Below are 131,392 nucleotides of genomic sequence, written 5' to 3'. Positions count from 1 at the left end.
CCAACCCATTGAGAACTAACTGATGGGGAATCCTGGAAAGAAAGAATATCTCCATTTTTATATTTAAATGAAGAACATGCAGATCAAACACCTTTAAGTTTTAGATTACCAACTTGGGTGTTTTTTGCTTAGCACAGAGACAGCCACAGTAACATGGAAAACTAAACCAAAGATTGGAGATTGGTCTAAACTGGAGTAGGGTTCTTAACCTGGGATCTATGAACCTGATAGATTTCAGGGGGTCTGTGAACTTGGATTTACAACTCCATTTCAATAAAATTGGCTTCTTTTGTAATCCTATGTATACTTTGTACATCTGAAAAGATTATATTGAGAAAGGGTTCATAGGCTTTACTAGATTGCCAGAGGGAGATCGAAGACACAGAAGAAAGTTAAGGATCCCCAGTCTAGAGTGATTAGAGGGGAGGAAAAACAGAATCTAGGGATAGAACTGACATATGCTGTAAACCCTAAATAAATGAGAGGAGGAAAGGGATGCTTTGGGGCTGCCTGACTCCCAAGCCCTGAGTGACCACTCTTTTCCTGGTACCTCCTTCCCAGCTGGCTGGCTCGAACTGATCCCAAAGATGTGGCCCGAGTAGAAAGCAAGACAGTGATTGTAACAGAGTCTCAGAGGGACACAGTGCCCATCCCCACTGATGGAGCCCGTGGACAACTGGGCAACTGGATGTCACCAGCCCAGTTTCAGAAAGCTCTGGATGAGAGGTTTCCTGGCTGCATGCGGGGTAACTCTGGGCAAGGGACACAGTCCTGAATGGGACAATAGGGAAAGTTGAAGCCAGGATCTCTGATCCAGCTTTCTTTCCCCAGGCCGTACCATGTATGTACTTCCATTCAGCATGGGCCCTGTTGGGTCCCCACTATCTCGTGTGGGTATTCAACTCACCGACTCCCCCTATGTGGTAGCCAGTATGCGAATCATGACCCGACTTGGGAAACCTGTGCTTCAGGCCCTAGGGGAGAATGACTTCGTCAAGTGTCTGCACTCTGTGGGCCAACCTTTGCCCCTGGAAGGTGAGAATCAAGACCTAGGAATTCCTTCCCCTCACCCTGAAAGAAAAAAGACCTTAAGACACTATCTGTTGAAAGAGGAAACTGAAATTTTGTCCCAAATTGGAGAGATTATCCCCACCCCTACTTTCTGAAACTCTCCCCCTTAACGACCACTGCTGCCCAAGGGGAGAAGATCCCCCTCAAGGAAGCCACCTATCCCCAAACCCCTTGAAGTTTGCTATCCTAGCCAGATGCCCCCATAAACCATTGTTCCCAGGGGAGCTGGTGAACCAGTGGCCGTGCAACCCTGAGAAAACCCTGATTGGGCATGTGCCTGACCAGCGGGAGATCATCTCCTTTGGCAGCGGCTATGGTGGCAATTCCCTGCTGGGCAAGAAGTGTTTCGCCCTTCGCATCGCTTCCCGGCTCGCCAGAGATGAGGGCTGGCTAGCTGAGCACATGCTGGTGAGGGAGGGGCCAAGGTATGAGGAGGGCTGGCTGCTGAGGTTGGGAGGGAGGGGGGGCACAAAAGAAAGTACCTGGCCTATCCCAACCAGAGCCATCCCCCACCCTCTTTTCCTTGGTTACACTGCCTTGTGGAGGAGCTTCTTGAGCTCCTGGCTGCTCACAGACCAGGTTTCCTGGCCTACAAGGAATCCAGGTGGCAGGGAGGGGCAGATGTTTAATGAATAAACTCTTCTTCCCTGTTAACTCCTAAGTGACCACTGCCTCTCAGTTCTACAAACAAGGCACAGATCTCCTTGCTTCTGCAGAATTTCTATAACTTAGGTAGTGTGCCTATGAACATTTCCCCTGTTCCCCTTCAGATCCTGGGCATCACAAATCCTGCTGGGAAGAAACGATATGTATCAGCTGCCTTCCCCAGTGCCTGTGGCAAGACGAACCTTGCCATGATGCAGCCCACACTGCCTGGCTGGAAAGTGGAATGTGTAGGTGATGACATTGCCTGGATGAAGTTTGACAGCGATGGTGAGAAGCCTTACACGCACACATACACACACACACACACACACACACACACACACACACACACATGCACACACACACACACAGACACACACACACACATACACACTCCATTCAAGTTAGCCATCTCTTCCCTGTTCTGGAAATAGGACACCCTTCCCTTCTGCCACTGTTATGGATCACTCCTGCCCTACATACAGCACAGTGCCCAGCATTGCTCAGGAGGTTCAAGAGCCTTTTCCCCTACAGTTATTATGTTTGGCTTTTGGCCAAGGAGGGAGGCAGAGTATAGAGATCTGAACTTGCTTCCCTTGTCTCATCTCCCAACTTTTCTCTCCCTACCCTTTTCTCTTTCTAATTACTCTCCTCAATCCCTTCTCCCCTAGGCCGCCTTCGAGCTATCAACCCTGAAAACGGCTTTTTTGGTGTAGCACCCGGAACTTCCGCAAAGACAAATCCCAATGCTATGGCCACAATCCAAAGCAATACGCTCTTCACTAATGTGGCTGAGACTAGTGATGGTGGCGTATACTGGGAGGGCATTGACCAGAACCTCCCACCTGGTGTTACCGTCACTTCCTGGTTGGGCAAGGCCTGGAAACCAGGTAAGTAAAAAGGACCAAATTAAAGGGCAGAGGTTCAGGGTATGGTCTCAGTGAATGCAGGGGAATGTTTCTCTGACCTACCTCAACCCCTGCCTTGTTGTTGTTCAGTCATTTCAGTCATGTTCAACTCTTCGTGGCCCCATTTGGGGATTCTTGGCAAAGATACTGGAGTGGTTTGTCATTTCCTTCTCCAACTCATTTTACAGATGAGGAAACTAAGGCAAACAGGGTTAAGTGACTAGCCCACCCAGCTAGTGTCTGAGGCTGGATTTGAAGATAAATCTTCCTGATTCCAAGCCTGGGCACTCTATCTACTACATCACCTAGCTGCCCTAACCCCCACTAGATACCTGGAATTCCAGCATCCTCCAATATCATAGTATTACAAAAGTCTTTTCTTCCAGAACTCCTAGATTCTGGCCCTCCCCAATAGTCTTTGCAATGCAGCAAGAACTTTTTCTTTCTTATTCCTTGAGGTCTACTTGTGGGAGGAAGGAACATTCATCTTACTTGGCCCTCAGCCACCCTTTCTGCAGCCTAACCCTGGCATCATCCTTCATTGTATAAATACTTCTCTTCACCTTCCTTCACCGTTGTCCTCAGGCTAAGTAATCTCATGTCCCTTAGTATTTCCTTATAAACCAGTTTTTCAACCCTTTCATCATCTTTGGATCCTTGTTCTGAGCCCTCCCTTAGCTTTCTCTGTCCCTTGGAAGTTAAGAAGTACAGAACTCTTGTGTGGGTCAGAGCGGGGAGGAATATAATGGAAGGATGGTCTCCTTGTGGTTCCAACAGCCTATATTCATCCTTTCAGGGTCTATTATCACAGTCACCCTCCTCTATGTAATTACCCTCATCTTCTCAAAGACCATTATTAAGTTCCATACCACACTCCCAACCCTTCCCATTCAACGGAGGAAACCCAGAAAATTAAATCTTTCCCCACAGGTCAGTTTCCCAAACCTTTCATCATATTTGGATCCAGCAGTATAACTATGGAGTCTTATGACTAATCCCAGTTCCCAAATATATACTGTATAGCAGGGTACTAAGGGAGGAATGGATGGGAGCGGGTAAGCAGTCAGAACTGGAGTATGTGATGTTATCCAGGTGTCTCCCAACCCAGAAATCTGACCTGTAAGTCCTGGATTAGAAAGAGCAGTGTTCTACACTCATTACAGATTTCAGAGGTTTCCCTTTGGAGCATCTCCCCACCTTTGGTCATAATACATTTTTCTGATGTATCCTAAGTGCTTTCTGTATATTGTCAATTCCACTCAACAAGGCAAGAATTAACTCTCATATTCCAGTCAGTGTCTGAGCAGAGAACATTAAAAGAATCTCCTAATATCACATCAGGGATAAATGTCTAATTCTAACTCAAGGAATTTGCAAGGGGGGCTGTCACATCACAAGCCCCAGGTCCTGGATGGATTCCAGGTACTCTCACATTTTTTCATCGGCAAACAGCAAGTCATAGCATCAAAGAAAGAACATTCTCTTCTCCAGAGTCAGGGAAGGAGCCTATTATCTTGATCTGAATTACCAAAAAGAGTTGTGGACAAACAGCAGGGCATATATATAGAGAGAGTTGGATTCAAAGTAAAAGTGTCTGTCTCGGTGTCAGGTGACAAGGAGCCCTGTGCACATCCTAACTCACGATTTTGTGCCCCGGCCCGCCAGTGCCCCATCATGGACCCTGCATGGGAGGCCTCTGAGGGAGTACCCATCGATGCCATCATCTTTGGAGGTCGACGACCCAAAGGTATGGTCTGTGCAGACTCAGTGTACTGAGAATCTGCCTTCTGACCCAGTGATCTGGTTCTATATAGGGGTTGAGTTCCTTCAGTCCAGATTCTCAACTGAAGAAACCCTTCTTCAGAGTTCCCATCTGCCCTGCCTTAGAGATATCAGACTAGAGACTGAAAGGAAGGCAGTGGGTCCAAGTTGATCCGTAGGGCACTAGAGGGAACATGATAGGCAGGGGGATTGGTTGAGGGCTGGGAAAAAGGCTGTCTGTAATCTGCTTAATTGGCTTCCCAGGAGTACCCCTAGTATATGAAGCCTTCAATTGGCGCCATGGAGTCTTTGTGGGTAGTGCCATGCGCTCTGAGTCCACTGCTGCAGCTGAACACAAAGGTGAGTCCCACTGCCCATCACTAATGCCACATCCCACTTCCTGACCTTGCCTCCTTAGGCAGACCCCAATCACTGAGCATTCCTTAGGCCTCCTCAAGCCCTTCTTTATCTCCTGACCCTATCTACCTTAATATCAAACCCCAAGGAGCCCATGGGAAAGCTGTTACCATCCAGCACCTTCATCATGTACTGAGAGATTCCCAATATCTCACCTATTACATAGCTCCTCTAATCTTGATGCAGAGGTACCCCCTTCTCCTTCCAAGCAAGGAGAATAACCTGTTATCCTATTCCACATTCCCAGGAAAGACCATTATGCATGATCCATTTGCCATGCGGCCCTTCTTTGGCTACAATTTTGGGCGTTATTTGGAGCACTGGCTGAGCATGGAAGGGCGGCAGGGAGTCCAACTTCCCCGAATCTTCCATGTCAACTGGTTCCGGCGTGATGCAGCAGGCCGATTCTTATGGCCAGGCTTTGGGGAGAATTCTCGTGTGCTGGACTGGATCTGCCGAAGGCTAGAGGGTGAGGACAGTGCCCAAAAGACACCAGTGGGTCTAGTGCCAAAGGAAGGGGCACTGAATCTGAGTGGCTTGGGGTCTGTGGACTTCTCTGAGCTGTTTTCATTGCCTAAAGAGTTCTGGGAGCAGGAGGTCCGTGAAATACAAAGCTACCTGAGGGAGCAGGTTAACCAGGACCTGCCCCGGGAGGTACTGGCTGAGTTAGAGGCATTGGAGGGGAGAATACGAAAAATGTAATCTGGGAACACAGGCCAGAGAAACGTACATAGAACAAGAGAAGTTGTACTAGTCACCTCCTTTCAGCAGGAGAACTACAGAGAGAGTTGCAAAAAATAAGAGCAACTTTGATTTGACTAACAACTTTCATCGAGGCCACAAACCAGGATGTGGTTGTTATACACACTGTCTAAGCTGTTGTTTCAACAGTATTCTTTATTTTACATAAAATTTGTATTGCTTTCATTAACTATCAATGCACATAGTTATTCACTATTTTCAATATTTCTCCACCAGTTCTATGATCCTCTTCCCCCCAATCCCTCAATTGATCCCCATCAAAGTCTTTGCTTATCCAGCCTGCAAAAAATTCCAAGCTGTTTGCATGAACCATGGCTAGCATTGCACTTTGCTACTGGGGAGAGCCCAAGGGGAAGGAGGGAGGGGAGCACTGTGCGACCTTCATTACCCCAACACAGAAGGCCTACAGCAAGAGAGAGCTAGATCTGGAGTTAGGAGGACCCAGGTTTGAATACCTCTTCCGCCGTTTGCTATCTGTGTGACCTTAAATAAGGCGCTTAAGTTCTCTGAGCATCATTCTCCTCATCAGTAAAAGAAGTGGCTTGGGCTTTGTGGCTTCCAAGGCCTCTTCCAACTCTAAATCTATGAACCTGAGTCATAGAACCCACAGTCAATCCCAAAGTTGGGGACTTAATATTGAAGCAATATAAAGAAAATCCTAGTATTTCTTCCTCTTTTACTGACCCTGCTCCCCAATGCCCCACCTTTTCTCCAACCTTCCAAACTCAATTCTTCCCTATCTCAAGAGAGAAGTGTTCAGAACCTCACACACAACAAAGTCCTGGTTCTACTTGCAATAAACTTGGCCTTTTCCATGTCCTGTGGATCATTTCTAGAGGCAATAGAAAGAGTGCTAGAATTGGAGTCATAAGACCTGGGTTCAAATCATGGTTCTAACTCTTAGCACATGTGTCACAACCTCTCTGTGCCTCACTTTCCTTGACTTAAAAGCAAGTGAGCTGGACAAGATAACCAACAAGGTGTCCTCAAGCTCTACATTTATGATCCTATGACCTCTTCTTGTTCATGTCTCAAGTATCTTCTCTGTTGCATAAACATTTTTAATATCTTCATCCATTAACTTCCTGGACATATGTTTAGTAAATTTATAAATGATGCTGAGGTGTCATTGGTGGCTTGTACCCAGATAATAAGACCAAGATCCAATTAATAAAATGGAATTCACAGAAATCCCTTCAGGGGAAGGTACTAGGGAAGTGGAAAAAATAGTCCTGAATCAGATAGAAGATGAATGGATGTATAAATAAAACAGAAAGACCTAGGGGTCATGATGGACCACACGCTGAAACCACGTCAACAGTACAATATGTAGTTGGGTTTTTTAAGTGAACACAATCCCACTCCAATAATCCAGTGGCTCTCTGATCTTATCAACATCTGATGTTACAGATAAAAGCAAATACATTCCTGCCTATCCTATGTAAATCTGTGGCCTCCTATAAATCTGACACAGGAGTCTACTCAATGTACTGAGAACTGCTTTTTTGTTCTTTTTTCCCCAAATTTATTAATTTATTTGTTTTCAGTTTTCAACAATCCCTTCCATAAGTTTCAAATTTTCTTCCCCTTTCCCCAAGACAGCATGCAGTCTTATATGTGTTCTACACAGACATTCCTATGAAACACATTTTCACATTAGTCATGTTGCATAGAAGAATTAAAACGAATGGGAGAAACCATGAGAAAAAAAAACCAAAACATAACAGAGGAGGAAATAGTCTACTTCATTCTGTCTTCCAACTCCTTAGTTCTTTCCCTGGAGGTGAATGGCATTTTGCATCATGAGTTCTTTGGAAATGTTTTAGGTCCTTGCATTGCTGTGAAGGGCTAAGTCTATCAAAATTAGTCCTCACACACTGCAGCTGTTACTGTATACAATGTTCTCCTGGTTCTGCTCACTTCACTCAGCATCAGTTCATATAAGTCTTTCCATTTTTTCTGAAGTCCACCTGTTCATCATTTCTTATAGCACAATTGTATTCCATTACATTCATACACCACAATTTGTTCAGCCATTCCCCAATTGATGGGCATCCCCTTGATTTCCAATTCTTGGCCACCACAAAAAGAACTGCTATAAGTATTTTTGTACATGTAGGTCCTTTTCCCATTTTTATGATCTCTTTGGGATAAAGCCCTAGAAAGGTAATTGTAAGGAGTCCAGTGGGACACACTAGCCAACCATCTATCCCTCCCGGTCAGAGAACTTCCTCTGGAAGGGACCTTAAGGGCATTATATTCTAGTGCCTTCATTTTACAGTCACTGTATGACAAGTTCAACCTTTTTTTTTTTTTTTGATGATATATTTCAACACTTCCCTGATGATATCCTTTACCCTGCCTCTCCTGTACCGTTTGTCTTTTATAACACACTGCAGCCTTCTCACATTCATTCACTGGCTTCTCTATTGTCCTCTGGGGCACCCTTGACTTCAGGCCTTCAGAGTGTGTATTCCACACCTTACAGCCATCCTACACTATCAAAAGGACCTCCCAATCAAATCAATATGTACTTTGATACTTGGTGAGTTCAGTACAAGAGTGAGCACAGAAATGCTAGAAAATGTTTCGAGAATAAGAAATAAGGAAAGCCAAAGATTTGCTGAATGTACAGATGTCACATATCTATATAAATGAAAACTTCAAGAAGATTTGGGAGGTTAATACAGCAAATGATATAACAAAAAATGAAATATTTTAACAGACAGAGAATCACTCATTACTAATGTGGGAAACTGTCTGTATCCAGTCAGACTACCAACTTGATAGAGCAAAGTTCAAAATTAATACAAAACTAGAAAGAAGACAAACAGGAGAGAGGAGGAAATAGGGCATTCAAGTGAAACAACTTCAACTACCACAGTTGCTTACTCTTTTAAAAATTCTGATCAAGGGTTTCATAAATAGCACGTAATAACTTCAAGGTAAAATTCTCTTCAACACTTGCAGTCCTGTGTCCTGTTCTAGTATGCAGGGATAAGGCAGAGACGATTACAAGGTTTAGAAACATATTATCTGAACAAAGGGAAAGGTATTGCCAGGTATTGCCACACCTTGTAGTCATTCAGGTACATAACAGCACCTGAAGCACAAAGTATCTCTCACAGTTTGTACAGTATGATGTACAATTAAGCCTTGATAAATTATTTTAATGAGGATGGTAAGATTGGTCTAGGACATTTCAAGCCAAAGATAATTGGTAGAAAATGTTCTTCTTCCTCGTGGCCAGGGCTGAGTATGAAATAAACAACATAAGCAGGTGCGCTGGCATTCCTTACTACATGAAAACTCCGCAGGTTGTTCCAAACTACAGGGAAGTGCACTTGCCCAATGATTCAGGGCAGTAGGTAGGCTGACTGCTGGTACAGTCAGGAATCTAAACAGCCCACTGAGTATTCTGGCTTCCCTCATCTGCCCTCTGGTGGAGATGCTAGTGAGCAGGAAAGCTGACCTAAGATAGGCAGTCAACAACACTGAGAACCTATTCAGTATAGGATATGTGGAGGATGGGGAAAGGCACTGGGGAGAAGGCGGGCAGAAATAAAAGAAACAAAAGGTCCTTTCCCTTTCATACAGCTGGGGAGAAACAGTACAGAAGCACATCAAAAAGAACATTCACCAAGCAACAAAAGGCCAACGACTGTAGAGTGGCGCCTCACTGATTCAGAGTGGAGGAGAAATATGATTTAAAAGTCTAAATTATGTTTTCCAAAGATATAATTTTATTATTTTAAGTAATAATCACACCTTATTGTAACTAGCTTATTACAGCTACTTCACAAAAGGACTTTCCCACAAGCATCTTGCTGGCATTTTCCTCCAATGCCATGAAGTAGGTAAGGGAAGCATTTCCCCTATTTTAGGGATAAGTTTAGGTGACTGCATCATTCAGCTAATGAGCAGTGGAGGCTAGAATCTCAATCCCAGGCTGGGTGGGTCTTGACACGTGTCTGCAATGAGACTCAGCAGGTGAAACAAACTAACTAGTTCTCAGGCTACATCGAGAGTCCAGAGGCATAAGGACCATCACACTGCGCTGCAGGGAGGCTGCTACAGGAATACTGTATCCACATCTGGGAATGGCATTTTAGGAAAGACTGAAAACTAGTGTTGCCTAGAGTCAAGGGCGTGTCGGGAGGTAAGTGGGCTGGTAATGCCATCCCAGCCTCAGGACCCAAGTAAGGCTGCTTAGCCTGGGAAAGACACATTTAGGGAGTAGAGGTAGCGCAGAAGTAAAGACAATTGTTTGGTGCCAGGAGCAAAACCAGGAGCGAACTTGGGAAGAGCAGAGATGTAAAGAGAAGGGAATCCCCAAGTCAGGAGCTTCCAACCCAGGCTGCCTAGACGGCCCCTGCTCGGTGGGTCGGAAGTTCCTCCACTCTTTCCACAGTTCCTATTTAGGGACAGCTAGGTGGGGAAGGGCATGCAGTGATGCACCTGCAGTTAGGAGGACCTGAGTTCGAAGACAGCCTCCGGCACCTTCCAGGTGTGGAACCCTGAGCAGGTCACCCAGTCTGTTTGCCTCAGTTTACCCAGCACTACAACGGTGACAGTTGCAGCCCCCACCTCTCCGAGGGGCAAGGACAAACTATTTATAAAGAAAGCTTCGCCAGCGCCTGCCACACAGCGCTGTACCCGATTAGCGTGTGCCTGCTACAGACACCAGGTTCATGCTATACAACCTACGTGGCTAAGCTAGGTCCGAAACGGGCACAAGTAAAACGATCCCAGTTAAAAAGGAGAGGAGGGAGGGGGATAAAAGCTGTCTGTGGAGTGGGTGGATGCCTCTCCTAGCGTCCAGCTCTGGAAGGCAGGAGGCGGCGCCATGGGAGGCAAAGATTCGGAGGCTCGATGGAGAGCGGGGCCAGGCACACTCGAAGGGGCTGGGCTCTCCGTCCCCGGAGGTCTTCGGGCAGGGGCGGCGGGGGCGGCACCGAGAGGCTCCCTTCCACCGCTCCACTTTTAGGGCGCTATCCACCCAGATCACCCGATAGAGGCGGGGCCCGCGCGGTGCACCAGCAGGGGGGGGGGGGGGGGTGCACCAGCAGGGGGGCTTGGAGGCGGGGCCCGCGCGGTGCACCAGCAGGGGGGGGGGGGTGCACCAGCAGGGGGGCTTGGAGGCGGGGCCCGCGCGGTGCACCAGCAGGGGGGGGGGGGTGCACCAGCAGGGGGGCTTGGAGGCGGGGCCCGCGCGGTGCACCGGCTCGGAGGAAGGGCCGCGCTGGCTCAGCACAACAAAGGGACTTTGGCCCTCGGCCTTGGACTCGACCCTAATTAGTTACACATCAACCCGGAGCCAAGGAGGGGGGCCGGGTACCTGGTCGGGGTGGGGAGGGAAGAGGGGCACGACCTTGGACCCTGCACGCACCCCGGCAGAGAAGGTCCACAAACACCCCGGGAGGGGTGCGGGAGGGGTGGGGGAGGGCCTCCCCCCAGAGCAACGCCAAGGTCCAGAGCGTTCCCCAGGGCCCGGGGCGGAGGGGGAGGGGCGGGGCGGACATCTTTAGGGCGGGTCCGTCTGAGCCCCAGCACACAGATTTAGGGGTGCCTGTCCTGGGAGTGTGGTGAGAATGGGCCACGGGGTGGGTAGGGCAGGCCGGCTGCCAGGCTCCGGCCTAGAAGGCAGGCTCGCGGAGCTCCACGCTGCCGGCCCACACCGTTGGGCGGCTACTAAAGGCACAAAAGCCCCTGGGCCCCGCGCGCAGGCCCGGGAGGGCAACGTGCTGGAAAGGGCGGCTCTGAGACCGTCTAAAAAGTGTGGATCCCGGGGAACTGGCAGCTTTAGGGACCGACTTCAAATGATGCCGCTGGTGCTCGGCGAAGGCCAGCCCCCAGGCGCCTGGCTAGCAAATCCGCGACTAGGTATTAGCATATCCCGCCTCTCCCTTTCTCCGCCAATCAGCACCACCCCAGAAGAATCCGCGGCCGCGCCTACCCTCCGCGTTCCCTACCTATCCCAGCCCTCGGAAACAAAAGTCAACAAGGTTTCCCCGTCCCCTCCAGCCTCGCCCCGCCCTTTCACCCGCTGTCCTCCCCTCCTCCCCTCCACAACAAGCTCACTTAGTCCCGCCCACTCGTCAATCACTCGGACCCGCCATCCGGCGAGCGCACTCGGGTGGGCGGGGCCAATTGGCCGATCGCGTGACGCAAGCGGGAGGCGAGCCCGGGAATCGGAGCGCTGCGTGACGAAGCCGCACAAATCTGTTAGAGCCGTTAGGAGAAACGCCGTGGATAAATATAAGCCGGGCCTCACGTGCCGCCCTCTCGCCTAGGTTTTATGTGCTGCCCTTGGTGAGTGAAGAGTCGCGGGCCAGGCATTAACCCCTCTCTTGGGTGGGAGGAACCCTAACCTCCCCCCCCAACCCCGCGTACACACCCCGGACATACCACGTGGCCCTGAGCGGGAGGGGGAGGGCGGTCAGAGGGGAGGGGGAGGGCTGCGAAGCCGGATTCTAACCTCATTGGCTCTCGCCTCCGCCGGCTGTAGCAGGCCCGCTCTCTGATTGGTGGGCAGGCTGCTTTCCTCCAGGAGAGCTCTGATTGGCGGCCTCCCGGGGATCTCCCCCTCCTCCTCCCTTCCCTTCCCCCTGGAGCTCGGCTAGGTGAGCTCGGAGGTGAACCTAAGGAATCTCCCGGCGAGGGCTGCGACTCCTGGCGTTGGAGAGTGATCGCCGCCCTCCCCGCCCCTTTCCGCAGGCTGCAGCTCCGTCGGCCTCCCTGGAGCCCTGGGAGCTGTCACTGGCGGAGGGGAAGGGCCCCCTGCTGTGAAGAGGCCCCGGCGGAGGGCTGGAGGATGCAGTGACCGGGAGATGGACTCGCCGGGCAACAGCAGCGCCTCGGAGGCCTCGCCGTACGGGAGATATGAGCCTCGGTACAGCGAGGAAGATGACGATGTGGATCTGGCCTATTTCCTCCCCAGGTAACTGGCTCTGCGCCGTGCGTGGGCCCCCACGTGGGCCCCCAGCCCCGCCATCCGCGCGGAGCCCTGCCGGCCTCGGGGCCCTTCCCCAAGAGAGGGCGGCGCTGTGCGTGGGGAAGGGGGCACAGTGACATGCCCACTGTGGTAGTGAGGTGCCCGACTTGCCAAGTAAGTAAACAAAGGGGAAGGGAAGGGGGCGGGGCTCCGCGAGGTCGTGTCGGCCGCGACCGTGGACTTGAGCTGGAAGATCCCTCCGCAGTTGTTTGTACAGGCAGAACTCTTCTGGTGGTCAGGCATTCCGCTGCTGACTTTGGCTCTGGAATCTCGGCTGAGGTTGCCAGAAGTCTGCTGAGATACCTCCCGAGAGCGGGCTTCTGCAGCCTGATGATGCCCAAAGCTCGTCCTCTTGGGGCCCCCGCTAACAGAAGGGCACCCGAGATTCCCTCTCTGAGGTGAAGTGGCTTAGTATTGAGGGATCACCCCCTGCCATGAGGTCTCTCCACAGGGGCCAGGTGAGACTGGTACAGGGAGGTGGTGCCACCAGCCTGCAGCTCATCCATACGCTCTCTGACTCAGATGATGACAATGACAGCCCCTGGGAGGGTCGTCTTGGTGACAGATACAACCCACCTGGTAAGAGGAAAGGGTGCTTGGCTTCCAGCATCGTAGGCATCAGTCGGCCCAAAGTCTGGCTCCGCAGGAGGTGGGGAGAGAGATCAGTTAATGAGATGAAGAGTCCTTTGAACCTCATACCTCCTTCCATCCTCCTTTACGCTGGTCACCTTCCTGGCCATTCATCCTCATTGACGTCTGTCTTCTGTGACTGAAAGGCTGAGGCAGGGTTGCTGCTTCTTCTTACAGTGGATTCAAACCCAGACACCCGAGAGCTGGAGTGCAATGAGATCAAGACGCAAGTAGAGCTGGCCACAGGGCAGCTGGGATCCAGTAGGATAGTGCAGGAGCAGAGCTTTCCTCGAATGCTGCACCAGGTAGGCTCCCTTACCTGCACTGAGCTAGGCACTTTGTGGATAAAGAACTGATTTAGAGTCAGAAAGACCTGAGTTGGAACCTTGTCTCAAACATTTGCCAGCTGTTTGACTCTGAGCAAGTCACTTACCCTCTCATCCTCAGTTTCCTCATCTGGAAAATGTGGATAGCACCTGCCTCACAAAGTTTCAAGGCTTGATCAGCTGGTGTATAGAACGCACTTGGCAAATGTTAGAGTTCTGTAAATGTGTTAGCTATTTGGGGGGTACAGAAGGGCAGTCAGAAGTTCTGCCAACTACACCTGGAATGAGGTGAACTCTAGAGAAAAGAGTTTGAAGCTGGCAGCAGAAGTACCTCGTGTATGGTGGCCTTACTCTCTTGTCTCTTCCCTGCAGAGAGAACGTGGCCTCTGCCATCATGGCAGCTTTTCTCCTGGGGAGCGATCCCGTGTAGTGTCTCAGTAAGTTTGGGACCAGGGTACTCTCATTTTGAATTTAGTGGGACCAGATTTGAGGAAGGTCCAGAGGACAAGTAGATGGGACCATACCATAAAATTAGAAGTGGACATATTAATAGGGAAAGTTGGAGTTGTTAAAGTTGGGAAGGAAGGGTAAGAGTTACTGCTATTGGAGGAAATGAGAAAGTTAACCGCTGTTGAGTAAGGAATATAATTTTTTTTATTAAAACTTGGTAGTATGGATAAGGAAAAAAATTCTGAGCAAAGGGAAGAGGGACCTCATGTACTGGTGTATCTGGGGTGCTGTTGACACCAATACCTCCTTACCTTGATGTCCTCTTACTGTTATTTTTCTCCTTTTTCTCAGTTTCTTGCCCAATTACTTGAGCTTCACTGACTCCTATTTCCATAAGGCTTTCTGTGGCGTGTACAGCAAGGATGGTCAGATTTTCATGTCCGCTTGCCAAGGTACCTAGACCCAGTGACCACTCCCTTGAATGGGGAACCACGAACCCAACCCCAGCACAGAGAACAATTTCCCATCAGCCCATAGATTGGGGAAGCCTCTGTTCCAAGATGCCTTCTGGTTGGGAGATGTCAGCAGGATGTAATTCTGAATACCCTGCATCAGAAGGAAGATCTCATAGCTGTAGTAGGTGGCCAAGGGTGAAAAGAGAAAGTTTCCTGAAACCTATCTATTCCCAATTCTCAGACCAGACAATTCGACTGTATGACTGCCGCTATGGCTGCTTCCATAAGTTCAAGAGCATCAAGGCCCGGGATGTAGGTTGGAGTGTTCTAGATGTAGCCTTTACGCCTGATGGGAACCACTTCCTCTATTCCAGCTGGTCTGATTATAGTGAGTATACCCACCAGCCCTTTCATCTTTCCATTTTGGACCCTTTAACCTCCATCTCCCAGGATCTCTCCTCTGAGCTAGGTCCTTAGGCTCCATTACAGGAAGCCCACACTCTCAGAATGAGCTTTCACCCCTCCGCCATTGGCATGGAGATCGCTTTTTGTGCCTTCTCTCTCCTTTGGTCTTCTAACTTCATTTATAAAGTCTTAGACTTGAAAGAGACTTTATATGTCATAACAGACCTATGAAGAAATCTTCCTTGTAACATCCCTAACAGATGCATCTGCTTGAACATGTCTAATGAGAGGGAACTCATTACTTTTACAAAGCATTCCCTTTCATTTTTGGATAGCCAGAATTGATTAGAAAGCCCTTTCTTATATTGAGCTAAAACCTGCTTCTTCTAAAACTTCTACCTGTTGAATCTTACTCTGCCCTCTGAAGCTACACAGGCCCTATCCCCAAACTTCGAGTGACTCTTGTCTCTCTTGCTTCTTAGTTCATATCTGCAACATCTACGGGGAGGGAGACACACACACTGCCCTGGATCTGAGGTACTGGCTTCCCTCTTCAGCTAGACCCACCAGAAACTTAGGGAAGGCCTTCCATAATGAATTTCTCTGAAACTGAGGCACACGCTGAGAGGGCAGAATGCAGGGACTATCTGCTTCTCTGAGTGGGAGAGCCCTTGGGTGGGAGCTACATATCATTTCTCATTGGGAGGAATAGAATGCAGTAGATGGATACAGCAGAAGTTCCAAGTTCTCTGAGACATCCCTTCATTCTGACACATGTAAGCAGGACCCTGTTCAGTTTCCCTCCAGAAATGGGGTGTATGGCTTTCTTTAATAGAGACTCAACGGGAAGTCTTCCTGTCTAACAAATTCTTCACTCTCTTTTAGGCCAGATCAACACAGTTTCATCGTCTTCTCCATTGCTGTGTCCTCAGATGGGCGAGAGGTGCTGGGAGGGTGAGTATTTTGGTATTTCTCCACAGTTAATTAAAAAGTTCTAATCTGGAGGTTAGGCCTGGTTTTGAGAAGGCCTACATTCTGACACCCCTAGGCAGTCATCTCATAGGTCCTCAACCAGGCTTACTCTCAGGTGAATTTTTCCCATTTCTTTCCTAGTCCCTTCTCATTGTGGAATTTGAGACCTTAAATTTCTTCTCAGCTTTGAACCAGCTTTTCTCCATTGTATAGTAGTTGAATTGTGTGAAATTAGGGACCTGGCCCTAAACATAAAATCTTCACAAGTTCTCCCCAGAGACTTCAAAGAAGTTACTTCTTGAATACTGACTCAGTTGTTACCCAGCCCACACCACTTTCTTTCAGTGCCAATAACGGATGCCTCTACATCTTTGATCGAGAACAGAACCGCCGCGTGTTGCAGGTACTATTCCTGAGAACTAAACGTCATGTTTTCCATCTCCTTTTGGCTAGAATATTCAAATATCTGTCTTTTCCCTTCTCTAGATGGAATCCCATGATAACGATGTAAATGCAGTGGCTTTTGCTGATACAAGCTCCCATATCCTGTTCTCTGGGGGGGATGATGCCATTTGCAAAGTTTGGGACAGGCGCACCATGCGTGAGGATGATCCCAAGCCTGTGGGTGCACTGGCTGGGCACCGAGATGGCATCACTTTCATTGACAGCAAGGTGAACAGAGGGAAAGAAGTTAAACCCCAGGGCATAAGACCTGCTTCTGCTTACTGGTCCCCAAGGATTAGGGTTCCCTATACTAGATCAGGTCCCCAAGCCACCATCAGTAGGTTGACTTAGCCGGTGCCTGAGAAAGTTGAAACACCTGGCTAAGAGGTAGGGTCTGAGGGAAATACCAGAAAATGAATTTGATTCAGTGAGAATAGGGAGCAGTCTCAGAGGGACATAGCTTTTGTCAATTGACCGGAAAAATAAGGCAAGACCCAAGACTGCAATGATTGTGTTAAATGTTGCGTTGATTGTATTGATTTGTGGTCATGGGTTCACAGGGTGATGCCCGGTACCTCATCACCAACTCCAAAGATCAGACCATAAAGCTGTGGGATATCCGGCGCTTTTCGGGTCGGGAGGGCATGGAAGCCTCGCGGCAGGCAGCCATTCAAGAGTACTGGGATTACCGTTGGCAGCAGGTGCCTAAAAAAGGTGGAGTTGATTTTGGCATCATTTTTAAAGAGTTGATTTTGGCATCATTTTTAAAGGGTTCTATTGATCTTGTTTATGTTGCTTCCCAAGGACATTTGGCATCTTACCCTCCAAGGCCAACCTCCGCCCCTCCCCCACAACAAAAGTACAATTAAGTAAAACCAATGTATTGTCCATATTTGGCACCATGTGCCTCATTCCTAACCTGTAGTCACCACCACTCTTTGTGCCAAGAAGAAATGAGGTATATCTCATCATTCATGGTCTTGAAGTCAAGCTTGGTGAGCCCATCGATCAGAATTCTGATGTCAGAAGGGGCAAGAATGTCACTCAGAGTTGTTTTCCTTTGTATTGTTTTGATCAAGATATAAATTGTCTTTCTAGTTTTACTTAACTTTTTGTCAGTCCATACAAGTCTTCTCAGTTTTCTCTGAATTCCTCATATTTATAATTTCTTATATCACAATAATTTTCCATTACTTTCATATGCCACATATTCAATAGATACTTATCTTGCTCCCAGTTCTTTGCTTTTATAAAAAGTTCTGGCATAAATATGTGTCCTTTGGTTCTGTTTAACCACTTTGCAGTTTATGCCCAATACTTCTGAGTCAAAGAGGGCACAGTTTAGTGACTCCACTGTTCTGTTCACATCTTCTACCAGGAGGTTTCTCAGTCATGCAGGAGCTTGGCTGCTCCTCAGAAGAGCCCACTAACCCCTTCCCCTTGTCTCCATATAGCCTGGCAGAAGCTGAAGCTCCCTGGGGACAGCTCCGTGATGACATACCGGGGTCATGGTGTGCTCCACACCCTTATCCGCTGCCGATTCTCCCCTGCCCACAGCACTGGCCAACGCTACATCTACAGTGGTTGCTCCACTGGCAAGGTCGTTAGTAAGTATCACCACAGGTATCCCACAAGGTGGGATACCATTTTTTCCACAGGAGGCCAAGTCCCAGGAGAAAAAAAAATTGGATTATGTAAGAAGTAACTTAATATAGTTGGGTTGTTGGGTTTGGGGGGCAGAGGGTGAGAGATGAAGAGAAAACTATAAAATGTTCCACTGAGTTAATTTTGTAACTAAAAACAGAGCCTATAAGACAAGAAACAGTGAAAACTAGTCTTCAGTTTCACATTTTGGCTTGTTAATGAGCGTAGACAGAAGATGGAGGGAAAGAAGGAGATGAAAGGCTTCTCTACGCTGGTTTATGGAAAGAAAAGATTGAGGCAGAAATAGAGTAAGTCAGAGGGTGAGACAAATCCATAATGCACAGGTACAGAGACACAAAGACAAAAAGATGTCTACTGAAAGTGAAACACAAGTACTCGTTCGTAGGAAAACCTGGCAGAGGGGAAGGGATGAGGAACCACATTAGATATAGACGTAGACATGGACAATGAAGGAAGATTGGCTGGTCTCCAGGAACTTGTCTAGCTTACAGCTTTTTAAGATACTGCTCCTAAAAGCAGGTTACATTTTCTGAGCTATAGGCCAGGCAAAATGGAGCTAAAGTCTGAAGTTGCCCATTCTGTCACGAGAATATCTTTTCTGTGTAGGGTATACTTAAGGTTTTAAAGGAAAAGAGACTTTAAAAGAACCCTTGTATGCTATAAGAGGTTTTGCTTCACAAGAAAAATGTCCAGAGCAAGTGGCTAATAGGCTAAGCTGGTAAGAGCTTCCCATAAAGCAGGGATTCTAAACCTGTAGTCTGTGAGCTTCTTTTTTAATAACTTTTTCAGGACAATTGATTTCTCTTGTAATCCATGTAATTTATTATTTAAAAACTTATTCTGAGATGGAGTCCACAGGCTTCACTAGACTGCCATAAGGGACCCTTGCTAGAGAATAAAATGTAGATGGATGATACCTTAGTGGCCTTTCTCATTCTTTCCTTTCCTGTGTAGTATATGACCTCCTCAGTGGCCAGATTGTGAAGAAGCTGTCCAGCCACAAGGCCTGTGTACGGGACGTCAGTTGGCATCCCTTTGAGCAAAAGATTGTCAGCAGTTCGGTGAGATTGGCAGAATCAGGGAAGGGAACAGGAATTGAATGGTTCTGTGAGGGTTTGAGTGATTCATGTAGGCTCAAGGCTTCAGAGGGTCCTCCTCTAACAACCTCCTCTTTGCCCTTGTAGTGGGATGGGAACCTGCGCCTCTGGCAGTACCGTCCACTTGAATACTTCAGGGAGGACCTGCTGGATTCCCAGGACTGTCCTACTGCCACTCCGCCATACAGAGCCTATGGAGCCTATTCCACCTCCCAGTAATTCTTTCCTGTCAGTATGGACTGATCTGTGCAGCCCCCACGGGGAATCACCTAATCTTTTCTCTCTCTCTTCAGGGAGATATGTGGAAGAGCTAATAGGGTTAGGGAGCAAGGAGCAGAAACCCTAGCTTTTCCACCCTAACTGTGCTCTGGGTGGGGGTATCCTGCCCCTTGAGGCTGGGTTGTGTTTTTAATCTAGTGCTGTTGCCCAGCCTCCATCCCCACCTGGAGGGCAGGCAGGACAGACAACTCTGGAAAATAAAGAGGTCACCCCCAGGTAGTTATTTAGGTATGGTCCTAGCCAGGCAGAGAATGCTTATTTTTTATAATCATGTTTGGATTCTGAGAGTTGGTCTGTAGACTAGTGTTCCTGGGCTCGGTCTAAATGGGTTGGCCAATCAGAATCTGATTACCATTGCCTGGCCCAGTAGCATGGACCTTCAAGTTGAAGGTCAGACTAGCCATTCAGAAGGTGGGTTTCCCCACCACAGCTCTCCTTTTTTCATGATGACCAGAATGTCATTCCTTCTTAGTCAAGAAGTAAAGCTATTCCCTCAGGCTGGGAATCTGCTCTCCCTTGTGTCTTTGGAGTAGGAGGTGCTACAGTGTAGGAAGTCCTAATGCCCCCATCTTAATCCTTGTGGAACTGACTCTTCAGCTTGTGTCCTCTCAGGGCAGATGGGTAGAGGAACTCAGCAGGTTGAGGTGGGGGTCCTTCCTGTCTTACACTTGCTTTAGCGCCCTCAATAAAGTTTCCTCAGAAATCTGACTCAGTCTGGTTCCTTGTATACTAAGGCTCTACATAAACCTCTCCAACTCCACAACTGGGGCTGAAATGCATAACACAATGTACAGGAACCTAAAAGCTAGGACATGCTCCTTTGGGTTGAAAATACACCTCAAAGACATGTGCTTTCTACTTTCTCTTAAGAAGACGAACGATAATCCCCCACTAAAAATAAGGAATTCGCTTGGAGTTTAGTCATTTACCCACTCCAGGAACCTAAAACATGTATTTTCCCCAGCAAATAAAGGTAGAATTTGGAAGGGAGTAAACATGGACCCCCTAGTATACCAGATTCAAGTCTCCTTTCAAAGGAAAAAGTAGTTCAGTGTGATGACCACTTCACAGACAGATGACAGTGCATCTTACTTAGATAGATAAAACCTGAGAGTTGGGAAGGATGTTAGAGGACCAGCTAATCTAAAGTCACCCTCTGAGAAAGTGTGTCATGTCAAAGAGAGATTGGTTGACTTACCCAAGGTTGTGCAGTTTGGTAATGGCAAAACAGAGGGAGGACCATAGTCTTTCAACTCTTGCCATATTGCCTCCTGGTATGGACCAAAATCATGCCAGATATTTAGGAAGAGGGGGAAATAACAAAAACCTTTCAAAAATGTGTAGAGTAACAAAACCAGGAAAAGGTTCCTCCCGGTTAGTCTAGTGAGGTAAGGTGGAGCATGTCCAAGGACTCCAGTTGTAGTGACCTGCTCCAGCCCAATTATTAGTACAGGATGCAAATTTGAGGTTGGAAGATGCTATGCAGGACTGCTCTGCTCCCCCTTCCCAACTTCCAAGGACTCCAGCCTGGACCTGACTGTGAACCAGGCCAGGCCTACAACTCTACAGCAGCGTGGACCCCCAGAGCCACTCCAAGGCCCAAGTCGAGGGTATATTGGAATGGGTCCTTGCCTTGCTCCACCTACTTTGGAAAATTCCTGCACCAGATAGGGAAAGTTTCATGTGAGGATGGCCATACATGTCTTTAAACTTGAAAAGTTGATAAGCTGCTTCCCCTGAGCACCCCTCCTCCCTTTTAAAAATGGACAGTGAAGTAGGTGTGTTGGCTGAAAAGTTCAGAGGATATAACCATGGAGGCACTAACCCACAAATTGAAACAAGGAAAACTGAGGACACAAGGGCATGGACGTTGTGGAAGGACACACAGACTGCTCTTGCTGACGCAGCAGCGTTAGCCACAGCCCCTCGCTGCCCCCCGCCCCTCTCCCTCACCAGCTGCCAGTCGAGCTCTGCCCTGTATCTCCAGCACCTGTCACTGCCCGTCCTTGCCTAGGGGGCCCTACAAGCCCCTCCTCAGCTGCCCAGCAGAGCAAGCAGTCAGAGGGGAGGGAACATGGAGCGGGGGTTAGGGGTGGGGGCAGGGACAGGATTGGGGGCCCGGCTTCGAGTGGTGCTGGGCTGGTTGCTGAGGGTACTGCTCTGGCTGGCATCAGCCCTCTTGTACTTTGGAAGTGAGCAGGCTGCCCGACTCCTGGGGAGCCCCTGCCTCCGGCGCCTTTACCATGCCTGGTTAGCTGCCGTCGTCATCTTCGGACCCCTGCTACAGTTCCATGTCAACCCCCGCACCATCTTTGCCAGCCACGGCAACTTCTTCAACATGTAAGTCCCTCTGGTCAGGCCCTTTAATGCTAGTTCCATCCACTCTGGGTTCTAAGCTCCCCCCTCCTTTGGGCTCTTGTCCTACTGCCAGTCTGAGCACTAAAAATAGGCCAGGAGGTGGAGGAGAAGGTCAAGTGTGGGGGGAACTATGGGGGTGCAAAGGGAGGATTTAAAAGGTAGGACGTGCTCTGAGACTGAGAAGTCTTTTAGGGGATTAGGGGGTAGGGGAGTAGAGGGCTGGAGATGATAAAGAGGGGGCAAAGAACAGGGGAAATGGAGAGAGTTAGTGATTTGGCCCGGGGTAGTATGAATGGGTGCAGAGATGAGATGGGGTCAGAAGGCAGAGGAAGGTGGCAAAGGTCCAGGGGGAGGAGAAATGGGATTCCTGAAAGGCTGAGAAATCCAGAAGAACCTGGGATCCAAAAAGGAGTGTTTCTTCACCACAGCCTTTCCTCCCCTCCCCCTCTTCTAACCCACAGCAAGTTTGTGAACTCTGCCTGGGGCTGGACCTGCACCTTCCTGGGAGGTTTTGTACTACTTGTCGTGTTCCTGGCCACGCGGCGAGTGGCAGTGACAGCTCGGCACTTAAGCCGGCTGGTGGTAGGGGCAGCAGTATGGCGAGGGGCTGGCCGTGCTTTCCTGCTCATTGAGGACCTGACGGGCTCCTGTTTTGAGCCTCTGCCCCAGGGGCTGCTGCTCCACGAGCTGCCTGACCGTCGCAGCTGCCTGGCAGCTGGCCACCAGTGGAGGGGCTACACTGTCTCCTCTCATACCTTCCTGCTCACCTTCTGCTGCTTGCTCATGGCTGAGGAAACCGCAGTCTTTGCTCGGTACCTGGCGCATGGGCTGCCTGCTGGTGCCCCTCTGCGACTCGTCTTCCTTCTCAACGTGCTGCTGCTGGGCCTCTGGAACTTCCTGCTGCTCTGCACTGTCATTTACTTCCACCAATATACCCACAAGGTGGTAGGTGCTGCTGTGGGTACCTTCGCCTGGTACCTCACCTATGGCAGCTGGTACCATCAACCCTGGTCACCAGGAAGTCCCGGCCATGGGCTCTTCATCCACCCCCAGCGCCCCCAATCCAGACTTAAACGTGATTGATGGAAATAAAGGCCAATCAAAGCCAGGAGCCGGCTCTTCTCTTTATTTGAGGTGAATAGTGGGTGGTACCTCAGTTGAATATTGGAGGTTAAAAGCACTACAGAATGGGAACGACCCGAAAATGCCTTTCCTACATTCCAAGTTGATCCCTAACATAGCCTAGGGCAGGATTGGGGGGCGTCTCCAAGAAAAGGAGGATGCCACAGCCTACCATCCCACGATCCCACACCCCTTCCTCAGTTCTCCTCTGATACCTTTTATTCCCAGCACCCTCCATGAACAATTCCACCAAGAGGACATACACACATATGTAGACAGATGGAAACATGTCCTTCCCACCTGGTCTGTACAATTGTGTGAGCCCATGTGACACTACAGAGAGGAAGACAGATTGAGAAGGGATGAACGGTAGCCTTGGGGAGCTGGGAGGAGAGAGAGCTCATCCCTTTGGGTCAAGAGGTACTTGGAGACAAAGTCTGAGCATGTCATGAGGGGCTGGAACCAGACAAAACAAACATACAGAGTTTGGAAGAGGCTTTCTGTCCCTACTCCCTGGGACTGTACTTTGGAGCCCTGCCTCATCTCCTCCAGGCCCTCTCGTTTCCCCTCCCCTCTTCTAACCCAGATCCCGCCTCCGGCTCAGTTCCACCCTCCCAGGGAGGTCCCTACAGATAAAGCTGCTTTCACTTTCCCTTCCCCCTTGCTCCTGTCTCACTGCTCGATCTGGCCCCTTAACCCCCCTGCCATGGCCACCTTCAGTGTCAGACCCGAAGCCCAAGCCAAGGTGAGCACAGCAGAGGGGAGGGGTGAAGTCATGGGGAGTAGGGTGGAGGGGAGGGGTGGTCCTGAGGGAAGCTCTACCCAGCTTTGTGCCATCATTCTCCCCTTGCTTCCCCTTGCCCATTCCCCTCCCCCCATCCTCCTCTCCTAGGCCTCTCAACAAGAAGGGGTTTGAGAGTACTTCGGAGTCAAAGTGCTCTTGCCCCCAAATCTCCAGCATGAAGTGAGGAACCGCAGCCTTGCAGGGTCTAGAGCACTCCCAGTGAAATGTAAAGGGGAACTGGGACCTATAAAAGAAAAACTAGGCAGGTGTTTGGGGTGGGAAAAGAGTTGGACTTCAGCCAGAGGGAAGGGAGTGGTGAAACGGCTTTGGTTTGATGGGGTGAGGTGAAGCAGAGAAAGGAGGAAAGGACGGGTGATGGTTCAGAGCACCTGGCTCGCGCATGTGACAAGCAGGCAAAACCTGCACACCCGTATCTCTCTCTATCTCAGAATCTTGCTCTACTGGGATCTGTTCCCACACCTCTCCCAGCACCACTGAAAACTATTCCCACACCTCCCACAGATGGAGGCCCACTGGGATCAATTCCCACGTCTCCCTGAACCCAGTCCCCCGGAGACTTCTGTTCCGTACCTCCCACCCATCTAAGCCTCCCTGGGATCTGTTCCCATGTTTCACCTGAACTCAGCCCCACTGGGAAGTGTTCCATACCTTGAGATGCAATCTCACTAATATCTGGGTCCACAATCCCAAGGAGATAAGAAGTTTTCCTCAGGTCTCAGCCTGTTGGCCTTACATGACAACTGTCTTCTATCCCCACAGGTAGATGTGTTCAGAAAGGAGTTATGTGCTCAGGTAAGACCTCACTATTACACACTACCTTCACTCTGTTCCTGGATGCCTCACCCCAAATCTAACGTATCTTTACCCCAATCTCAATTCACACAAATTTGGCTTCCTTTTCTTTGGCTGAAAGTTTGCCCTGATCAACTGTTCAGTCAATCAATCAATCAACATCTGACCTCTACCCCTTACCCCCTACCTCATACACAGGCAGAGATCCTACTTGGAACCTATTTCCCGGTGAAGGTTTCAGAGCTGGATGAGTTCTTGAAGGTACTGGGGCTGGGGAGGAGGCAGAGTAAAGGTCAAGAAGAGGGATATTAATGATCATGGGAAAGGAAGGAGAGTGGGAAGATAAGAAATGCTGAAAGAGAAAACATTGACTGCTCCCCTTTCTCTCTGCCATGTTTAGGACCCATCTCTGAATGAGGCTGATCTGAGTCTCCTCAAGGCCGCCCTGGACATCCCCATCCCTGACCCAGCCAAAGAGAAAGAGAAGGAAGAACGTCGGAAGCAAGAAGAGGTAAGGGGGGAACAAGATGGGGCTAGGCTGGAAATATCTGAATGCTTAGGACTTGACTTCATGTGACTCCTCTCCTTCTGCAGAAGGAGGAGAAAGATGGAAAGAAAAAAGAGGAAGATGAAGATAAAGGTAATAGGGGGTCATTTGATGGGGGCTTAAGTCCTGGTTCCCTAATGGATACAGTATCCCCAGGAGATCCTCCCCAGGACCAGCTGCCTTCGCCCACTTGACTTTTAGGCTTATGGTATATTTCCTCAGGTCCTCCTTGTGGACCTGTAAGCTGCAATGAGAAGATTGTGGCTCTTTTGGGGCGACTGAAGCCTGAAATCAAAGATGTGAAAGAACAGCTCAATGTGGTAAGCCCGTAACTCCTCACCTAGCTCTCTGGAAGGACTTGGAGAAGGCCTGTCCATTAGAGAACCAGCTTATCCAGAACAATTCCCCTTTGCCTTACCAGTTGGTAAGGTACCCTGTCAGTCAGAATACAGTGCCTTATCAGAGTGGAAAAAGGGAGATTGGATTGTGGCAGGTGATATCAGGGGATATGGCCTGAGGCTTAGATGGTAGAGATGGAGTGATACAGAAAGCTGAAGATCTAGAAAAGGAAATGGGATTGGGGGACAGAGTTGAGTTGTCTCTGCCCTTGTTTCCCCAGGTTTCCATGTGGCTGCAGCTACAGGTGCCCCGAATTGAGGATGGAAACAACTTTGGAGTAGCAGTCCAGGTGATGATACTGCCCCACCCTAAACACCTTACCTTGATCCTGCTTTGGAGCCATGCTTTATCTCATCTCTTTCCTACCTTTCTTTTCCTTAGGAGAAGGTATTTGAGCTGATGACTACACTTAGGACTAAGCTGGATGGCTTCCAAACCCAGATCTCAAAGTAAGTGATCCAGTCTCACATGTATATCTTGCCCCTGTCTTAGTGGTTTCTGGCTCAAATTCCAGCTCTTGCTTTCCACTCTCATTTTAGGTGCTGCCATTTTGGTTTCTTTTTTTTAAAGTCTTCTATATTCACCTCTCATAAGGAACATTACTTTCCCACCCACCCCATAACTTTTCTCATTCCTCATTAGGTACTTCTCTGAAAGGGGTGATGCAGTGGCTAAAGCAGCAAAGCAACCACATGTGGTGAGTGAGGAAGCAGGTCCAGAGTGGGCAGAGGCATAATTCAGAAGGAAGCCCCCAGGAAGGATAGGATGGGCATTAGATAAGGCCAGTATGAAGAACTAACCCTGAAGTCTCCACAGGGTGACTACCGACAACTGGTTCATGAACTGGATGAAGCACAGTATGGAGAGACAAGACTCATGGTCATGGAGATCCGAAATACTTATGTAAGGAACTAGACCCTGGAATTTGCTTGGTGGAAGAGCAGAGGCAAAGTTGGGAGGGTTGATATGGAGGCAAATAACATTAGCTTCAGGACAAATGACTCACGAGGTATACCCTGTGAGGGGTGGGAGAGAGGAAATGAAAATAAACTTCTAGTAAGATTGGGAAGCCATTAAAGAGCCTCTACTGAGAGCTCAGAATAACTTCCCCTCCCTTCTTACTTGGGTCCTACAGGCTGTGTTATATGATATCATCCTGAAGAACTTTGAGAAGATCAAGAAGCCCAGGGGGGACACAAAAGGAATGATCTACTGAAAAACGGAGCCTGCCTCCCTTCTCCATCACCCCTTAAGTAAGATTATCTGTCTTGCCACAGTTCAGCTTCCATTAGAACTTCCCCTCTTATCCATACCTTGCCTTCTGAACACCAATAAATTTGGTCACACCACTCCCCAGTCTTTTTATTTAAGGTTCTTGCCACTATGGACAAACTCAGGCACTCCCATTGGCAGCAGCAACCCACTGGGAAATTTCAGTATTGAGCTGTTGATTGGTCCAGTCACGACGGATGTCATCAAGGTGGGCATCAAAGTCAACAAGAAGCTGGTGGGCCCGGCCTTCAAGTAGTGCTCGAAGGAGCTGCCTTGACTCTTCCCAATCCCGCCACATTACCCTGAAATAAAACCCACCAAAAAGGAAACATTCAGTTTATCACAAAGACCTAGGACTAAAGACAGAGTTTAGGTCTAGGATGTCCCCAGGAGATGAAGTCTGGATTGAAGTTAATTTCTCTGCTGCCTTAGAACTCCAGGAAAAGGGGATTTGGAGGGAAGGAGTCCAGACTTAGAAGCAAAGGGTATGTAGCAAAGGAATAGAGGTACTTTACTCACAGGTTTTTGTCTTTGGGGACCCAGCGTCGATCACGAGTCTCCAAGACAATGATAGGGGGCACTCGAGGCTGGGGCACCATTTTCCGATTATCCAACTGAGAAATTGAGGTAAGGATTGTTGAGGATTCCAGGATTCCCTTTCTCCCTCCTTTTCTCCTCAACTCCCTCAGTCCTCAGACTTACCATGATGAGTACTGCACCAGGGAAAAATTCCGCAATTCGTCCAGCAATTTTCAGGGCAAGGGGACCAGGACTAGGAGGAAAAGAGGCATTAGAGGGTCCTGAGCAGCAGAGCCATCTACTTGCCTGTCCTTTAAAGCTAACAGGTGTCCTTCAACCCCTATCGAGGTGAGTTGAGATTAGCCCAGTCAGGAGGAAATTACTGGTTGGATTTAACCCTGGCAAACATTTACCTCAGAGCAGAGCTTAACCTGGAGTCCAAGCACCCTGCTGTAAACTTGGAAGAAAAAAAATACATTTTTATTTTCATTAAACGCTAACTGAAATTTAGCATTTCCTTCAATTAGGGGGCAACAAACCATTCTTCTGAGAAGGAGGTCCCGCATACAGAGAAATGCCCTGACACTTTCCAGCAGCCATCTCCCGCACTCACCTCTGGTCATTCAGCGAGGCATTGGCGTGGTAGTACCCAGCTACCACCAAACTGCCCTGCGCACCCCACACATCCACCTGTCACGAGAAAGGGCCCATTAGTTCCTATACAGATGGCACTGCCAGTGAACAGATGCCAAGGGGCACAGGGCCTGAGGCCAGGCCAAGGCCCAGAGGCGCGGAGTGGGGTGGGGGCCAAGGGGTACCTGGTTAAGGGCGACCTCCAGCATGACCGAAAGGGCCAGGTGGCTGTGGAAGAGAGGCACACAGTCACTGAGGCACAGGCAGCCCTCCGCCCGGGGCGCCGGGGCCAGCAGCAGCCCGTTGACAGCTGCGTGCGGGTAGCGGGCAGCGTGCAGGCACATCTTGACGTAGGCCCGGGCCGAGATCTCCACTTCTCCCATGGTCCGCGGGCTGTGGCCGGGGTCCAAACGGGGTCTCGGGGACCAGGAGCCAGCCCGGCCTGCGCCTGCCTGGCTGCCCCTTCCCTTCCTCCCGCGCCCCGCACGCACGCAGTCGGCCAGGACCTCCCTCGGCCACCGGGGCCCCGTCAGCGTCACCTCCCGCCGTCCAGATTGGGCCTGGGCCCGGCTCGGCCGATTCTGCTCCGGGCCCCCTCCCTCAGATGGAGCTGTCACGCTGCCTTCCCCCCCGCCCCCCAAGCTGTCCCCAATGGCCTCTCCCGAAGCGGAGAACACACCCCTCCCGCCCCTAAGGGGCGGCCGCTACGGCGAGCGTCCAGCCCCAGCCGAGCCGCAGCTCCTCCCGCTTCTCCGACTCCCCGACCAGTTTGGGGTGCCACCCAACTCCTGACGCAGGGTTGGTCCAATCGACTTTGATTCGTCCTATCACTGGGCGCACGTTCCTTGACCAGGTTCTGATTGGAAGACTTTGTCTTCGCCTTTTCATGGGTCCGCTCCTTTGCAGGAGCCGCTAGGATAACGTGTGCGCTGGGAGGGGATAGTTGATTCAGCCTCCTGAGGTCTGGCTGGGCGCTCCTTGCTGTCCATGTGCCTAGGCCCTTCCCTGCAGCACCAGTCAGGGAGAGGATTGGAGAGGGGCACCTGGAGCCGCCCAGCACTCCACCGAGACAGACCTCTCGCTTGTCCACGATCTCCTAGCTCTTTAAAACTACATTAGCCGCGTTGTGACTTGGAACCCCAGTTCTAGAAAGCACTGTGGAATTACGCAAATAAATGCCTATACCGTTCCGCTGCTGGGCATCTATCCCAAGGACTTTACTGATACTAAAATAGTTATAGCAGCACCTTTTGTGGTAGCAAAACAAAACAAAACCGTGGGAAAAAGTAGACATCTGTCCAGGGCAGACCTGGCTTCAGGCCTACCCCCACCTCTTCCCTACATCTCCCTTTTCAGCTTCTTTTCATGTCTTGTCTTTCCCCATTAGATTGTGGGCTCTTTGAAGGCAGGGTGCTTGGCATGGTGCCTGGCATAAAGCAGGCACTTAATACTTATTGACTGACTAATTAGGGGAAAGGAGAAACAAATTGTGATAAGTGAATGTAATGGAACATTGTTACATTGTAAAAAAAAAATACATGATCCCTGCCCCGCCCCCCAGCTCCACCCTGCAAAAGATCGAAGATGATAAAAACAGAGAATCGAGGAAAGACTTAAAAGAACTGACGCAAGGAGAGGTAAGCAGAGCCAGGAAAGAAATGCACAGTTATTGCAATGGGGTAAATGGAAAGGACAATAACTACAAAACAACAGAAAATGTTTCGAAAGTGTAAGGAACATGCCTGACCCCAAAGAAGCGATGTGAAAAGTTAACTCCTTTCTCTCCTTTGCAGAGGGTAGGAGTGGTCTAACATAACATAACAGATTTTTTCAGCTTGGTGATCAATTTACTGAGCTTTTTTATCTCTCTCTTTAAAAACAATCTTTCTTATAAGGGATGGTTTCTGGGAAGGAGGGAAAAGATTTACAGAGGGAAGTCGAGGCAATGTAAACATAAGTTACCTTAACATTTTTAAAAGAAAGCAAGAAATGAGTTCCCTTCATCCACCAAAATAAATGAGGCCCTCCAAAAACACATTAGCAAGATGACAAAATATGGGAATATTTTGGAGCTATTTCGAATAGACAGGCACACTAATATGCTGTTGGTGGAACTGTGAAGTGATTCAAACATTTGGGAAAGTGTTAGAAACCCGCAAGACACTAAAAGTAACAAGGAAAATTTATTGCAGCAGAGTTCAGAGGAATTGAACACTTTGGCCAAAGTGGGCCCCCACCCTCTTTTTCAGGAGGAGGGAGCACAGAGTACAGAAGTGAGATGAGCTAAATATCGTTAATTCAAGACAGATCCTCCCACCAGGAGATGGATTGGTCCATCCTCCATTAGGTCACCCTCTTCTCTACATGCCCATTGTAAAATACCCCCTTAGGGATTCTCCCTTCCAAACATGCTCTAACATAGGACCTATAATCAGAAAATGGAAGGATAATTTTATGCGTAGTGTATCTGCTTATATGCATGAGGTTCCTCAAGCAAGCACAGTAAAGAAAAGTCTTTTCTAGATATCTCTAGGTCATTTTTCTTGGCTAGTTCCAGCTAGCCAAGTTCCTTTATCAAAAACTTTGTAATTTTCTGAAGGTCACCGTCTGTCTTTTGATTGGTTAAGTCCATCTCTAGTCTGCTGGCTTTCTTATTATCTAACTTATTCTCAATGACTTCATGAATTTAACAATAGCTTATTGTGGAAACTTTTGCTGTCTCACAGAAAGCAATTTGGAATTATTTTAAGAAAGCAACTGATAGGTTCATATCTTTTTACACAAAGATACTACTCTACTATTCATCTACCTCCAAGGAGGTAAAAAAAAAAATAGGGGGAAAAAAGAGTCCAATGTACATCAAAATATTGATAGCAACACTTTTTGTAATAGGAAAAACAAAACAAAAAACTGAAAACAAAATAGGTGTCCATAAAGTTTGATACCAATATACAGTGACATAAGAAAAATGAATACGAAAAATACAGCAAGGCATAAGAAGACATATGAAGTGCTACCAAATTAATACAGGAATACAATTTGTACAATAATAACACCAATGCAAACAGAAAAGAAAAAATAAGGAAATGGCAAAGTATCAAACCTGGCCCCAAAAAGCTCAGAAAATATATTTCTGTCACTTCTTTGCAGGAAAGGATTCATGAAGGATATGGAACATTGCTGAAATCAGATAACATTTGTAAAGCACTTAGCACAGTCCTTGGCACATGGCAGTCATCATCATCATCATCATCATCATTTTTGATAAGATGGTTAGTTTTGCTGAACTTTTTTTTCTTTCTGTGATGGAGATGTGGCACATGTGCAGTGCCTCAGATGGTGTCTCTGTGTGGAAGACACTAGTGCATTGCTTTGGGGAGACTTGTGATGTATAAGAGAAATGCCTTAGAGAGACAAACTGTGGAATGTGTGATTTCATCGTTGGTGTTTAGTCAAGACCCCATTTGGGGTTTTGGAGTTTGAGGGGTTTTTTGCAAAGATACTGGAGTGGTTTGCCATTTCCCTCTCCAGCTCATTTTACAGATGAGGAAACTGAGGCAAACAGGGTTACATGACTTGCCCAGGGTCACACAGCTAGTCTGAGGTCAGATTTGAACTCAGATCCTTCTGATTCAAAGACCAGAAGTCTATTCACTTCATCACCTAGCTGCCCAAAGCATGTGTAGACATTCTGTAACTGGTTCTGATCAACCATGTGTTGAAGAGAAGGCTCTTAGGCTGCAGAGGCATTCAGCAAAATCTATTCATTTCAGCTATGACCTCTTTGCCTCATTTGCTTTTGAAGTCATCCCAGTGATTCCTGCCTGCCATCTGGTAAGGGGAGTAGAGTCTCTGAAACTGGGAATTTTCAAAGGTCCAAAGAGCAAGCCGCAGGAATCCAGGAGTTCAAGCCTAGGCTGAGTTTCCCAACCAGGACAGCATTATACCCCAGGGACTAAGGTGTGATCTTCAGGAGGGACCTTTGTGACTGTAGCTCAAAAGAATTCATCTAGCAGTTATGCCACATTTGGACATGAACTTGGAAGGATTGAGGCTGTGTAGTAATTGAGGTAAGCTTCAAGTCTATTCCCCTAGAGGCTGATGATAGCGTAGGAGAGGCATTAGGGGAAATGTATATTTGTTCTTGCGACATCTTTATTTCTTTGTAAATTCCTTTGTAAATGTTACCTACTGTTAAGTGGTTAAATGGGACTGAGGTTGCTAGTCACTGAACCCGATTAATAGGGAAAAAATAGTTGATTGGAGTTCCAGCTGGCAGTAGAGAAAAACCTACTTCAATCCACTTGGGTTACCTTGAGGAAAGATATAGTCCACCTGACCTTGAGAGATTGGGGCCAAAGCACACATGTTATGTTCTTTTTTTCCTTAGTATTATAAGGGTTGGCTCTCTGGGAAAAGGAAAGAGATATTGGGAAATTTAAAGTGATGTAAAGATCAATGATACCAATACAATTAAATACATACATATTAGCTTGTCCCCTAAGAGGAGACAAGAGAATCCATCCTCTCATTAGTAAGGTAGGGGACTGTGCATATAGAATGCTTCATGTGCTATTAGACCCTGCTGATACATCCATTGGTTTTATTAAACTATTCTTTTCTCTTAATTTTTGTTAGATTGTAAATCTCTTTACTGAATAGGAGGGTGGAGGGGGATACATTCGTAAATGTGGTGTTAAAAAAAGGCATCAACAAAGCTAATACAATTTCTACCCCGCTCATGTAGGCATTGTTAGCTACAAAACTATAGAGTGGTAACCTGGAGGACTGAAAAAACATGGTTTGGAGTTAGAGCATTTATTTGATCTTGGATTTGGAATTTGGATCCTGGCAGGGCTACCTAAGGACCTTTCAGCAAGTCACTGAATGTCTCTGGGTCTCAGTTTTCTCTTCTGTAAAATGAGATGTTTGGAGATGATCTCTACTGCTACTTCAGGCAGGTCACTTAAATTCTGTGGTTCTCATTCTCCACCTCTCTCAAGTGATGGGGTTGGAGTGGATCCTTTCTACTTATGTTTTTCCTCTAATTATTACAGCCTGCTGGGGGTCATACCCTTGGGAGAACAATAAAGAAAAGACTGGACAGGAAGGATATTTGAACATTTTTCAGAAATAGTCACTTGCCCAGAAAATGCTCTTCTGTGAAACCAAGGTGGCCCTTTCTGGAAGCTGGGGGGAGTGGAGGCAGAAGGGAGAGGCAATCTGGGTTGACTTGCCCAGGGTCACACAGCTAGTGTCTGAGGCTGAATTTGAACTCAGGTCCTCCTGACTCCAGGGCCATTTCTCTTTCAAGAATGCTCATGAAATGTAGGGGCTGTTCTAGAAGCTCCTGATGTGGTTTAATATGGTATTGTTATATTTTAGCTTTTGTCCTGATAGCCTGACAAAGTTACGGGTGTAAAAATAATTATAGTAAAAGTTATAGGTCCTATATAAACAGGCCAACTATGTATCTCAACATATTGTTTTTTTAATAACGAGAAAAGACACTGAAGTACAAGACACACTTCCTAACACTTAAAGCTGTCCCAAAATGGAGAGGACTGTCTTGGAAAGCAGTGGGTTTCTTCTCACTGGAGATTTTCAAGTATAGCCTGGAGAACTATTTAAATTTTTTAGATGACTTTTCAAGTATGTGGTATAGAGAGTTTCTGCTCAGCCATGGGAACATACAGTCCTTTCCAACCTGGACTCTAGGATACCTAATCTCCAATATGTGGGATGTGTAGGATCTGGACCAGGGTAGAAGCAATGCACTCCTATCATCCGCATGCTGAGGTCTGATGGAGGGATGTGAAAGCACCCATTGCAGTTTCCCAGAACTGCATGTGCTTCAAGGTGGGGAATCCCAGCCGTACAGCAGTGCGGTCATAGTGCCCCTGAGGCAGCATCTGATTCTTCTACTCCCACAGTTCCTCAGAATGGATACAATAAGCACAAAACAACCAGCTCAGTTTGTTAAAGGATTAAGATCATTTATTTGCTGTATGGCCCTGGGGCTCAGTACATGGATGGTTTCTCTTCACCCTTTGGATTGGTGATCTTCTCCAGGTTGTTGCTGATGATGTGATAGAGCTCAGCCTGGAAAAATGAGTCAAAGTGGTAGCTACAGCTCCCTCCCTGCCCTCCTTTGAACTCCTCCCTCCCTTGCCATCCTTTCCCTGCAAACTATCTTCATTCTGTATCTCTTCCAGTCTTCACCCCTACTCACATAGAAAGAACGCAGATCCAGCACTATGGTACGAAGTTCCCTATAGATTGCCTCATCTCGTTCATGCACCAAAGCCCGATAATCCATCTGGGAGTGAAAAGGGTAAAGTTGGGTCATGTCTCTGGGAGGGCATGAGATGTGCCTGGTTTTCTCATAGAAGGGAATGGACAAATTGGAGGAATGCTTTCTGCCTCAGCCACAGGAAGCAGAATTCCACAGGATCAGGTAGATGGGCTAGGATCCAGGAATCCTCACTCCCTTCTGGGGGTTCTTTTTCTTTGGCCTTCCCTACTTAGGGAAACTGAACAGAATTTCTCAGGGAGATCAGACAACCAGCACCTCTTTTCCATCCATTCCCAGCATCATATTTCTCAACCAAAAGCTGGAGGGACTTTCCATGATACTCTGAGGTAGGTGGGAATGCCCACTCACCACATGAGTCTCCTTGGAGGCCTTGGCCACTGCATCTCCACGTTCAGAGAAGTACCTTATAGGAAGAGAGAGGTTTGATGGTAGGGATGGGAACTTCTGAGGAAACCCATGGCCCTAGGGTACCTCCCCAAAGCCTCCTCTCTTTGTGGGAAATGCCCAGTGCAGGAGAGACTGACCAGCCTCTGAATTCCAAAGTGATGCCTTCCACTTCCCACACCTCTCCTCAAGCCTAGCTTACTTGGCAATGGCTGTTTGAAAGGTTTCCACTTTGGTTTTTACTGCTGTCACTCGTTCCAGAACCTTTTCCTGTAAAGATATGCAGAGATGGAAGACTGAGAACAGCACAACCTCCCCGGCCCATCCCATGTCCCTGACATTGCTTTCCCCTTTCTTCTTGTTCCCAGCCCTAGCCCCTTACCTCCCAAACATTTCTTTACCATAGTAATCCTCACTTCCTCACCGTCCCTTCCCTTACCTGGATGGCCACCCCAAAATCATTGCCATCCTCAATCTTGGGGATCAGGTGTTGGATCCAGGTGATCACCTACATCAGAGAAGTTTCTGTGATTGATTGCTTGCCTGATTCAGTCATTAAATGCTTCCATGAAGAAAGCACTATGTTCTATACTATCACACACAGAAAGAATAAGGAATAATCCTTGCCCTCAAAGAGCTTATCTTACCATCTGTAGGACTAGAGCCCATAAAGGCAGCCCACTTAGTGAGGAGGAAAAGGGTTTAAAGGAGCCAAACCTTAAGGAAAAAAGGTTTATAGGAGAGCCCCAAGTCTTAGAAATAGGTCTCTGAGGAAAAAATTGAAGACCTCTGTCTTACCAGAATACACTTCTCTTTGAGGGTCCGAACCTCTGGTTTAACTTGAGCAAGTAGCTCCAGGATTTTCTCATTCCCAGGGAGGAACCCACACTTGGGGACTAAGGGAAAAATGAAGTGTCAGTCACAGGCTTCAGGCACCTTTCTAGCTATCCTTCAATCATCTGCCTCCTTCCTAATGCCTTCCTTCCTCACCTTCTTTCTTCTCTTGTTTGTCTGTCTCCATCTGAAGGGAAAAAAAAGTTCGTTGGAATTGAAAATTTTGAGGGAGGCTGAGGAGGAAATATTGTCTCTGGAGTTTGCAATATCAATCTGTCAGCTCCCAGGGACCTCACCTCATCATCCTTAGGCGGAGGATCTGGAATTGGGATGTCCAGTGGTGCTCGAAGGGGGGTTAGGTCAACCATATTGAAGGACTCATCCTGTCCAAAAGTAACTGTTAGATTCTTGTCTGGCCTCTTCCCTCTTAAGCCTGCATAAAGCCCCAAAGATACACAGCCTACCTACTACCCCCAACCAACTCCATACATCCTCTTCCCCTCCAATTAAACTATCCAAGATTCAGACTCCACCCTTTCCTTTGACTCTGAACTCACAGATACTTGACTGCCACATCCCCATAAGGGAAGTGAACCCCAGCTCTTGAATGTAGGTTAAGGGTACCCAAGGTTGGATAGGGATAGAAGCAAGAGAGAAAGCCACTGCTTGCCTTCAAAAGCTGATGGAGTTGTATGATTTTCTGTGGTAGAAAGGTTGAGAGGAACTCCTCAGCCTGTGGCAAAGGAAGAACATGATCACAGGAGGAAATGGGGGGTGGGGGTAAGCATCAAAGAATGAGGGCCAAAGGGCTGGATAAGAAATTCAAAGAATTTTAGTGGTGGAAAGGGCCTTGGAGATCATCTTATCTAATGTTTCACAAATGAGGAAATGGAAACCCAGATAAATGAGGAGCTTGCTCAAGGTCATGCAGACCTGATTCCCAGACCAGTGCTTTTTCTACTCCACTCTGCTGGAGGCATAACGGAGGAAACTGGAGTCACGAAATCAGATTGGAGGGGAGAGGCTGAGATTGATAAGTTGATAAAGAAAACGAGCCCCAGGTCAGGGTTGAGGGTGGGGTCCCAAGGGAAAGTGGCTAGTCCATTCTCCCGTCAGAGGCTAAGAGCCAAGTTTATACTGGACCCAAATGGACTCACCTCCTGGAAGAGATTTTGCCGGAACACATCCACCTGTGGAGAGAAGGCAGCAGGGCTTAGAGGGTTCCCGTGGGAAGGAGGGTGGGGTGGGGCAGGGTGGAGGCTCCGGGGCTTTCCTCCTACCCATCCCCGACCTATTTAAGGGGACCTGGCCCAGCCTTTTCCCCCCTCCTCGAAGTTGCCCCCTTGCCAACCCCTACCCCCAGGTCTGGCAGTGACCCCGGATGGGCATGACCAGGATCGCGAAGGCCCCAAGCAGAAGCGAAAGCCCTGAAGGGGCTGCCCAGGGAGGCCGCCCAGCGCCCCGGTCCGGCACAGGTGCACCCGCCCTCCCCACGGCCACCAGCCGGCGGGGCAGCCCCCGCCGCCTCACCTGTCTGCGGGCCTCCCCGCTCAGCCGCAGCTCGCACGCCTTGGCCATGCTGCCCAGGGCCAGAGAAAGCTCCGAGGTCTCCGCGATCCCCGCCGAAGGCTCGAGCTTTCACTTTCACTCCCCATGGGCAGCTCCGCCCCCCCGGCCGGCCCGGGCCGGGCCCCCCTTCTCCCGGGAGCCCCCTGCTGGTCTTCCCGAGGAGCAGCCGCCTTGGAGGTGGAAATCCCCTCTGGAAAGGAGGCTGGGCCCGGGACCGCCCCGGGCATCCTCGGAGAACGGAGAGAGGGGGAGAAGCCATCGCGCCTTTCTAATCGGCCACAGGTTACCTGTCCGGAGCCGAGCCGGAGTGCTCCCTCTAGCCACGCCTCTTCGAAGGCAGGCCCCGCCTTCTTTGTAGTCACGCCCCTTTCGTTGACCAAACCCCGCCCCGGTCCCTGGCGTCCTTTTCCCTCGCCACGCCCCTCTCCTGAACCTAGCCCCGCCTCCCTCCTGACCACGCCCCCGAGCTGCTCGGCCCTTTCCCTCTCCCGAGGCCTCCTTCCCACCTCCTCCTAGTTTGGCCTCGCCCGCTTCCGTCCGACAAGCCGAGGTCCCTCCCCTTTCCCGGGGACTTCCTGTTCCCTACCCAGAAAGCGAAAGGCCCGGGAGCCAGGCTGCGGGGGAGAGCCGAGCCGCCGGGGTGTTGCCCGGCCGTCCTGCCGCTGCAGCGTGAGCCGGGGAGCCGGAGAGAGGCGAGCCGGTTGGTCCGGGAAGGAGGGGGTCGCCTCCGGCCGCGGCGGGGGGCGGAGGGAGCGGGGAGCCCAGCCGGGCTCGAGGATCCTCTGGGGACGGAGGACGAAGGGAGGTCAGTGCGTGCCAGGCGGCCAGCCAGGTCACCCCGGACTCAGCGGGCGCAATCCCTGCCCCCACCCCGGACCCAGCTGTGCCGAGTCCCCGCCCCTCCCCCTTCCTCGGGAGCTGCCCGGTGCCCGCAGCCCGGACTGGGCGGAGAAGCCGGCACAAGGGGGGCCCCCGGCTGTCCGCATCGGGGATGGGGAAGGAGGGACGGAGGGGGCTGAGCTGGCCGCGGCCCCAGCAGGGGAGCCCTCTCCGGTCCCCCACCTGAGCCAGCCCCCTCGCGCCTCCCCCCAGGATGTCAGGGGAAGGGCTGCGGGAAGAGGAGCGGGTCTACCTAGCTGCCCGCGAAGAGCTCGTGGACGCCCTGAGGAGGGATCCTGGACAGACGTTTTCCCCAGAGCAGCTGCTCGGACTGCTGGACAACTCCCTGCCCCTGGCCACCCGCTACCCCCGGCTGGGTGCCGCCCGCCTGGTCTGCAGCAATGCCCAGGGAGAGGTGAGTGCGCAGTGTCCTTAGCGGGATGTTCAGGAGGAGGACCCGGAGAGAGGAGCAGACGTGGTCCACGCCTGGAGGAACGAAGCGGGCAGTGAGGGGCTCCGGAGCGGACGGGGGATCTGGAAGCTGGCGCTCGGATATTTTAATTCAAGTCCTTCCACCCTGCCTTTGCAGCCCAGCCAGTACTTGGGCCGTTTGTCCACCGCGCTGAACATCCTGGAGAAATATGGCCGGAACCTACTTAGTCCACAAAGACCACGCTATTGGCGTGGGGTCAAGTTCAATAACCCTGTCTTCAGAAGCACTGTGGATGCTGTGCAGGTGAGATTTGAAGGGACCGGGAAGATGCACACAAGGGAATCAGATGCCGAGGTAACTGGAATTGAGCTAGAAGGTTTGGGCTGGGTCGGAAGCTAGACCTGTGCTAGGGATAATCTGTCCTGTGACAAGGATGGCAGTGTGAAGAAAGGATAGTCATGGGGATGGAATAAGAATGTCAAATTACCTTGGGGTCTGTGTAAGGAGTAAGGAGGTGTCAGTGGAAAGAGAAGTGGGAGGGAGTGGTTCACAAGCAGGCAATGACTGGGGGTTCCTGGCAGGGTGGCCGGGAGGTCCTTCGACTTTATGGATACACAGAACAGCAGCCAGATGGCCTAAGCTTCCCTGAGGAGCAAGAGGAGCCAGATGGGCATCGTGTGGCTACCGTCACTATGGACGTCTTACTGCTGCGGACTGAGCTCACCCTTTTCCTGGATGTAAGACCTTGTCCTCATAAGCAGGACTTAGAAATTCTGACCTCAGGGACTTAGCCTAACCTGAAACCACCTTATAAATATGGGCCCAGCTGAATCCCAAGCGTGGAGCATTGTCCCTCTTTCTTCCCCTTCCCTGAGAGTGGATAGGGACCAGGTTCCTAGCATGGTGGAGGTTCTGACTGTGCTCCATTTATTCTGGCTGCAGAAATCCCACCCACGGCCAGAGGCACTGGAACAGCTGCTAAAAGAGGGATCTAGTGGTCAGGTAAGGAGGAAGGGGTTCCTTAGTACCATGGGGAAATGGGTGAGAAAAGGAAGCTAGGGAAATGAGGACTGTGTGTTCCATTCAAGCCTCTAAACATTACCCTTCCTTCCTCAGGTGCTGCTCTTTGAACCAGTTTCTCCACTAAGAGAGACCACTTCCAGTTCTCTTCCTGCTCCCCAGGTTCAAGGTACTGCTGCTTGTTTGGAGGAGGGAGTCACTCAAGTGTGGTATCAAAGTGATGGAGACTTGTGAAATCTCACTCTATGCACATGCAATTCTTTCAGTCCTTGTTTCTCTTTCCTTAAAGAGATAACCCTGATTCCTCGAGCCTGGTCATATTCCAGAACATACACTGGTTTAAAGCTTATATAAATTTATGCATGTAATCCAGAGGAAATAGTGTTCTCAAGATAATGTGTGATTCCTCTTCTCTTGTCCAGGCACCACGCCAGGCTCCTGCTTTTTATGTGGCTCTGTCCCAGGCACACTGCATTGCCCAACTTGTGGTCATGCTCTTTGCCCAGCCTGTGACTGCCTTTTCCACCGACACCCGTCCCGTACCCATCACCTCCGACAGCGCGTGCTCGGGAACCACCCAGCCTCCAACCTTAGCTCCAGGTAAGAGGCTCCTTCCCCTTCTTGATTCAGAGGCGGGGGAGGCAATTTAAGGTAGAGATGAGTGGGGGGGACGTGCCAAGAAAATTTAAAATGCTCAAGAGTGCAGAATTTAAGTACTTGTGTATTTAGGATAGCCCTGTGTCTTTGTTACAGCTTGTCAAACCTAGCCCCACCACGGCCCCTGCTCACCTCTCCACCTACCTTTGGGGACAGCTCTCTTCCTTCTTGGTCAAGTCCAGCCCCGGAGCCACCTAGCACTCGCCCACCTTGGCACTGTGCAGCGTGTGCCATGCAAAATGAGGCCCGAGCAGTGCTATGTGTAGCCTGTGACCGGCCCCGAGGGTGCAAGGGGGTAGGGCAAGGGATGGAGAGCCCTCAAGCTGGAGGATCAGGGAGTGGGCCACAGCGGGGACGCTGGGCCTGTCAGAGCTGCACCTTTGAGAACGAGGCTGCTACAGTGCTATGTGCCATTTGTGAGCGGCCTCGGCTGGCTCATCCCCCCAGCCTTTTAGGGGATGTCCGAGACACTGGTGTCTGCCTGCCTGCTCTGGAGGTAATGAGAATTCTAGCCTCTCCCCCAAATTAGACTGCCTGTCGCTCTCCCAGATCTTTGTTTTCTTTGGTTCTCCCCCCAAACGTCTTTTTTCCCCATTTCCATCTTCTTGCGTTCCCACGATTTTTTCTTCCCTGACCTCCCAGCCTTGGCTCTCTGCTCTTAGGAAGTTGATCCAAAGGGTGAACCTTTCAGTGGTAATGACTATCCCAGTCTACTTCCTCTAGGCTGGTGACTGGCACTGTGTTCACTGTACGTTCCGAAACTCTGGCCCAGGCTGGGTGTGTACCATGTGCAACCGGACCAGTAGCCCTACTCCACCATCTCTTCCCTCCTGGATCCCCACTAGCTCTCTGGGAGACGGAGCCCGAGCCAGTGTCTGCTTCAAGCCTGTGTCTACACGGCCCCTAAGTACTCCTCTGCCCACCCTCAGGGGAGATCCTGAACAGCAGCGCCAGGACAAGATGCGAGAGGATGGGCTGCGATTGGTGTCAATGATCCGAGTAAGTTTGGGGTGGGAGATGAAGACTTGAGAAAGGGGAGCCAACTTCCAAGTATGAGGTGGAGGAGGGGATAGGTTCTAGAATGCTCCACACTAGTTAGAGCTCTTTTCTGATGGGGTGAGAGGGGTAAAGAATGTCTTTCCTTATCTATGTCTTAATGAAGCCACCCCGCCACTGGGGGGTGTGTCCCCAGGCAGGGGAAGCAGAAGGTGCATGCCCAGAGGAGATATTTTCAGCGCTTCAATACTCAGGCACTGAGGTACCTCTGCAGTGGCTTCGGTCAGAGCTGCCCTACGTGCTGGAGATGGTGGCAGAGATGGCAGGCCGGCAGGACCCCAGTCTAGGTGCATTCTCCTGCCAAGAAGCCAAGCAAGCCTGGCTTGATCGTCATGGCAACCTGGATGAGGCTGTGGAGGAGTGTGTTCGAGCCAGGCGAAGGAAGGTGAGGGACAGAGCAGAGGATAAATTGGTACCTAGCAGTGTTAATAAAGGGCGGCAGGATGCGGGTCTAAGAACAGGTACTGGACTGAACTGGATACGTAAAGGAAGGTTGAATATAAAGAACTGAGGGAGGTAGACCTTCGAATTTAGAGCTTCAGCATATGCTTCTGACTTTGGACTTTCTCCTTTATTCCTGTAATTACCAGGTTCGGGAGTTAGAGGTGCTAGGATTTGGGCGAGAAGAGGGAGCATTGCAAGCACTCTATCAGCATGGTGGACATGTGGAGCGAGCCCTTACAGAGCTACAGCGACAACGCCTAGAACCCTTCCACCAGCGCCTCTGGGAGGCCCCTGAACCTAACCCTTCCTGGGATGGGCCTGATAAGCAGGTATTTGTTGAGACAATTCCTGGGAAAGCAGGAAAAGCAATGAAGTTGTAACCTTGGAAAAGGCCAGGCCAGGTGGGGATATTCTGACAGATGTTCATCCGTACCCTCACATCCCAGAGTCTGATACGACGGCTATTGGCAGTATACACTTTACCGAGCTGGGGCCGGGCAGAGCTGGCACTTTCACTGCTTCAGGAGACGCCGAGGAACTATGAACTGGTAGATGTGGTGGAGGCAGTTCGACATAGTCCTGACCGGGCCTTCCTGCGCCGACTACTTGCCCAAGAATGTGCTGTCTGTAGCTGGGCCCTTCCCCGAAACCGGGTAACCTTTCCTTAGTCTTGGCTGAGCAATGGCCCCTTGCACTGCCAGCTCGTGTACCTTTTCCTAGGAAATGAGACCCCTTAACCCCACTTCAGCCCAACCTGACTATTCCTAGAAGATCATCAAGCTATTTTTTTATTCATCAATTAAAAGGAATCTTTGCTGTGTCTTTCCATCCCAGATGCAGTGAGCTGGATGTCTTTTCAGCCACTATTCACCTGATCATTCTACACCTGATCCTAAGCACCTCATCCCTTTTCCTACTCCTTATTGGCTCCTGACATGACTTTCCCTTCTCCTGCCCCAGATGCAGTCACTGACCTCCTGTGAGTGCACCATCTGTCCAGACTGCTTCCGGCAACACTTCACCATTGCCCTAAAGGAGAAGCACATCACAGATATGGTGTGTCCAGCCTGTGGACGCCCTGACCTGACTGATGAGACCCAGCTGGTCAGCTACTTCTCTACCCTGGACATCCAGGTACCAAGAGAATCCAAAGTGAACACCATGGAGCTAAAGGGATCCAGGGTTCCAGGTGGTTGGGGACCCTTTCCACCTGCCTCTTCATGTCCTCCTAGTTGCGGGAGAGCCTGGATCCTGATGCCTATGCATTGTTCCACAAGAAACTGACAGAGCGTGTGCTTATGCGTGACCCCAAGTTCTTGTGGTGCACTCAGGTGAGATGGTGAGGAGATAAGCCAAGGAGCACAGAGAAATTGGGAAAAGACTACTTGACAGAGAGGATGGAAAAAAGGTATATATCATGGCAGTATTTGTTTTCTGTCCCAACCAGTGTTCCTTTGGCTTCATCTATGAACGAGAGCAGTTAGAGGCCACGTGTCCCCAGTGTCACCAGACTTTCTGTGTTCGCTGCAAGCGTCAGGTAAAGGGGAACAAATCGTGGATGAGGTGGGAACTGGGTGCAAAGAGGGGGTCTGGAACAACGGGGTGACCTGTAGCAAGAACAGGAGCATGGGATTGTGGGGAAATCTCTAGCCTGAAGCACTTGGCTTCCCTCCTGCAGTGGGAAGAACAACACCAGGGCCGGAGCTGTGAGGACTTCCAGAGCTGGAAACGCGCCAACGACCCTGAGTACCAGGCCCAGGGCTTGGCCATGTACCTACAGGAGAACGGCATTGGTGAGGCCCTCTTCTGGTGCCTTCCTTCCTCAATGCGCTCTGTGCCCTACAAGCCTTGCATCCATCTTTGCCAATCTTAACTCCTGTCAAGAAAGGTCAGGATGGAGGAGCTCCTTGCTGTGAGCCAGCTGACGCTCCCCACCCTGTTTCTCCTCATAGACTGTCCCAAGTGTAAGTTCTCCTACGCTCTGGCCCGGGGTGGATGTATGCATTTCCATTGCACCCAGTGCCGCCATCAGTTCTGCAGTGGCTGCTACAGTGCCTTCTATGCCAAGAACGTATGTTTGAGGTGGGAGGAGGGCACTGGTTTGGGATGGGGAATGTGACCAGACCACACTTGGGTTTGAATGACAAGTCATTAGGACAAAGTGGTGGAGGATATGGAGAAAGTGGGATGGAAGGAGTAGAAGGGGCATTGTGCTGTTGAGCATCTCCCCATTCTCTAGTGTGTGGCTCCTTCCACTCCTTACTTCAGGTCCTCCAGTTTCCCACCATCATCCTACACCTTATGAAGGGGGTCACTGAGAGGCCAGAACCCAATACCTTCTCCAATCTACTCTCTTTCCCCTACTTGGGTTTCCTTCAGAAATGTCCAGATCCCAACTGCCGGGTGAAAAAATCACTGCATGGCCATCATCCTCGAGACTGTCTCTTCTACCTTCGAGACTGGGATGCTCTCCGTCTTCAGAAGTTGTTACAGGTCAGAGGCCTCCAAGGCTAGAACGAGAGGGCCTTGTCAGGAAAGATTTCAGGGTATTAGAGAGGTTATGGGGGTCCTAGCGTCTCAGGGATTCCCTTCATGAAGTATTGTGAAGGTCAGGGGAGATAATCTAAAGCAAGAAATGGGAGCTAGCTAGAACACTCACCTGTCTGTCCCTCCCTAGGACAACGGCATTACTTTCAATACAGAACCTCCAGCTGGAACTCGGGCAGCACCTGGAGGTGAGAACTTTTTATCCTGGATCCCCTAACAACTCCCAGTTGTAACTCCACTGACAGGAGAAAGCTTCTTCAGTGGAGAAGGGGCAGAGATGTGGGTGATGTCCCACAGTTCCACTATGCCTGTAGGGTGAGGGTAAGGAGGGAAGTAATCCCATAAAACCCTTTGATGGTTCATTAATTCATTCACTAATATTAATTGTCTGTTATCTGCAAGGTGTTGTCCCAGGCACTGTGGCCACTACAAAGAAGTAATCAAACAAAAGCTCTGTCCTCTGGGAGTTTTTATCTGAAAAAAAACAACATGCATTAACTAAAATTTAATTAGCAGTCAAGATGTCACAAGACAATATGCAATTAAATGCAAAATTAAGTATCCTAGGACAACAGTTTCTTCTACTGAGCTGGAGTTAAGGTGTAGATGGCTGCACTCCTAGGCTCCTCCTGGGATAGAGTTGATAATTCTGGAGGATAATGCGTTCTTGTCACCCACACTGGAAGCTGCCCCTCCCTTTGGAGGACTTGAATAATACATCTGTTATGCTTTAGGGGCACACACCTTCTGTACAGACATTGTCGACCCTTCTGTCTCCTCAGGTGGCTGCCGTGTGATGGAACAGAAAGAGGTTACAGGTGGGCTCAAGGATGAAGCTTGTGGAAAGGAGACCCCAACTGGGTATGCTGGACTCTGCCAGTAAGTACCAGGCTGGGAAAGAGCCTCTTTCAAGAAGGCACTGTGACTTGTACACTGATACCTCAAAGAATGGGTGCTGGGATATGCACATTGAGGAGGGAGTCTGGGCAGTAAGCGTGGGGTCTGATGATCTCTGGATGGTGAGGGGTTCCCAGAAGTACACACAATACCCTCTCTGCTTGTCCCACCACTCAGGGCGCACTACAAGGAGTACCTGGTGAGCCTCATCAATGCCCATTCACTGGACCCAGCAATACTGTATGAGGTGGAGGAGCTGGAGACAGCCACTCAGCGCTATCTGCATGTCCGGCCTCAGCCAATAGCAGGAGAGGATGCCTCCACCTATCGGGCTCGATTGCTACAGGTGAAGACAGTGGACGCCTTCTCAGATATTTTGACCTCCAAGGCTCCCCTTGGCCAGCCTGAAGTCCCTAAATACCTGGCTTTAACCCACTTTTCTATTTCCTCCTGCAGAAGCTGCTAGAAGAGGTGCCTCTGGGGCAGAACATCCCCCGAAGGAAGAAGTAGCTGGGGCTGGGGCCCTCAGGAAGGTCCCTGTGCCCCTCCACTGCAGGGGCTGGGGCCCTCAGGAAGGCCCCTGTGCCCTGCCAGTTCCCATTTCCTCTGGACTCCCACAGAAACTCCAGCACCAATAAAGGTGTCTCCACTCCCAACCTCCTTGGTGGTCCGTCTTATTGGTCCCCTCCAGCCCAGGGCCCCTGGGGACTGAGGGGTAGAGGAAGGGTGGGCCACAGAGAACGTGGAGGAGCTTTGGGGTGACCTCTCCCCATCCCCCCACTTGAAGCTCAGGGCTTAGAACATGGGAAAATGCCCAATGGCCCCTCCTTCTCCAGCGCCCAGACCCTATTTTCCAGCCCTCTCAAGGGCTTGCTCAGTGCCTAGCAGCACAGTGCTAGATACCACGGTGGGGGACCAGAAACAGAGAAGCCCAGGATGCACGAGGGGGCATTCAGGAAAGCTGGCAGCGCCTTCCTCGCTGTGCCTGGCAGCCTGACCAGCTCCTGCCCAGGGCCCCGCCCCTCTGCGCGCAGGCCCCGCCCATCCACTAGCAGGCCCTGCCCAGGTCCGGGCTCCTGCAGCGCCCGGCCAGTTCAGGTTCAGGCTGATGCGCCCCCTGGTGGTGGCCGGGGGCCCTGCGGCTCTAGCCCACGTGATTTCGTGGAAAAGGCTGTGCCAGAAGGAAGTGAAACTGGGCAGTAGGAAGGGGAGGAGAGAGAGAGAGAGAGGTCCGAGCCCTGCTGCCCCTGCCTGTCGTGTTCATCCTGACCCACGCACCTGACTGCCGGCACAGGTAAGGGAGGGCTCGGTGCTCCGATCGTGGCTCCGGCCTCTGGAGGAGACGGCCCGAAAGTGGCTGGACACCCAGATGCCCCGGGAAGGGGCGCCGCCTCCAGAGGAGGGGAGGGGGGAGGGGCAGGGCAGAGGAGGGGAGGGGGCAGGCCAAGTTCCCCTTGGCCGGGCGGGAGGATCAGGCTCCGAGAGGTCAAGGCCGGGCTTCGGACCAAGAGAAGGTCATTGCCGGGGAGGGAGATACCAAGGGCCTTGTTTTTTTGCTGCCCACTTGGGGTGTGGCCCCGCCCCCTCTCCCTCCCCTGGCTCGGAGGGGCAGCTGGGTGCCCATGTGAAGACGAGGGTCCTGAGATGGCCAGCTACGGGGCTGCTTAGGTACCTCGGAGAGCAGAGAACGAGGGACCCTGGAGAGGCGTGGAGAATGAGGAAGAGGCAGTGTAAGGAAACTGAGGCCAGGGAGAGCGAGGGCCGGCCCAGGGCTCCTGCAGCCCGGGCTCTACCCTGGGCTGGGTTAGTCCAGGTTAGAAACTGAGGCCGGGGAGAGCGAGGGCCGGCCCAGGGCTCCTGCAGCCCGGGCTCTACCCTGGGCTGGGTTAGTCTGTCCAGGTTAGAAACTGAGGCCGGGGAGACCGAGGGCCGGCCCAGGGCTCCTGCATCCCGGGCTCTACCCTGGGCTGGGTTAGTCTGTCCGGGTTAGAAACTGAGGCCGGGGAGACCGAGGGCCAGGCCAGGGAGAGCGAGGGCCGGCCCAGGGCTCCTGCAGCCCGGGCTCTACCCTGGGCTGGGTTAGTCTGTCCGGGTTAGAAACTGAGGCGGGGGAGAGCGAGGGCCAGGCCAGGGAGAGCGAGGGCTGGCCCAGGGCTGGGTTAGTCTGTCCAGGTTAGAAACTGAGGCGGGGGAGAGCGAGGGCCGGCCCAGGGCTCCTGCATCCCGGGCTCTACCCTGGGCTGGGTTAGTCTGTCCGGGTTAGAAACTGAGGCGGGGGAGAGCGAGGGCCAGGCCAGGGAGAGCGAGGGCCGGCCCAGGGCTGGGTTAGTCTGTCCAGGTTAGAAACTGAGGCGGGGGAGAGCGAGGGCCGGCCCAGGGCTGGGTTAGTCTGTCCGGGTTAGAAACTGAGGCCGGGGAGAGCGAGGGCCGGCCCAGGGCTCCTGCATCCCGGGCTCTACCCTGGGCTGGGTTAGTCTGTCCGGGTTAGAAACTGAGGCCGGGGAGAGCGAGGGCCAGGCCAGGGCTCCTGCAGTCCGGGCTCTACTCTGGGTTGGGTTAGTCCATCCAGGTTAGAAACTGAGTGGAGAAAAGACAGTGTGTTGGTTCTTGTGACCCACGAGGAGTGACGTGAAAAGGCCTGACAAAGATGTAGACCTGAGTTTTGTCCCTAATAGACTGACCTGGTTTGGGACTAAGAACAGTTTTCCGTGATTTCTGTCCATGGTGAACTTGGCATAGCTCAGTCCTCAGCAGAGGTTTGTAGCATGAAAAGAGGTGGAAAGGAGTAAGGAAACAGCTGGCAGGGACAGAGCTGGGTTGGGGATAGGAATTAACTTGTAAAAAAGGTTGTGGCACCCACATGGCCCCCCTTGTCTGTTTGGTGGGAATGACCGCGGGACACAGGCACCCAGGAGTGTAAGGGCGGCTATTCTGCCTTATTCCTCAGTCCGGTTAAGGACTGACTTCTGTACTGGTGAAGGGGCAAGTGTCATAACCCATTTGACAACCTATTAATCCCAAAATAACAATAAAGCTCTAGCTTAAACAAAATTAACTTGTAAGCCTGGGATCTCCTATTATTAGGAGCATGTATAATAAATAGGAGTGCTCAACTTGGGATCAGGAAGATTGGGGCTCAGTTCACATCTTGCCTTAAGACCTGTGTGACCCTAGGCAAGTCACCTAACTTCTCTCAGGCTCCATCTGTTCATCTGTAAAACAGAGATGATAATGGCACCGTTAAGGTTGTGGTTTCAGGTTGTCCATCATAGCACTGTATAAACACGAATTATAAATTTCCATCTTTGTTGTTGTTCACGTTGCTATTTCTCTCACATTTCTTAAGTTCTCATCTTCTTTCGGCTGATGTTTCCAGTTGTTCCCTCTAGGATGGCATCTGGCCGGGCTCGAAGTACGCGTAAACTTCGCAACTGGGTTCTGGAGCAGGTGGAGAGTGGGAAGTTCCCAGGAGTGTGCTGGGATGATGCAGACAAGACCATGTTCCGCATCCCCTGGAAGCATGCAGGCAAGCAGGATTTCAGAGAAGAACAAGATGCCGCTTTCTTCAAGGTAGAAGAGTTTGCAGACCCCTTTCTAAGCCCCACACAACTGAGGGCCCTGGACTAGGGATGGATACCTTTGTTTTCTAAGATCAGAAAGACCTAGACATGATCTTTTCTGAGTGTTAGGGACAGCTGGAAATTGCCCTTTCTGACATCTGGCTGAGTGGGGAAACCTGAGTATTTTCCATATTAGCTATGTTCCATTTAAGGGGGTGAATCTGTTAAGTTGTTAAATACACGAAGTTGACAGGGGACCTTGGTGATCATACCCATTTCCTTCACCTCTTCTTCAGGCCTGGGCAATATTCAAAGGGAAATATCGAGAAGGAGACCAAGCTGACCCTGCAGCCTGGAAGACACGCCTTCGGTGTGCCCTCAATAAGAGCCCTGAGTTTGAGGAGGTCCCAGAGAGAGGCCACATGGAAGGGCCTGAGCCCTACAAGGTGTACCGGCTCCTGCCTTCTGGCACCCTTCCTGGTGACTACTGCCCCCCATGCTCCCCAGTACCCATCCTTGGAAACAATATAAGTCACACCCTGAGAGAAGGGTGGAATGAATTTGGGGAGTCTGATTCATCTTTCCCCAAGGCAGAACCTTCAGGTAATAATGAGAGTTACATTTTTATAGCACTCAGGTTTACAGAGTACTTTACACCCTGTGAGGTCAGTAACACAAATACCATTCTACTCATCTTAACAGATGAGGAAACTGTTCAGAAAGGTGTGAAGTGACCTGCCCAGGTCACAAGGTAGCAGAGCCAAGTCTTCTGACACCAGTGCTGCCTTTCACCCTCTCGCTCCCAGATCTACTCCCATCTTGGCATTTTTTCCCTATGCAGATCCATTCTTAATCCCCACTCCTGGCCCTGACTCCTCTGGTGCTTCCACAGCCCCACAAGCTATCCAGAAACTTCAGCCAAAGAGAAAACACACTTTATTATCCTCAGAGGAAGAAGATAATGTAGAGAGTAAACGGAGTTGCATACCTAACCTGCCCTCACTGCAGAACACCCTTGGAATCATGGTGAGTCCCAAGAGAAAGAGTACAGGGAAGGGCATGAGCTTGTCTGCCCAGGTTTAAAGCATAGGTTTTAGGGGAGGGAGTATTCCTTACAGATGGAACCATTCTTTGACATTAGGTTCCAAGTGAGGGACCCAGCAGCAGCTTTCAGAACATGGATGATTCTGGTATTGGAAGCAACAGCAACAGCCCTGAGCCCCATGAAGGTAGTTCCCCTGCTGCATTCCTCCTTCCAACCATGTTAAACCTACAGCCATACCACCCTGAACTCACTGATCTCATCTGGTGAGCTTAATCCTGCCAGCCGGTATGACCTTAGAAAAGTCAGTTAACCTCTGTTAGTCTCTTTCTCTTCTGTAAAAGGAGGGTGCTGGATTACATATAGGACCTCGAAGTTTCCTTCCAGCTCTAAATTTCGATCCCATTATCTTAATGAAATTCCTAGCTTGCCCTTAGGTTGATTCTCTCTGTCTACTTACTAGAACTTTCTCCTCTTCTCTTACATAGTTGCTGACTCTACTGATGTCACTTTAGCAGCTGATGGAGAAATCCACCAGTCACCTTACCTTTCAGATGCAGGTAAATAGACCTAGAGCACATGGCCTTTCCCTTCCATGACTCCCCCCCACTCTCCTCCTTTTGATCTGCTTTTTACAGCCCTTCTAGCCTTTCCCTCCAGACATCTCTGTAGCCAGAACCAAGTGATTCCCTGTGTGGTTTGATTTGAGGTTTCTGAGAAGTTACTTCTGCTCTGTTGAACAATTTTTGAGTGGATGAAGTTGTCAAGGGAGGGCATGTAGTAGAGATAAAGGAGGAAAGCCTCTTGAGAAACATGAAGGGGTCTGAAAGAGACCATAAACAAAGAAGACAGTCAGCTAGCATTTATTAAGCATCTTCTGTGTTCCAGACACTATACTAAACCCTTCTGTCTTAACTACTGTATCTGGGATTATTTTTTTTTACCGTTCTCTTCCCTTCAGTTCCCATGTCCAGTTATTTACCAAACGCTTTTGACTCCACCCTAAAGCCTCTCCCACATCTGTTCTCTTCTCCTTTTTCCATTTGCTAACATCTCATTACCACCCATATGAACTTTTGCAATGGCTTCCTAACAAGTTTCCCTGCCTCCTTCCTCCAGTCCGTCCTTTGTATCTTGGCCAGAAGAGGCGTTCTTAAGATCTTCAGTGGTTCTTTGCATACTGAGTAAAGTTCACACTTCAGTCCTGGGTGTTTAAGTACCTCCCTCCACAGTCTGACTCACCCCAATTTTCCAGACTTATTAAATATCTCTCCTTTCCTTGTAGTCTACTCTCTGGCCAAAAGGGAAGACTCTGCCCCCTGCTCTCCCAGCTCTGCATTTTGCTCATGCTATTTCCCCCTAGGTCTGAAATGTCTTAGCCCCTTGATCCACAAACCCTTTTCTCCCTTACCTGCTGAAGTCTTGTCTATTCATTAAAACCCAAATCAAATGCCATCTCCTCAAAGAAGTCTTTCCTCCTCACTGGTAGGTGAAAGACTTTTTCCCCTTATGACTGCATAACACTTTGTTTTGCATCTTTCTGATGCACTTCTAACCTAGAACTGGGTATTATCCCTATGGATATTTGTGTCTTATCCCCCAGGAGACTGTGAAGGCAAGGCATATCTCCTAGCCAAACTTCTTTTTCTCCCCCAAAGTGCTTGGCTATTCTACACAGGGTAGGTGTTTGGGGATAACAGTACTTTTTCAACCTTAAAATTCTATAAAATTGTGAGGATATTACTGTTATTTTATAAATGTTTCTTGAATGAACAGTCAATTTACTGAACCTCTCTGGACTTCCTTATCTATAAAATGCAGGGGTTAGACTAGGTTACCTTTAAAAATTTTAGTTCCCTAAGTGTATGAATCCATCTCTAGTGTGCTTTATTTTATTTTCCTTCCCTCTCCAGATTGCTTCCTTTTGCTCACCTTCCATTACAGTGGGCATTTGGTTGGAAAGACTGAGGTACATGGCCCTGACTGCCGACTCATAGCCAAACCTTCAGGAACCCAGAATAGCATAGAGCAGGTGATGCTACCTTCTGCCAGTGTACTCTCTGAACCAGCTCTCCAGTTATCCACAGAGAACCTCCTGAAACACTTTGACCGTGGCATCTTGGTAGCTAGCAATTCCCGAGGTCTTTTTGTGCAGCGCCTCTGTACCATTCCCATTTCCTGGACTGGTCCCTGCACTCCGTCCGGGCCTGGACCCCATCTGCTACAGGACAAAATATGTGTGGAAGTCTTTAATTCTGCCAAATTCTTCCAAGGTGAGAACTGTTCTACTCTAGCCCAGCCTTACCTCTAAAGACCCTGACCACTACCCCCTCATCTTGGGAGTGTCCTAATTTTTAGAATCCTGCTTCCTCCCTGCTATCAGTCCTGTGGTCATTCTTAGCCCCACTTTCCCAAGTTCCTGGACCTGTGACTGCTGCTTCTCTGTGTCCCTTCACTCCCCAATCCTGTTAGACTCTGGGCTGGTTGGGCTGAGGCATGGTGACCAGGGGATCACATTAGCCATCTTTCTGTGTGTCTTCCTTTCTTTGATTCCTGCCCACCCCCTCCTTTTCTCTTTTCATTGTGTCTTATTTTCTGTCCTTTTTCTTTCTCTCCTTATCTTTCCTCCCTCCATCACTTCACTCCTCTCCCATATCCTATTCTCACTCTCTTGCTCTCCACTGCTTCCTCTCTCAAATTTCTTTCTCTCTTACCATTAGGCCTAGCCCAATACCGCAAGGGCCTGGCCCCACCCCCTGAATTCCAGGTGACCCTAAATTTTTTGGAGGAGCACTGTGGTCCTGGATATACTCATAAGAATCTCATCACAGTCCAGGTAGTATCACTATCTGGGATTGGGTAGAGTCTCTGGGATAAGGAGGGATTCTTCCAGAAGGAATGAAGGTTAGACTCACTGATGTCTGTTCTTCCTGGTACAGATGGAGCAGGCCTTTGCTCGATACCTGCTGTAAACTGGACTTGTAGAAGCGGAGTGTTCTGTTCCCTTGGCATCTGTTACACTCATCTTCCTCCTCCTTTCCTTTGACTGTTCCTTATATGTCCTTCTGGTTGGTGGTTGGTGTTGGTGTGTTCTATGAGTTGTATCACTATGCCTGGATGGTTTGGTAAGGTGGTGGGAAGTCCCTGGGAAATCCTAGCAGCTCAAACTCACATTGCCTTTCAGTTTCAAACCCTAAAAATAACTTTAGATCTACTGTCAAGGTTTTTGAATAAAGTTTTATTGAAAATGAAACTATCTGGTTTATTGAGAGGAGATTGATATATCAGGGAAAAGCAGGATACGGTCAATGGAGAGTCAGGAGAGGAAGCATCTTGCCATTTAAAACCTGGGGTTCTTAACCTGAAATCCATAGAGGATAGATATCAGGTGTTTAATCAACTTGGAACTTTTAAAATATTTTGATAATTGTATTTCAATAGAAGTGGGTTCCTTTGTAATCCTATGTATTTTATTTTATGCATTTAAAAACATTCAGAGACAGACCCATAGGCTTCAGTGGACTACCATAATACACACAGAAAAGTTAAGAACCCTTTATTTAAACCAAGGGTGGGGAATCTGCGGCCTTGAGGCCACATGTCCTCTGGGTCCTCAAGTGTGGCCCTTTGACTGAATACAAACTTCACAGGATTTTTGTTAAGGATTTTCTTATATGTTATTTTTATATTAATATATAAACATATTTATAAATATATATTTGTAAATTGTATTAATATACAAAATCCTTTTATTAAGGGGATTTATTCTGTGAAGTTTGGATTCAGTGAAAAGGCCACACTTGAGGACTTAGAGGGCCGCATGTAGCCTCGAGGCTGCAGGTTCCCCAACCTTGATTTATATTCTTATCTACTAGGGTTCTCTTCTGGGTCACCCCTTCCCCTCACCCCAATCACATCTCATATTTCTGTATTCACAGAGGTCCTTGGGACTGACCCTGTACACATCACAGTCCATACAAGCCGCTAAAGACCAAAGTGGGCAGGTCATGTTCCCAGAGAGGTAGGTCAGGGGATAAGTTCTAGCCACAAAAATAGGTGTGCTGGTCTTCTGTAAAAGTCAGTTAGTCAATATATATTTAAGTCCCTACTATGTGCTTATTGCCAAGGATCAAAAAAAAAGGCAAGAGACAGTTCCTCCCTGGGCTCTAAAGGAGCTTTACAGCCTAACAGGGGAGTCAGGAGGCAAACAGCTGTGTATAAAGAAGCTATCCATAGGACAAATTAATAATCAGTAGAAGGAAGGTATTAGAATTAATTAGAATTAAGGAGAATCAAGAAAGGCTTCCTGTTGAAAGCAGGAGGAAAAGATAAAGATGAAAAGAATTCCAGATGTGGATGACAGCCAGTGAAAAAGACCCAAGTCAGGAGATAAACTACCTTCTGCAAGGAGGCCAGGGTCACTGGATCACAGACTATTGGAGGGCATAATATGGAAGGAGACTGGAAAGAGAGGAAGGGCTTTCCGTATCAAACAGGATTTTACATTTGATCCTGGAGGTGATGGGGAGCCACTGGAATTTCCTAAGAGAGGGGAGGAGTGACATGGCCAGAACTGCGTTTTAGGAAGGCAGTGGAGGAAAGCCTTGGGGCAGTAAGGCCAACCAGCAGACTATTGCAATAGTCCATGTCTCCTGCACTGGGTGCTGAGGACGTGCACTGGGGTGATGACATCGTCTGAGGAGAGAAGGGAAGAGATGTTATGGTGATAAAAATAACCCAGTCTTGGGTAAGAGTGAGGAGTCATGGGGAGCACCTAGATTCTGAACCTGGGTGACTGGGAGGATGGTAATGCCCTCAGCAGTAATAAAGAAGTCAGGAAAAAGGAAGAGTTTGGAGGAAAAGATAATGTTGAGTGTAAGCTATCTATGGAACAACCAGTTCAATATGTCCAATAGGCTGGAGATCAAATAAAAAAGATGGGCTTCCAGTGAAGGAGTGAAGAAACATGCCTTTCCTTTCTTTGTGTGAAACATTCTATCGGAGCTGGTTGTCATGTTGGTTAGTAATGCTGAACAACTTTCTGTCTCCTATTCTTTGTGACAAGGGCTGGCATTCTATGGAGGGAGGAGGAGTGTGTTTGCAAATGAAAGTAATGTAAAAATAAATCAATTAAAATAAGAGGGGAGAAGAAAAAGATAAAGTGATCATGTGTTGAGAGGGAGGCACAGATGACACGTTCCATCGGTATCCTCTCCATGTCAAGAGAGCCTGAGGAAGGAGCCCAGTATGTTGAGTGGGCTCTGGGTCAGAATTATGGAAGGATATGGGCATAAATTACACAGGAGGCAAAAGTTGGGTTTGATCTACATCCCTGGAATACCCACGTGGATGAAGTCACAGAGGCCCTGGAAGACGGGAGTACAGACACGACATGAACTGACACACCAGGAATGGGTTAAAATTCCACGCGGGCTTCTTTCTCTCCTTCGCCCTGTCCCACTGACCTTGAGCTCATCCCCGTGTCTAGGTCAGTTACAAGGCTCCTCATCTGGCTCTGTACTGTTACTTTGTTTCATTTCTACGTCAGTTTCAGAAAGTTACCAACCGAAGGATTACGCAAAGGTCAGGACTCATCGTGCATGGGATGAGTTAGAGCCCCACCCTGGGGCCTGCATCATGCTGGACTCCGCAGGGTCTCAGAACCTTGCAGATTTGGTCTCTGAGGGGGGGCCAGCCTTGCCCACTGCTGAGGACGGGCCAGAACGTTGAATCCCTGGAGCCTGACAGAGTTGGCTCCTTCCATGACACGTTTGGGTGGATGGCTTGGGGACTGAACACGGCGCGGGGGTCTCAGTAATCCTGAAATGAGTCCTGCCGTGGGGTGACTGGAAGGGCACGAAGCCGGGTCCCAGGGGCCACCCACGGATGCATCCCATCGGCCTTCGCTTCCCTATTGGCTGAGAAGGATTTGTTACCAGGGAACAGTTCCCCGAGGCGCTTATTGGTCAGGCAGGACTCTTCCCCAGACTACTGTCACTAGGCGTTGGTGGGGAAGGAGGAAGGCAAGAGCAGACGCTGATTGGTCGCCCCGCTTAATCCGGCCCCCCCGAGGAGCGTTTCTGATTGGCCACCACGCTGTCCCGGGCTGCGGGTGCCCGGCCGCTGAGAGGAGGAGGGGCAGGTCTAGAAGCTCCGGGAGAAGCGAGCGCTGCCTCTCGACATCTTTGCCTGATTGGCCCTTGGCGGGAGGGCCGCCATCCAATCAGGAGAGGCCAGAGAGGGAGGGCGGGGCCCCTGCGGCCGGCATGCATCCATCCATCCATCCATCCATCCATCCATCCATCCAGCGGCCTGGCAGGACGGGGCGTCTCGCTGCGTGTGTGCCCACGCTCCCGGACACCCAAGCCCGGCTCCAGCCTGCCCGGCCCCGCTCGTCTCCCGGTCCTCCCCACAGCTACGTTGCTGTGTCCGTGGGTAGCCCGTGCACCTGGCGGCAGCCCTCGTCCTCTAGCTCTGTCCCGATAACTCCCCTGAGCCCCTTACAGCCCCCCTTGTCCTTTGCATGCCCGAGTCCTTATCGAATTAGTGGGGAGAGCCTTCGTAGCTCATCGCTCTCAGGAGCCCCCTGGCAGGTTTGGGGGGCCCGCTCAGAAAGGGGGGGCAGAAGACCCGGGCGAGATGTTCTATTACCCGAACGTGCTTCAGCGCCACACTGGCTGCTTTGCCACTATCTGGTGAGAGGGTGAAGGGGGCTGGGGGGGGACGAGGCTGGCACAGGGGTGAGGGTGGGACAGAGAGACTGAAGAGTCCGGGACCAAGATTCTTTCTCTGCCTCTAGCCCAGTGTGACCTGGGCAAGGCACTGACTCTTTAGACCAAAATGTCCTTGTCTGTAAAGGGAGGAAGCTGGACTAAACCTGGAAAGGTGCCCTTCCATGGTTGGTACTCTGCGAGCTTGGTAAGCGGTACAGGGCCCCTCCTCCCGCAGCCTCTCCTGGCCGAGCCTTGCCCACTAGGTTGGCTCGTGTGCATGTGCTCTTGGAGCGACTGATAACTTCTGCTCTTGTCTGCTCGTAGGCTGGCAGCAACAGGTGGCACGAGGCTAGTGAAACGCGAGTACCTGAAGGTGGACGTGGTGGAGACATGGTAAGAGCCCCTGCGATTCAGGGGCTGGGGTAAGAGGAAAGTAGATTCCAGAGATAAGAACCGTCACTGCCTGGGGACCAAGGTGGGGGAGGAAAAATGAGGTTTATTGTTTGGGAACCTGCTGGGACCAAGAGCAGAGTGGTGGGGGGCGAGGCAGGGAGGTCGGCAGTCCTCTGGAGATTCACCAGGTAAGGCTGTTGCCCCCCACAGCGAGAAGATCCTGCAGTATATTCTGGTGCAAGTACAGCCATCTCTGCCAGGCATCCCCAGGCCTCGCTTCTCCCTTTATCTCTCCGCCCAGCTCCAGTTCGGTGTTATCCGTGTCTATTTCCGCCAATGCCAGTACCTTGTGGGTAAGGTGGCGAGGGAGGGTGGGAAAGATGACGAACTCAGAGAGATGAGGAGGCAGGTCGCCTCAGAGGGCTCAGGGCTGGCTGGCTGGGCTGAGAAAGCTGAACAGTGCCATGGGAAGAGACAAGCGGGCTTAGGAGGTGAGGCAGTTTGCCTTCTGCCTTCTCACTTTCTATGCCCCTACCCATCCCACAGAGGATATCCAGCACATCCTAGAGCGCCTACACCGAGCCCAGCAGCAGATCCGTATTGACATGGTGGAACCAGATGCGTGAGTACCTAACTCCAAATTAGGTATTACCATTACAGGGCCAGGGATGTGGAACGTTTCCCAACTTAACTCTTGACCCCAGGCCCTTCAATCTCTATGCCTCCTCCTGACTGCAATTTTGGTCTTACCGTGGCCCATCCCTTCCCTCTTTGTCTAACTACTCAACACAGATTTGGTCTCCTACTGCCCGACCCTCTGACCACAATGGAGGCCCTGGAAGATGTTCTGGACCCTTTCTTTGGAGTGATGGCCATTGGCCCTCACCTTCCTAGTCCCTTGGATATCCCACAGGCATGTATGAGACTGCTAGCTATAGCACAAACTAGCCTCCTCAGTGTTGGTGCTATGTCAAACTAGCTGCCTGTGGTGGGAAGCTAGCTACTCACTTGGTCCTTACTGAGATAGCTCAAGTATAGGTCTTCCCCTATCTACGAGTAAGATAGTACTGTGACCCTGCCTAAACTCCCCACACAACACGTAGCTAGCAGTATTCTGTGTGGGATAGAAACCCACCATAACAACAGTTATTTGGCAATGTACATAGGGGTTGGAATTGGGAGAAAAGGTGCTGCATGTCAGGGGGCTTTAGCATTTTCCATTAAGTACAACAGGAAGCCCATGACTAAACCGTATGCTTTGGGCTTTGTCCAAAGGTTCGACACCTCTTGGAAGCTCCCACCCCTGAGATGATTCCTAAAGAGAGCCCTCCTCCAGTCTACCCTGAACCCAGGAAGCCAGGTGAGCAGTTTCCTGGCTCTCAGGAGGCCAGTTAGGTGGCCAGAAAACCATCTTTCTGGGAGGGGACGTAGGGCTGTGGGACTATGCTTGAAACCCTGGTCAAGAGGAGTGGTACTGACATCATCTCCTTCTCTCAGCAATATCCCCCATCACCATCCTGCCTCCTGAAACCATCACTCTTCGGGAGGCAGAGCCAATCCGCGTGCTGCACATTGAGGTGAGCAGGATTCTGGAAATGAGGGCCTAGAAATGGAGGGCAATCATCTCCCTTCCCTCAACTTGAGAGGAGACAGGTCTTGAACTCCACAAGCACGTCCTCCCGCCCATGAACCGGCTATTTCTAGTTCAAGCTTGGAACTAGTCCCAATTGGTGTCTACTTGACTCTCCCTTCCCTGCAAATGTGCCTATTTTGCCCACGGAAGAAATGCATTCATCTCCACAGGACGAGCTGGACCTACCAGAAATCTCCCATCGTGACCTAGACCTGCTGATGGCTGCAGAGGAGGAAGGTATTTTGTCTGAGGAAAAGGCCACAATCCACCCACCCTGGGAGCCCCTCAAGCCCAAAGTACCTCATGTCCCAGAGGGTCAGCCCTCTGGCAAGGGTAGGGTCGGAGCAGGACACAGTCAGGAGGGAGGAAATCATTTAATGAAGTAGCTGAAGGGAAGGAATTCATCCCACCCCATCCCCTCTACGTGTCTCCCTTTCAGCTGAAGAGTTGGTGGAAATTCCCCGGGTCCCTGAGCAGGAAATCCCCCCATGGCTGTCCCCCACACCTCAGGCACGGTGAGTGGGCCAAGGCAAGGCTTCACTTCAGGAGCTGAGTGAATGTGGGTGTGGATGGTAGTTCATAACTGTGAGGTCCAATTCTTAACCTTGCCTCCAGGATCCCGGAGGTGGCAGAGCCCCTTTTAGAGAAGGAACTAGTCCCTGAAGAGTTTGGGTTACTAGTCCCAGAGGTTGCTCCTCCACCCCCAGGTGAGTGGCCCTCCCTGTCTTTTCACTGCCTCTCAATTCCCAAAAGCCCAATATTTTACTGCTTTAGCTCTCTGGGAAAGTCCTCCTTCCCAGATGCCTGAAGTACTTAATAGTTCCAGCTCTCTATCCCTCCCTACACATAAGGGAGTTGGGATGGTCCAATAGTGGGTAAAGTTTGGGCCAGAACCCAAACTCCTAGGTTGCTCTTGGCAGAGGAGATCCCCACTACAGAGCTACTTCTACCCCGGATGCCCAGCCCATTGGAGCCTCCTGTTCAGATCCCCCGCAGCCCTGAAGTGAGTATCGCACCCCTTCCTCATCCCCAAACCCTTGCATATTCCCCTCTCCTTTCTCACTGGTTTGGCCTCCTATAACCCTCTTTGGGAGCTTCTATTAAGAGTCTTGGGTGAATCTGGGTCAGGCTAGTAGGCCAACCACAAGGCTAACAGATGCCTTGTTCCCCGAAATGCAGCTGATTCTCCCAGAGCTGTCCCCACTACCTCAGCCTCCACCATCGCGCCGCCGGCTCCAATGGCAGCTGTATGATGAAGAGACCAAGATTCCGAGAGAGGAACTCCAAAAGCAAGTTGTACAAACCCGGGCCCACACCCAGACCTGTGTGAGTATGGGGCAATGAGAGGTGGTCATGGGGCTGCTGGGCTGGAAGGTGATGAAAGAAGGACCTAGGCGAGAAGGTAACACAGAGCTACTTCCCACCCATCCAAATGATAACAGTGGAGGTAGTGACGTGGAGGCTCTCTCTGTGATGAGCACACCACCTGAAGACCATGGGGACAGAGGGAAGATTTGGAGCCAAAGGAATGAGGGATCGGATGCCAATCTCTGACCCTTAACAATCTATGTGAAAATCACCACCTCTCTGGGCTGGATTCCTCACTGAGGAGACAGGCCCAGATGATGGAGGCCCTTTCAGCTTTAAGGCTATGACCTTCCTTTCTCTTCAATGCAGCCAATGGTCCAGCCTCCCAGTAAGATGAAGAGCCCTACAGAGCTGCTGAGAACCCCAGTTTATGGTAACAGTGGGGGACGCCACAAGTCCAGAATGAATGTAGATCTCTAATTCCACCTTACACATCCGTGCAATCTAGACTTCACTCCCGCTCCCAGGACACAAATTCCTATCCAACCTCTCTTTGTCCCCAGCTGGATGGCTACACCCAGAGCTACTAGGTCTCTGGACTCGCTGTGCCCGGGTCCCCCCAAAGGAGTTCCAATATGAGAAGCCTGAGATTGCAGTTGAGCAGTTAGAAGAAAGGAGAAGGGCTGAGACTATCAGTGAAATAGAGGTACCTGGTCAACCCCACTCATCACAAAATGATCCCTCCAAATCTTGGTTTACCTTAAGCTAAATCTTTGGGGTTCAGATTATGGCAGAGGCCCAACTCACTACACCAAGCACCGACTCTACTGGAAACGTTCATCACACGGCCCCTCTCTCACCTTTAGGCTCTTCGAGAAGCCCAGGAGCCCAGTGGTCCTGCACTACTGTCTTCAGGTAAAGCTTGGGAGAATGTGAATGAGTGGAAATGATGTGAAGGGATAGATCCTCTCAGACCATTTTTCCCCACAACAGAACTCTCCTTGGAGATTACTGAGGAAGAGAAGTCCCGTCTCAGTCTCATTCCCCCTGAGGAGAGGTGGTAAGCAGCAAGGATATTAAGGGGAAAAAGCTTGGTGGGAGGGGAAGAGAACCTTGCTCTCTTGTTGCCCCTATGACTACGACCTCCCAGGTGACACCTGTGTCATCCAAGGGGCTTAGGTGAAGCAGAGGTGGAGGTGCCTGTGCTGCCTGTGGTCCCTGAGCTACCAGAACTGCCTGAACTCCCCTTGCAGCTAGCCCCAGAGGCACGACTACTCTCCCCAGAGGCCGTGCAAAGGTACTGATGGGAACAGGGAGAAAAGAAGAGAGATGTGGCCTAGAGTAGGCTCAGGGAGCTCCGTGATACTAAACAATGTTTCTTGACCCCTGGCAGAGCTATTATGCTGGAATTAGAGGCTTCAGGAGAGATCGATTTCAGCAACCTCATTCCTTTGTCTGCCCCCCGTCTGCTGGCTGCTCGGGTCTTCTACTTGCTCCTGGGTGAGCTGAGAGTGTGTGGAGGGAGTGGTAAGGCAGAGGGAGCAGAGTGGCTGGGCCCAGGAGCTTCTCTCTCACAATCTACCCACTCTCCATCCTCTGTAGTGTTATCAATGCAGCAGGTTCTGTATGTGGAACAAGAAGAGCCCTACGGCAGGCTCCTCATCCGGCCAGGGCCTCGGTACCACCACCATTAGACAGGCCTATCTCCTTGGATGTAGCAAGAGATTGAATATATGCAACTGCTGTATGAAAAACCCCTCTCTCATCTGCCTCCTAAGTTTGACTGTTTCCCACCCTGGAGCTACAGTTCATCCAAAATAAATGGACTTTATTCAAATCAGAAGTCAAACTTTTGTCCATAAAGTCCAATACAGTAACAGGACCAGCCCCGGGGATGGTTCCCATAAGGCCACAAACTGTCCTGGAGATAGGGATCTTTGGCAGGCACTCAGATGGAGCCAAGGCAGTAGGCAATATCCCCTGGGAAGGGCAGGTTTCCCTTTCTGATCCCAACCCCAGGTGGCCATTTTCCAGGCCCTAGGTGAGGCTGAGCACAGCCTGAAGTTCCTGGGCCTTGTCAGGGGGCAGGGAGCTCAGTGCTGCCTGGAATCTGTCTCTGTGCTGCTGGGCCAAATGCGTCATGAGCAGCAGCAGGGCAGCCTTGGTGTCTGGGGGTAGAGGAGCAGAGGGCAGGGTCACCCACATGGGCAGTGGGCACCGTTTCCTCACCTACTCACCCCTGGGCCCCCCTCCTCCAAGTACATTTATTAGCTACTCTGCTCACCTTGTGGGACCTTGTCTGCATTCAGGGTCAGACTGCATATTCTAAGGATCTCAGGAGCCACGTCAACCACCTGCAGGGAAGGTGGGAGAGCAGTCAAGTTAGAGTGAGCCCAGTAACTCCTGCGCCTCCTGCCCAAGATGACACAAAAAGCCCAAGAACTGGGGTGAGGGACCAGGTACCTGCTCAGGGAAGTTGTGATACAGGAAAGTGAAAAACTTCCCCATAGTGACCCATTCCTCCAGGTCCTCCTTCAGTGGTAATGTCTGGAACAGTGTGGTCAGCACCTAAACATACCAGAGTGAGCTGAGTGGAGGAACACTCCCCTCCCCAGGATACTCTTTCCCTTCTACCTTGTGCACTCAGCATTCCCTCCTTTCTCTTCCTACCTGCTTCTGGGGCCTTCCTGTGTGGTTGGCCATCAGCAAGCGTGCAAGGGCTCCACAAATGTTGTCCCGGACACGGTCATGGCGTTCTCGCGCAATGAGAGATGACAAGACCCCCAGAATCTTCTGGAAGTGCCTAGGCTATAGTCAAGGAACAGGGCCCACAAGCAGATCTCTCTCCACAGATCCTGGCCTGATACCCAAACCCCCACCCACCATGGTGGGATGTAGTACAAAGAGCACAGGACTGAAAATCAGAAGATCTGAGCTCTCACCCAACTCTGCCACTAGATCCTGAGCAAATGACTTCACTTCTCTGAGTTTTGGTTTCCTCATCTGTAAGGTGAGGGGGCCAACTATTATTTCCAAAGGACTGATGATAAAACACACCTTCCTCCTCAGGAGAGAGGTGGAGGCTATGGGTAAGGAATGCTGGTCACCCTCAATGCTTCTGCTTTGACTGCATGGGAGGTATATCAGAAAAAACCCATCAGCAAAATGTCAAGGGGGGCCTTGAGGCCTCAATAAAAGAATTCTGTGAAGTTTGGATTCAGCCAAAGGGTCGCACTTGAGGGCCACATCTGGTCTGGAGCCTGCAGGTTCCCCACCCCTGGTCAAGGGGATATACAAGATGCCATGCTGTTAGGCTCCACCCAAAGTCCCACCAGCTGCCCCAGTGATGAGGATACTCGAGGGCCGGGTAGGCCCCATGCTCCATCAGCACACCCAGTCCAAAGACTGCATTGCTCCGAACCTCAGCATCTGAGTCTCGGGCAGCACCCAGCAGCACTGGCAGCAGCTTTGACACAAACTGGGCTGAGGAGGCCCCCAGGCCTTGCACAGCTTCTGCCAGGGTTCCTACTGCAAACGACTTCTCTGCCACTGAGCAGCTTGGCTTCTGTCAAAGGAAGAAGGGGATTGGTCAGGACAGGGGAAGCATGGGGGTGCACGAGTTGGGCTGGACCTGGGAACCCAGACCAAGGCATAGGGGGAAGGAAAGAATGGTGAAGTCAGACTGCAGGGGTCAGAAGTCAAAGAAGGGGAATCACTCACTGTCTTGCGTAGTAGCAGAGGTAAGAAACCAGCAAAGAATGGAGCGAAGGTCTCTCCTCCTGAGGCACTTGCCAAAGCTGGAATGATTTCCCCTGCATGTTCCAGCAGCATGGCATCATATTCTGCCTGTGGAGCTGAGGTGGTCAGGGGAGCATCCAAATACCAGGATCCCACCCCAGTCAACCCTCCCAGCGCTGAGAGGAAACAAGATGTGGCAGATCTCATAAGAGATCACACTGCCTCTGAAAGCCTACTCTCCAAACAGTCTCCTCTCCTACCGTCTTACACATTAAACCTTTTCTTTTGCCCCCTCTCACTCTCCTCCTTCCCCATTCCTTCAACCACTCCCACTCCATTAGAACTACACTTTGGATAATCTAGATTCCTTTTTGGGATCTAGATGCTCCTGGGACTCGGGGGATCTTCACTTCAGTACAACCCTGCCAAGTGCTCTAGATTCACCTAACCCACCCCACCTTGACCCCCTCAGACCTACTGCTGGATTTATCTAAATGCTTAGTCATCCCACCCAGGTAACTTTACCTCGGTGCCCCCCACCTTACCCCACCTGAAATCTTTCTTTAATTATCCAAGCTCCTCAATGATCTCTCCTTTCTTCCCTATCACTTTCATTACATATTTTTACAATTAATTTTCTCCTGTATTTTGGTTTGCTCTCGAGCTAACTGCTGAACTGTGGATATACATTCCATATATCTCACATTTTTTTATCTCTTTTGAGGCATTAGCTTAGTGCCAAACACATAACAGGCACCCACTGAACACTGACTAACAACAGTGGCTTCCAGACCATGTCCCACCTCCACATACACCATTTTCTCAGCTCCTGCCTCTTACCTGTTCCACCTCATCCTCCTCTTCCTCTTCTGGGTCCTGACAGGCTATCTAGAAAATGAGGTAAGCTTAGAGCTGGGTCAGTAAAGGCAGGGCTAGATGTGGGTTACAGTGCAGCCAGGGCCAGGCTCAGAACCTCCAGTCTGGCTCACTTTGGCATCCCTCCCATGCTTGGCCCATCTTTGTCTCCTCCTGGGGCTCTCACCTTCCTCTGGAGCACAGCTTTAATGACATTGCAGAGCTCGGCCAATCGACTGGGAGGCTGGAGCACAAAAGACCCACAATTCCGGAGCACACCATTCAGGGCCTCCAACACAGACATGACCACCAGTCGTTCACGCTCCACATTCACCGCCTGCAGGAAGGATGGGATCACCCGGCCTAGGGCTGTCTGTAGTGCTGGAAAAGCAGTGTTGCCCTGACATGCCAGCAATGCCAATGACAGCCCCCTAATCCTTGTCCAGCTCAAGACTCTGTCACCTGCCCTGCCCGATACCAAATCCCATGCAATCCCTCCTCACCAAAGCTGTTCTCTTCCGAGGGGATGATCTGGGAAACCTTGTGCAGAGAACAGCAAAACTGGCCCAAAGTTTCATAAGCTGACTTCCGGACGTTTATGTGGGGACACTGGTTGGGAAAGAGACACAGCTGAGGTTACAACTTGCCCACCCTATTCAGAGGCTGACTGTCCTCCCCATTCTGCCCTTCTCAGATCCCCGGGCCAAATCCCTTACCTCCAACAGTTTGAACACTTCCTTAAAGGCACTTTCCATGTACGGAATGAAGGCCACACTATAAGGAAGAGAATTCTCAACATGAGGGAAGGGCTCTAGTCACAGAGGAAGGTGGGATCGGGGAGGACAGCTGCAGGGCTTACCTGGCGTTTACAGAGATTTCTCCCAGGGCAGTGCAGGTGTCTTCCTTCTCATCAAAGAAAGCATTCTCTACATTATACCTGGTAGAGTAAGGAGAAATTCAATTACACTGAACCAACATATATTAAGTGGCACATGGATCAAGTGGCCACAAATACTGAGTGGAGAAGAGAGAAACCCTGGACCTGTGACTGTGAATGAGGCAGTCTGGCCCCTGCCTGGTCAGGACACCCTCTCCTCAACAGGAACCTCTCCTCCCCATCTACTTATCACCCCAGAGTTTACTGTTACTTCACCCTATGTCCCTACAACAAAATGCAGTTCCATGAATCCCAATTAGTCTGTCCCAACACCTACTTCTCACCTTGGACACTCACAACTGACCCAGGAAGGTAGTATTCTTATTTACAGGCGTCCATGCTCCAGACTTTTTGTCCTGATTACAGGCAAGACTGACTCCTGACCAGTTGCCATAAAGCCACAGTCCTCCATTTACCACTAACATCCAGTGGGTAGGATCCTCCATTAACACCCAGATTCCGTACTCCTTATTTCTCTATCAATGGTTCTGGAAGAGTGAGGCTTTAACCCATTACTGTGGGAGTTAAGAGGGTTTGCAAGACTTCTTCATCCAGGACTGGACGGAAGCTATTATCGACTCCGCCCAGTATCACCACCACAACACTGAAAAGTCTTTGTAACACTAAGTGGCTAGGTAGACTGCTCAGTTCCCTCATACCTACTCTCTACACCAGACTGAATAATGATAAAGAAATCCAATAAGAAATCATAGTAGATGACTTCTGGCCCAGAACTACACAAAAGTCAGAAGCCCAACAGGAATTGGGGCTACTTGTGAACCTAGTGACAAGTGTAGATAAACATGTTGGTCACATCCTAGCTAGTCTGGAGATGGACCAGAGAAACATGTAGCCTGCAAGGATCTGTCTCTAGAGGGATAAGAATAGAAGAGAAAGCCATGGGGAAAGCAAACCTTGGAAACTGTGGGGTAACCCTAAATGCCTTTGTACACTGCCGAAATACAAGCTAAAGCTGGAGAGGTAAGTAAACTACTGGCCAACCAGTATAAAAAATTACCTAGAGATGGCCCCAAATCCAGCCTAGCAGGAGAAGTAACTAACAGACGTCTGCACAGACTCAAAGGAAAAAATGGATTTGGCCACAAGGACTACATAAATGCCTACAAGAAATGAAGCAAGAGATAAAAAATGAAATAAAAGCTCTAGAGAAGAGACATGTAAGGAGAATATAGTTTAGAAGAGAGAGTGGTAACCTTTACCCAAGAAATGAACTCCCTGAAAACTAGACTTGATCAAACATAAATCAATGACTTCGAGACAAGAAACATCAGAACAGAATCAAAAGAATGAAAAAAAAACATTAAAATATCAAATATCAAAAACTGACCTGGAAATAAGGTCAAGGAGATATAATTTACGAATCACTGGGATCCCTGAAAACTGTGATAAAAAAAAAAAATCTGAATACTTTATTTCAAGAAATCATCAAGAAAAACTGTCCGAAGCTATCAGAACCACAAGTAAATGTGAAGATAAGCCAAATCTACTAATTACTTCTTGAAAGCAATCTGAAAAATAAAAGTCCCAGGAAAGTCAGGGCCAAAATCCAGAGCTTATACACCAAAAAAATTAGAGTTCCAAGCAACCACAATCAGGATCACATAATACCTGGTAGCTTTTACTATAAACAAAAGGATAGCTTGGAATATAACATTTCAAAAGGCAAGACTTATAACTAACGACAACTTGTCCTGCAAAGATGAGTGTTATCCTACATGGGTAAAACAGACGTTTAAAAAAACAGTTTAAAAGAACTTGCAAGCATTTCTGATGAAAACACTAGATGAATACAAATGCTGAAATACAAATATAAGAGTCAACAGAAACTGAGAAAGGTAAATTTATATAAGCCAACTTAAAGGTATGGCAAGATGATATTGTGTTAACATTCTAGTAGGCAGAAGATAAAAACAAGTGTCTTTACGTGTTAAAAGACTACTGTGGGAGTTAGATGAGAAAAAGAGGACCTGTGGTGGAGTGGGTTGGAATGGTTTTGTTCTAATGGTTTTATGAGTATGGAAAAAAAGGAAGGTAAAAGGAATATAATAATGTTGAAAGGAGGAAAAAGGGGGTAGAAATGGCTATTTCTCACAATTGGGATTAATAAGATTATTGTCGGGTTTTGTCCTTCTTTCTTGAAGAGGACCATGACATCAAGAGGATGACATGACTTGCAGCTGACTTTGATTTGAGCGAGGGAGGGCTGTGCAAGGTCACCAACTTCACTTTCTTCTCCTGAGCCATCTGGGTCCTGTGGCCTGATATTCATCAGGACTGCCAGAGATGGCCCAGGATGCAATGGGAGACCCTGGCTCTTTCAGGCTAAGGTCTTGTCACATTCTCACTTTGAAAGAGATATACCCATCCAATAAGATTATAAAAACATGGAGAAAGAGGTAGTGGGATATTAGCATCAGAGGAAATGAACAAAGGGTTCCCCCTATACATACACACAGTTTGGTACAGAAATACCCCAAATCCCACAGAAAAACAAGTGGGGATAAGAAGATGGAGTTTAAAAGGGAGAGGAGAGTCATGAGAAAAACAAACTTCCTGATCCTAATGGAGAGATAAGAAGGGGGAAAAAAGAACTAGAATCTAAGAGGGTGGTCTTCATATCACCTCTTAAGCCTTAACTGTCTAGGAATGTAACAGAATATTACCGCATGATAAAGTGAGCACAACCAAGGGGATGATTTACACCAAGACATCAACACTAAAGAAAAACAAGTGAAAGACTTGAGAACTCTCAGTCAGTGTAGTGACCTATGACAGTATGGTACTCAGCTCCTGATAGCAGTGATGGACTCAAGGGACAGAAAGAGGCCCGGGTTTCTGGGATGACCACTGTACAGATTTATTTTGTTTTGCTATGCTTATTTGTTACAATGTGTTGGGCTTTTTTATTGTCTTTAATGGGGAAGGGAAAGAGAAGGAATTAAAAACAATGATACCAAAAAGAGGGGCCATTAAAATATATTTTAAAAATGTAGATGACAATGCAAGAAAGTTCAAAAGCACAGAAAAACAGGAGTCTATCATGTATATATTGGTTAGAAGAGCAAGTGGTATTAAATGGAGATTCATAGTTTTATATGCATCTTTTTGTATTCTGCTACATATATGGAAATGCTCACGTTTTTTGGCATTTAAAAGTGCTTAGTTTTAAGAGCTGAAAAGGCCTGCTATCTAGATAACAAAGCATGTCCTTCAAAGCAGAGAGGCAAGCACTATATTAGAACAAAACAGCATATGCACTGTCAGACAAAATTTCTGTATCTGATGTTTTTTTTAAGTTTTTTTGTCACAAGGAAGGTTTAATCTGGGGGTGGGAAACGACTGATATAAAGCCAAAACATATCAATAGTATATGTATGTATATATACACATATAAAATACCACTACTATCACCAACACCAGGAACAGAAGCATGGTCAGAGACCAGATCTGCAAACCTTAGCTCACCATCGTCATGTTCAGGTGGTGACCCACTGAAACCACGTGAGAAAAGCAACACTGCTTCAGTTCTCCATGATCACTGCGTGCCCAATCCCAGACTGAGGCTTCAGAACACCACGCCCAATCAGGAGCCAAGCCCATGCTCCACACGCAGAACACTTCTAACCGTGCATCATCCACAAAGAAATTATTGCTTTATGCAAGTTCAGTCAGGTCACTGGAACACGATCACCCAACCCATTCACCTGATCATCTGTCTTCCCTGGTGTTTGAGACAGAACAAATTCCCACTGACCTCCACTGTCACGAGGCCCTTGGGAGTGGAAACCCCAGTCACGGGACTCTCCTCAGGCCCAAGAGAAGCCTCTCTTCTAACAAATGAACAGTGAAGTAAAATGAGTCGGTGAATTTTTTAAACATTCTTTTTTTCATGAGGGATAGCTTCCTGGGTTAGGAGAGATTCAGAAATGAAGGTGTGAAAACAAACTCTCACTCCATATGCCACGCCTGAAAATGTTCTCAACCTCGGGACCATGAGACCTTTCCATCTGCCTTACAGCTGAAATTTCCTGTGTGCTGTCTCCACCGTCAGAAGGTAAGCAACTGTGAAAGAAAGCACTGTCTCTACTTTTCTATCTGAATCCCGAGCACTTAACACAGGACTCTGCATGGAGGGAACATGTAACAGATGCCCGCCTATCCTCCCATTCTTGACGATGACTCCCCAGTTTACTTCTCTAGCCTCTAACACCTCTCCTGAGCTCGTCTCACATCACTGACTGCTTGCGGATATCCGTAACAGAAGGTTCCACTGGCATTTCAAACACAACATACTCCAAACAGAATTTGCTTTCCCTTAAATCTTCTTATTCCCACCGAGGTCACCAATATCCTTTTAGTCTAGGCCGGGTCACAACTCTGACGTCCTCCCTGACGGTTCCCTCTCCTTCCCATAACCGATCAGACACTCAATCTGTCCGTTCCACCTCCACTCTAGTTCCTCAATCTACCCCATTCTCTCCATCCCCACTCACGGTCACCACGCTAGTCTTCCTGGGATGACTGCAGCAGCTTTCTAGTTGGTTTTCCTGCTTCCAGACTTACCTTCTCACCCATCTTCCTACACAGTGAAACCTGACAGCATCACTCCCCAGTTCAGAAATTCAGTGCTATTATCTTCAGGGTAGAAATATGAACTCCTCAGCTTAGTACTTTCAGCCCTTCATAATCTAGTTCTAACACCAGCACTCCTTTTCTAGGCTCAGGTCAAGTCGCTCCCCTTCACGCACTTCATGATCACATCAAACTTAGGTATTCACCATTCCTCAAAGTTAACATTCCCTCTCTCCCAATCCAGTGTCTTGGTATAGGTTATCCTTCATGCCCAGAAAACAGGCATGCTTCCCACCTCTAAGGATCCTCAGCTTCCTTCCTTACTCAGATTAAGGAAGCCTATGGGAAGCCTTTCCTGATTCCAATAGAGGTTAATGCTTTCACCTTCCTCAAATTTTCTCATCCATTTCTCTCAGTAGAATAGAAGCTCCTTGAGAATAGGGACAATTTTTTTCCTTTTGTATCACCAGTGCCTAATTTAGCAATTGGCCTTTAGTAAACCAATGAGTTTAAATGCTGACCGAACTATTAAACTGAAGGGGCTACTACATTCCAAGTACTGGTGCTACAGAAACACAAAATAGTCTGTCTCCAAGAATCTTAATTTTTACCAGAAGTGATACAATATGTACAAAGGTAAATATAACACAAGGCAATTTTAAAAGAGAAAGAATGCTAACAACTGGGGAAAATCAGCACCAGCTTCAGAGAGGAAAGAGGTGGCACAAACAAAATATAAAAGATGAACGATGAACAGCTATGGAGGCAGCCACAGCTGCCAGTTAATGCCGTATCTCAATGACTTTTTCCTAAGTCCCAGAACCCACCCTGTCCCACCAGCTATCCCTGCTTCACCACCCCCCGCTTGGTTTCACACCCTGAGATCTCAGAGTCCTCCTCTTCCTCAGTATCTTCATCCATCAGCTCCTCCTCATCTTCCTCTTCTCCCTCACTCTCTTCAAAAAGCAGAAAGGAGCAGCTTGTGTCATAGAGGGGCTGCAAGAAAGGTTGACAGCATTAGCAGTCTCGGGCTCCACCTTCCCACCAGTCCCACCCTTGAGACATGGCCCAGCACATCCCTCTCTTCATTGTCCCCAGACCCAGCCTTACCACGATGCCCTCAGTTGAGCTCAATGATGACATCATAAGTGTGGTAATTTTCGGTAGATGGGGAGCCAGCTCTTCACCCATCAGCCCTGACAGTGCTGCAAACAGACTATACCTTTGAGGGGAAGCAGAGCAAACAGAAAGAGGTAAAGCACAGTCCTACTAGAAAAGGAACATACAGAACAGGAAATCAGACCGAGGCAAGGGAAGAAAACTGAGATAACAAGAACAATGACCAAGATTCAGAATGAAAAGATTTGGCTAAGAGATTCTAAATTAGTCAGGTCCAAGAATCTGGGCAGGTGAGATGGCTGGGTCCCCCTGGCCTCCACTCCTTATTTCAGATCACTCACGTGCATCGACGCAGATCAGGGTCATCCACTTGGTCACAGAGGCTAAGGCCCAGGTGGCAACACTCCTCGGCCAGGGGTTTCATGGGTTCCCCCACTGCTCGAGCCAAAACTCCCAAAGTTTCTGAGAAAGGTCAAGAAGGACAGGGAGAAAGTACAGTATTCAAAGATGGATGGGCTAAAGTAGTTCTGGGCAAGAAGCTGGATAAGGAGAAAGTGATAAGATCAGTCAGGAGTTGTGAAGTCATGAGGAGGTGAAAGAAATTTGGAGGGGCAAAATTAAGACCCAAAAGAACTTGGCAGAGCCAAGAAAAAGCTCCCAGCACAACCTCCAGGAAACTCCTGTCTGAAAAGCAGAAATCTGTTAGATAAAATTGAGAGTTTTAGTAAAGTGGGGAGAAAGTTGAAAAGGGACACTCCAAAGAACCTGATAGGGTGTAAGGAAGGACTGCTCACCAAGACTCTGGATTTGCACAGGTCGAAGGTCCTCACGACCAGTCATCAGGTATTCCCGAAGATGCTCCATGATGGTGGGGAAATAAGGTATCAGGGAGCTTTGGGCCGCACTGGCTGTGGGAACAGTGAGTTAGCAGGACGAGAAGATGGGAAAGACCCCCACAAATACATTCTTTGGGGAGTCCTGCATAATGCTTTCTCCAGGTAGCCAAAATATAGCCCCTCCCCCCAACATGGGCAGCCCTATTGCCCCACCTCACCGATGGCCCCCACTGCGCTCACAGCCAGCTCCTTGGCTCGGGGGCTGGTAGGTTCTCTAAGGGGCTGTAGCATCCGCTCCATTAACTCTTGGAGATATGGCTCCACCTCTTGTCCTATGGGGATAAAAGAATTATAGAGCTAAAAGGAAGACCGTGTAGTCCAACCCTCATTTTACATATGAGGAAACTGAGGCCTCAGATCACACAGTGAGCATCAGAGGCCAGATAAAAAGTCTAGTCGTTTGCCTGTATCATGTCAAATTACGCCAACTGTACTATGCTAGATGGTCAGTCCAAGGCTCCTTGACTCAGCACTCTTCTCTAGACCCAGCCTTAAACCCACTTCTTATCAAACGAGGAATAATCAAATGAATCATCAAGATCTCTGTCCCAACGTGAGGCAGTATCTGCAGGAGATGCTCTGCTTGTCCCAGTCAACGCTATTGCCACTGCAAATACACTTCCATGCCATTCATCATAAGATAACGGGTACATACTCCAGTCAGTGTCAAGTGCCATCCTCCCTTTCCCGCCTGTCCCCCACCTTTCTGGGAGTTCCTTCCATCATACCCAAGTTCTCCACAAAATTCTCCAGGGCATAACACGCCTTGGCGAGGTGTCGTGTATTTCCAGGTGGCACAGACTGGAGGTATGCCAGAAGCAGGGGCATCACTTCACCAGAGTAGTTGCTGATATTAGGCTATAGGGAAGGACAGGAAGAGATCAGGCCAGATGATGATAAATTTTAAATGAAGAGGTAGATTCAGTGTTGGGCAAGGAACAGAGGCCTGGGGTGGGGGCATAAGACCCGAGGTGCCTCAGAGGGAAAAGGAAGGACATGGCAGAGGAAGAACTAAACAGATCTCATATGGACAGAACTTGGGGAAAGAGGTGCCAACTTCTACATTACTAACCTGTAGGTTCTCTGAGAACTGGCCCATGGCAAACAGTGCAGCATTGCGTACCACCTGGGAAGGATCAGCCAAGCCCTTGCATACAATCTGCAGCAGTGGCGTCAGCAGTCTGGGACAAGAGGGGAGGGTCTGAGATAGAGAGAACCCAGCAGTGGATCCTATAATACCAAAGTGGAGGAAAAGGAAGGAGTGTCTAGGAAAATCCTACTCTCTTCCCTCCTACTGGGAATCTCATGTCTCTCCTTTCCTTTGTCCAAATACCTTCAGACCCTCAAGCCCCATGGTCTCCCTGAGGCCCCTCTTTAGAATCAAGTCCTATTCTCTCTCCTTCCAGGGAATACCTCTGTCTGATATAGTCACCAGCACCATCAGACAACACAGCCAGCACCAAAAGTCCTGCTTTTCGTTGATATGGGTTTTCTCCATGAAGGGACTCATCCAGCAAAGGCATCTATGAAAGAAGACACAGACAAGCCACACTTCTATTACAACTCTTCCACTCTGCTCCCCACCCTTCCAACCCAAGCCAGGAGTAACAGATGCTCCCTCTAGAGAGGGCAGTAGTCAAATAGGTGACTCCTCGCTCTGCAGCTTACTCCTCTGTGACTGTGAGCAAGTAAGTCACTTCACCTTTGTGGGCCCATTTCCTCATCTGTAAAACGAGGACTGAACTAGGTAGCCTCTAATATTTCCTCCAACTCTAAATTTGTGATTTTATGATCTGTGTGCCCAGTGCTGCCACAGAAATATCAGTGGCCAGTTCACTACCAAAAAATAGATTAGGCCAAGATGAAGGAAGGAGAGAAGTCAAGCTTCTGAACAACACTCACCAAATGTGAAAAGAGTTTCTCTGGGGCCAGATGGAGCGCCAGTACATCTATCACCTGGAAAGAAGAAACTTTCATCTTTAACTCTGTTCTCTTACCCACTATCCTCACACTCCCAAAATCCAGTCCCAATGTTCTACCTCTCTAGAACCTAGACTTGAGCCTCTTTGTTTGCACAAACCTGCCTGTGACCATCTTTCCCTACGTCTTCTCTCTAGCTTCCCCGTGGCCTCTCCAGCTTCCCTGTGGCCGCTAAGTCCCTCCTGCTGTTCCCGTTCCCACCTGCACAGCAAACTGCTTAGGTGTCTCCACCTCCAGCCCTCCTTCCAGTTCCTCCTCTTCAGTATCCTGGTCTTCAGGATCCAGATGCCCTGGAGGGGGCTCAGCCACCATGACAGGGAAGAGGGTGCGAAGTATTGTGCTTAGGAGTTGGTGCTTCAGTAGAGCCTGTGGGCATTTGAGATGGAGTAGCATATATTAGAGGCTTCTATCATATAACTGTCTCTTCACCCATAATGTTTTTTCCTTCTAGCCCTGTAAACCCAAGCTTACAAGTCTAAAAGAAAGATCTGAGTAAAACAACCCTGGCTTGTAGGAGATAGCCTAGGATTAAATATACTTGGGATGGATTTCTCCACCAGGCTAATTACTACTTACACAACACCTCCAATTTAAGACCCTAGAGGGAGAGGCAAGAAAGTCCAAAGGAAAGCCAGGGATGATCCAGAGAGTGGCTGGGGCAGGGTAGGTTGGTGGGCAGAGCAGCAAAGCTTACCCACCTTGCTCTTAACTTTGACAAGGAAAGAGACACAGCAAAGAACCCGTACTCGTACCGCATCCCCCAATGTGACAGTCCTAGCCACCTAAGCCAAAAACAAATGTGCATCAGAGGTGGAGAAAAGTCCTGCCAGGAGAGCGAACAAGGAGGCTCTGCTGATCGTCCTTACCTCCAGACAAAAGGTGAGAACCTCAGAGAGGCACGGGGTGATGATTGGTAACTCAGATTCCAGCAACTCGTCGAGAGCTTCCAAGGCTTCACAGGCCTTTGTCTGACATAAAAAGACAGACAGCCTTTGCGTAAATGATTCAGAGGCCCAAACTGTACGTTCCTCTCTGTTTTCCCAATAGCACCGTTGCCCTTCGTTCTTACCTCGTCTAGTCGGATTAATGTTTGCAAAGCCAGAATGACCTTGGGCACCAGAGTCCTGGCTTGAGGCTGCAAGAGCAGAGAACAGGCAAGATAGGGGAGAACTAAGTCCTATGGCACAGAACCATGGTAGCTCACACCTTGGAGCTCCACAGGGACAGAGCTTTCCCTTGTGGCTTGTTGTGAGTTCCTCAAAGGCAGGGACTGTCTTTTGCCTCTTTGTAGCCCCAGGGTTTGGCACAATGCCTGGTACATAAGAGGTCTGACAAATGTTTACTGACTGACTTATGTCTAGGGACAGAGAACCAGAGCATAGAAGCAGAAGAGGGCACAGAACTTTTAAAAGTTTCTTAGTCATTCCTTTTAAATGTTCAAAATCCTACGAGAGAACTAGAGATGAACTCTTAACTTCACCAAAAGACAGCAGATTCTAGAACATTTCATGGATGAAATGTATTTACATCTTCATGTGCGAAGGGCAAAGAGAAGCTTTCTCACCAAGGCATTGGGGCCCAGGTAGGGTGTCATGGTGGTCAGAGTACGTAGGGAGTAGTAGAGCAGCCCAGGGGAGGCTGATTCCACCAGAGTCTCATCCAGCAGACAAAGAAGCTCTCGATGGTGTGGTCTGAACGCTTCAGGCCTTGAGGTTACCACCACACTCAGGAGCAGTAGTCCCATCTGCCCAAGAAAAGTTACCCAACACACTGAGCCCTTTGCTGTCCCAAGCCTTGACTGGGTCCCAACCCTCCCAAACTCCATGAACCGTACCTCCCTCTCAGGGATGCAGGGGCTTCGAGTGCTGCACTGGAGCAGCTGCATTAACTGAGGCCAGGCATCCAGGCCTTCGTTCCTCAGGATGGTTGCCGACAACTGGGCCAGGCTGAGGATCACGCTGTGCCTGTCGGTCGGAGAACAGCCATAAAAAAAGGGCCAACAGCACGGAGAAAAGCTACTACTATGTAAAACGCCCTTGGTCAGAGCCACGGCGAGACATTTCAGCACTTTTACCACCGCCCCATCTCCTTCTCTAACATGAAGCTCACGACCCAGCTGCTTTCCTTCTCTTAGAGGGGATCCCCACCACCTTCCCTTCCAGGGGACGTGCCCTGAGCTGCAGAAGAGGCAGAGGGCCTCTGCAGAGGATGCGCCAGGCCAGGTGGAAAGGGGCAGAGGATGTGCCAGGCCAACTGGGAAGGGGCAGAGGATGCGCCAGGCCAGGTGGGAAGGGGCAGAGGATGCGCCAGGCCAGGTGGGAAGGGGCAGAGGATGCGCCAGGCTGGCTGGGAAGGAGCAGAGGGCCTCCGCAGAAGATGCGCCAGGCCAGGTGGAAAGGGGCAGAGGATGTGCCAGGCCGACTGGGAAGGGGCAGAGGATGCACCAGGCTGGCTGGAAAGGAGCAGAGGGCCTCCGCAGAGGATGCGCCAGGCCAGGTGGGAAGGGGCAGAGGATGCGCCAGGCCAGGTGGGAAGGGGCAGAGGATGTGCCAGGCCAGGTGGGAAGGGGCAGAGGATGCGCCAGGCTGGCTGGGAAGGGGCAGAGGACGCGCCAGGCCAGGTGGGAAGGGGCAGAGGACGCGCCAGGCTGCCTGGGAAGGGGCAGAGGATGTGCCAGGCTGGCTGGGAAGGAGCAAAGGGCCTCCGCAGAGGATGCGCCAGGCCAGCTGGGAAGGGGCAGAGGATGCGCCAGGCCAGGTGGGAAGGGGCAGAGGATGTGCCAGGCTGGCTGGGAAGGAGCAGAAGGCCTCCGCAGAGAATGCGCCAGGCCAGCTGGGAAGGGGCAGAGGACGCGCCAGGCCGGCTGGCAAGGGGCAGAGGACGCGCCAGGCCGACTGGGATGGGGCAGAGGATGCGCCAGGCCGGCTGGCAAGGGGCAGAGGATGCGCCAGGCCGGCTGGCAAGGGGCAGAGGATGCGCCAGGCCGGCTGGCAAGGGGCAGAGGATGCGCCAGGCCGGCTGGCAAGGGGCAGAGGATGCCCAGGCCAGGTGGGAAGGGGCAGAGGATGCGCCAGGCCGGCTGGGAAGGGGCAGAGGATGCCCAGGCTGGCTGGGAAGGAGCAGAGGGCCTCCGCAGAGGATGCGCCAGGCCGGCTGGGAAGGGGCAGAGGATGCGCCAGGCCGGCTGGCAAGGGGCAGAGGATGCGCCAGGCCGGCTGGGATGGGGCAGAGGATGCGCCAGGCCGGCTGGGAAGGGGCAGAGGATGCGCCAGGCCGGCTGGCAAGGGGCAGAGGATGCGCCAGGCCGGCTGGGAAGGGGCAGAGGATGCGCCAGGCCGGCTGGCAAGGGGCAGAGGATGCGCCAGGCCGGCTGGCAAGGGGCAGAGGATGCGCCAGGCCGGCTGGGAAGGGGCAGAGGATGCCCAGGCCAGGTGGGAAGGGGCAGAGGACGCGCCAGGCCGGCTGGGAAGGGGCAGAGGATGCCCAGGCCGGCTGGGAAGGAGCAGAGGGCCTCTGCAGAGGATGCGCCAGGCCGGCTGGGAAGGGGCAGAGGATGCGCCAGGCCGGCTGGGAAGGAGCAGAGGATGCGCCAGGCCGGCTGGGAAGGGGCAGAGGGCCTCCGCAGAGGATGCGCCAGGCCGGCTGGCAAGGGGCAGAGGATGTGCCAGGCTGGCTGGGAAGGAGCAGAGGGCCTCCGCAGAGAATGCGCCAGGCCAGCTGGGAAGGGGCAGAGGACGCGCCAGGCCGGCTGGCAAGGGGCAGAGGATGCGCCAGGCCGGCTGGGAAGGGGCAGAGGACGCGCCAGGCCGGCTGGCAAGGGGCAGAGGATGCTCCAGGCCGGCTGGGAAGAAGCAGAGGGCCTCCGCAGAGGATGCGCCAGGCCGGCTGGCAAGGGGCAGCCCCGTACTCACTCTCTCTCGTGCTGCAGGGCTCTCAGCACCAGGGACTTCAGACTGGAACACAAGAGGGGGGAAAGCACTCAGCAGGGGCGCTCCTGCCCCGCCCCGCCCCGCCCCCGCCCCCCTGCGGCCCTCACCTCTCCCGATGGGACACCGCCAGCCGCCTCCATCGCGTGTTCAGGCGCCTCCTGATCAGCAGGGCCGAAAACTGCCTGATCTGGGGGGGAAGGAGGGGACGACGAGGGGCACGGGGGCACGGGAGAAGGACGGGCCATGACGGAGGGGATCCCAAGTCAGGACGGACCCAGGCTTGGGGGCTCTGCGGGTGGGGCCCGGGGGGTCAAGGAGCGAGGCGTGAAGACCAGCCCCCCACAGCGGGTGCCCCGGGGTCAGAGGTCGGGCGTGCGCGGGGGGCCAGCACGTTTCCCAAACCCGGGGTGGCGGGGGCTCTCACCTGCGGGTCGGGCGCGTGGGCCAGCAGCTCGCACAAGGCGGGCAAGGCGCTGGGCTTTCGGAGCGCGGCCTGGAGCTGTTCCGTGGCCTGGGGAGAAGCGGGCGGACACGGCGGGTCTTAGGCCGCGGCAGTCCCCCGCCCGTGGGTCCCGCCCACCCCGCGGGCCCCGTCCCGTACCCGGCGGATTCGCTCCGTGTCCGGCAGAAGCAGTTCCCGGAGGATCCGATCCAGCTCCCCGGACTCCATGGCAGCGGAGGCGGCTGCAGCTCCGGCAGCGGAGGAAGGGGGAGGGGCCGCACGTGGAGACACGGACACCCGCTTCCGGCGGAAGTGGCGCGCGCACGCCCCGCCCCGGCGTCGCCCTTCGCGACTCCCCGCCCTGCTTCCGGCAGGAGGATGGAGCGCTGCGTGCGCGGAGGGAGGCCGCGGCCTCCCCGCAGCGCCCCCGCCCGATCGGGGCCCAGAGCCGCCGGCTCCGTGCGGTTCCCTCCCGCCCCACCTTCTCGGACAGCGTAAGGGTTTCTTACCAAACTTTATTGTGACGGTTGTAAAAAGAAAACCATCGGAACCAAAATGAAAAGCAAATTAAAAATTCTAATATATAAGTCCTTCTCTATAGAGACGTTTCTAGATTGGAGGCGGCGGCTCGCGGGGCACACAGCAGGGGGGAGCCCCTCCCCGCCCCCGCCCCGCCCCGCCCCGCCCCCGCCCCGCCCCCGGGCCCGCTCGGGGCGGGCTCAAGCTGTGCCAGCAGCAGAGGGCCGGGTGCCTCAGTCCATCTTGAGGTTGACGTAGATGTAGCGGATGAACTTGAGCGAGGAGAAGAAGGAGATGGTGCCCAGCATGAGGAAGAAGACGTAGGCCGTGAGGAAGGAGTAGCCGAAGAACTCCACCGTCTGCACGGCCCCCGACATGTTGGAGCGCCGCGCGTAGTAGAAGCCCGAGTAGAGGAAGATGAAGAGGCCGGTGGAGCCCACGCTGAGCACGGAGCGCCACCACCAGCGGTAGTCCTCGCCCGACAGCTGGAAGTAGGTGAGCGCCACGGAGATGCAGGCGCCCACGCTCAGCAGGATGGCGAAGACGAAGAAGAGGATGCCGTAGAGCGTGTACTGCTCGCGGCCCCACACCGTGGCGAAGATGTAGTAGAGCTCCACCGAGATGGCACTGCCAGGAGAGGGGCGTCAGGGCCGGCCGGGCCGCGCTCTGCCCACCCGTGGGGAGGGGACAACCGCGTGCCAGGGGGGTGCCAGGACCCTCCGCGTGGGGAGTGAGGGCCCCAGGGTGGGAGGCGCAAATACCTGAAGGGCAGGAAGCCCCCGATGGTCATGTGCACGACGGTGGACTTGTACCAGGGCTGGGGCGGGATCTCCCGGGCGATGTTCTTAGTCCGACAGGGCGCATCGAAAGGGGTGGCATTGTTCTTACCAAAGATGCCCCCTATGACGGTGAGAGGGAAGCCCACCAGGAGCCACACCGTGAGCAGCAGCAGGATGGTGGTGGCCGGAAGCGCCTGCGTGGATCCGTTGGCCCAGTGCACAGAGTTCACCACGCTCCAAGTCAGGAAGAAAGGCACTGCAGGGATGGGCCCCCAGGAGGGCAGAGATCAGCATGGGAAGCCACATTCTGGGGGAGACCCACTTCAACTGGACCCGAAGGGGGACAGGGGGAGCCAACCTGCCACTCTAGCCCTAGACTTCCACCCTCACCAACCGGTTCTGCTTCTCCTTGGTCTTGCCTCCCACTCACCAGTAACTCTCAGGAATGGGCCAAGCCTGCCTAATAGGATGATTTAAGAGATGTGAGTGGAACTGAACGTTCCTGAATTCTTCCCTCTTACCCGCAAAGTCTGCTATCACATTCACACCTGCAAGTATTACATTCCTTTGAGTTTAGGGTGTTGTTCAAAACAAATACTGAGAGATTAATGTTCCCCTACATCTGTTAATAATAATGAGCTAGTATTTATATGACGTTTTTGAGGTTTGCAAAGCCTCTTACATGTTATCTAGTTTTACAATAACTTACAATAACTCTGAAGTAGGTGCTATAACTATCCCCATTTTATAGAGAGGGAGCTAAAGGTGAGGGAGGTTGAGTGACTTGTTCAGATCACAGAGCTAGTAAATGAGGCAGGATTTAAACTCAGGTCTTCCTGACTCCAAGTCAAAGCCTCTATTCACTGTAACAGCATGATTACAATATCAAAAATGAGGCCTTGCAGTAGAAATGGGACATGGCACTAATAAATTTAGATTAGATTATTGGACTTTAGATGTACCAAACTGTAAGGATTTTGAGGGCAGGGAACTTCTATTTTACTACTGTATGGTTCTGTACAGTTCCAATCTGTGCTCCTCTACTGATCTCAGTACTTATGACATCACTAACAGAAGGTAAGTGTGCAATACATTTTTGTTGAACTAGGGAAAGGATGGAGAAGGGACTTGTTCTGTCAAGTCTGGATTCAGTCAACAGGCTGCACTTGAGGACCAGAGGGCCACATATAGCCTCCAGGCCACAGGTTCCCTACTCCTGAACTAAGGACTAGAAAAGTTCAGAGTTTAGGACTGTTGCCCTAGGAGGGCAGGCCTGATTTGAGGTATTGCTGTGAAGGGCCCTCAGTAGTTATCATAAAATATGTAAGCACTAGGAGGGATCCTAGAGGGAAGGACACCATGAGAAACAAACTTGACTTTTATACAATTTTGCCTCATGCCAACCATCCTCTGAAGCCCATTTTGGCCCAACCCAGGGTGAGTATGAGCCTCACCAGAGAAGAGGCTGGTGGTGAGGATGATGTTCCAGACCCAACGCTCGCCTCCAATCTGCCGGTAGAAGTGGCTGGACACATAGCCAGCAATGCAGCAGGTCAGAGCATACAGCAAGATGGCTGCTGAGTTGATGGCGCCATGGCGGTGCACATTGAACATGCCCAGCAGTGCCATGACGATGATGCCTACAGGGTAACAGTGTGAAGCCTGCGTTAGATCTTCCCTATCTAACCCCAGAAGTCCTACAGGAATCAGCCTTTCCCTCACTCAAACACAGGAACTACAAAAGAAGAATTTGTTCCCTCTTATCCACCCTACACCTTCAATGAAACTACCAATTTTTGTCTTGAACCTGTAGACCCATAGGTGTAACATGCTTTGCAGCTCTCCTGCTTTTCAGGAAGGGGAACCAGACACTTCTCAGCAAGAGAGTACCACTACTTGAGATGCCTAGGCCATGCCACCTCCCCATCACCTTAGAAGAAGAGCCCTAGATTGCCTCACTACCTAGGTCTTCCTTAGCTGGCCCAATAGTCCCATTCCCTAAGGAGATATCCTTAGCCAATTCTGTTTCCCTCACCAGTGCCAAGGGCCAGAAACTGGGCACCCACACCAAGCACAGCACAGAGCAGACCACGACATGGGGGAAAGCGGAAAACATCAGTGTGGATAATCTTCCAGCCATTGTCACCCTGGTCAAAGTCATCAGTGGAGCTGCCAGAGTTTGGCTCCTCGTCCAAATTGTAGCGGGCCAAGTCATTACGAAGGACACGCATGAGGATGACAGCTACAAATCCCACCAGAAGAAAAACCAGCACCATAGAGTTGATAATAGACAGCCAGTGGATCTCTAGTGTTCGAGGGAAGAAGCCACCATCATCACCATGGCGTCTATCACCCCGACGTTCTGCTGTAGTCTCAGACCAGTGCACACTGTAAGTGTGAGTGAGTTCCAGCTGTTCTTCAGGCCGTACCACATCCAGGCTATGGGGCTTGACATCACGAACTGAGACATTGGCAAAGACAATTCGATCCCCATGGAACTCAAGGTGAAAATCCAGATGAGTCCAGAGTCCTATCTTGTGACTATGTGGAAGGAAACCACTCTCCTCCATGTAGCCCACAAAGCCACGAATTGGCAGGTCATCCACCACAAACTCAAAGTAGTATAATTCTTCAATGGCCTGACGCAGGCGTTCAACCTATGAAAGACAGATAGGATTGCTCAAGATCTTCTCAGGAACAGGGTGGAGGGAAAACTTGATTTTATGATAACCAGTCCAATTTCCTGAGCATCCTCCAGAGTGAAAATGACCTTCTGGTTTTAGGACTAGAAAGGAAGAGGACAAAAAAATATGAGACCATGTTTCCACAAGCTCTGAATCCTGCCCTAAGGCAGGATTTACTAGAGGACATAGGAAAGAGGGTTGATATGGAGAAAAGGAAGTATCTGACAGCAAGGCAGCAGAGTGGATAGAGTGAGTGGAGTTCAAATCTAGTCTCAGACACTTACTGGCTGTGTGACCCTGGGCAGATCACAAGACAGCTGTCAGCCTCAGTTTCCCCATCTGTAAAGTGTTGATAATAGCACCTGCCTCCTGGGATTGATGCAAGGACAACATGAGGTATTTGTAAAGCCCTCTGTAAACCTTAAAGCACGATGTCCGTGCTAGCTCCTACCAGTATAAGAGACTTACTGGGTGAAACGGCCTGCCTGAGGATGCCAGACAAGACCTTACTGGGACAAACCCAGCAGCACCAGCAGCACCCGCAGGGCGGGTGGGCACCTGAGGTTCGCAGCTTCGCTCCAAGGCTGCCCCACTGCAATACCCAGCCCTCCCCTCGCTCCACGCGCCATGGAGGTGTCAGGGGTCCCCGGGCAGGGCCCCCCGGACGGCAGCGGGCTGACCTGGGCGAACGTTAAGCGCATCCGGCACAGGGTCTGCTTGTCCACGTTCTCCCGGAAGCGGATCTGGTACATGGACTCGGCCATGCGGTCCCCGTCCAGCACCTCGCCCAGGCTCAGGCTCTTGTGGCGGATCTTCTCGGGGCAGCACACGGGCAGCTGGTAGTAGTGGTAGGTCTCCTGGGGGTTGTGGTACGGCCCCACCTTGTTCACGTACAGCATGACCGGGTCCCCGGGCTGGTAGTGGGTCTCCGCGGTCAGCCTGGGAAGGCGGCCCGCGCCCAGCAGCAGCAGAACGGGCAGCCACACGCGGGGCCCGCCTCGAGGGCCGTCCGGGGCTGGCATCCTGACCTGGCGGGACGGGCGCGGTGTCACCCGAGGCTGGCCCGCCCCAAGCCCGCAGGACCCCCGGCCAGCCCCGGGGCCATCATCGCTCGCTCCCTGCGTGGCCCCCTCGCTTCCTGGGCCTCCGTGTCCTCATCTGTGCGGTGAGGATGGGCCGGGCGACCTCTGAGGCCCTCCACCCCTGCCTCCCCACTCAGGTCCAGGTCCAGGCCCAGCGGGCGGCCAGGGCGGCGGAGCGCGACCCCCAGCCCTCCCCGACCGGGAGCGCAGCGGGCCGCCCTGCCCTACCCTGCCCTGCCCTGCCCCGCCCCCGCTCCGTTTCTATGGAAACTTCCCCGCTCTCCGCTCCCCCGCCCCCCCCAGCCCTGGGGTCCTCACCGAAGGCGGGAGGGGTGACCGAGGCGGCGCCGGCGGCGGCCTCTGCGGGCCCCTGGGCGGCCCACGGGCTCAGGGTCGGGGTCTTTCCCAGAGCGGCGGCAGCGGCGCCGGAGAGGTCCTCACGTCCGGTGGGCCGCCGGGCTCGGGGCTGACCCAGGACCCGCCTGATTCCAGCAGCAGCCTGCTGCAGCTTCAAACCCGACTCGACATCCTTCTCCCCGCCCTCCGCCTCCCCCCGCTCCCCGCAGCAACGCTTTCCAGGAGGACAGAGTAGGGGCCGAGCCGGCCCGCCCGCGACCGCGAGGGAGGGTCCTTCCGGCAAGCTGCGTGGGCAGCCCAGGACACGTCGAGATTCCAGACTTCCGCCCACAGCGGGCGGGGACTTCGCACGTCGGCGCAGCCCGTCGGGGCTTCGGGAGCGCAGGGTGAGCCACGCCCCCCCAGCGGGGCTTAAATGGCCAGCGCCCCGGGCTCCGAGTCACTGTACCTGGGCTTGGGGAAGGGGCTCTCGAAGGCCCCTAGGCCGCGCCCCTCCCACCCCCACAGGCCCTGCTGCGGGGCCGGTCAGGGTCCGGCGAGGAGGATGAGAAAGGGAAAGGGAACGGGGACGGGACTCTTAGCGGAGGCTGGATTCGAACCCAGGCCAGGCGCCCTTGGATCGCAGCCTCCATGGCCGAACAAGAAGCATGGTGCCCCGTCTGCTGATGGACGCGCTGCAGCCCAGAGCGAGAGGAGAGGGGAGACGAAGAGGTTTAGATAGGGGGCCCCCTGCCCAGAAAGCCCGCGCCGAGGCCCCTCCGTCTAGCCGCCTTCTCCGGGGCTCCCCCCTCCAAGGCCCTGGCACCACTTCCTTCCACCCTCTCTGCCCGAAAGGGGGTTCTCCTACCTTAGGACTTAGCCCAAGGATACCCGCCAGTGCCACCCCCAGTTCAGATGCCATCGGAATAGCTGGGGGGTGCTGGGCATCATCATTTCACGCCTTAAATTCAGGAAAGGAAAAGACTTGGGAGACAGGAAAACCTCTTCCACCTGGAGGTTGTCTGGGTCCGGTTCGGAGACAAGGACCCAGCGGCACCACCATCCTCCAGGAGAACTGAGACTCCTCTATAAACCTCAGACCTCCCACACAGCTTCCCCTCCCCCTCTTCCTGGAGCTAGAGATGCTAGAGTGCAGCTCTCTTTTAGGCTTCTGTGTGGGGGTGGGAGAAAAAAACCCGAAGCCTATTTACCCCTGTGTACATCCATCCTGCCCCAGCTCTCCGCATGCGCTGCTTCAGAAGGCTTCCCGAGCAGATGGCAGCTACTTCAGAGCCAGCCAAGGGCTGGAGTCTCCCCTCTGTGCATACACTACCCTCTGAGATGGGTGAGGCTTCTTCACTTAGAATGGTCTTAGATTCAGCTGTGGGTTCTAGCCCTCTTTCTGCCTAGGATTATTTCCTTGCTAGCGACCTCCTCCTCAAGCATAAGACTGGAGAAGAACTAGTGGATCTCCATACTGTAAGGATCTCTAGGCAGCTACCCATTTTCCGGAACTGGGAATGTGACCAGCATAAGAGCCATTATGCCTCCAGGCCCAGCGAGGACAGGATATTTTAGCGAAGGACTTAGAATTTTAGCTGATGACTTACATTGCAATCTGTATGTGTGGTTTTCCAGCAGGAGACAAAAGGGGCCTTCTGGTCTTGGGAAAGGTTAAAGTTAAGAGTACAAGGGACCTAAGATATCATGTCATCTCACCCCCTCATTCTATAGCCAAAGAACTTGAAATCTTGAGGACAATTAAATAGCAAGCTGGGACTTGCTGCTCCACCTTGCTGATTCCTGAGTCCACTGCCCTTTCCACTACGCCTCACGGAGCTGCCTTGCTGAAGAAGTCTGATTTGTCTCTCCAGAGCCTTTATTCTGTCCCCAGGCCCTGTGAAATGACTGACAGTGACCATTTGGATCATTATAGATTATCATGAACTTGATAAACCACAGGATTAAGAATCTGTGGAGGTGCCTCACCTGGAGCTGGGGAAGGCCCCTGTAGGTTCCCAAGCCATGCTCCCTTCTTGAGCTACTTAAGTGGGGGGAGAGCAGATTGTGATGTGTTCGGAACATGGGAACAGAGGAGATTCCGTAACCAGGAGGAGGAGGAAGGAACAACTGCTGGAGACAAAAAGAGCAGTCCACCCCTCCTCCTTCCCCTCCACCTCCAAGTTCCTAATAGAAAACAACTCTGTGGCCCCAGCCGGGGTAAATATACAGGCAAGCATTTGGGGGTCAGCTTCATTTCGGCGCCGCAGCCCCCAGCGGCTAAGGGCGTCAGCCTCCCTGGACGTCAAAGGCAGCCCAGGTGCACATACCCCTCAGCCCGTCCATGTTACTACTACTAAGGGTCGAGGGGATGTTACCCATGCACCAAAACAACCACCATCGTCCCATGGGACCTACCGCTCGGTCATGGAAGAGTATGGCTATGAAGTAGGCAAGGTGATTGGTAATGGCTCTTACGGCACGGTCTATGAGGCCTACTACACTAAGCAAAAAGTCCATGTTGCTGTCAAGATTATCTCCAAAAAGAAAGCCTCTGAGGATTATCTTAACAAGTTCCTGCCCCGTGAAATCCAGGTGGGGATGGGAGAGGGAGGCAAGAGTTTGGAGGGTTCAGGCTATTGGGGCCTTCATCAAGATGGGCTAGGTGACCCAGAGCCCCTCCCCAGAACAGGGCTGAACCTTATTCATGATCTATTCAACACAGTCATTAGGCCAACCTAGATTTCCTGATTCCAAGACCAGCATTCTGTTCAAGATAACCACGTTGCTTCCCTCAAATGCCATCTTCTCCAGGAAGCCTTCCCAATTCCCAGTCAGCAATGACTTTGCCTCTTATACATCCCATAGGATTTTGTTTCATACCACACTAATGTACTTACCATAGACGAGGCAGTGCCCTCTTTTCTGAAACTTAGTCAGTAGAGGGATAAGACATAAACATAGATAACTATAATAATGGCTAACATTTATATAGCACCTACTATGTGCCAGGAACTGTGCTTAGTGCTTCACAAATATAATCCTATTTGATCCACACAACAACCCTGGTAGGCATTCTTTCTCATTTTTAGAGTTGATAAAACTGAGGCGGACAGGTTAAGTGACTTGCCTAGGGTCACATAACCAGTAAGTGAGGCCAGATTTGAATTCAGACTTCTTGTCTCCAAGCCCAATGTCACATCCGCTGTGCCACCTAGGCAGCTGCCCCTGTAATGTATGATATTACATAATACATTCATCATCACATGATTGGGGAACATTGGATTCGGAACTGAGACCTGAATTCCAATCTGCCTTTGATGCTCATTAGCAGTGGGACCCTGTGGGGACTACTTAATCTTTGTAACTCTAGGTTTATTTGTAACATGGGGATGACCCAAACTGTAGTATTATTCTTCAGAGGGTTGTTATGCAGATCAGGTGGAATGATTATTTAACATCCTTTGTCATCCTTAACATTATTCACTACTTGATGTTAATGGTGGATTGTAAAGGATGGATAGGAATTCAACTGGACGGGATGGGGAGGGAATGGATTATGGGATAGAGAAGAGCATTCCAAGCCCATGGAGCACATGGCCTTTGTCAGGAAACAATTAATTGGATTGGAGCTCAGAAGGATGGACAGAAATTTGAGGTAAGATGAGAAATCTGGAGTGGTATCCTGAATGCCAAAGGACCTGAATTTTGCTCAGGAGGCAAGAGTCACTTAGGATTTTTGAGCAAACTGCTAAATTTATGAATATGGATCATTATTCTGACAGTGATAGGAAGGACGGGTTGTGGGGAAGGGGAAAAGTGGATGCAGAAAGACCTACTAGGAACCTAATTTCAGGAGTCTGATAGGGTGATAATGTATTGGCTTATACTAGAAAATGGCAATAGTAAAAGAGAAGAGGGGATAGATCCAATAGTGCTGTAGACATGAAATCAAAATAATAACTAATTGGATGTGAAAGGTGGGTGAAAGATAACACCAAAGTTATGAACACGGAAGGCAGGATGAAGGGTAAAACCACACGCTGAAGCAGTGGAGTCAAGGAAGAATGGGCTTTAGAGGAAAAGGTAAGAAGTTTAGCTTTAGACATATTTAAGGTAGCATGGGGCACTGGTGGAGATGTGCATGATGCAGAGAGGCTACAGTTGAAGCCTTGGGAGAGAATGAATTTGGCAAGAAAATGGGACATGAAAAAGAGAAGAGGGTCAAGGAGAGATCTTGGAGAGTGATACACCTAGAGAGCTTAGGGAGAGGAAACACTGACCAAATCAGAAGAAGCAGTTAGGATAGATGGAGGGAAAAGCAAGAGATGGTCTGTGGGTCCAAGGTAGATGAGAGCATGTAGTAGGAGAGAGTCACTTAGACCAAAAGCAGTGGTGAGCTAAAGAATGGATTGGATTTGGTGATAGGTAGGTGGTGATTTGAGAGAACAATTTAAGTAGCAAGCTTGAAGGGGAAGGAACCGATTGCAAGAGGCTGAGGAGAGGGATGAAGCAGAGGCCTTTGGTACAGAAGCCACTGATCCCAGGCAGTGTCCACGCTTCTGTCTACCCCAATGCATACGTTCTCTCCTATGCCAAAAGGAAAAGAACTAAAATACAGACGTGAACCAATCAGAGCACCTCTGCTCCATGATGTTAGACAGCCTGAATTGGAGTCTTGGCTCCACCACTTACTGGCTATGTGACCTTGAACAATCACCTCACATCTCTGACCCCAGTTTCTCATTTGTAAATGATAATACCTTCCCTCTCTCCTGGTTTTATAAGGTTGTTTTGAGATTCAGATAAAGTCCAGGTAGGTTAAAGAGCTTTGTAAGCTATAAAGTCTTATGTAAATACAAGGAATCACTATTGTTAATAGCTTACCTAGGAAAGGAAAGGAAAGGGTTGAGGCATGAGCTGTCCTCTGCTAGGTCTGATGAACTGCCTTCCTTGGGACCAGGTAATGAAAATCTTGCGGCACAAGTACCTTATCAACTTCTACCAGGCCATTGAGACCACATCTCGTGTGTATATGATCCTAGAGCTGGCTCAGGGGGGCGATGTTCTTGAGTGGATCCAGCGCTACGGGGCCTGCTCTGAGCCCCTTGCCGGCAAGTGGTTCTCCCAACTCACCCTGGGCATCGCTTACCTGCATAGCAAGGGCATCGTGCACCGGTGAGGGCACTGCCATCTGGAACCTTTTGACTCCCAGAGGGGGGTGGTCTCACTGCAGCTTACCTAGCCTCCTCTCTATTAACCTCTTCCCTCCCTATCTCCTACCTGAACTCCCTTCTCATCATTCTCCCCACAACTCGGTAAGTCTTTCCTTCTCCATTTCAATTATCTGTTTAAGGCATTTAGAATCCTTTGTGTCCAGAGTCCTATACAGACCAACTCTACAGCTCCCAAGCCTCTTGCCCTCTGGTAGCCATATTCCTAGACCTGCTTCCCATGTCCCCATAACCCCAGTTCATTTTCCCCAACTCCATTCCCCCACCTCAGTCCTCTGACCCCTGACCCTCTAACTCCCAGCCTAATACTAACCCCTCTCCCCAGCCCCCGCCTTACCCCAAGGCCTTCTGCCGCTGGTAGGGACCTAAAGTTGGAGAACCTGTTGCTGGATAAGCGGGAAAATGTGAAGATCTCTGACTTCGGCTTTTCCAAGTTGGTGCCAACTGGCAGCCAGACCCTGCAAAAACCTTCCCAACACCTCATGGGCTGCTTTTCTCACCTCAGTCAGACCTACTGTGGTAGTTTCGCCTATGCCTGCCCAGAGATCTTGCTGGGTTTGCCCTACAACCCTTTCCTCTCTGACACCTGGAGCATGGGCGTCATTCTCTATACCCTGGTTGCTGCCCATCTACCCTTCGATGACACCAACCTAAAAAAGCTGCTTCGAGAGACCCAGAAGGAAGTCAACTTCCCAGCTAACCGCCCTGTCTCCCAGGAGTGCAAGGTGCTGCCCCCCTGGGAGGGCTGGGGCCCTTGGACTGACCCATAGAAAGTGGGGTACATATCCAAAAGGGACCACAGCAGGGTCAGGGGAAGGCTCCATTCACTTTGCATGCCAGCTTCTACTCCAGGAACCTCACTTCCTCCCACTGGACCCATGCCCACAGCATTACAGAAGGCCAGTGGATCTCTCCTTCTGGATAAGAAATTAGTTGAGTATAGGGAAACCTAATCTGCTTTTGCTACGAGGCAGAAGAGGCTCCTCTCAGTCCCTCCGCCAACGATCCTGACGCCTCCCTGCACTCACCCCCTAGCCAAGCATTAACTTGGCATATTCTGAGGGAATCCTAGTCTCCCCAGGGTGGTGTTGTGGGCAGTCCTGCTTCTGTCTCAGGGCAGCACAATCCAGGGCAAGCTCAGCCATGGACTCTCTCTCCCCTGTCCCAGAACCTGGTTCACATGATGCTGCGCCAGGCTGTCAAACGTGCTACCATTCTGGACATCCTCAAGGACCCCTGGGTGCTCAAGTTCCAGCCAGAGCGGCCAAACCATGAAATCCAGATGCTAGAGGTCCTGTGTCTACCACAAAATTCCACCACTTCCACCTCACGTCCTCCTGAAATTGCAAGTTGAGCACAATGGGGGAAGAAGTTAGGGAGAGAGGTTTAAGGCATGAAGTGGGGAGCAGGACTCCTCCTTCTATCCACTTCTTTTTTTTATACAAGAAATCGAATTCCCTTTTAGTTTTATCAGCAGGGGGAAAAGAAATTATTTCCCCAGGGAAAGCTTGGAAAGTCACTTCTAGACTGTTACAGAAGTTGGCCTCCATCTGTAGTCTGCAAAGGTATTTTAAACTTAAACATTGGACTGTGCTTTCTTTAAACAAGTGTGCATATGGATTGGGGGGATATGGGGAAGGAGTGTTTTGGTTCTGCTTGTGTCTTCCTCCAAACTGTAGAAGGTGCTGACGACATGTGAAAGGGAGAGATGTTCACTTCCTAGGTGTTACCAGAAATGGAAAAAGAGCCAACCTGTGGGCTTGTCTTAGAATCACAGAATCACATTTAGAGCTGGAAATGAACTAGTCATTGGTTATCTAGTCTGGTGCCCTCTTTTTACAGATGAAGACACTGAGCCCCAGAGACGTTAAAGTCAGAGGTAGCAAGGGGCAGAGCCAGGATTCAGCTCAAGGTCCTCTTAACTCCAAATCCAGCCCTCTTGGTAAAAGGGTAATTGTTTTGCAGAAATTCTGTGGCAACATGCTAGAAGAGTTTGATCAGCTGTGGTGCTGTCCAGCTACATTTTACAGATCAGTACAAAACACTCACTTGATGTACACAGTGAGGAGGCTAGGAGATCCTCCAAGCCCAATCACCCTTTCTAAGTAAGACTAAAACAGGGACCTGAAGTAGGCACCCAGGGGCTGACAAGACATGGCAGACAATGGGGATCCATCTGCCCAGTTTTATTGAGAGTAAGGGCCTTTGTAACAACTTCCAATGAGAAAAATGTTGGGGCTTTTCTCCCTCCTCCCACCTTCAAACTCCTCTCCACCACCTCCAGCCCTCAAACAAAAAACAACCCTACTCCAAAGGTGTGTCAGTTGAGGCATCAAGTCATTCCAGAAGGGTCAGCCTACTACGCTCACCAAGGCCTCATGAGGTTTAAACCCTTCAGCTCAGTAAATTGGCACTTGGGGAAAAAGGAGGGGAATTGGATGGAGTTTCAAGAACATTAAGGCATTCTCTTCAGGATACCCATTCAACTAATTGCTTCAGTTCCTTTTCCTCATCGGCCTTGGAAGCTAAGGGGAAAAGAGACAAAGAAAAGAAGGGTTAAATTACCCCAGAATTCTCCATCCAGCCCTCCCTAAAGGTACCATCAGCCAACTTTCCCCTGACATAGATCTTAATGTGAGTCTACTACCTGTCTCAAGACAGGAGGAGTTACTATGAACCTTCCCACAACCAATACTGAACTTGGGGCTGTTCCTCTGGCCAGACAGTGAGAGTTCTTAGTACCTGGACTGGCGGGTAAATGAGTAGAGGGGACATCAGGCAGCGTGGCTGGTGCTACTTCTCCATCCTCTCCCACAGTCAGTAGGTCTTCGTTCAGTTTCTCCTGCTCTAGTGCCTCTAGTTCCTCCAGCAGCTCATCCTGGAAAGGTAAAGTCCAAAATATTATCAGAAAACCCTGTACTGCCAAGAATTCACTGCAAAGGTCCAAGGCTTCTAAGTCTACTCCCCAAAAGCCTCACAAATCCCCTGCTACTATACCTGGATTCCCTCCACAATTCTCAACACTACCTCCATCCAATTACCTCATCCACATCATCCCCAAAGCCCACAGGGCGAGAAATGGCATCAGAGATTTGCTGGGCTATTTCCTGCTGCTCTGTGATATCAGACATCAGCTCGTCCACCTTGTTGATGTCCCTGAGGGTGGAAATATAGGTAAAGAATAAGGGCAGATCTTGCCTTTCATCCTGTTGGTGGAAAAAAACCATTCCCATTCCCCCTGAAGCCTCATATCTTGATGGGTCTAATGTTACCCTGGCAGAGGGAACCAAGAGAAGTCTGCAGATGGGTGGGAACATGTCGCAAAGAAAGGCTATGTAGAACCTCCCTTGTTGAGAGGTGTGGTTTTTTTGTTGTTTTTATTTTAAGAATCGTGTTCTGACCTGCTCCTTTCCTCCGTGTGTCTTAATGAGGGGAAGGGAATGCTTTGAAGTAGGGAATTAAATAACCTATAGAAGATTCTATGATTCTAAAAAGAAAGGAACGTGAACGTGTGGCCAAACCATTCTTTCCCCAGTGTCTGTGCCCATGTCCGTCCTTCCCCCGTACCCACATGTCCTGGTGGGCCTTCCTCATGGCACGGGCAGCCAGCCCCATGGTTCGAAGCACTTCAGCATTGGTGGTGGCATTTTCTATAGCTTCACGCTGGAATTCCAGGGTAGATAGAGTCCCGTCTGTCTGTGCCAGCTGTTGTTCCAGTCTCTTCTTTCTGCGCAGTGCCTGCAGTGCAGCTGACCCATCCCACAGCCCACCCATCAGTGCTAGAAGCCCCCAGGCTCTTCCCCCTCCAATGGTTCCGTCCTCTATGCCTTCCCCCAATACCTCTCTTGTTCTTGGTCCCATGCTTCTTGGCCGTCTGAAGTTCCTGCTGGATCTTTTGCTCTAGAAACTCCTGCTTCTTGATCAGTATCTTTTCCGTCTCCCGCAGTTTCTGGATTGCCTCTTCAGGGCTTGGGTCCTTCTCCTTCTTCCCTGCTGGGTCCAATTCCCCATCACTTTTAGCTCTCAGTTGCCACTGGCCACAGCTGGAGAAGGGCTTAGGCCTCTTTTCAAGCCCGAGAATGCGTGATGGATGGGAGCGGGTGGTGGTGGTAGCAGGGGTCGTAAAGAGAGGCCCTAGCCAGGAAGTCCTGACCCAATTAAGGGATAGTTCTGAGCCAGGAAAGGGTGCAGTGTGGCCTACACCTCTGCCCTCGAAACCTGAAGCCTTCCCTACTTAGGAGGTAAAGGGCAAAAGGGGGAAAGGAGTGTTTCCAGGGGTCCCTGGCTGCTGGTGCGAAGGTTAGGGGCTGCTCCCCTCATATCTTCTGGGGTCTGGATACCTTCTCTACCCTCCCCAGCATCTTTCCCAGCCCCTTACAAAAACAGGCCCCCAAAGACGGGCAGCCACACCTCCATCTACATGGGGGAGGGTTCCTCCACGGCTCACCCCTGCCAAAGAGCCTCCCCAGGCCGCTCATCCTGATTCCTGGATCCCAGAGGAGCCACGATCCCTGCACTTGGCTTCGGCCTCCCCAAGCCCTTCCTACTTCCGCCTTTCCCAGCGAGGCCAGCCCCTCCCTCCAGCCCTGGCCAATCCCAGTCCAAGGCTCTGGCTCATCATCACAGGGAGTCTCCAGCCTGGAAACCTGGGAAAGTATGCCCCGACCAGCCTGCTTGTCACATGATGGGAGTCACCTGACTAACCCCCCCCCCCAACGTTTTAAAGGCCCCCCCATGCTTCCAGACCAGCTACTGAAAGGGAGAGCTGTGTGTCGCCTGAGGCAGAGCTGGAGGAGTCTGGAGGTGGTTGATTTAGATCTGACAAGGCTTTCACCTAGTCTGAAGGATGAAGAAACTGAGGACCACAGCTGAGGTGGGAAGTCATGCCTCTGCCCCTTCCCTCCCTGGGACCCTGCTCCAGGGCCTCATGCCCGTGGCACCTGGCAGAGCACCCTTCAGGCACTTCCCAGCTCTGCATCTCCATCTCTTTGATGGTCACGGAGATCAAGCCATGTGCCCAACGATGGGAACCCAGGTGCTCTAAACTCATTCTCTCCACTTCCCCGCCTTGGGCAGACACAATCCTAGAGGGCCTGGGGCACCAGACTGGCATGCACTGAGACTTTCCTAAGTTGCCAGGTCCCTTTCTTCCATGGTGAGCTTTGGCGTGCTTTTTTAGAGGCAGGTAGAGAAAGTGCAGAAGTCTATCATAGGAAGTTTTATTTGCCACGAGGAAGGGATGTTTTGGTAACACCACGGAAAAAACAGCACTGGGAAACAAAGGCTGGAATCAGTCCTGGGCAGTGTGGTTAGCCCATATATGTGTAGACAAAGCAGACTTACACCAAGGGAAGGGTCATATATGCTTACACACAAATGTTTTATACAATTCACAGATGACCTGAAAATGCATTCCTGGTTTTCTTCCTGCTGGGCTCCATGGCCAGGGCTCCCATCTGCAGGGCTGAATCTGAGAGTTTATCTCAAGACTTTGCAAATGTTTCTAGGCCTTTAGTCAGAGTATGCAGATTCATTTCACTCTGGACATGAATACAGGTGACACCTAGGAAAGAATGACACTTTATGAGATTAATCTTACTTCTGTCATTTGGGGGGCCCTTAGCTGGCATGCAAACTAGCCCGCCCCAAGCCTACTCTCACCCCATGTACACTTATATACCTAAAGCCCCTTTCCACCCAACACCACCATTCAGTACCCAGTTTGCTGACATCTATAATGTTCCGCTTCTCGTCATCAAAGAAGATCATTTCAGAGTAGGGGATACCACTCTTCTGCTGCAATCTGAGTGGAACAGGACTGTGTGAGGATAAGGGGTTAGTTCCCTACTCCCACCATGTCTGTCAGGTAGATCAGTCATATTTTGCTTTTCCTTTCTTCTCATCCCTGAGTACCTCTCAAAGTGTGTGACCTTGCAGCCTGGATAAATTTCCTTGTACGCAAAATATTTAGTGAGGTCAAAAAGCTCCAAGAGCTGATTGGCTCCTTGAATCTCACCGGTCCTAAGTTGAAGAAAGAGGAAATGGTTAGAGCATAGACTCAAGTCAGAGATACAAAGGAAACTTGGAAAAAGCAACAAATGAGGAAATTAGAAATGCTAACAGGCAAAGCTGCACAAATTAATATCCATTTTTGAGTTATTAGTCTCTCAAAAATTTACAATTTACAATGTAGTTGCAACACTGGAGAGGTTCCCCTCCCCCACGGAACTAAAATATGATCAGACTGGAACCAAGATAGAATTTTGAAGGGGTCTTCACAGTTGCCAAAACAATCTTAATGTGGAGGTCTGACCACTGACTCACCACTCTTTAAAGCAGTTAATACAGATTCCTTGGCTTTATGTTTCCATGCTCTCATGACCTTTAGAGCTCTACCCTTTTCTAGTCCCACTCACCCCTTTCCAGTATTTCAAGTCATTCCTTCTATGCATGTTATATCCCTATCATGTCACATCGCTGGTTATCTCCCACTCTCAGATTGTACTCTCCCCCTCAGTGTTATTTGGCAGTTAGACATAGAATATAAACACCTTCAGGAAAATTAAAAGTGAGTAACGGGAAGAAGACAATGGAAAGATACATGTTGGGGTGTAAGTAGGCTGCAGCACATAACCACACGTATGTTATACATGAGAAGCTCTGACGAAACAGGAGAGGAAAAGGCGTCATTAAGGAACAGTGTGATAGACAGAGAAAACGGGCTGGTGACATGGTAGGAACAAAGCCTCAGGCAGGAGAGTTAGAAAGGCTTGGTTTATGTCACATACTGGCTGCGCGACCCTAGGCAAGTCACTGAGAGTCTCAGTGCTCTAGGCAATCCTCTTAGACCATAAGTGGTATTCTTAAAGAATTATATTTAAAATATTTTAAAATCGACATCTTCTCCCTCCCCCACACCCCCCTTTAAGAAAGTCAAACTAAACCAATTAGCCTGAATCTGTCACCTCCCTATCAGGTGTCATCTTGAGTCCTCCGGAGCCGTGGCTGGCCTGAAGGCTATAAATGGCACACAGGTGTGGGCACGGCCCGGCACAGCGCTGCTGGCTCACCCTAACCCTTCCCCTGGCACGCTCCTTCTCGGCCTTCCAAGCCCGCCCCCTGCCCGCAGCCCCGCCCACCCCTGCCCGCAGCCCCGCCCCACGTCCACCGCCCCGGCCCCGCCCCGCCCGCAGCCCCGCCCCCCGCCCCTGCCCCGCCCCGCCCCCCCCGCCCGCGGCCCCGCCGCCCCGCCCCCTGCTGCGCCCCCACACCTGCGTCACACCCGGCTCTAAGCGCAGGACCAATCTGGGCCTTCCCAGCCCCACGCAGGCCGCCCTTACCGGGAGGCGGCGGCCATGGTCACCCCCAGGCCCCGCAGCCGCTCCAGGACGTCGGGCACCTCTCGGTACAGCCTAACGGCCTTCTCACCGCTGTCCCGCACGCTCCCATCGCTGGACAGGGGCACAAGAGGAGGGGCTCAGCTCTGCCTCGCCCCGCCCCAGCCGGGCCCCGCCCCCAGCCCTTGGCCCCGCCCCCTCACCCGCTCCGGTGGAAGGGGGGCTCCACGTGCGTGTCCACCCAGAAGGGCCAGAGGGTGTAATCTGCAAGGGAAAGGGGGTGGGCTCAGCTCCGCCTGGCGGAGGGGAGGATCCGGGCTGGGGCTCACAGTCGGAGGGCGGGGAGGCCGAGGGCTCCTACCCAGGTCGAAGACGACCAGCTGCGGGAGGCGGGCCATGGCGGGCGGGCGCTGGGCTCCTGCGGGGCTGGTCCGAGCCGGCCGCCTTCAGCAAGCCACCATGTTGGACCATAGAGAGAAGCCGGCTAGCGCGCCGCTTCCGGGATTCTGTCCCGAGGCCGGTGGCGCCACCCAGAGTTGGAGCCGAGGCGTGGCAGAGGACGCTGGCAGCACAGCGCCCCCTGACGAGTACCAGGGATGGCTGTGCAATCCCACTAGCCAGGATCTGGGCTGTCCTGTCCATAGGGCTTTTTTCTAAGCCTTAAAGTCCTCCTTCCAATCAGTGATAGGATTATAAATGAGCAGCTGGAAGATCTGATCTAATCCCCATTTTACAGATGAGGAATTCGAGGCCCATGCCAACTTGTCCTGCCATACAAGCACTTTAATTGGCACTGCTGGGGCTGGAACCTAGACCCTCTAACCCCAAATCAGTTTATCCCTTCTTTGAATAATAAAATGCCCAAAAGACTCTTCTGCTCTCTATTAGTCGAAGCCACAGTCTCTCAACCCCATCTCCTCAGGCACCAGCATCCCTCCCTCCTTACCTCTGTAATGTAGAGGCAGGTAGAGCAGAGCCCTAAACACTCCCTCTGTAGAATAGCAGTCATGAAAATCATAGGGTATTGCATGAACTCAAATCCAGCAATGTTAAAGAATTTGGCTATCCAATTTTCCACCATCAATAACATGACCAAATTTACTCCAAGGCCCTGAATGAAACGGCCCCATTCTTTTCTTTAACATGCCCTTTGTGTTTGTGTTCTACCAGGATTCATGATCCACCTCAGTCGTTTTCATTTGAGCATGGTTGAGGAAACATTCCAGGAGGCTGGGAAACGTCTTTATTAACAACCAGGACACAGCCATGAGGGAAGGGGCAGGCGAGACCACAAACTAAAAACCAACAGCTAGCAAAGGGCCCTGCAGGCCCAGAGGGCTGGAACCTGGGGTCCTCACAGACCTCCCAGCAACAGACAAAAACACCTGGGCATCTGTCCTGGGGAGGAGGCGGTGGTTCTGTTGTTCCAGGAAGTGGAAGGGTATATGGCGCATCATTATGAGTGATGGGGTAAGGGGATAAAGTAGAGGGAGGTCCATCACCGCCCAAGACCACCTCCCCCACGAAGAGCCAACACCAAATGGAGGACTGAGCCTCCTTGGATCTTGTAATCAGCAGCTGTCTTCTCGTCGTTCCTGGAAAAAGAAAAAAAAAAGACTAGGTGGCTGACAGAGTTTCATCCTTCTTTGAAATAGTCTAGAGGAAACCTGCCTCAAGAAAGAATGAAGAAGCCATTCATTTCTTGATCTCTGCCATCACTCCCTTATCTGTACAACTGACATGACCTCTACTCCCACACTAAACTCACATCTGTTTGCCACTGTAGATGAGTCGCTGCTGCTGTGGAGGAATTCCTTCTTTCTCTTCCACCCGCTCTTTGATCCGCTCCACCTTCAAGGGAATGAAATGGAAAAGGTCGCTGAGGGATGGAGCCAGGGAAATGGAGAGCAGCCATAAGGATCACACTTAGGTACATGTACAGAGCACACAGAAAAGGGTAGAGGGACATGAAGAGATCACAGGAACTGAGGGGAAGCGAATATATTACCTTGTCTGTGGGTTCAATGTCGATCTCAATTTCCTTTCCTGTCAGCGTCTGAAATAGGCAAGGGCTTTGTTAGTGTCCATTCACTCAGTTCACCTGTATATAATTACTCTCCTGTTCTGTCCTAGTACCCACCATCTACTACTATTAGCTAGGTGCACCTTGTCAATGAACTTGAACTGGGAAAACCAAACACCTTAGTTACCCTCACATCTTTAATTATATGAATGATTATTAAATGTTTTGGTGCCTGGTCTATTTTGGACTGTCCCAGTCATCCCTACTTGTCATTTTTTAAAAGAATAAAATTGCTTACCAAAATCAAAGATAGCACCAGCTCTGTTTTTGATGAGATACTAATAAGAGGTGTCCTAAGAAAACTAATTAATGCCAGAAACACAAAGAAGAGATGCTGCTCTGGTGTGCAGGCAACCGTAAGGATCCTCAGACTACCAGAGATCATCTTTGACTAGACTTCAAGGACCACAGATCATTCTCTTCTTCAAAATCTTCCTCTGACTTCAATCAATTTCATTAAAATTTTTAAATTCAGACTCCGAATGTCATGACCTTCAACTAACTCCATTATATGCCAGCGTCCCTCACCCAACATAAGCCCAAAACTGTACCTTTGGCTCTAATTTAAAATAAAAACAATAACAGCTAGCATTTACATAGCACAAAGGTTTGCAAAACATTTTACAAATATTATTTAATTTTATCCTCATAATCCAGGGAAGTAGGTGCTATTATTTTCCTCATCTTACGTACACAGGAACTGAAGCAATAAGTAGTGAAATTAACTTGCCCCAGGTCACACAACTTTTAATGGCTCAACTACACTTAAATTCAAGTCTTTCTGCCTCCAGGTCTAGTGCTCTATCCACTGTGACACCTTTGTATGATTGTACAAATCAAGACCCAGGCTGTCTGCACATCAGCTAGAGTGCTGACTTGGCCTCTACTCTGTCAGAGGTTTTTCCAGACTGATCAAACATTAAGTATCAATTCAGCCTACTTGTAACCAGTATTCTCCCTTGCCCTCCTGCACTGAAAAGTGCGTGTGTTATACATTTAAGTCTATTCTCATTCACCATGGATACTACATCTTTGGACCATAGCTTTATTGTCTTTATCGTCCACTGTGTCCTGAGATCATTATTTTCAATGATCTTCCTTTATTTCCTAACATGTCCAACCCATCCCTTTTAAGAAGATATGCTCTTAAGAGAGGGTGAAGGATAACTGGACAAATTTTGGAGTGCCAGACACTTATTCGTGCTGCTAAACAACTTTATTTTCTGCTCATATATTTTTTTAAATTTTCTATTCACATATTTGTATTTACTATACATTTGTGGTTCTAATCCACTCAATTAAAATGTAAGCATTGAAAGGAATAGAATAATGTTCAAACTATGCTTTATTTCTATCTAACCTGCCTAACGAAGCTACAGCACCCAATAATGCACTCACTCACACATAAACCAGGAAGATAATGATGTGCAGTCCTCAGACTTATATCTTATTACGTGAGAAAGATGGTGAGAGAAAAGGAAGACTCTCTTGACCATGGGGAAGTAATAGGGTCACTGATCTAGAATTGGAAGAGACCTCAGATTCCATCTAACACAACCCTAAAGGCAAAGAATTAAATTTTTGTCTATGTATACCTCATGCCTCATACAGAGAAAGTCCTTAGTAACTGATCGATATACAGATGAAGAAACTGACGTCCATAGAAGGGACTTTCCCAAGGTCCCAGAAGAGTTGAGTACTGAATAGACTTATAAGGGCTACTACTGTGTTACCTCCTTTTCACCTGAGAGCCAAGAGGAGCAGAAGCATAGGAAATGCTTCACCTCTCTAGCCCCAGGTCCCTGGCGGAGTCTAGTTCTCCAGTCTTCTCTTTCCTTGATGCCCAGTTCCTACCTGGTGCCAGAGTATACAGAAGAGCATGTGTTGCAGGGAGCCCTTTCTTCCACTTTTCCTGTAGATACCCATCTCCACTCTCATGGGAAGGAGCCCAGAGCCCCTACTCTACTTCAGCCTCATACTTAGTCAACTGTAAGGGAGACACTGTTTGAATGAGCAGGGAGTTACTTTCCAGTAATGTGGAGGATCACAGGAACTTCCCATGTCCCCTGGGACACTTGGGCATTACCATCTGACCTGCTGAGGCACTCTAGGTACCCTATAAACTTTGCTATCTGCCTTATTGTACCCTGAGGCCCCCTGGGCCTTCCTATCTGCTCTGCAGCTGAATTCTCCTGTATATTGTCTCCCCAAGCTTGCTCCTGAAGAGCAAGAACTGATTTTTCTATCTGTATCCCCAGCAATACTTTATTAAACATATAGTAAATCAGGAAACTAGCAATGAAGTGCTTAGTAATGGCTTTGTTCATTTATTCCTCTGGAAAACTTTCATCATCTGAAGTCAGAGGAATAGAAGTGGCTGTCATTCTTCAACCATAGTACTGAGGCCCTTCACTAAGTGCACACTGTGACAATTTAGGGCAGAGGGGCCTAGGTACTACCAGGGCCATGAGTCCTGGAGCTAATTCCATGGTCCCACAGCTTTCTCCTCTAGGTGAGGTGCTCACCAACATGTAATGTTGTAAAGGCTGTCAAACACAGCTGCTATTTTCCTGGCAAGCAGCTGTGCTTACTTCTTGCCTTGGACAAGACACTACCTCCTACGTTGGGGCCCTCACTCTTAACTGGTAAGTTCATTCATCTACCTGGGTGCTCCCAGGCCCCTCCTATTGCCTTTCAGCCAGCTTCCCTCCCCTGCCACCCAGTTTTCTGACTCCTATTCTGAGAAGCAGTCAAGTCAACATGTCAATCAGTTGTCACATAACTTGTCATCCCTGTGATTTTCCTGATGGCCACTCCATTGGCTACATCATTTTTCCCAAATACAATGTTAAGCTCCTTGAAGCCAGAGAATATCATGCTTTCAGTATCTCTTAGTGCACAGCCTGATATCTGGCACACATAAGTGCTTAATAAATGCCTTTGGTGAATTCCATCCCATTCAGCTAGTATCTGCTGAGTTATTGCTTAGGTCTGTGGGGGACACAAAGCAATCAGACACCAAGAGGGGAGATATAAAGACGTATGTACTGAAGTGCTAAACTGAATAAAATCAAGTATAACTGTGACTAGCAGTTTTATGGACTTTCAAGGTTTGCACGGAATTACAGATGTATGATTGAAGTTGATCCTCACAACCAACCCTGTGGGCTAAGTGCTATTTTTATCCTCATTTTACAGAGGAGGAAACTGAGGCACCAAGAAATGAAAAACACGATCTGTTCACACAGCTAGCAAGTGTCTGATGCAGGATTCAAATTAATGAGATGACGGAAATTTGGAAAGAGACTGGCTTAAGAAGATGAATTCAGTTTTGATATAGTCTGAAGAGACAAAAGATGTCTAAATGGAAACGTCCAGGAGGGGGAACCAGCATGGCACTAGAAGCTACGTGAAAGCCAGATGCATTAGTTCAAAGATGAAAGTAGTACCAGTATAGAGAGAAAGCACTGACCGGTCCTGGAGGAATAACCAGTTTATGAGACAAAAAGAGCCAGTGAATAAGACAACAAGGGATCAGTGAGTGAAGCAGGAAGAGAACTAGGATGGCAAGTCATCATAAAAGCAAAAGATGGAAAGAATTTTAACAAGAGAGTGCACTCAACTGTATCCAATATTGCAGAGAAGATATAAGAGCCACAGGGATTTGTGCAGATGATCATTGGTAGTAACGGCACTTTTAGTAAACATGGCAAGCACAGAAGACAGATTTTCAGAGGGTTGGAAGAGAGGAAAATGCAACAAACCAGTAAAGGATTATTCATTCAAGAAGTTCAGCTGTGAAAGAAGGAAGATGGAAGATGTAGTAAGACTAAATTAACATATTTAATCCTGCATAGAAGACATAAGAATAAGGAAAGGAGTTTGTTGAGGGGTTAAGATTGAAGATGCTAGACCAGAATTAGTAAGGGGTGGAGACAAATCAACCCATAGTCAGAAACAGTTAGGATCAAATACAGATTTAGAGAAGAAAGAAGATATTTTTTCTTCTGAGACTGGAGAAAAAGATGAGAAGAAAGAATAAAAGACATGTTGAAGCGAATATGAGGGGATGAGGGAACTCATTTTGGATAGCTTCAATCTACTCAGTGAAGTAGAAGGTAGGTAGAATTGGGATGTGAGAAGAAGGTTTGAACAGGTTATTGTGGGAGCATGCTAGGAAGTCAATACTAATGCCAAGCAGAATTAAGGATTAGGATCATAAGTCTAGCATTGGAACAGAACTCTGAGGTCATCTAGTTTGACTCTGTTACTTCACAAATGAGGGAAAGAGAAATTAAGTGGCTTGCTCAAAGTCACACAGGTAACAAGTAACAGAGCTGGGATTTGAAACAGTTCCACTTATTCCACGTCTGGTAGTTTTTCTACCGTACCACGTCATCTGGTTGCACCCCACGAATGATCACTCTGCGGCTTTGGAAAAGAAAGTTTGGCAGAAATTAGGTTTGATCTGCCTCCTGAACCATATACCACAATAAGCTCCAATGAATATATGACAAAAATATAAAAGGCCACATCATTAAAAAAAAATTAGAGAAAAATGGAAGTACTGTGGCAAATCTATGGGGGTTAGAATTCTTTAAATAAGGCAAAGGAGTGATCATAAAATATAAAATAAATAGCTTTGATTACACAAAACTGGAACAGACTTGCAGAAACATCAACATAGCTAGGGTCAAAGGAGTGGGAGGTAAGTCAGGAAAGCATTAAAATAGCTGCCTTAGGAGTATAGTGTAACCAGGAGGAAGGTTGTGGGGCTGATGGTGGGGAGAGGAAAAGAACAAATGAAGGGACTAGAGGATTTGCCTTAGCACATGACCCTTTCCAGTCCTTCTTACGGTACAGCGTTTCCATAGCAGATGACTTACAAACATGTAAACATCTACAGACCTAGGCAAGTCATTCATCAATGGTTTCCCCGCTCTTCCCCCTGCCCCAGTTTCTGTCCCTTTTATTCAATTTTATGGTATTGATTAATCAGCTGCAGAGGACGGAAGGAAGGTTACAAGAAAGGGCAGAAAAGAAGGATCTAGAGACAGCTGGGAACAATTCACAATTCTGAAAAGAAGGTTTGTTTTTTTTTAAGAAAGATGAGCTGTTCGGAATAACGAGAAGAGGAAGCAACAGGGGCAGCTTCAGAGAAACGTTGATATTAGTCCCAAATACTGGCCACCAAGAAATACCCTTTCAGCACAAGAAAATGAAGCTGATGGTGGGAGAACCTGGTCACTGCCCCCCTCAGAAAGTCAGGTGCTCTAGGAAAATCTCCCAGTTGTGTCTCTGGGAGAGGAGGCCTGGGATGTCTGAACGCTTCGGAATCGGAAGGTGCGGGTTCAGAGCCCAGTTCCGTCACCACCCGCGTGATCCCGATCGTTTCGGGCCTCAGTCACCTCTCGTACAAATTCGGGGGACTGCACCAGAGGTATAAAGTCCCCTCCGGCTCTAAATCATGGGGGGGACTACCGAGGAACAGTGACGGGGAGGGGCTGGAAGGAAAAAGCTGAACCGAAGAGTCTGTCTGGTGCTCCGAGGGGAAGGTCCCGGAGGCGAGGGGGCGCAGTGGGGGGAACGCGCCTGCCTCCAGCGGGCGAATCGATCCGTCCGGGCCTCAGTTTACCCCTCTGTAAAGCGAGGTAATACCAGACTTCTCCGAAGTCTCAGCTCTCGACTTCCGATGCGCGCAGGAGAGGCGGGGGAAGGAGCCGCACACAGCCGCGGCCCGGAGCTAGCCAGGCGGCGGTGCCGGCGGAAGGGAGGAGGCCGGAGGCCGGAGGCGCGGCCCTGCCCCCCCCCCCCCCCCCCCCGGCCCGACCCGGAGCTCGGGCCCGGGCCTCCCCAAGCCCCCAAGCCGGGCTCTGCCCCACTTTCCCATCAGCGCTCGCGCCCAGCCGCGGGTTGCCAGTGTCCCACGGCACCGGCTCCTAGCTGCTCTCCCTCTCGGGGCTGGAGCAATCAAATCCCGTCCCACTGCCTCCCGGTAAGGCTCAGAGGCTCCCACCTTCACTTTGATCAGCATCTTCCCCCCGGAGCCAAGCCTCTCGTGGATGAATCGCTACAGCTGCTGCCGCCGCCGCCGCCTCCGCTCTCCAGCACTCCGCCTGCAGGAGACTTCCGCTTCCGGGTCACCGTTTGGACTCCGGGCTTTTGGAGTCCTCCGATCTGATTTCCTGGCATCAAATATTCAGGAATTCCGTCCCTTCGTCTTAGCGATTAAGTGAACAAAAAGGGCAACCAGTTACGTCGGACCCGTCGCCTCCGCGGAACTGGAAATCTCCACAGTCCGAATTCTTCCGGCCAACGAACGAGGGACATTTCCCGTCATACCGTGCGGCAGCCCAGCCGCACCACCTCTGGAGGTTGTAGTTTTTTCCACTTTAGTTCTAACGTCCTATCCGACTTGGTGGACTCCATTTCCCAGAACTCCACGCGAGACTCCCCTTGGGCCTAAGGGAGTCGTCCTAGTCTGCTGAAACTGAAAGACCCCCCAAGGGAGATGCGCGTGGCCTGTTGCTAAGTTCCACCGAACTTGGGTCAACCGCTAAGGTGAGTACCGCACCCGGAAGTAGGGCCCTCTATTCCGGAAGTTATCCCCCTCTGTGTCAGGTTGCGGGGAGCAGTGCCAATGTGGGAGAGGGGCGCTCGGTGAGCATCTCCTTCCCCAATAAATACTTTAGCGTGCAGGTCCCTAAAGAACAAACGGTAAGGTCCGAGGTTGCACGAGGGACTGTGAGACTGAGGGGCCCTGGCTGAGCGCCCCAGGCCGCCCCGGCAGACGGACCCTCGGGCCGCCCCGGCAGACGGACCTTCAGGCCCCGCCATGCCTCACGTGGACAACGAGGTGAAGCTGGACTTCCAGGACGTCCTGCTGAGGCCCAAGCGCAGCACCCTCAAGTCTCGGAGCGAGGTGAGGCCGGGGCTCCATGCGTGCTCCACCTTGGGCCTGCGGTTCCGCCGGGGGGGGGGGGGGGGGGGGGGGAAGAGCCGGGTTCAAATGCAGGTCACCTGACCCTTCTCATCTGGAGGCTTACCTACCGCGCACCTGGCCCTGTTTCGGGCTGTACGTTTTAGAGCGCTATTATACCACCTCTCTTCTTCCCTCCTACCCCCCTCACCTGTACAGGTGGATCTCACACGGTCCTTCATGTTCCGGAACTCAAAGCAGCTCTACACAGGGATCCCCGTCATTGCCGCCAACATGGATACCGTGGGCACCTTTGAGATGGCCAAGGTGCTTGGCAAGGTAGGGCGCGACTTATTCCCTTCCCTAGATGGTATCCGGTGACCCCGAGCTGTCTGCAGAATTTCCCTCTCCAAAGTCAGCTTTATACCATGCCTTTGGGCAAGGGCAGAGAGAGAGATGCGTGTTTGACATCTTGAAGGAGTTTTTAATTATTTTAATTTTAGAACCAGCTTTATAATCTCTTCACCCACCCACAAAAGGTGCAGGTTTTTCTCCCACCCCCAACAGAAACGCAGGCATGGAATTGCTCTTAGTGTCATTTCACAATGACAGTGTGAATAACATCATAACCAAACCCCCCATAAGGTCACAAAACACTGTTGTGCAGTGATTTCTCCAGTCACTCATTTATTTATGAGGTTCTTCTTAGGGAATTAACTACCCTTTGTTTTCACTAGAACAGTTACTCACATTAGCGTGCCCCTCTGTGAATAAAAGCACAGCCCTCTACCTATGCCAGTCTCCAGGCATACCTCTTCCTTTGTTGCATGTCAGTTATGGCAGAACCATCACTCAGACACTGAATACAGTGAGATCACTAACAACTTCTTAACTAAAATAGCGCTAAGCCTTGGGCAGTGGGACCATGATTAGTTTTGGTATTGCATCCAATATGGCATGTTTTTTATGTACATAGTATCATATCGAACATCCTATTTGAAGATGTTGCTGCTGACAATTTTACAACCAAATATAGTTGGGAAGATCGATGAGTGAACTTTTCTACCCTGAGCCTATACCACATTCCATTGTTCAGTGGCTGTCTCCATCAGTGGGTGTTTGTTGGCACGCTTTTTGGTTGCTGTAATCCTCCATAGCTTACTTGCATTTCTTGAAAAAACATGGCTTTGCTGTGTTTAAGATTTTTGCTCAATATGTCCTCAAGGAGAGTGTGGCTTCCAAGTCAGGAGTCAGGAAGATGTGGGATTAAGTCCCACCTATGGTAGCTTTGTAACCCTGTGTGCTTCCCTACTCCCTGCTCTAAGACCTTAACTTGCAGAGCAGGTACCAGGTGCCTCTGGTGTCTAAGCTCCAGCTTGCCATCGGTTAACATGTGTAAATTGTGCTGTTGTCCATTTTCCATATGCCCTTCTCTAGTGTGGCAGGACAGCTGGTTGTGATGAGCATGATTTCAGTGCTAACGAATTGGCTCCATTTTCAGAGTTTGTCACAATGCATGATGTCTAGGATAGCTTGTAGGTGATTCTGAGGAGTGCTAAAGAAACCAGAGAAGACAGTGTGCTACTGACAAGTCTCACAGCTATACCATAACAAATATTGGTCATATTTAGCAGCTGTAGTATAAATAAACCTCTTTGGAGTTTATCTGATGTAGCATTCTGTTAACATTTCCTAAAGAGAATCTCTCAACATCTTTAGTCAAGTAAAGGTTTTGTTAGTGCAGGCCAGTACTTGACCACACACACACAGACACAAACACACACGACTGCTTAACATTATTATTCATATGTATGAACTTGTAACAGTCATGGGCCACAACTACTGGAAGCCTTTTTTCAGAAATTTGGGATATTTTCAGTTTTTTGAACTAAGAAACAAAGGATTTGGCTTGAAGGCTTGTCTATGTGTACTTGAACATGAATGTGCACAGATATTTAACAAAATATATGATCAGATTACCAGGAAACAAAAAATCTGCCCTTCCCCATATCAGTGGTTATGGAGGAGGAATCAATACCCTACTAGCTCTAGTACCATTGACCTTAGATAATACCTTAAAGGTATAAGGCAACTCCTTTGGGCAGCCAGTTACTGAAATGTTGCCATGCACTAGACACAAAGACTGTAGGGAAACATGTTAATTTAGCACCATTGGCCTTATAAAATAGCAAGGGACCTAGATACTCATAGCAAGTACCTTACCTCGACCATTCTAGTTGGTGCCTGCAAATTCAAGAGCCCAGCATCTTCACTGTTCATCTTTTGTGGCCCTGTGCCAGGATAAGTTCACATGGTACTCCTGAAGCCCCTGCCAGTCTTACAGGAGGAAGGACAGTCTCTTGGTCCTGCCTGCATATCCACTGCCTGTCACATTGCACCAACTGCTTATTACCATATTAATTCCCTATCAGCACTGAGGCAGGATCAGAGTAGATGCCAGCAGATAGGATCCTAAACAGGCAGATAGGGAGTTACAAAAAACAGTTACTTGCAGTTCTGATCCTTAGTGTGAAGTCTGTAGTGAATGTAGGATTGGACCATTTACTACAACTTCAAGCTCAGCAACTGACTAGTCAGTTGCTTCTCCACTCCAACCCCAAAAGGAATAATTGCTTAATGGCTTAAAAGAAAAATTGTCTAAGGAGATTAAAATCATTTTGCTCTCTTTGCTTCTCCTCAGTTCTCTCTGTTTACGGCCATCCACAAACACTACAGCCTTGAGCAGTGGAAGGAATTTGCTAATCAGAATCCTGACTGTCTAGAGGTAATGTGGGACCCTATCCTGTTCTACCCCTGCCCCCTAGCCATATAAAGAATTTTTCTTTCTCTTCAGGGACCCAGCCCCATCACTTCCAACTCTGCCTGCTTTCCCCTAGCTCATCCTTTCTTCTGGTCCATTATCCATAATATGGTTCCCACCCATCAGTTCAGAGATTTAATGGTATTTTTTTTGTCTGTCCTTTGATAATCTGGTGACAGCTATGGACCCTCTTCTCAGAATAGTTTGTTACTTACAGTCATAAGTTAAAGAAATGCTATTTCAGTTAGAGGTTAGTGAAAATAAAGATGTAATTTTTCCTCACAAGGTCACAGAACCCGTAAAATCCCATGTAGGGGTCTGCACAACCCATAAGAATCCCTGCTTTAGATACTGATAACTATTTCTTCTTCAGCATCTGGCTGCCAGCTCAGGAACAGCCCCTTCAGACCTTGAACAACTAGAACAAATCCTTGAAGCGATTCCGCAGGTGAAATACATCTGCCTGGATGTGGCCAATGGCTACTCAGAGCATTTTGTGGAATTCGTGAAGGATGTTAGAAAACGCTTCCCCCAGCACACTATCATGGTACGTCCTTGCTTTGATACACATCTTGGCATCTTCCTGGCTTGCCTTCACCCCCATCCGACCTGTTCCTCTCACAAAATTATAGGATTTAGAACAGGGGAGACCACAAAGATTATCTAGTCAAACCTCTTCGTTTCACAGATGAGAAAACTGAGACACAAAAGAGCTAAATAACTTGCCACAGCTCCTCCTGTATTAGAGAATTTCTGCCCTCCAACTGCATCTGTCCCATCTCATACTATTGGGACTCTAACTCTGTGCTGTAGTACTACATATACAGGCTAGCCCAGAAGGTGAAAGCTGCATTGGATTTTGGAGCCACTCTGTATTTCTTGGTTGATGCAGCATTCTCTTGGCCCTTGCAAACCAGATACCTGAAACAGCACTTTGCAACCATTATGGAATCCTGTGTACCTGTGATACATAATGGTCCACTCACTGAGGCTCAAGTGTGCCATGAATACATAAAAGGAGGCACATGGGACATATGATAGTTGATTCTTGCACGTTATGCTTAATTTCCTTTTTACAGATAGTATTTTAAAACTATATACAAGAGAAATCTGCAGGGTGAATGGCTGCCTTGCTTCATCATCCCGTAAAGGCCTGACAGGTTTTAGGAGTCAGCTTAGGGTAGAGTTGTGCCCACTATGAAGTAGCCATCCACTCCAACCCAAGAGGTGGCAAGAGAAGGGGACTCCAACTCCTTAGACCAGTTTATTTTCCTCCCCTGAACTGTCCTCCACATCATGCCACATGTTCTAGCTGATCATGACATCGAGGCCAGAGAGCAGGCACTTCACTAAGGTGGATTTTAGGCTTTAACCCTAGTGCAGTGGTACCATCCCAATTACCAAGACTGGTTAACGCATATGAGTCAGAACTTGGCTGATACAACTGGAATAGGTATTGGTAAGTGTCTGCCTGGCAAAGGAAACGGAAATGTATCAGGGAACTTTCATTGCGTGAACTGCCACAATATTGCCTTAAGCACAATTAAGGATACACTTTAGCTCTTCCTTAAAGTATCCTGGTTCACCATGTGAAACACAGTTTACTCTTTCAAACCCCAAGTCTTGTTCCACCCTCCCATTTCCCTTGCTCTCTGTCTCAGGCTGGGAATGTGGTGACAGGGGAGATGGTGGAGGAGCTGATCCTGTCCGGGGCTGACATTATCAAAGTAGGAATTGGATCAGGTAAGCTCTGGCCTCATACTGTCAACAATACCAAAAGCAACCTTGCCCAACCGATCTTCCTGTGGTTTTAGACACCTGGGTCTTCTCCTTGTCCCCATCTATAGGCTCTGTGTGCACCACACGAAAGAAGGCAGGGGTAGGCTACCCACAGCTCAGTGCTGTGATGGAGTGTGCTGATGCTGCCCATGGCCTCAAAGGCCACATCATTTCTGTAAGTTATAGGGGAAGGGAGAACGAAGAGCCAAAACACATCCATTTTCTTATATCTGGGAATAAACGTCAAAGACCGTTGTATGTTGTATGGAAACTTAATAGTTATAATGGAAAAAGAGGCGAAGGGAAAGATGAGGGCATGGACTGTTCTGAACTAGGGCTATGAGAGTATCTTCTCACTTCTCCCCAACAGGATGGAGGCTGCAGTTGTCCTGGAGATGTGGCTAAGGCTTTTGGTAAGTAGTTGGGCTGAGGCAGTAGAATGGGGACTGCTTAGAGTCAAGTGATGTCATTACTGAGACTCCAGGTCAGGCCCAGAGAGGCTCGGGGAAGCAGTTCAATTTAACATTCCATTTAGATCCTGCTGAGTCTTCTTTAAGCCTGTGGTAAGAACCAAGGCTCTCCCACCCTAATGCCTGTGTAATTTGCAGTGCTAAACTGGAGAGGCAGCATGACAGTGGAGAGAGCACTTGATCTGCAGTTAAGATGTAGGTTCCTGTCCCAGCTCTGCTACTTACTATGCCGTGACCTTGGGAAGGCTGGCCAGTTCTCTAGGTCTGCTTCCTCTTCTGTAAAGGAAGGAATTGGAATATGTTACCTTTAAGGTTCCTTCCAACTCTAAAGTCCTGTGATTTAACAGAGCTCCAGCAGCCCTTAAGTGAGTGGTTAACTAGAAGCCGAGAAGAAAAATGGCCAGAAGGTGGAAGCAACAGTAAGAGGGTGATTTTTGGCTAAGTCGGACTGGGAGCTATTGTGTTACTTCCAAACCCTGGGGCTAAGCATCAAGGGGCCAAAGCAGAGTATCCTGTTCTCAGCTTTTAGGGATTCTGGCTTCTCCCAAGGAAAGGGTCCTAACTATATTTTCAGGCCTGAGTGAAGTTTGGGTATTCAGTGGGAATCACTTCTGTCTCTTTCCCCAATGCTGCCAGGAGCAGGTGCTGACTTTGTGATGTTGGGTGGCATGCTGGCTGGTCACACCGAGTCAGGTGGTGAACTAATCGAGAGAAATGGCAAAAAATACAAACTTTTCTATGGCATGAGCTCTGAGGTAGCCATGAAGAAATATGCTGGAGGTATTGCTGAGTACAGGTAAGAGAGCAGACAAGGCATACAGATGTATTCGAGAAGATGCTGCTGAATAGCTCTTTAGGATACAACTGAGAAAGGAAAATCAGTTTTAAAAAAAGGCCAGTGCCTAATGGGAACAGATGGTACATTTCTGGGAGGGAAGCTCAGGGCCTATAGCTGAGTGATTAACAGGGAAGAGTGCTGGGATCAGAGGAGGAGAAGTTAGAGTACACTCTTCTGTTCCAGGGCCTCAGAAGGAAGAACAGTAGAGGTGCCCTTCAAAGGGGAGGTAGAAAATACCATCCGGGACATCCTGGGAGGGATCCGTTCCACATGCACTTACGTTGGGGCAGCCAAGCTAAAGGAGCTCAGCCGACGCACTACTTTCATCCGGGTCACCCAGCAGGTGAACCCCATCTTCAGCGATGAGAGCTAAGGGCCTGAGCATTTCTGCCTGGCAGTGGCACCAGCATCCAGATCAGGGGTGGTGTGGAGAACCCTAGTGCCTTCCAGCCACCATGGATTACCTGGACCAGTAATTGGTTATTTTTTGGTCCCCCGAGGACCTTATAAGACCTTCATGCTTCACTATTCACACACAAATGCTCAGGCCAGTGGGCCTGACACTTACTGGGGAGGAGGCAGGGAGGGAGAAGACGGTTATCAAATGTCAAGTCTAGAGTCAGGTTATAAACACAGAGATTTCCTGTAGCAAAGCAAGGTCAAGGTCAGGAGAGAACTCACAGCTTGGGCTAACTCACATAATAACACTTGGCTTAGAAGTATCTATCTCAAAAAACTCATTGATTTGAATCTTATTGTTTATTTATCATGTTGCATTAAAGTCCAGCCCTGGGTGAAAAGGCCCAAGAAGCAGTGTGTGCAAACCAAAACTGCCTTTAGGGAAGGAATCGCATCTTTAGACGAGTTCTGGAGCTTTGGGCCCCTTTTGAAAGGCAAAGGCTCATCGAAAGTCAGAGGTATACACATGTACTGCTAAAGACAGGGAAAGTTGGATTTCTCCTGAGGACAATTGGAACATTTGCTCCCTTAACTGGGCTATACATTTTTTAGCTGGGTCAGGAACCTGGTGGAGGGAGAAAGTGCACTTGATTTGGAGTTACAGGCAGAAGCGGAGGTTCAAGGCTAACTGTGCTCTTTCCTGTTATGACTTTGGGCAAATCATTTAACCTTCCTGGGCATCTGCTTCCTCATCTGTAAAACCAAGGGAGTTAGAAGATTATCTTTTATTTGGTGTCTACATCTTGAGTCTATTTTCCCATGCATTCCATAGCACCTAGCTCCATTTCATTCTTATTTGTGATGACACTGATATTACCACCAGTATTACATTAGATTGTCCAGGGTGGCATGAGAATTTGTCAAAGTACATGTCTGGTACTTTGAGCTGCAAATGAAAGCTATGTATAATGGGAGCCAAGATTCAGAGTCAGCATTTCTGAGATTGCCTCTTCTAGGCTTCTCAGCTACGTTGGGCCCAGAACTAGTCATAAATTCCTAAGGAAAGGCGAGATTCAACACATTCTTCCTATTCCTGGACCTGGTGAAAGGAACTTGAGTTTATTTGGGACACTATATAGAGACCATGTGGCACTCTTAGCCTGCCTTACCTCATAGCCAAGACAACATTTCAGAAGATTCAAAATTTAATCACTGGCTGTTACAAAAAAACAAAACAAAACAAAACAAGAAAGGTATGATAATGTGGTAAGGTAAGCCCAAACCAGGGTCCCAAAATAAGGGGACCTGGTCCCCAGGGCAAGCCAAATTTGTTTAGTTCATTTTCCAATTTTCTACCGACTACAGGGTGGTGAAACTCCACCATAGCCACATCAAAGAGACCTAAGCCACTGGGTCTTAATGGGGCCAGTCTGGCCACAGGAAGGGGCCTGGGCAAGTACAGAACTTTGCTCAACAGGGGAGAGGTATTCGTAGAAGGTGGGGATCAGGGTGCCAAACTTCGTCTTCTGATAGCATTCAAGAAACTTCTGCAGAGAGGGGATTATGGAGGTCCGGTCATCCTCAGTCATTTACTAAGTACCACACAGACAATATTAGCATGCTATTGCTCTCTGCCTTGACCCGTCCCCCTCCCTCTCCCAAGCTCCCTTCCCCTTCCCACTCACCTTCCCTCCCCTCTGGCCACTCCCTTCATCATCTGAGTCCAGAACCAAGTCCCCTATGGTAACCACAGGGCTGCACAGAGATGGGGAATACACTGCAGAAGGGAAACCAAAAGCAAACCTGCTTCTTACTGAGGTAAACGAGACAGGCCTTTGGAATCCCCAAAGACTGCAGGTTGTTCTCAGGAAGGAGGCATTCCTTTTCCCAACCCCCAGCTCAAAGCAGGGTACACCTACCTGGCTCCCTGGCCCCAACAGCAGGTAATGGTGGCCTCAAGGGCTCCAGGGAGTAATCTAGGCAGTTCCTGCGGTGAAGGGGTATAAAGGTAAAAAGACAGGGTGAGGTGGAGGAGTAGTGGGCAAGGGAAAGAGAAAGGCAATCTAGTATGGGACAGGCTAACGCTTCCTGACTCACTCCTTTTGCTCTGAGGAGGGCTCATCGGAATTCCAGTTCTCCTGTTCCTGAGCCCTCCCTCGGAGGGAACGAGCTGAATTTCTGTACTTTCCATGAGGGATTGACCTTGTGGCCATGGTGCTTGCTGGATCTCCCATGGGCTGCCCATGGTCTCTACTGTTCCCATGCTCAGTTACATCCTGGACTGGTAGGCACATACTTCGGAATGGAAAGAGCATAACAGTGGGCCGGTTCTTATGACCTCCCCTGGCAGATGCACAATTTCCCTGGATCTGCCGGCGGCCTAGAGGAGCCAGGTTGAAGTCCCGACCAGTGAGGGCCTCTGGGGGTTTCCATAAATCCTGCCTCTGGGGAAAGGGAGTACTAGGTTTGGCTGTGGGAACAGGATCCTGGAATACTTGTTCCACCTGGGGAGAAGGAAGAGGACTCTGCTCTTGGGGTTCTGCTCCCCTCATTGAAGTAAAAGGAGGGGACTCTGAAAGAGAAAAGAAATATTCTTAGGCAGAGTAGTACACAAAAGACCATCATATAGTTTCTGTACACTTTGAGCCAACCCTTTATCTGGACCATCTCAATCCATTAATGCTAATGGACTTTTCCCAAAGGTCCCACCGTAAACAGCATCTTGCCAGATTACAGCCCCAGCTGGCATCATACCTTGAATTAGCCACCCCATGTCCATGCAATACTGTGTCAGGGCAAGGGGAACCAAGGTTTCAGATTGCATCCCTCTTAATACTTCCTTAAGCTATGAGGAAAGAATAGGGATAGGAGCATTAAGATAACATCGGAAAGTCCAAGAATTCTACACTTCCTGCTCTCTCTTTGCCCATTTCCCCTCCCCTCCCCTAAAACAAAATACCTCTTGCAACTGTAACACAGGTAGCGTCTTCTCCAGTTGGCACAGATATTCAAATAATAACTTCTCCAGGGCCACTAAGAAGGGTTCTCCGTAGTCTTGTTCCAGTTCCTAAAAGAAAGAACAAGTCAAGACAAAAGTTGAAATGAGTGGAGCCTGCCCAATTAACTTCAGCCAAAGCCATCGTCTCACCTGCAGCTGACCGGCCGAGTCTTCAGGATCCTCGGCCAGCTGTTTCACTCGCTGACAGAAGCCCTCCCGCGCCTCCGCAACCTTCAGATCCCACGTACTCTGCGGGGTTTGGGGAGCACAGACATCAGCCACGTCAGGGCACCGGAGCTGGGATGGGCACCCCTCTAGGACAGAAAGCACCCCGGCGTCTGCAGGCTGCCTCCCCAGGCCGGAGGCCTCACTCACCGCCTTGGAGCTGCACTCGGGGGGGCCGGACGCTGGGAAATGAAGGTTCAGGGCATCCAGGACCAGGGCCCAGGGCTGGCCCTCCAGGATCATCTCCACGATCACCTGCGAGGGACACACCATCCTGTGCAGGAGCCCCAAGCTCCACCTTGGACCTCTCCGTCCCCCAGGCACCTGCTGCCGGGCTGGCCCAGAACCCTCCCCGGGTACCTTGGCTCGCAGCCCCAGGCAGAGGCGCGCGTGGTGCCGGGGCCGGACCAGACCCGGCGCCGCGGCCTTCAAGGCTCCCAGCAGCTGCAGCACTCGGGGGTAGTGCGCCGAGAGGCGGCCCCGCACCACCCACCAGGCGGCGGCCGCGGCCAATCGCAGCGAGGCGGCGGCGGCGCGGGCCTCCGGGGGGGCGGACATGGCCGGCCCTAAGGTGCGCTCAGGCGGAGGGCCCGCGGAGCGGCCCCATGGGAGGTGGGGCGGGCTCCCACGCCCGGGCCCGGAGCCAGGGGTCCTGCCGCCTGCGCGTGCCCGGCGGCCGTGCAGAGCAGGACCCCACAAGGGGCAGAGCCCAAGCACCACCACAACTGCCACCGTCCGGCGCCAGGTACGCGGCGCCACCCGAACTTCCCCCCGCCGACTTCGGCGCGTCACTTCCGCCTCGGTCACGTCATGACGAGGAGAAGAAGCAAGGCGATTGGCTGCCAGGGAGTGCGCGGACGTCAAACTCCCTGCCAGCGTCAGCCAATGGTAGCTGAAAGACCCAGCCCCGCCCCCCTCCCTTTTTCCCCTCCCCCAACGGTTTTTCTGTCGTCACGCCAAGTCCTGAAAGAACCTGAGCCGGCCGATAAGCAGAGCGGGACCCCCTGGGGGGAGCGCCGCGCCCGGGCCGTGCCCGCGCGGACCCGCCGTAGCGAAGCTGAGCAGCAAACCCTGGGCGCTCTGCACACTCCACCCGGGGTGGGGAGGGGGAGTCCGGCGGAACTGAGCGAGGACATCGGGGTACCCCAGGTACCAGCTCAAGCGCTCCTGGCACCGTCAGGCCGCAGGTTACATGTCGGTCAGTCATGGTGGCCTGGCTGTCAGTCGTAACAGACGCTAGGACGCGTGACAGCCCAGACGCCAACTTCCCTTAGACCGTCCGCCCGTCCGCGGCGAGGCCTCGGCGGCTCCTCCCGCCTTGTCTGCTCCCTATAACTCCCGCGGGGACCCGGGGTCTTCAGGGGGTTCCGCCGCCGCCCCAGACCGAAGAGCGCCCTGCTTGTAAGCGTTCGTAATGACCGACGGGTGTGCTAGCTCCGATCCCCCCCATGTTAGGGGAGGGCCAGGCCTCACCAGACTAGAGCCCGTCCCCCTCAGCGGACCCTCCGCCCGCCTTTAGAGTCCTCCTCGCGGTCAGCCCTCGGACACTCTGCTTACCGATGCGTCCAGAGCCGTCCGTGGGCCGGCCTCCCTCTTCGATTGTCCTCGTGGCCGAGCTCTTCACTGCGGTCTCCTCCGATTGCAGAGGCCGCCACGAGCCGAGGCAGGTCTTCATCCGATTCTAGGAACGTATTGTCAGGTTATCATGAAAACGGGACCCGAGCTGCCGATCTGCGGCCCTTGGGGCGGCTGTTGGACCTGCGGAGGCAGCTTGTGTGATCCAGAAAGGCAACTGAGTTCTCCGGCACGCCCAGCAGGGGGCGCTCTGCCCAGCAGGGGGCGCTCTGCCCAGCAGGGGGGCGCTCTGCCCCGCAGGGGGCGCTCTGCTTACCCCTTAATCCAGGCCTGATAACTGACCCCTCTCTTAAGAGGCCACAATCCTTGACTTGCACTTAGACAGCACAGCCCTTCAGATCGCTGATGATGCCTGAGTTGTCCCTCTCACCAAACAAGCCTACACCGTAGCTGCCTGGATGCTGAAGCCTCTGATTCATACTTAATGGCAGGTTCTGTACTTAATTTTTCTTTAAAATAATTGATATCTCCACTTTCTTTTCTGATTATAACCTTCTCCCTTCTCTACCCAGTATGCAATCCCTTGTGACAATTTTTTTTAAAGAGGGGAAAAAAACACAGTTCAGAAAAATAAGTTAACATATAAACGAACTCTGACAGTTTATATACACACCCTTAGCCACTTATCTCCACATGGAAGGGAGACAAGTACATTTTCTCGAATCTTCTCTGCCTCTGGATGACCTACATCTCTAATAGGTAAGCTTTTACCTTTTCTTCACCCACGACTCGGACCTCGGTACCACTTACACTTCCTTGACATCGTTATACCATGCAGCTTAGCACATATTGCTGATCTAGCTTTCTAGGTCTCCTTTCTGTGTGGTATTCCCTGTTAGAATGGGAGCTTCTTGAGGGTAGGACTGCCTTGCTTGTAGTTATATTCCCAGAGATTCGCACAGTTCTTGAGATATGGTAATAATGTGCTATCTTAATAAAGACTGTCTGTCTCTGTCTTCATCTCTGCCTGTCTCTGTGTCTTTATTCTCCAGAGCCAAGCTTCTTGGTCATTACACGCAGATGGTACCAAACTGAAAAGAGAAAATTGATAAACTAATAAACTTACACTGTCTCATTCCACTTCTCGCTGCATTTATACATATGAACAGATACTTAAGCAGGCTGTGATCACAAGAATTTGTTATACAAAAAAAGGTGAAAAGAAAATGAAATTAAACAATTAAACAATTTCTAACCGTCTTCTGGCTCTTTTCTTGTTGCTTTGCTAGGTCCTTTGGGTGTATTCAAAGGGAATGCCAATCATAAACAGAATTCATGGAAAAGTAATAGGGGGCTTGATTTTTTTCCCCTTGTGTACTTAAAAAAAAATCTCATTTAAAAATTAATTTCTTTAAAAAACTGTTTTTAGGTATCAAATGATTTATTTAATCACTTACTCTCTGCGTGGTAATTATGCTTGTTTACCTATCTTGTCCTTCTGTTGCTTGGGGTTGGGGTAGGTGCAAATTAAATATTTTGCTCAGATGCTCAGGGTTTTTTCCTTTCTAGAAATGCCTCAGCAGTCTCTGTTTTGTTGACGAGCAATCTTTTTCCCTTGATTAGGCTCAGGTGGGTATGTCATATCATTGGGGGTGGGATGGGGAGGGAAGAGGTGTTCCTTGAATTTCTCTGTTTTTCATAATATATTATTCCATGCCCTTCCGTAATTTCTTGAGTGTGTAGAATTCTCTTGTATTATTTGAATTGATTTCCTGTAAATATTTGAAGGTCTTTCTTAATTTAGATGCCTACAGAAGTTGGGGGGGGGGGTAGGTCCTCTGTCTAGATTGCCTGAGGCTAGGGGCGGCATGACTTGAGATAAGCTTCCTTTGTCCTTGAATGATGACATAATCAAAGTCCGGTCTGCCTCAGGAACACCCACGTGGTATATGGTAAAAAGTATATGGCGGGTCGTAAGATGTAAGAAGACTGAAAGTTAGGAAGAGGTTAAATTATGAAAGGATTTATGAATGCCAAACAGAGCATTTTGTGTTTAATGCTGGAAATAATAGGGAGCTACTGGAATTTATTAAATAGAGGGGTGACATGGTCAGACCTTTGATTTAAATGGAGGAGTGATTGGGATGGGGAAAAGAGAGTCACCAGCAGTCTGTTGTACCCTAATAAGCATAAGGTGATGAGGGCCTGCACCAGAGTAGGGGTAGTGTCAGAGGAGAGAAGGGAGCATATTTGAGAATTGTCGCAAAGGGGAATTCAACAAGTGTTAGCCGCCAATTGGATGGGGCAGGGGCTGAGAGATAATGAGGAGTTGAAGTTCACACCTAGGTTGCAGTTGTGAGGGAGTAGGAGGATGGTATCATTCTCAACAGTAATAGGAAAGTTGGGGGAAAAGACAATGAGTACCATTTCACACGTGTTGAGTTTAAGATATCTACTGGACATCCAATTTGAGATGTCTGGGACATTTGTTTCAGATTTTCAAATTTGTCATGTTCTTCAGGCAGACGGATGATCCTAAGTTGACTGATCCTGTCTTTAAGGTCAGTGGTTTTGGCTTGCACAGATTCATGTGTTTTTTCACTGCTATTCACCTTTTGCCTTATGTCTCTAGATTTTCTTCCAAGTCAGTGTTATTGTGTTTCAAAACTATTATCTCTCACTTCCTTGAAGAAACTTGCCACTAAGGTTTACTGTGTTTCATTGCATCATCATTGCAGATTTTATGCCAAATTTTTTTGCAAAAATGTGGGTGCGACCACTATGTAAAGCTTTAAAAAATTGTTTAATCCACTCATTCTTTAGGATTAGATTGTTCAGTTTTCTAATTAGTTTTTGGTTTATATTTCCATGGCCTTTGATTACATATAATTTTTATTGCGTTATGATCTGAGAAGATGCATTGACTATCTCTGCCTTTCTGCACTGGATTGTACATGGTCAATTTTTGTACATGTGCCATTTACCGCTGAGGAAAAGGTGTGTTCCTTTCTATCCCAATTCAGTTTTCTCCAGAGATCTATCATGTCTACTTTATCCAGAGTTTTATTTACTTCCTTAAACTCTTTCTTGTTTATTTTGAGGTTAGATTTATTGAGTTCAGAGAGGGGGAGGTTGAGGTCCCCCACTAGTATAGTTTTGCTGTCTATTTCTTCCTGTAACTCCCTTAACTTCTCCTCTAAGAATCTGAATGCTATACCACTTGGAGCATACATGTTTAGTAATGAAATTGCTTCATTGTTTATGGTGCCTTTTAGTAGGATATAGTTTCCTTCCTTATTGCTACCCCTGCTTTTTTTACGTCAGCTGAAGCACAAAATATTCTGCTCTAGCATTTTACCTTTACCCTGTGTGTATGTGTTCCAAATGTGTTTCTTGTAAACAACATATTGTTGGATTGTAGCTTTTAATCCATTCTGCTATCCATCTCTGTTTTATGAGAGTTTATCCCATTCACATTCACAGTTGTGATTATTATCTGTGTCTTTCCCTCCATCTCCTTTTCCCTTGTTTATGCTTTTAATTCTCCCTTCTCCCTTCCCCTCCCCAATAGAGTTTTAATTTTTGACCACCGCCTTCCCTCCATTTTTTCAGCCCCCCTCCCTTTTAATCCCCTTTTCCCTTACTACTTCTTCCCTTCCTTTTAGCCTCCCTTTTCATTCCCCCTTCCCCTTCTTCTGCATATAGAGCTAATTGTATTTCTATACTTAACTGAGTTTGTTGTTTCCTCCTTGAATCCAATCAGATGATTGTACCTCTCAAACAATGCTCATCTCCCTCCCCTCTTTTCCTCTACTGTAACATATTTTTGTTCCTCTGCTTGTGTTGGAATTTATTTTTTCCGCCTCCTCCTTTTCACATCTCCCATTACAATCCCTTCACACCCTTAAGTCACATTTGTTATCATCACATGACTTTATTTATACCTACTCCCTCTATCTATGTATATGCCTTTTACATTTCGTAATAAATATACAATTCTCAAGATTAACAAGTATCATCTTCCCTTATAGGGATGTGAACAGTTTGCCCATACTGAGTAACAAGGTTTTTTTCCCCCCCATTTACCTTTTTATGCCTCTCTTGAGACCTGCATTTGAAGATTGAAGTTTCCATTGACTTCTGACCTTTTCATCAGGAAGGTCTGGAAATCCCTTCTTTCGTTGAATGTCCATCTCCTTGCCTGAAATATTATGCTCAACTTTGCTGGTAATTGATCCTTGGTTGTAGTCCCAGCTTCTTTGCCTTATGGAATATCGTATTCCAGTTCCTTCAATCTTTTAATGTAGAAGCTGCAAGGTCTTGTGTGATCCTGACTGTAGCTCCTCAATATCTGAATTGTTTCTTTCTGGCTGCCTGCAGTATTTCCTCCTTCACTTGATAGTTCTGGAACTTGGCAACAATATTCCTTGGGGTCCCTTTCAGGAGGGGAATGGTGGATTCTTTCAATGACGATTTTGCCTTCTGGGTCTAGGACTTCTGGGCAATTGTCCTTGATGATTTCTTGGATGATATTATCCAGGCTCTTTTATTCATCATGGCTTTCTGTTAGACCAATAATCCTTAGATTTTCTCTCCTGGATCTATTTTCCTGGTCAATTGTTTTTCCAATTAGATATTTTACATTTTCTTCTATCTTTTCATTCTTTAGATTCTGTTTGACTGATTCTTGATGTCTCATAGATTCTTTAGCTACTACTTGCCTGATTCTAATTTTTATCACATTATTTTCTTCAGTTAACTTTTGCATTTCCTTTTCTATCTGTCCAATTGTTCCTTTTAAGAAGTTATTTTCCTCAGTTAGGTTTTGTACTTCCTTTTCCATTAGTCCAATTTTCCTTTTAAATTCTTTAGTGATTTTTTTTCCATATTTTTAAAGTCATTGGTCAGTTTTTCTTCTGTTTCTCTAATTTGGGTTTTAAAATCCTTCCAGAGTTATTCCAAGAAGTCTCTTTGTGCTTCAGACCAGTTCATATTCCCTTCTGAAGATTCAGATGGGAGTCAAGTCTCAATGCTGACCTCTTTGGTATTTGTGTTTTGGTCCTTGTCCCCATAGAAAGATTCTATGGTCTTTTCTTTTATTGCTTTGCTTCTTACTCATACATCACTCTTTTCCTGGCTTTTATAGTAGATCTCTGTGTTTGGGGCACAGGGGGCTCTGTCTCATAGTTCTTGTGCCTAAAACTTGAGGCTTTGTGTGTTGTGACCTCTGGTTCTTTCAGCTAGAAGTTAAAATGCTGCAGCTTACGTGATGCTGAGCTGGCTGGTGTCAGAAAGCAGAGGCCAGGTGACGTCTTTTTGGGTTTCCTTGCAGTTACCCTGGAGCTAGGTCACTAAGTATGGGGGAGGGGTGGTCTGGTCACAGGAGGTCTCTTCTGCTGAGTTAGAGCATAGGTAAGCTCAGTGGTTGGTGATCCTGTCTACACTAGTGTCTTCTTGATTCCCCTGGGGTGCTGAGGCATGCCTGGAGTCCTGAGGTTGACAGTTGCTGGCTTCACCCCCCTGGGGCTCGGGATCTTCTCCCGGTGTGCTGAGGTGGGGCTATCTGGGACAGCTCTGATCCTGCACTGGCCCACTTCAGCCACAGCAAGAGGAACCCTCCTTAGCGATCTTCCTAGCCTCACAGGCTAGAAGTCTGTTTACCCCTTCTACTTCTCCCACTGTTCCAGAATTTTTCTGGGGGAGATATTGTCTGGACTTGTCCAGGTCAGCAAGGGGAGGGAGATAGCAATTACTGATCACTCTGCCATCTTGACTCCTGGAACTGGAACCAGCTTTAAAAAATTGTGCTGGTATTACTTAGAAATCATTTACTACTAAACTGTCTTTGGTACAAGATTAGGATGCATGGAATACTTGTGAATATGCATTAAAATTGAATAGTCCAAGTCCATGCACATCAGTTCTTCATGTTAGTGAACATTTTCCCAGTCTGAAAAATAAACACATTAATTATTATGGATTTGTGCATTATTGTTGAAATATTACACTTGAGAAAATTTACTACATACTGTGAAGTATGGATGTACAAAATTTAGTCTTCTGTGTCTGAATTCTGTGCTGATACCATTGGTTTCTTTATCTGATGCGCTGTCCTTAGTGCCACTCGTATCAGATGTGTTTACTTTATTGTCATGGTCACTTTGCCCCTGATTGTGTTGTCATATGAACCTCATAACCCAGCCACGACTCGACTTAAACCAAGTTGTGAGAATGTTGGATTGGCTTGCTATCTCCCATGCTTTCATTTGCAACATCTCATACGACACACTGCAGCCACTGTTAACCCATTTCATTGACATATACAAACACTTCTTCATCAATATGTGGAAACTTTCCTGTTTTAGGACCTCTAAATGCACCTCCAGAAAAGTTTGGTTTTTAGCTTACCTTTTAGTTTCTGCCAATCTCAAACCCAACATATTGGGCAATTACTATATGACTTAGGGCTCCACTATAAAATGTAGCTAATAAGATGTATATTAACTTATCTCACAAAGTTGTTACAAAGAAAGCACCTTTGTACCTCTTGAAACATTATATAACTGTGAATTATTTTGTTGTTATTGGCTGGTTATAGCCTTTTTCAAAGGGTAAATGGGTGAAGCCGTGGATAGAGCGCTGGGCCTGAAGTCAGGAAGACTCATCTTCCTGAGTTCAGGCTGGGCCTCAGATACTTACTAGCTGCGTGACCCTGGGCAAGTCACTCCACCCTGTTTGCCTCAGTTCCTCCTCTGTTAAATGAGTTGGAGAAGGAAATGGCAGATTATTGCAATATCTTTGTGTCACAAAGAGTTGGACACGACTGTAAAACGACTGAACAACCAAGCTTTTCTGAATGACTCAGTCAGGACTGGCCAAAGACACAGAGAAGAGCCCTAGGTGAGGGGCAAAGCAGGGAGGAGCAAAAGATACATTTTACTAGCCACCTGCTAGTAAAAACTGAAATCACTTCTTGACTGAAAGGAGGGAGACTCCAGGATCCAACCTGAGGAATACAGAAAATATAAAAGAATTAGGCTTTGCTCATTCTGTCAAGCAGGATAGAAGACATTAATTACAATAGCTGAAGACCTTCTGGGATGAAACATTGTGCCTAGGCTCAGGGTAATAGAATACAGTCTACCCTATTGGTCAATCTCCTGCCATTTGGGGGCTTTAATATGATTATCAATAGAATAGCTAAGAATGTAAAAACTTCTACCACTGACCCCCTCTGGGGAAAGGCCTTTTTAATGTACCTGTTACTTCGGTGAGTTATGGAGCACTTTTGTAACTGATCTTCACAATTCTATAAAGAGGTAGTGCCAATATTCATTATCTCTATTAGAATATAATCTCCTTGAGGACAAAGACTCTTGGGGGGGGGCATTATCTTTGTATCTCTAATTCTTAGCACGATGCCTTACATGGAATAAGCATTGAATAATTTACAGATCAGAAGTGGGTTTGATCCCAAAATGTCATTATATAATGGTGGCAATGGAAACTAAATTTAGTTCTCAATTTCAGGACAGCGCCAGTGAACCCTCATACCAACATCACCACCTGCCTGTTTGATATTTGCAACTGGATATCACATATCCATCTCAAATTCAGTATGTCCAAAGCAGAATTTATTCTCTTTCTCCCCAAATTTACTCCTTCTGGCCCTTCTTAGTTGTGATGAGGTCACTGTCCTCCTTACTACATGTATGACTTTGGACTCAGTCACCCAGATTAGCAACCTTGGCATCTACCTCAGTTACTCACTGTGCATATCCAGCCAGTTGCCAAGTCTTGGCAATTCTACCTCCATGACACCTCTTACACCCAACTCCTTTTTTCTACACAAAAAGCCACCACCATGGTTCAGAGTCTCCTCACTTCTTTCCTGAACTTTTGCAATAATCTCCTAATTGGTCTCACTGCCCCAAGGCTTTCTCCTCTCCATTAGTAAACCTAAATCCCCAAAACATGTGTCTGACCATGATACTCCCTTTGCACTGACTGTCCCCCATGCCTTCCTTTTCACTTCCACCTCTTAGAATCCCTAGCTTCCTTCAAAGCTCAGCTCAAGCACCACCTTCTATATGAGGCCTTATGCCTCACCTCCCCCATCCCCACAAAACTTACCTTATATTTTCTTGTATATAATTTGTATCTACATATAGAATTTGTTTCCCTCAATTGAATATAATTCTATGAGAGTATGGACTGTTTCATTACTATCTTTTCAAACTGTGAAGAACTGCTGCTGGGCCCACAGAGGCTGGGAGACTGCACCACTCCCTATTCAATATCTAGACATATAGTTTGGACTGCCTTCAGTCCTGGGAGCACCTACTTCTTTTTTTTTAACCCTTCCTTCCTTCCTTCCTCCCTTCCTTCCTTCCTTCCTTCCTTCCTTCCTTCCTTCCTTCCTCCCTCCCTTCCTTCCTTCCTCCCTTCCTTCCTTCCTTCCTTCCTCCCTTCTTCTCTCCCTCCCTCCTTCCCTCTCTCTCATTCTTTTCTTTTTAAATTTTGAGTCCCAAATTCTCTCCTTACCTCCCATCCCTCCCTCACCCACTGAGAAAGTAAACAATATGTTATCAACCGTATGTGTGAAATCATGCAAGACAAATTTCCATATTAGCAAGCACGAAAAATAAAGAAGTTGAGAAAATTCTACTTCAGTTTGCACTCAGAGTTCACCAGTTCTTTCTCCGGAGGCAGATGGTATTTTTTCATCATAATCCTTTGGGTTTCCCTTGGATTGTCATATTGATCAGAGGAGCCGAGTCTTTCCCAGTTGGTCATCATTACAATATTGCTGTTACTGTGCACAATGATGTCCTGGTTCTTCTCATTTCTCTTTTGTATCAGTTCATGTAGGTCTTGCCATGTTTTTCTGAAACTATTCCCCCCGTCATTTCTTATAGCACAGTAATACTACTCTATCACAATCATATACCATAACTTGTTCAGCCATTCCACAACTGATGAGCATCCCTTCAATGTCCAATTCTTTGCCACCACAAAAAGAACTGCTATAAATATTTTTGTACTTTTCCTTTTCCTTTGATCTCTTTGGGATACAGCCCTGGTAGTGGTATTGCTGGGTCAAAGGGTATGCACAAGTTTTATAGTTCTTTGGGCATAGTTCCAAATTGTTCTCCAGAATGGTTAGGCAAGTTCACTACTTCACCAGTCATTCATTAGTGTACCTAGTTTTTTCTCATCCCCTGCAGCATTTGTCATTTCTGATAGGTAGGAGGTGGTACTTCAGAGTTATTTTAATTTGCATTTCTCTAATCAATACTGATTTAGAGTATTTTTTTTAATATGACTATAGATAACTTTGATTTCTTCTCCCAAAAACTGCCTTTTTATACCCTGTGACCATTTATCAACAGAGGAATGCTCATTTTTATAAATTTGACTCAGTTCTATATTCAGTATATATTTGAGAAATGAGGTCTTTATCAGAGAAACTTGATGTGAACATTTTTGATATTAATACATAGTCAATAGTACTTTTTTTAGCAAAATGTAGTTTTCCCTGATTATCTCTTTTGACTAGATGTCATGATTACTCTCCCTCCCTTTTTTATTTCAGTTGAAACATATTAGATTCTGTGCTAGCCCTTTATTTAACTGTGTTTGTCTTTCTGTTTCAGCTGTGTCTATTGTAAGCCACATATTGTTGGATTCTGGTCTCAAATCCATTGTGCTATTTACTTCTCTTGTATAGGTGAGCTCATTCCATTCACAATAATGATTACCGTGTGGGTTTCCTTCCATCCCATTATCTTCTTTTTCTTCCTCTCTTATTATCCTGTCTCTCCTCAAAAGCCTTATTTTGATTCTAACCACTGCCATCCTTATCCTGCTCTCCCTTTTATCATTCTCTTCCCCTTATATTTCCCCACTGGGTAAGTTACATTTCTATACACAACTGAATGTGTATATGTATTCTTCCCTCTTTGAATCAATTCTGCTGAGAGTGAGGTTTAAGTATTGCCTATCTCCTCTCCTCCTCCTATTTTCTCCTACATTGTAAAAGCTCTTCCTTGAACACCTCTTTTATGTGAGAAAATTTTCCCCATTCTGCCTCTCCCTTCCCCTTCTCCCAGTGTATCCCTCTTTCTCACCCCTTTGTTTTGTCTGGAGATTGTTCCAACATAAGCAACTCATACCCCTGCCCTCTGTTTAAACTCCTTTTAACTGCCTGTTTATGATAAAGTTCTTAGGAGTTACAGGTATCATCTTCCCATAAGAAATGTAAACAGTTTAACTTGAGTCCCTTATGATTACTTTTTCATGTTTACCTTTTTGTGCTTCTCTTGAGTCTTGTGTATGAATGTCAAATTTTGTATTCAGCTCTGGTCTTTTCATTGGGAATGCTTGAAAATCCTCTATTTCATTAAATATCCTTTTCCCCCTTGAAGGACTATACTCAGTTTTGCTGGGTAAATGATTCTTGGTTATAATCCTAGCTCCTTTGACTTCTGGAATATAATTCTAAGTCCTCTTCCTTAAAATGGAAGCCCCTTTATCTTGTATGATCATAACTGTGACTCTACAATGTGACTTTCCTCTTTGGGTTGGGGGTCTTGGCCAGCAAGACCCTCTGCTGTTCTCAGGATGCAATGAATGAGGCAGGAGGCAAGGTGTAAGGCAACTCCATTTATTATCAGTGAACCAGCATTATTTATAACATAATAGCCTCGTGAATTATGCCCTTCAGCCAATCCTTTGAAGGTCAAATCTACTCCTCCAACCCCTGCTCCACATTCTCCTCGTGTCCAGCTCGTGATTACCCACTTTCCCCAAACTCCAGGAGAAAAACAAGGGCGAGTGTCTTGCCTCAGATGCCATTAGTTCCAGGCACCTTGGGTGTGGTCCTACAATGGCGTCCGAGAGTTCCTAGCCCCCTTACACTACAATTTTTTAATTGTTTCTTTCTAACTTCTTGAAATATTTTCTCTTTGACCTGGGAGTTCTGGAATTTGGCTATGATACTTTGAGGAGTTTTCAATTTGGAATCTCTTTCAAGAGGTTATTGCAGGATTTTTCTAATTTCTCTTTTACCCTTTCACTCTAAGATATTGGGGCAGTTTTCCTTGATAATTTTTTGAAATAGGATATCTAGGCTCTTTCATGGCTTTCACCGAGTCTGACAATTTTTAAATTGTCTCTTCTTGCTCTGTTTTCCAGGTCAGTTGTTCTTCTGATGAAATGTCTTAAATTTTCTTCTATTTTTTTCATTCTTTTGATTTTGTCTTATTGTTTCTTGATGTTTCATAGAGTCGTTAATTTCCACATGGCCAATTCTAATTTTTAAGGAATTATTTTCTTCATTGAGATTTTATGCCTCTTTTTTTCATTTACCTATTTTGCTTTTTAAGGAATTCTTTTCTTCATTGAATTTTTGTGCCACTATTACCAATTGTTTTTAAGGTATTATTTTCTTCAGTATTTTTGGTGCTCCTTTTAGCAAGCTACTAATTCTCTCTTCATAATTTTCTTGCATCATTTTCATTTATTTTTCCATTTTTTTCTTCTAACACTCTTATTTCTTTCTGTAACTCTTCCAAGAATTCTTATTGGGCTTGGGTTCAATTAACATTTTTCTTTGAGGCTTTCTTGTTGCTGTTTTCACATTGTTTTCTTCTGAGTGTATCCTAGTTTGCCACTGTAGTAGCTTCTTATGGTAAAATTCTTATTTTGTTGTTTGCTCCTTTTTCCAACCTTTTCCTTAACTTTGAACTTTATGTTAAAGTTGGGTTCTGCTCTCCTAGGGGTAGGGAGGTACTGCCTCAATCTTTAGACTTTTGCATGACTCTCTTTTCAGAGCTAGTTCTTGTGGTCTTCAAGTTTTTGGTGCATTTAAGGTAGTGCAATCCTAGAAGAAGTGTGGTAACTGTTCTCCTAGTCTGTGCTCTGGTCTTTAGCCAGGAAGGGCCCCTGGTCCCTTGCACCCACAAGTACTAGAGCTCTCTTTGCTTTGGAATTTTAATCAATGCCCCTGCTCCCTTGTGACTCATCCATCATGCTTTCCTCCACCCTGGAACTGCAACCCAGAACTGAGTATAAGCAATACCAATCAGCATTAGCTGTATCCAATGCCAATGAAGGATACCCAGTAATCTCTTCTGACCAGTTGTCTGGCCCTTTTACCATTTCTGGCCTGAGAATTCCCAAAGCTGCCAAGGCTGCTGTGAAAGCTGTTGCTGCATGTGGGGGTTCCAGACAGGTTTCCACTCAGTATCACAGATGTTTGCTGCCTACCTCTTAAATTTTCTTTGACTGAAAAATTTACTTTTGTTGACTCTGATGCACCATCATTTGATTTGAGATGTTGTTTTAAAGTGCTTTGGAGAAGAATGTTGGGAGATTTCAGCTCCGTGGTTGCTCCTAATCTTCCATTTTGGTTCTGCCAAGGAGCCTTTTGGCAATGAATCACATATGGCTGAAAGCAGGCCCCTTCCAAAGCTTCCATGTGGTCGATTCAAACCAGGAATGATGTGATAGGGTGGGCATTACCACATTTTATGTATGTACGTATGTGTATGTATATATGTATATATATATATATATATATATATATACATATATACATATATACATTTACCTGGCATGTAGTATGCACTTCATAAATGCTTGTTAATTGATTGAGCCATGTAAACTCTCTGGGCCCCAGTTTCCTTGTTTAGTATGAGGGAGTTGGATCAGATGCTATTAGAAGGCTCTTCCATTTCTAAATCTATGATTCTATGAGATTTTAGTTCATATCCCAAGTCACTGTCTCATTGAGCTCAGTTTCCTCACTTGCACAATGCAGATAATAACACTTGCACTGCCTCACAAGGTTGTAATGAAGAAAGCACACCCTAAACTGTAAAATACTATATAAACGTAGGCTGTCATTATTTTAGAGTGGAGTTAGAAGAGTAAAAATCATTAGCTTCCTCAGCTCCCATGACCTACATCTCCGCTCTACTTTAGCAAGCCGCAGCAGGGGTTACACCCTAGAATCTCACTGTCACCCAAAACAGTACCACCTCCATGATCTTGAGCTCTTACTCTCTTGTCATAATTGCCTATCTTTCCCTCTTCTTTACCCCTTGTAAGATTAGTTTTTTGTCCCTTCTGAAAACTCTAGTCCTTTTAGTGCTCTCTATCTTTTCAGTCCATCAGCCCTCCACTGGCCACCCAACCCTATAATTGATTCCAAAGAGCATTCTCTTCTACCCTGAATTCCTTACTTTCTGGTTCCATCATCTACCTTCTCTGCTCCTACTGGCATACTTTTGATCCTTGTTGGAGGAAGTCATATTGCCTCTGGAGTTAGAAGACCTGGGTTCAAGTTCTGCCTTTGATGCTTATTCCCTATGTGATCTTAAATTAGTCATTTAACTTCTTTTGGCCTCAGTTTCTTCAACTATAATGCAGAGTTTCTATTAGAGGGCAATTGAGGCAACTCTAGATCTATTATCCTATGAACTATGAAGAGTGGGTTATGTTATTTGTTCTTGACTGAGGCATCCCTACTGCATGGCCATCTTTTTCTACTTCCCTGACTGAATCTCTTATCACAAAGTAATGTTCAAAGCATCTTTCTTTAAGCTTTCAGTGGTACTTTTGTCCCTAGATTACCTTGCTTCCTACTTTGCTGAGAGAAATTGGGAGCATTCATCATAAGCATCCTCATTTCTTCTACTTCATGTCTTGAAATACTTCTACATCTTCAATCATTCTCTCCTCTGTTACTCCAGTCCTGAGGTCATCCTTCTCCTGGCCAAAACTAACCTATTTGTATCCTTGATCTCATTCCCTTCCATCTTTTCTGAAGGCTGGTGCCTTTGATAACCCTCCTCCCTTCATCACTCATGTTCAGGCTCTCCCTATTTATCCATTCCTTCCCAGCTGCCTGCAACCAAGCTCGTATCCTCCATCTTAAAAATAAAAACAAAAATCCTGCCTTTGAAAGACCCACTCAAATTGCGAACTGATCCAACCATTCTGGAGAGCAATTTGGAACTATGCCCAAAGGGCCATAAAACTGTGCATACCCTTTGACCCAGCAATATCACTTCTAGGACTGTACCCCCAAGAGATCATAAAAATGGGAAAGGGTCCCATATGTACAAAAATATTTATAGCAGCTCTCTTTGTGGTAGCCAAAAACTGGAAGTCAAGGGGATGCCCATCAATTGGGGAATGCTGAGTAAATTATGGTGTATGAATGTAATGGAATACTATTGTGCTATAAGAAATGATGAACAGGAGGACTTCAGAGAGGCTTGGAAAGACTTATATGAACTGATGCTGAGTGAGAGGAGCAGAACCAGGAGAACTTTGTGCACAGCAACAACCACAGTGTGCAAGGAATTTTTCTGGTAGACTTAGTACACTTCATTGCAATGCAAGGACTTCGAAAATTCTCAATGGACTCTTAAGGCAAAATGCCTTCCAAATCTCAAGAAAGAATTATGGAATTTGATCTCAGAATGAAGCAGACCATTTTCTTTTGCATTATGTTTTGTTTTATGACTTCTCCCATTCATTTTAATTCTTCTATGCAACATAACTAAGGTGAAAATGTATTTAATAGGAGTGTATGTATAGAACCTATATAAAATTGTATACCATCTCAGGGAGGGAGTGGGAAAAAAATCTAAGATATACGGAAGTGTTTGTAGAACACTGAGAACAAATGAAATAATTTAATTTTTAAAATAATCACCAGGAAAATAAATAAATAAATAAATGACAAGCAGGATGATTTCAGAAAAACCTGGAAAAACTTAAATGAACTGATGCATAGTGAAGTCAGCAGAACCAGGAGAGTGCTGTACACAGTAACAGCAACATTGTAACAGTAATAGCAACATTGTACACAGTAACAGCATTATAACTGTGAATGACATAGCTCTTCTCAGCAATGTGATGATCTAAGACGATCCCAAAAAACTAATGATGAAACATACTATCTGCCTCCAGAGAAAGAACTGATATTGACTGAATACAGACTGAAGAATGCCATTTTCATTTTCTTTCAATTTTCTTTCTTTTGAGTCTTTTTGTCCAAAATTACTAATACGGGAATGTTTTATAAACTTGTACCTGTGTATATGTATATTATGTATATAATAGTATCTATATATTTAATAACCTACTTATTGCTTATATCCCAGGGAGGGGCAAGGGGAGAGAGGGATAGAATTTGAAACTTGAAGCTTGAAATAAAAATGTTTAAAGATTTTTTAAAAAGATTCAAACCACTACCCAAGAAGGAAGGACCCACTTTCATTGCCTAAGTCCTAAAAAGAAGAGTTTACATTAGCTGTCTCTGCTTCCTCATTACCTACTGACTTCTTGAAACCCTGCAATATGATGCAACTACCTGGAAACTTTTATCTCTCTAAAA

At 49.1% G+C, this 131,392-nt stretch overlaps 17 protein-coding genes across 67 annotated transcripts in view; 9 read left to right on the top strand and 8 right to left on the bottom strand.

Moving 5' to 3' along the window:
* Positions 1-5,733, top strand: part of PCK2 (phosphoenolpyruvate carboxykinase 2, mitochondrial) — a 10,237-nt gene extending 4,504 nt beyond the window's left edge. The window contains exons 3-10 of the mRNA XM_072623131.1: positions 562-746; positions 832-1,035; positions 1,292-1,479; positions 1,842-2,004; positions 2,388-2,606; positions 4,234-4,371; positions 4,650-4,745; positions 5,050-5,733. Coding sequence (XP_072479232.1) covers positions 562-746; positions 832-1,035; positions 1,292-1,479; positions 1,842-2,004; positions 2,388-2,606; positions 4,234-4,371; positions 4,650-4,745; positions 5,050-5,504 — 1,648 coding nt within the window. The 3' untranslated portion in view covers positions 5,505-5,733. The remainder of the gene's footprint in view (positions 1-561; positions 747-831; positions 1,036-1,291; positions 1,480-1,841; positions 2,005-2,387; positions 2,607-4,233; positions 4,372-4,649; positions 4,746-5,049) is intronic.
* Positions 5,734-11,706: 5,973 nt separating this feature from the next.
* Positions 11,707-19,989, top strand: DCAF11 (DDB1 and CUL4 associated factor 11). 3 transcript variants are annotated; one of them, XM_072623132.1, is made up of 15 exons: positions 11,707-11,876; positions 12,282-12,504; positions 13,010-13,137; positions 13,366-13,493; positions 13,887-13,951; positions 14,316-14,416; positions 14,661-14,807; positions 15,307-15,361; positions 15,710-15,778; positions 16,142-16,199; positions 16,283-16,468; positions 16,801-16,954; positions 17,695-17,847; positions 18,860-18,966; positions 19,090-19,989. In XM_072623132.1, the coding sequence occupies exons 2-15, from the start codon at positions 12,395-12,397 to the stop codon at positions 19,219-19,221; spliced, it is 1,593 nt and encodes a 530-aa protein (XP_072479233.1). In that variant the 5' UTR covers positions 11,707-11,876; positions 12,282-12,394; the 3' UTR covers positions 19,222-19,989. The 3 variants fall into 3 exon arrangements, with proteins under 3 accessions (XP_072479233.1, XP_072479235.1, XP_072479234.1); XM_072623134.1 differs by lacking the exon at positions 13,010-13,137; XM_072623133.1 differs by lacking the exons at positions 11,707-11,876; positions 13,010-13,137 and having other exon boundaries at positions 12,147-12,504.
* Positions 19,990-21,216: 1,227 nt separating this feature from the next.
* Positions 21,217-22,747, top strand: FITM1 (fat storage inducing transmembrane protein 1). Its single transcript, XM_072623136.1, has 2 exons — positions 21,217-21,621; positions 22,101-22,747. The coding sequence occupies exons 1-2, from the start codon at positions 21,356-21,358 to the stop codon at positions 22,720-22,722; spliced, it is 888 nt and encodes a 295-aa protein (XP_072479237.1). The 5' UTR covers positions 21,217-21,355; the 3' UTR covers positions 22,723-22,747.
* A 513-nt stretch (positions 22,748-23,260) lies between these two features.
* Positions 23,261-26,653, top strand: PSME1 (proteasome activator subunit 1). The gene is made up of 11 exons (XM_072623135.1): positions 23,261-23,506; positions 24,326-24,358; positions 24,557-24,619; positions 24,759-24,869; positions 24,953-24,998; positions 25,128-25,225; positions 25,525-25,593; positions 25,686-25,753; positions 25,947-26,001; positions 26,121-26,207; positions 26,440-26,653. Exons 1-11 carry the CDS (start codon positions 23,468-23,470, stop codon positions 26,518-26,520), a joined length of 750 nt encoding a protein of 249 aa, XP_072479236.1. The 5' UTR covers positions 23,261-23,467; the 3' UTR covers positions 26,521-26,653.
* EMC9 (ER membrane protein complex subunit 9) lies at positions 26,641-28,397 on the bottom strand. The gene is made up of 5 exons (XM_072623138.1): positions 27,914-28,397; positions 27,709-27,785; positions 27,279-27,348; positions 27,096-27,190; positions 26,641-26,878 (listed from the first exon to the last, which is right to left on the bottom strand). Exons 1-5 carry the CDS (start codon positions 28,109-28,111, stop codon positions 26,698-26,700), a joined length of 621 nt encoding a protein of 206 aa, XP_072479239.1. The 5' UTR covers positions 28,112-28,397; the 3' UTR covers positions 26,641-26,697.
* Positions 28,398-33,699: 5,302 nt separating this feature from the next.
* On the bottom strand, positions 33,700-37,153 carry PSME2 (proteasome activator subunit 2). The gene is made up of 11 exons (XM_072623460.1): positions 36,793-37,153; positions 36,420-36,452; positions 35,933-35,995; positions 35,559-35,645; positions 35,419-35,449; positions 35,227-35,324; positions 34,868-34,936; positions 34,631-34,698; positions 34,393-34,447; positions 33,961-34,047; positions 33,700-33,830 (listed from the first exon to the last, which is right to left on the bottom strand). The coding sequence occupies exons 1-11, from the start codon at positions 36,838-36,840 to the stop codon at positions 33,750-33,752; spliced, it is 720 nt and encodes a 239-aa protein (XP_072479561.1). The 5' UTR covers positions 36,841-37,153; the 3' UTR covers positions 33,700-33,749.
* A 191-nt stretch (positions 37,154-37,344) lies between these two features.
* On the top strand, positions 37,345-45,420 carry RNF31 (ring finger protein 31). Of its 4 annotated transcripts, none has more exons than XM_072623401.1 (22): positions 37,345-37,531; positions 37,924-38,125; positions 38,300-38,446; positions 38,725-38,880; positions 39,086-39,145; positions 39,260-39,332; positions 39,586-39,763; positions 39,917-40,316; positions 40,544-40,819; positions 40,983-41,261; positions 41,467-41,649; positions 41,767-41,973; positions 42,281-42,454; positions 42,553-42,651; positions 42,768-42,857; positions 42,999-43,113; positions 43,273-43,391; positions 43,700-43,813; positions 43,998-44,055; positions 44,650-44,746; positions 44,942-45,110; positions 45,221-45,420. In XM_072623401.1, exons 2-22 carry the CDS (start codon positions 37,925-37,927, stop codon positions 45,272-45,274), a joined length of 3,249 nt encoding a protein of 1,082 aa, XP_072479502.1. In that variant the 5' UTR covers positions 37,345-37,531; position 37,924; the 3' UTR covers positions 45,275-45,420. The 4 variants fall into 4 exon arrangements, 3 of the variants coding, with proteins under 3 accessions (XP_072479502.1, XP_072479501.1, XP_072479503.1); XM_072623400.1 differs by having other exon boundaries at positions 37,426-37,531; positions 41,013-41,261; XM_072623402.1 differs by lacking the exon at positions 37,345-37,531 and adding an exon at positions 37,546-37,636.
* Positions 45,421-45,915: 495 nt separating this feature from the next.
* Positions 45,916-52,619, top strand: IRF9 (interferon regulatory factor 9). 25 transcript variants are annotated; one of them, XM_072623434.1, is made up of 9 exons: positions 45,916-46,058; positions 48,141-48,334; positions 48,621-48,804; positions 49,217-49,350; positions 49,466-49,553; positions 49,855-49,926; positions 51,280-51,639; positions 52,087-52,202; positions 52,306-52,619. In XM_072623434.1, exons 2-9 carry the CDS (start codon positions 48,155-48,157, stop codon positions 52,336-52,338), a joined length of 1,167 nt encoding a protein of 388 aa, XP_072479535.1. In that variant the 5' UTR covers positions 45,916-46,058; positions 48,141-48,154; the 3' UTR covers positions 52,339-52,619. The 25 variants fall into 25 exon arrangements, with proteins under 25 accessions (XP_072479535.1, XP_072479531.1, XP_072479523.1 ...); XM_072623430.1 differs by having other exon boundaries at positions 49,166-49,350; XM_072623422.1 differs by having other exon boundaries at positions 48,621-48,927.
* Positions 52,620-55,606: 2,987 nt separating this feature from the next.
* REC8 (REC8 meiotic recombination protein) lies at positions 55,607-61,252 on the top strand. Of its 3 annotated transcripts, none has more exons than XM_072623407.1 (19): positions 55,607-56,061; positions 56,404-56,472; positions 56,683-56,825; positions 57,019-57,094; positions 57,265-57,385; positions 57,748-57,832; positions 57,970-58,049; positions 58,276-58,342; positions 58,545-58,620; positions 58,721-58,812; positions 59,026-59,108; positions 59,285-59,431; positions 59,783-59,846; positions 59,977-60,119; positions 60,280-60,328; positions 60,407-60,473; positions 60,585-60,710; positions 60,807-60,913; positions 61,016-61,247. In XM_072623407.1, the coding sequence occupies exons 1-19, from the start codon at positions 56,006-56,008 to the stop codon at positions 61,105-61,107; spliced, it is 1,743 nt and encodes a 580-aa protein (XP_072479508.1). In that variant the 5' UTR covers positions 55,607-56,005; the 3' UTR covers positions 61,108-61,247. The 3 variants fall into 3 exon arrangements, with proteins under 3 accessions (XP_072479508.1, XP_072479509.1, XP_072479506.1); XM_072623408.1 differs by having other exon boundaries at positions 55,634-56,061; positions 58,276-58,420; positions 61,016-61,252; XM_072623405.1 differs by having other exon boundaries at positions 55,634-56,061; positions 60,807-61,247.
* IPO4 (importin 4) lies at positions 56,556-78,242 on the bottom strand. Of its 2 annotated transcripts, none has more exons than XM_072623398.1 (30): positions 78,062-78,216; positions 77,885-77,971; positions 77,568-77,647; positions 77,443-77,484; positions 75,366-75,495; positions 75,096-75,275; positions 74,601-74,666; positions 74,398-74,499; positions 74,230-74,313; positions 73,733-73,897; positions 73,454-73,507; positions 72,965-73,074; positions 72,624-72,732; positions 72,280-72,409; positions 71,710-71,823; positions 71,450-71,563; positions 70,997-71,117; positions 70,647-70,758; positions 70,414-70,532; positions 64,866-64,943; positions 64,723-64,780; positions 64,510-64,615; positions 64,194-64,387; positions 63,992-64,039; positions 63,134-63,259; positions 62,770-62,978; positions 62,084-62,216; positions 61,877-61,981; positions 61,698-61,767; positions 56,556-56,924 (listed from the first exon to the last, which is right to left on the bottom strand). In XM_072623398.1, the coding sequence occupies exons 1-30, from the start codon at positions 78,128-78,130 to the stop codon at positions 56,797-56,799; spliced, it is 3,243 nt and encodes a 1,080-aa protein (XP_072479499.1). In that variant the 5' UTR covers positions 78,131-78,216; the 3' UTR covers positions 56,556-56,796. The 2 variants fall into 2 exon arrangements, with proteins under 2 accessions (XP_072479499.1, XP_072479500.1); XM_072623399.1 differs by lacking the exon at positions 56,556-56,924 and adding an exon at positions 61,221-61,581 and having other exon boundaries at positions 78,062-78,242.
* Positions 78,243-78,400: 158 nt separating this feature from the next.
* TM9SF1 (transmembrane 9 superfamily member 1) lies at positions 78,401-83,417 on the bottom strand. Its single transcript, XM_072623409.1, has 6 exons — positions 83,285-83,417; positions 82,565-82,912; positions 81,236-81,857; positions 80,655-80,840; positions 79,183-79,456; positions 78,401-79,048 (listed from the first exon to the last, which is right to left on the bottom strand). The coding sequence occupies exons 2-6, from the start codon at positions 82,904-82,906 to the stop codon at positions 78,655-78,657; spliced, it is 1,818 nt and encodes a 605-aa protein (XP_072479510.1). The 5' UTR covers positions 82,907-82,912; positions 83,285-83,417; the 3' UTR covers positions 78,401-78,654.
* A 1,806-nt stretch (positions 83,418-85,223) lies between these two features.
* On the top strand, positions 85,224-90,287 carry TSSK4 (testis specific serine kinase 4). The gene is given in 6 exon segments (XM_072623455.1): positions 85,224-85,399; positions 85,402-85,502; positions 85,504-85,897; positions 88,266-88,480; positions 88,862-89,261; positions 89,705-90,287. Coding segments are annotated over 6 exon segments (1,323 nt in total). The 5' UTR covers positions 85,224-85,372; the 3' UTR covers positions 89,891-90,287.
* Positions 90,288-90,707: 420 nt separating this feature from the next.
* CHMP4A (charged multivesicular body protein 4A) lies at positions 90,708-93,154 on the bottom strand. 2 transcript variants are annotated; one of them, XM_072623463.1, is made up of 6 exons: positions 92,984-93,154; positions 92,377-92,526; positions 92,108-92,285; positions 91,578-91,692; positions 91,279-91,414; positions 90,708-91,061 (listed from the first exon to the last, which is right to left on the bottom strand). In XM_072623463.1, exons 1-6 carry the CDS (start codon positions 93,012-93,014, stop codon positions 91,006-91,008), a joined length of 666 nt encoding a protein of 221 aa, XP_072479564.1. In that variant the 5' UTR covers positions 93,015-93,154; the 3' UTR covers positions 90,708-91,005. The 2 variants fall into 2 exon arrangements, with proteins under 2 accessions (XP_072479564.1, XP_072479562.1); XM_072623461.1 differs by having other exon boundaries at positions 92,377-92,529; positions 92,984-93,106.
* Positions 93,155-93,739: 585 nt separating this feature from the next.
* MDP1 (magnesium dependent phosphatase 1) lies at positions 93,740-96,614 on the bottom strand. Of its 4 annotated transcripts, XM_072623466.1 has the most exons (6): positions 96,235-96,365; positions 96,077-96,137; positions 95,877-95,987; positions 94,450-94,557; positions 94,254-94,339; positions 93,740-94,099 (listed from the first exon to the last, which is right to left on the bottom strand). In XM_072623466.1, exons 1-6 carry the CDS (start codon positions 96,269-96,271, stop codon positions 94,020-94,022), a joined length of 483 nt encoding a protein of 160 aa, XP_072479567.1. In that variant the 5' UTR covers positions 96,272-96,365; the 3' UTR covers positions 93,740-94,019. The 4 variants fall into 4 exon arrangements, 3 of the variants coding, with proteins under 3 accessions (XP_072479567.1, XP_072479565.1, XP_072479566.1); XM_072623464.1 differs by lacking the exon at positions 96,077-96,137 and having other exon boundaries at positions 96,235-96,530; XM_072623465.1 differs by lacking the exons at positions 94,450-94,557; positions 96,077-96,137 and having other exon boundaries at positions 96,235-96,561.
* A 485-nt stretch (positions 96,615-97,099) lies between these two features.
* NEDD8 (NEDD8 ubiquitin like modifier) lies at positions 97,100-104,357 on the bottom strand. The gene is made up of 4 exons (XM_072623467.1): positions 103,973-104,357; positions 97,882-97,929; positions 97,642-97,724; positions 97,100-97,468 (listed from the first exon to the last, which is right to left on the bottom strand). Exons 1-4 carry the CDS (start codon positions 103,988-103,990, stop codon positions 97,372-97,374), a joined length of 246 nt encoding a protein of 81 aa, XP_072479568.1. The 5' UTR covers positions 103,991-104,357; the 3' UTR covers positions 97,100-97,371.
* Positions 104,358-104,384: 27 nt separating this feature from the next.
* On the top strand, positions 104,385-111,593 carry GMPR2 (guanosine monophosphate reductase 2). Of its 3 annotated transcripts, none has more exons than XM_072623458.1 (10): positions 104,385-104,517; positions 104,649-104,878; positions 105,095-105,214; positions 107,577-107,660; positions 108,070-108,243; positions 109,358-109,439; positions 109,544-109,650; positions 109,846-109,888; positions 110,588-110,741; positions 110,967-111,593. In XM_072623458.1, exons 2-10 carry the CDS (start codon positions 104,792-104,794, stop codon positions 111,154-111,156), a joined length of 1,041 nt encoding a protein of 346 aa, XP_072479559.1. In that variant the 5' UTR covers positions 104,385-104,517; positions 104,649-104,791; the 3' UTR covers positions 111,157-111,593. The 3 variants fall into 3 exon arrangements, with proteins under 3 accessions (XP_072479559.1, XP_072479557.1, XP_072479558.1); XM_072623456.1 differs by having other exon boundaries at positions 110,582-110,741; XM_072623457.1 differs by having other exon boundaries at positions 104,411-104,517; positions 104,656-104,878; positions 110,582-110,741.
* On the bottom strand, positions 110,062-116,196 carry TINF2 (TERF1 interacting nuclear factor 2). 13 transcript variants are annotated; one of them, XM_072623444.1, is made up of 9 exons: positions 114,766-114,993; positions 114,331-114,660; positions 114,142-114,249; positions 113,937-114,027; positions 113,280-113,754; positions 113,102-113,169; positions 112,868-112,959; positions 112,352-112,398; positions 111,524-111,935 (listed from the first exon to the last, which is right to left on the bottom strand). In XM_072623444.1, the coding sequence occupies exons 1-8, from the start codon at positions 114,961-114,963 to the stop codon at positions 112,381-112,383; spliced, it is 1,380 nt and encodes a 459-aa protein (XP_072479545.1). In that variant the 5' UTR covers positions 114,964-114,993; the 3' UTR covers positions 111,524-111,935; positions 112,352-112,380. The 13 variants fall into 13 exon arrangements, with proteins under 13 accessions (XP_072479546.1, XP_072479545.1, XP_072479551.1 ...); XM_072623451.1 differs by lacking the exons at positions 111,524-111,935; positions 114,766-114,993 and adding an exon at positions 115,963-116,196 and having other exon boundaries at positions 112,370-112,729; positions 114,331-114,429; positions 114,556-114,660; XM_072623443.1 differs by lacking the exon at positions 111,524-111,935 and having other exon boundaries at positions 112,370-112,729; positions 114,331-114,429; positions 114,556-114,660.
* Between the last annotated feature and the right edge of the window lie 15,196 nt (positions 116,197-131,392).

The sequence above is a fragment of the Notamacropus eugenii genome, chromosome 7 (genome assembly GCF_028372415.1).
Source record: "Notamacropus eugenii isolate mMacEug1 chromosome 7, mMacEug1.pri_v2, whole genome shotgun sequence".
Classification (NCBI taxonomy): Eukaryota; Metazoa; Chordata; class Mammalia; order Diprotodontia; family Macropodidae; genus Notamacropus; species Notamacropus eugenii.
Note: the sequence above shows the minus strand (reverse complement) of the source record. Positions and strands in the feature narration are given on the sequence as shown.

What these genes read in the sequence shown, in the direction of transcription:
- DCAF11 (XM_072623132.1), top strand. Translation starts at nt 12,395, where the DNA reads ATGGACTCGCCGGGCAACAGCAGCGCCTCGGAGGCCTCGCCGTACGGG. An exon ending in CTGGCCTATTTCCTCCCCAG is followed by an intron (nt 12,505 to 13,009) that starts GTAACTGGCTCT and finishes GTCTCTCCACAG; the next exon opens with GGGCCAGGTGAGACTGGTAC. An exon ending in TGACAGATACAACCCACCTG is followed by an intron (nt 13,138 to 13,365) that starts GTAAGAGGAAAG and finishes TTCTTCTTACAG; the next exon opens with TGGATTCAAACCCAGACACC.
- FITM1 (XM_072623136.1), top strand. Translation starts at nt 21,356, where the DNA reads ATGGAGCGGGGGTTAGGGGTGGGGGCAGGGACAGGATTGGGGGCCCGG. An exon ending in CACGGCAACTTCTTCAACAT is followed by an intron (nt 21,622 to 22,100) that starts GTAAGTCCCTCT and finishes TCTAACCCACAG; the next exon opens with CAAGTTTGTGAACTCTGCCT.
- PSME1 (XM_072623135.1), top strand. Translation starts at nt 23,468, where the DNA reads ATGGCCACCTTCAGTGTCAGACCCGAAGCCCAAGCCAAG. An exon ending in AGAGGAAGATGAAGATAAAG is followed by an intron (nt 24,999 to 25,127) that starts GTAATAGGGGGT and finishes ATATTTCCTCAG; the next exon opens with GTCCTCCTTGTGGACCTGTA. An exon ending in CAGCAAAGCAACCACATGTG is followed by an intron (nt 26,002 to 26,120) that starts GTGAGTGAGGAA and finishes AAGTCTCCACAG; the next exon opens with GGTGACTACCGACAACTGGT.
- EMC9 (XM_072623138.1), bottom strand. Translation starts at nt 28,111, where the DNA reads ATGGGAGAAGTGGAGATCTCGGCCCGGGCCTACGTCAAGATGTGCCTG. An exon ending in TGGAGGTCGCCCTTAACCAG is followed by an intron (nt 27,786 to 27,913) that starts GTACCCCTTGGC and finishes TTCTCGTGACAG; the next exon opens with GTGGATGTGTGGGGTGCGCA. An exon ending in GCCTCGCTGAATGACCAGAG is followed by an intron (nt 27,349 to 27,708) that starts GTGAGTGCGGGA and finishes TTTTCCTCCTAG; the next exon opens with TCCTGGTCCCCTTGCCCTGA.
- PSME2 (XM_072623460.1), bottom strand. Translation starts at nt 36,840, where the DNA reads ATGGCCAAGGCGTGCGAGCTGCGGCTGAGCGGGGAGGCCCGCAGACAG. An exon ending in AACTCCATCAGCTTTTGAAG is followed by an intron (nt 35,646 to 35,932) that starts GCAAGCAGTGGC and finishes ACTTTTGGACAG; the next exon opens with GATGAGTCCTTCAATATGGT. An exon ending in CAAACAAGAGAAGAAAGAAG is followed by an intron (nt 35,325 to 35,418) that starts GTGAGGAAGGAA and finishes TTTTTCCCTTAG; the next exon opens with TCCCCAAGTGTGGGTTCCTC.
- RNF31 (XM_072623401.1), top strand. Translation starts at nt 37,925, where the DNA reads ATGTCAGGGGAAGGGCTGCGGGAAGAGGAGCGGGTCTACCTAGCTGCC. An exon ending in AGCTCACCCTTTTCCTGGAT is followed by an intron (nt 38,881 to 39,085) that starts GTAAGACCTTGT and finishes TTCTGGCTGCAG; the next exon opens with AAATCCCACCCACGGCCAGA. An exon ending in GCCTCCAACCTTAGCTCCAG is followed by an intron (nt 39,764 to 39,916) that starts GTAAGAGGCTCC and finishes TCTTTGTTACAG; the next exon opens with CTTGTCAAACCTAGCCCCAC.
- IRF9 (XM_072623415.1), top strand. Translation starts at nt 48,131, where the DNA reads ATGTTTCCAGTTGTTCCCTCTAGGATGGCATCTGGCCGGGCTCGAAGT. An exon ending in AGAACACCCTTGGAATCATG is followed by an intron (nt 49,351 to 49,465) that starts GTGAGTCCCAAG and finishes CTTTGACATTAG; the next exon opens with GTTCCAAGTGAGGGACCCAG. An exon ending in AGAATCTCATCACAGTCCAG is followed by an intron (nt 52,203 to 52,305) that starts GTAGTATCACTA and finishes TTCCTGGTACAG; the next exon opens with ATGGAGCAGGCCTTTGCTCG.
- REC8 (XM_072623405.1), top strand. Translation starts at nt 56,006, where the DNA reads ATGTTCTATTACCCGAACGTGCTTCAGCGCCACACTGGCTGCTTTGCC. An exon ending in GTGGACGTGGTGGAGACATG is followed by an intron (nt 56,473 to 56,682) that starts GTAAGAGCCCCT and finishes TGCCCCCCACAG; the next exon opens with CGAGAAGATCCTGCAGTATA. An exon ending in GACATGGTGGAACCAGATGC is followed by an intron (nt 57,095 to 57,264) that starts GTGAGTACCTAA and finishes TACTCAACACAG; the next exon opens with ATTTGGTCTCCTACTGCCCG.
- IPO4 (XM_072623399.1), bottom strand. Translation starts at nt 78,130, where the DNA reads ATGGAGTCCGGGGAGCTGGATCGGATCCTCCGGGAACTGCTTCTGCCG. An exon ending in TTGTCAAAGTTAAGAGCAAG is followed by an intron (nt 73,898 to 74,229) that starts GTGGGTAAGCTT and finishes AAATGCCCACAG; the next exon opens with GCTCTACTGAAGCACCAACT. An exon ending in CTCTGCTACTACGCAAGACA is followed by an intron (nt 62,979 to 63,133) that starts GTGAGTGATTCC and finishes TTCCTTTGACAG; the next exon opens with AAGCCAAGCTGCTCAGTGGC.
- TM9SF1 (XM_072623409.1), bottom strand. Translation starts at nt 82,906, where the DNA reads ATGCCAGCCCCGGACGGCCCTCGAGGCGGGCCCCGCGTGTGGCTGCCC. An exon ending in TGCGCTTAACGTTCGCCCAG is followed by an intron (nt 81,858 to 82,564) that starts GTCAGCCCGCTG and finishes TGTCTTTCATAG; the next exon opens with GTTGAACGCCTGCGTCAGGC. An exon ending in GTTTCTGGCCCTTGGCACTG is followed by an intron (nt 80,841 to 81,235) that starts GTGAGGGAAACA and finishes GTTACCCTGTAG; the next exon opens with GCATCATCGTCATGGCACTG.
- CHMP4A (XM_072623461.1), bottom strand. Translation starts at nt 93,014, where the DNA reads ATGAGCGGCCTGGGGAGGCTCTTTGGCAGGG. An exon ending in TGGGACCAAGAACAAGAGAG is followed by an intron (nt 92,286 to 92,376) that starts GTATTGGGGGAA and finishes GGGATGGGTCAG; the next exon opens with CTGCACTGCAGGCACTGCGC. An exon ending in TCATTTACCCGCCAGTCCAG is followed by an intron (nt 91,062 to 91,278) that starts GTACTAAGAACT and finishes TTTTCCCCTTAG; the next exon opens with CTTCCAAGGCCGATGAGGAA.
- MDP1 (XM_072623464.1), bottom strand. Translation starts at nt 96,515, where the DNA reads ATGGACAGGACAGCCCAGATCCTGGCTAGTGGGATTGCACAGCCATCC. An exon ending in GCTGGTCGTCTTCGACCTGG is followed by an intron (nt 95,988 to 96,234) that starts GTAGGAGCCCTC and finishes GCCCCTGTCCAG; the next exon opens with CGATGGGAGCGTGCGGGACA. An exon ending in ACCATGGCCGCCGCCTCCCG is followed by an intron (nt 94,558 to 95,876) that starts GTAAGGGCGGCC and finishes TCTTCAACTTAG; the next exon opens with GACCGGTGAGATTCAAGGAG.
- NEDD8 (XM_072623467.1), bottom strand. An exon ending in ACATTGAACCCACAGACAAG is followed by an intron (nt 97,725 to 97,881) that starts GTAATATATTCG and finishes ATTCCCTTGAAG; the next exon opens with GTGGAGCGGATCAAAGAGCG. An exon ending in ATCTACAGTGGCAAACAGAT is followed by an intron (nt 97,469 to 97,641) that starts GTGAGTTTAGTG and finishes TTCTTTTTCCAG; the next exon opens with GAACGACGAGAAGACAGCTG.
- GMPR2 (XM_072623456.1), top strand. Translation starts at nt 104,792, where the DNA reads ATGCCTCACGTGGACAACGAGGTGAAGCTGGACTTCCAGGACGTCCTG. An exon ending in AGATGTGGCTAAGGCTTTTG is followed by an intron (nt 109,889 to 110,581) that starts GTAAGTAGTTGG and finishes CAATGCTGCCAG; the next exon opens with GAGCAGGTGCTGACTTTGTG. An exon ending in GGAGGTATTGCTGAGTACAG is followed by an intron (nt 110,742 to 110,966) that starts GTAAGAGAGCAG and finishes CTTCTGTTCCAG; the next exon opens with GGCCTCAGAAGGAAGAACAG.
- TINF2 (XM_072623440.1), bottom strand. Translation starts at nt 114,963, where the DNA reads ATGTCCGCCCCCCCGGAGGCCCGCGCCGCCGCCGCCTCGCTGCGATTG. An exon ending in GCCTGGGGCTGCGAGCCAAG is followed by an intron (nt 114,661 to 114,765) that starts GTACCCGGGGAG and finishes TGTCCCTCGCAG; the next exon opens with GTGATCGTGGAGATGATCCT. An exon ending in CTGTGTTACAGTTGCAAGAG is followed by an intron (nt 114,028 to 114,141) that starts GTATTTTGTTTT and finishes CTTTCCTCATAG; the next exon opens with CTTAAGGAAGTATTAAGAGG.